The 144179-nt window shown below is 39.1% G+C and overlaps 2 protein-coding genes and 1 long non-coding RNA gene across 3 annotated transcripts; all 3 read right to left on the reverse strand.

Annotated features, from left to right (window-relative positions):
* Positions 1-2784: 2784 nt before the first annotated feature.
* On the reverse strand, positions 2785-6216 carry LOC127624328 (uncharacterized). The gene is made up of 10 exons (XM_052099115.1): positions 6125-6216; positions 5905-5995; positions 5138-5485; positions 4920-5037; positions 4528-4619; positions 4313-4430; positions 3953-4048; positions 3471-3659; positions 3154-3330; positions 2785-2937 (listed from the first exon to the last, which is right to left on the reverse strand). Exons 1-8 carry the CDS (start codon positions 6214-6216, stop codon positions 3643-3645), a joined length of 972 nt encoding a protein of 323 aa, XP_051955075.1. The 3' UTR covers positions 2785-2937; positions 3154-3330; positions 3471-3642.
* Positions 6217-6365: 149 nt separating this feature from the next.
* Positions 6366-6885, reverse strand: LOC127622468 (uncharacterized). Its single transcript, XR_007967974.1, has 3 exons — positions 6851-6885; positions 6612-6713; positions 6366-6534 (listed from the first exon to the last, which is right to left on the reverse strand). It is a non-coding gene; the product is annotated as an uncharacterized LOC127622468 (long non-coding RNA).
* Positions 6886-10583: 3698 nt separating this feature from the next.
* Positions 10584-75408, reverse strand: LOC127625254 (neurogenic locus notch homolog protein 1-like). Its single transcript, XM_052100426.1, has 34 exons — positions 75133-75408; positions 74077-74149; positions 55793-56055; positions 54381-54719; positions 47031-47153; positions 46518-46751; positions 46206-46361; positions 45330-45515; positions 44906-45019; positions 42303-42416; positions 41380-41613; positions 41164-41274; positions 38325-38517; positions 37744-37889; positions 37537-37650; positions 33699-33818; positions 33161-33313; positions 32853-33081; positions 32370-32571; positions 30969-31122; positions 30630-30814; positions 29659-29791; positions 27793-28050; positions 27560-27672; positions 26634-27205; positions 23691-24125; positions 22189-22334; positions 21028-21241; positions 20443-20533; positions 20002-20173; positions 17786-18084; positions 14497-14644; positions 13795-13892; positions 10584-13235 (listed from the first exon to the last, which is right to left on the reverse strand). Exons 1-34 carry the CDS (start codon positions 75188-75190, stop codon positions 11928-11930), a joined length of 7488 nt encoding a protein of 2495 aa, XP_051956386.1. The 5' UTR covers positions 75191-75408; the 3' UTR covers positions 10584-11927.
* Positions 75409-144179: the final 68771 nt, after the last annotated feature.

Below are 144179 nucleotides of genomic sequence, written 5' to 3' on the forward strand. Positions count from 1 at the left end.
TTAATAAATCTAATTGCCGTATTGCTCTTGGAGATTTAGCAAGTGTAATATAATGACATATTTATGTAAGGTAAATTAGATGACGATTGTCTAAACAGCCACTTAGCCATATGACCACATCATAAAAACACTTAATTATGACCTATAAAAGTATGGTATGGGAGGATGGACACTGAATATCTGAAAGCTTTTTTATTAGGTTAAGGTTTGTGAAAAAGAAATGTTCCAAGAGGCCCACAGTGATATATGTGATTAAAATAAGTCAAAATAAACATTTAATTCATGAATTTGGCCACTGTGACCAACAAATACATTTTAATTAACATTTATACATTAGACCACTTCATGTCTCTTTGAAATGCATGCATGACACAAGGGCTGAGTGAGCAGAGTGAAAATTTAAATTTTGTCATATGATTAAACCAAACACATCACTGGAAAGGTCTTGATCAGCCGAGTAACAGCTTTGCAACCTGAAGGCTGTACCTGGCTCCTGCTTTGAAATATTGACCTCTGAACTTTGATATTGATGCATGTTGTGAGTCTTATAATTCAGCAACTGAATGGGCTAAAATAATAAAACCAACTGTTATATAAAGCTCTTGGACTCCGGGGATACCGGTTGGTGCGATCACCAATAGGGGGCATCACCAAAAGTGGTAAAAATGTAATCTCACCTAGTTATCATTTATAATTACAAATTCTGACCAAACCTTTGTGTTTCACATACGCCCATACCCATGAGTGCACTCTTAGTTTTATACTCCAGACATCAATTTACAAAAACAAAACTACAATTCCCTGTTGCAACAGATTGCAACGTGAAAGACAGCCCGTTAAATATGTAGTTCTTCCGGTTGGCAAAATAGGGTTGCAAGTAAGTAGGGTTTCAAAAAGAACTATCGTATAAAGTAGCTTACTAACAGACATGCTACTGCAAAAGCATAATACGTGTTGTATGAATTCAGACCAAAAACATCGTATTATGGGTATTATTATTAGCCAAAATTGCTTGTATGGGAGATTTATGCTAGTTGCTAGGGTAACCGTGTTGGCGCCATAGGTTGGCGCAGGCGCGTAGCCTGACCACAGAAACCTGTCTAACAGAAACGGAAGAAGGGTGCGCAAAAACAAACACACACACACACACATATATATATATAAATAACTGACATTGCCAACAAATGTTTTAAAAATATGTTATCCTTTATTATATCTATATTTTTTATATATATTTAATATTATTTGACATTTTGGCGAGAGGCAGGGAAAACTCTGGACAGGTCGCCAGTCCATCACACAACCACCCACACTTAGGGAAATTCTTCATTTAACCTATTCTATTCGTTTTCTTTAGGTTACATATTTTCAACTTTTATACAGAAGATAATGTTAAAAAAAAAAAAACTTGTATTTGTAAAGAACAACGTGATATGTGATACAAAGACCACAAGGACATTCATACATAAATATATGTATGTATAAAATGGTAGACATAATTTAAAGCAAATAGCCTCTATGATTGTAAGCTGATACACCAGTTGTCTAGTGTTAAATATTGTATCCAGAGTGAAGTTATGCAGCAGGATAATGAGTGGTGGTGGTGTACTGGTCTAAGCACATAATCTGGTAATCAGAAGGACGCTGGTTCGAGCCCCACAGCCACCACCATTGTGTCCTTGAGCAAGGCACTTAACTCCAGGTTGCTCCAGGGGGATTGTCCCTGTAATAAGTCCCTGTAATAAGGACTCTGTATGTCGCTTTGGATAAAAGCGTCTGCCAAATGCATAAATGTAATGTAATAATGAAAAATGTGTCTTATTTAAGGCTATAATTTACTAATTAATTAATTAATACAACACATAACTCTATACCTACTTGACAATTAACATGTGAAAGTGTTATTTTGTGCGATTTACTTTTAGTTATATACCCTGTATACAACTGGCATACAATGTTAAGATAAAAATGAAAAATCAGTAATTGAATATCTTATTTTGCAAGAAGACCGAGACAAACAAATCAACAGCTCAAAATGAACTAGTTTGCATGCATGTACAACATGGTTTTATAGTTACCTGAAGTAATGCCATGGTAAATTCACTTTGTTGGCAAGGTAACAGCAGCAATAACAACAGGAAATACTACACTTAAGACTCAACTATGGGTATTGACAAATCATTTCTGTAAAGTATTTAATCTAGTGCCATGTACAGTAAATGGTTCATTCCAAAAGTATCCACAATCACTGTGAATAACATTATACAGGTGTATAGAGTAAAAAACAATCAAACTATTATATCAATGTAAGTGTAACATTTTTGTACAGAAAAGTTCATTATGTTGAGAAGATGAGATGGGCAAAGCTTGGGGAAGTCACCACTGCAAGAGGCTGCTGTCATTCAGCAAGCTCTAGCACCACAGTTAACTGCAGAAATAGACTGTGAAACATTGGAGGTGAAACTTTAAAACCGACCTGCTGTTTGTAAACTGAGTTTTGGAGAATCATATAAAAAAAATGTCTAACCATCTATGAAGCTAATGTTGCTTACACAACATATTGTTGTGAATATGTTGCTGGAAACAATAGTGCAAAATATTAGCACTGTATCAGACACCATTTCACTTCAAAAAGTTTTTTGTTTTCCTTGAAACACACCTGCAGTCTAGTCATAACTGACATGCAGTCGAAAACGCATCCCACCAGTTAAGCACTCATTTACACTGCTTCAAAATCACTGTCATCTTAACTCTCATAATCAACTTCTTCATGGTCCTCCGGCATCTCCTCGGGCCCATTCTCCAGCAGAGAAGCAGCATTCGGTCCTAAAGCCAGGCTGTAACTTGAGCATATGACTTGGAACATCTCCTTCACATCTGCAAGCCTTTTCTGAAGAAGACACAGTAGCCCGCCATGACCCTCTTCACTTAAACTGCCTAGAAGGAAAAATTAAAAGCGAGGCATGACAATACTTCCATTGAGTTAGTGTTGTTGAGCTATTCATTAACTGACTTTTACTAAATAACTACAGACCATTTAGATCCAGCCACAATGAATCCATGATGTAACACTTGAGGATCTCAAAGTGAGTGGGGTTTTATAGGATCCCTAAAACCATTACAGCAAGAATCTAATAAAAGTTAGCTTCTTACCACTGTTTCTGACAAAAGACATATCTGATATCCTTGTCCTAATGTTTCCAGACAGCTTTCTGAGATAGGTGCAGTGCTGTCTCATCTCCCTCATCACAATGATCTTTTCCTCTTGAAGGCGCACTTTTGACATGTGCACATCAAAAATCTTCTTTTTTGTGAGAATGTTGCTGGATTCTGAAGTCACACAAATAACATCCCATCAATACAAATTTGACCTGTACATTCTAAACAGCAGGCCAAAAATAAGTAGTGTATGTACATCCCATAACCTGGTGCAGGGTGCAAAATTGCCTTAGAGAGAAATTGCTACATACCACTGCTGTGCACTTCCCAAGGCCATATTAGACTGTCTCCTCCCCCCACAGAGAGCCCGCTCTCCACCTTCTCTTCAACGATGCGCTCCTCATCTGCCACCTGCTCATTGTAGAGCTTGATTGTTTCCAAGAGTTTTCTCTTCTCTTCCCACAATTTTCTTCGACGCAAGTGTCAAACTTTGTTGCTGTCTATAAAAATTGCAAAACACAGAAAACATGATGCACAAGCACATGCAGATATCAGAAAGTTCAATGAAAGACTAATACTTATAACTGACTAAAGATTTAATAAATTAAAATGTTTAAAAAAAACAAATCGCATGACTTAAAAGGTGTAATAGAGGCCTAACTAATATCTGTAAAATTAAAAGGAAGACATTTTAAAATTAAGGAGCTGAAAACACGTTAATACCAAAACAATACAGATAAGACGTCTGCAAGTAATAAACATTACATAAATATTAGGTGACTTATCAACATACCAGTCTGATTATAAAGGCTGGCTTTTTTTTGATGAACACCAAGAAACATTTGTTCAATAGATTTCTGACGTTCATATTGGTCATCACATCTGGTACCTACAGAATCTTAAAGCAACAACAATAATACAAGTAAATGATTATGGTGTATTTTAGGCTGTAAATTTAAAGTTTGAAGTTCAAGTTAAGTTTATTTAGTGCCCCAAATCGATTATTACAGTCTAAAAGGAGCTTACAAGCCCACAAGTTTATAACAAACAAAACAGGGCATGTCCTTACTTAATCCTTATGCATGGCAAAGATTGAATTATCACGCTGCAATATTAGTAAGCTACATAGAAGAACGTCCATAAAACACTGTACCGTCAGTAGCCCATTGTCTGACATCATCTACCCACTGATGCACGATGTTCTCAGGACACCCCAGCTCACTGCTCAAATTCTCCAGTCTCTGAGACTCAGCCTCAGCCTTTTTGAATGTCTGATGTAAAAAAAAATAAGATTTCTGCCTTTGTGATCTTAAAAAGTGAGAAAATCATGAAAGGCTTTTTATACCCAACTCAGACACAACATAATACCTTGATGTATCTGCTGGATAGTGCAAGATGAAGGCCTTCCTGCTTCCGTCGGTTCCATCCAATTGCATGGACCGTTAGCATGTCATTTCTGGCTTTAAAGAACAAAATGATGTGATGGAGGAAAGTCCCATTAATGCTCATGGGATTTTACTTCATCCACACATTGACCATTGAGTTTTAATTAAAGAGAGATGTAATGCAGTTCTATTAATGTGTTACTATCATATTAGAATATTTCCAGCTTTATATTTGCAATAGGCCTACATATTATATAATATTTGCAATCTCAGAGTATTAGACATAAAGTATTAGACATAAAGAATAAAAACAATAAAAAGAAGAAAGAATAAAAAGACAGGTTTCCTAAAATAATATAAATAAGCAACAATTACCAGATTTTGTCATGTACTTGGTTGTGAGGGCACAACGAGACAGGTAGCTGTTTACCATTTCGACCTCCTCCACTGCAGTTGTGCCAGCACCTTCCTGATTTTTGCCACTCCAGATTATCTAACAAATTATTGTTGCACTTATATTATAATCATATACACTGTATTATATAAGTCATAAAAATACAATTTCAAATGGTATTACAAAGAATATGCAGTACCTCACACTTGGTTGAATGAGCCTTGGCATGCATGACAGAAAGGAATGGTCTCATCTGCAGTAAAGGTCTGAGTTCCAACATGGAGACTGCCAACTTCTCAAGATAAGGCCAATACTTGCAAGCAATATCTGTGCAATAGAACTGCCCGTTTGTGGCTGCTTGGAGCTCCTTCTGCAGGTAAAGCGGATAAGCAAATATTTCCCCCCTGTACATGTTAAGAGCCTTGAGTAGCACTCCGTGTCTGCAAACAACCACCTCAAGGCCCTCTTCATCCAGTTTGCTTGCTTTTCTGGCTGTTTCACGTGCAGCAGACCACTGACTGGCTCCACAGATCCCTTTGCCGGCAGTCTGCATGACAAAATAATTCTGGTTAAAACTGAAAGTTGCTATTTGTTCTAGTTACTTCATCCATCAGGATGAGTCAGGTTACATCACACCAACTGGCATCTTTGTAATGATCAGTGATAATAAAAGGTTTACTTTCAAACTACTACTAAAGAGGAGCTTCAGAAAATGCATCTTCCACTTTCTTTAGGGTGACAAACTGCATGCATAGTCACAATCTCTTACAGAGATCTGCTATTACATAATGAATGAGCTGCTAAACTAGCCATTTTGGATGCCACCACGCATACCATGTTTAATTTCAAACCTCAACACAAGATTGCTTAAAAGAGTGCACCATGCTAGGGATACAATATCTATTTAATAAAGCAACAATCATACATTTCAAATTTTGGATCTAAATCATAGGAGCAAAAACTAACACTTTTCATTTTACTCCTGATCTCATCAACAAAATGGTGTACATCAGTGTCCTTGGCAATGAAGGTGCCATCAAAATAGGGTTCCTCTGACCTTAATAGAATAAGAAAAAAAATATGTTCAGTGTAAGACATTATATGTTCTGTTAATTTTACATTAAGTAAAACGATTACAAGTTACGAGCATGTTGGGTGTACATGCCGGGCAGGTGAAGTGCTCTACACTGGCCATTTCTTCACACTGGTACTGGCAGAATGTGTATTCCATGAAGCTTCTTTGAAATACGTCTCCATGTATTTTCCCAGCCTGTACATGTGATTAGTAAAGAGTAAAATGAAATAGCTACACTAATATTCTCCCATCTCTCCTTAAGGCAACTTTGATCCACACTGATCTTACCCTTCCAAAGAGACAAGTCCTCCTCTCCAACAGCCGCAAAAAACCTTGTCTTGATAATCCTGGTGCAACAGTTTTCATTTCTTCAAATGTGCTGAAGACATCGACTGAAAACAGCGTGTCAGCATTCACAGATGCTGGCCAGTACCCACTTCTTATTAGGTCGCTCATGTCAGGTGTCCAATGAGCCAGACATAATCTGCACAGCAAGTTTGGCAAGTGCAAGTCATACCGACCTAAAATAAAAAAAGTAGAACATTCTAACACACAAAGGGACAAGAAAAAATGTTAAATATAAAACCATAGTTCCTACCATTTATGCAAACCAAAATGATTGCTCTGCCAGCTGATTCTGTGAAGTTTGAAGGGTCGCAAGTGCATAACTGGACAGGTCTCACTGTAGGTAATAAACATACTGAAAAGAGAAGAGAAATAATTTGAGAGAAATCATTAAAAATATGTACAATTAACATAATAAAAGTAAAAAAATAATAATAATTAAAAGAAAAATTCACCAAAAAATCACTTTACCAAAAAGGTTCAAAACACTACCTTGATTGACCAGTGTATATTTGCCATCTTTTTTTACACAGCACACTGTTGGCTTGTAAATTCCCTCAATGCAGGACTCCCTGTTATGGAGCGTGAGTTTTTTGTGTATGTGTGTGTCACAATCAATGCACAGCCACTCTTGGGGCATGCAGTCTCTGCAGCGAATGACGGCAGGAGATGTGCAGTGGCTGCAGTTCTTTTCTGGAGCCACATTGCAGGACAGCTAGCAGTTGATGTGATAGGACCTTGCTTTCCGCCACTCATCTTGGGCTACAGATTGGCGCAAGCACCATGATGTGGATGTTGAAGGGGACTTGTTGGTGCCTTGAACATCTGCTGAGGTCAGAATATCCTGCAGTTTCTGCATCTCAATGTCTAAAAGACAGAAATAAGAAAATAATAATTCCTTTCACGCTTATTGCTAAATTGCATAATTACCGTAAAGGTCAGGTGTCATCTTACCGAATAAGTGTTGAGAACAGTTTGATTGGGTAACTGTGGGAACCTCCTCAGATGACTCAAAAGGTGTAGCGTCCTCACTGCCAACCACAGAAACAACTGAAAAGATAGATAGAAAGGAAAGAGATAACAATGTTCATGTCTTACAAGCATACAATACAGTGTTCATATAGTGACTTAAGGCTATAATAGGTTGATTGATATGTCTGACAATTCCTTTAAACTCTAAAAGTTTTTTTCCTCATAATCTTGAACTGTTAGAAGCATGAACCTGACACTGATGCTTCACTTCTACTTAATTTCTTTGGAATTGCTAAGCATTACAGTGAAGTCAATAACATAAGTAACACATCCACCATGTGGTGTTTCTGATGGCACAGTTTAACATACAGTATTTAAAGGAAAATGATTAAAATCCAGAAACAGAAATCCTATTAACCTAACAAACCTACCTAACAAATAGCAAGCTGAATTCTGTATACAATGGGCACAGTTATACTTAGTTAAGAAGCATTCTGTGGTGGGTTATCACAAATAATCTTGGAAGGCATGGACTACCTGTAGCTGAAGCACGTTTTCGTGTCTCTCCACTTCTGCTTCTTTTTAGCAGTGGACGTCCTTTAGCATCTCTCTCCACCCATCGGACATTAAATGTATTTACCTTTAGCAGATGTTGCTTTGTCCTTCGCTTCCTTTGCCTTGCATGACAGAAAGTGAGCAGTTTATGATAAAACTGAAATACAGCCAAATCTTGAGCAGTTCATTCAAATTTTGCACTCTAATTCCCACTCTTTAGTATTATTACCAATACGGGATTGTCTAAAAAAATACTCACTTTGGTTTGAGCAAGGAACATGTCTGCAAGGAAAATAGCATCATCTGCTCTCCCTCTGTCTTGCTGAGCAGCCATTTCAAAGATACTATACTGGAAAGGAAGATAAAAACACAGTCAGACAAAAAGTATTAAGGATGTATAGTATAGGGTGGCTATAGGCTATATAAAAACTAAATAAAAAAAAAATGTTTTGGACAGTGAGAGAGAGTAAGGTGAAAGAAAAATAAATAATAGAGTAACAATACTTGAAGACAGTGACGCTTTAGAAAAGAGATAGAGAGATGGAGAGAGAGAGAAAGAAAGAGAGAGAGTGTGTGTGTATGTGTGTGTGTGTGTGTGAGAGAGAGAGAGAGAGACTGACAGTGAGAGTGAGAGACTGAGAGTGAGAGAGTGAGAGTGAGAAAGATAGAGGAGTGGCTCTTAAAAGAGCCGTTGGTTTCTTATAAAGATAGACAGGTGGAGGTAACAGGGAAGGATGGTGGGTAAAAACAGGAGCTGTTGGACAAAGGAAAACAAAAACATAGTTAATTATTTTGCAGCAAAGATTCCTGGATTTGTCATATTATACATATAACTGTAACAAAATAAAGAAGATAACTGTGATGCTGCTGTTATTGCATATTCACCATGTAAACTGCATTCATGAACAGAAGCAGTGTGTCGTGATAAATGAGGTGAATGCATCATTAATATGCTTAATCTGAATACATTTTCATGACCACTAAAAGATTTTGTGATTTGTCCTCTCGATGCGCCTGTAATTAGTTGTGTGTATGGTTATTGTTTTTAAAGGGTTACAGTGTTGTACCCCCAATTTTGCACATTTTCTTCTGACAGATTTATTAACATCAATTACAGAACATAACACTATGTATATGAACTTTAACGATCAATAAAAACTAAATGTAACTGCACAAACTAGAATAATTATAGTAAATTTTACATGTGGGGTCGGTAAGATGTTTAATGTTAAAAGAAGTCTAATATGCTTACAAATGTTTAATTTATTTGATCAAAAATACAGTAAATCTTTTTAAAAACTAAAATTGTGAAATATTATTTAAAATAGGCGATCTGTTTTCTATTTGAATATGTTAAAATGTAATTTATTCCTGAGATCAAATTATTAGAACAGCTTATAATTATTAGAACAGCTTATATGATTGATATATATATATATATATATATATATATATATATATATATATATATATATATATATATATATATATATATATATATGTCAAGTCAAGCTTCACTATTGTTCAGTCGTGTGCATACACGTTCTTCCAACATATCTGGAATAATGCAGCGCAGAACGGCTGTGGTTTTAAGCAAATTGACACATTGCTTATCGTAGTTGATCAAAGTGTAGTTACAGTGACTTTTGCGGTGTGCATATACTTTCTTATGATTAAATCAGTTGAAAACAAGTTTAATTTGTCACTGTTCAGTTAAATGATCTGCTGTAGTACTTAAATGTTGTGTATCGATTTACTAAATAAAGTATCTCAAACTTCACAGCGTACACTGTACATTAGGCCTGCGTTTGATAAAGCATCACATTTATTCCTGTTCTCAGCAGCAGATGTCGCTGTTGATACAGTTAACCGAAGTATGTGCACGTCAACAGATGGCGCTGCTGGTCAATACATCGAAAGGACAAGCAGTACGCGCGAAAATACTTAACAGTATTTATAATTATTAAAATAAAATGCATTAAAACTTAAACCTAGATCTACCCTTTTGTTTTGCGAGGCTTTTCTTTGTTTTGCAATATAAAGTGGTGTCACATTCAAAGAATTAATGAAGGGAAGAGACAGCACTTTTTGTCTGTTTTGTTTCGCCATCTAAAGAGTGTGCAAAGGTGTTAGGTACTTGTGAGAAAGTGAGGATGTTTTCAAAAATAATGCCCCAACTATCTAAGGTACACTTGCACTCCGTTATCAAGGTTATTGGCAGATAGGATTTCCCAAACATCTTGGAGAACTTAACACAGTTCTTCTATGGATTTACATTGTCTCAATTGCTTCTGTCTCTTCATGTATTACCAGACTGACTCAATGCTTGTGAGATCAGGGCCTAGTTGCAAGAAACCCCCTAGACACAATTGTTACTGGATTGGCAATAAGGTTTTTGTTGTTGTTTTTTCCACCTGTAGCAGGATTCTGTGGAGGCCATACCATCTGATGCAGGACTCCTTGTTCTTCTATTCTATTTGCAAAAGAAATGTTTGGAAATCGAAAAGGGATGTGTTCTTCTGACCAACTAAAGCAGAAGACATAAAATTACCAGACAATGTTTTGTGACATCTAATGTTCTAATATTTTTCCACAGTATAAGGATAAAATCTGCAAAATAGTTTTTATTTTAATATAGAGTGCAAGGACAAAATAAGAGGCATAATAGAGACAAAAGAGGCGAATATATGAATGCACATTGGTATCTTTTATTATTCAAAGGTACATTTACAGACAGTAGAACTGACAAAAAATGATCTGCAGGTAAACTATAAGTTTCGCAGATAGGTAACATTTAAAGATATTGTATACTCGGTGCCGTTTAAATTTCTGATGGTAGATGATAATATATGACACCACCATGTCCCCTTGTTTTTCTGATTTTGTGGCAAACTATTGGTCAATAAATAGTGAGTCATAAATCATCTAATTATGTTATTCTATATGTCATACCCTCTAATCATTTTTATGTATACATCTCTTAATATTTGTCTCTACCCAAGTGATACTGAGAAAAAAAAATATATATATATATATTCTGTGTATAATAGAAAACATAACTACGTAGCATTAAAATATTCCAAATTTCCATGGCACACTTAAGATTTCTGAAACAAAATCCTGTTTACATAACAAACGTATACAGTATATATTTACAACAGCCATAGGCTCAAACAAAGATACAAAACTGGAAGTACAGTAATAATAAGTTCAATCAGAAACACCCCCACAAAACCAGTTCTGACCAGAACTGGTCAGACGTGACCAGTTCTGCAAAATTAGAGGAAAGATAGAGAGCAGTAGATATTGGCACTTGTTTCAAACAAGCAAGAAAGTTGCTCAGATTCTCATTTTCACATCCATACTCACAATGGACTTTTAGAAATCTGCTTTTTGCAGGCATTTAATGTACAAGAAAGGAAGAAATAAAATCACTTTGAACAACTATACAAATGTTCAATTGTAATACTACTACTTATATGTAGTATAGACCTTGTAAAACAAAAGAATGAGAACCTAACCAGAACAATTATAGAAATAATAATAAGAACTTGTTCAATCATTCGTCTTCTAATAACGGAAAAGCAGCTTATTTCAGACAACATAAATCTAATTAAGCACTGTAACACTGAAGTTTGTCATATAAAACATGATCTCTAAAATGCCCGTACAACAACTTTGCATTTTTACAAGTTTCTACAATAATAGGTATTAAGTAAATAAAATTAAAAAAAAATTTTGGCCAATCAACAGAAATAAAAAAAGAGGTACATTTTAAGACAAATAAATACCCAATGTGTACATGTGAGTACAAAATATTGCTGACAAAAAGTGTTACATCATAAAAATGTAACATCATTAAGATATTTTTTTTTCTTTTGCCCAAATAAAAATAAGAACAGTTCTAAATGTATAAATATGAAAACCTCAATAAATAAAATAAAAAAAATAAATATGGTTTGTACGAGAGGCATATAAAAGACCCTTCAGTAAGCAGGCTTATGGTTTTCTCATTTGAAAAAGCGCCACTTTTGATAACCTTCTATTTGAACGCTTCAGGTAAGTGTCCGATTTGTGACTGCATGCTGGTGGGCGGGCTTGAAATACCCTCTGACCAGTCGGACATATTGGAATGGGGCGAGGAGCTGGACCACTGGTCAGGTGAACCCGGAGAGGGCGTAAGGAAAGGGTGGTCAGGCACTTGGAGTTGGTTGCTGGGCGTATTGGCATCCATGGTGGCTGTGTAGCTGTGCTGGGAGGGTGGCGTGAGGAACTGTGTACCAGCCATCCCTGGGCCCAGAGAGGACGGGATCAGAACCTGGGTCTCCTGGAGGATTTTCGTGTGGATCGGCATGCTGTTTCCGGTGCCTTGCTGGAGCTCCGGAGCACTCAACTCATTGCTGATGTAGTTCTGGCTCACACTGTTGGGTGGATTTGAGCTGTGGTGCTGCTGAAGCTGGGCACTTTGTTGCTGCTGTCTCTGTTGCATGTTCTGCTGTATCTGCTGCATTAGATGTGGCTGTGTGTTCTGTAGGCATTGATAGTTCATCATCTGAGACAAGGTGGCGGGATGGCCATTGTGGAGAGACGTCATTAGGCCACACTGGCTGGACTGGTGACCTGAGTTGTTCCTCATTGCTCCAAATTGATTTTGCGGAGCCATATTACCATGCATCCGGCCAAGCCATTCACATTGGCCATTTATGCCGTTAGAACCAGCCAGTGGCAGATGGGTGAGACGTGGGGGTAATGGATCAAACTGTATATGTGCCAGGTCCTGCTTGGTACCCATACCTATATGGTTGATGCCCATGTGGGTGTCTGAGATACCCTGCAACTGATTAAGTGACATGGTAGGTGATTGCTGGAATGGCGACGCCATAAGGGGTGGGGAGGCAACGTCAGAAATGTACCCGTGGGATGTACCCGATTCCAGGGAGTCCACAGGCGAAAGCACAGCCGAGCTGTCTAGTAAGTTTCCCTTCCCATCCTGCACCTTCTTCTTCTTGACTTTCATATCTTTTCCATCCTTGCAACCAATACTTTTCGCACTTGGCTTGCGGGGCTTCTTATTCTGTATGGAGGGTTTCATGCTGCCCATAAAGGCATTGGGAGAGCAGAGTTGTGGGGAAAGGGTGGTGCAGAGAGGGGCACTGTGCATGGGAGGGCTACGGACCAGGTTGTACTCATCTATGAGCCGCACGATATCGTGGTGCATTCTGTCTTGAGCGATATCGCGTGGAAGTCGATCCATATGATCTGTGATTTCCCGATTAGCAAAATGCTCAAGGAGAACTTTAGCAGTCTCGTAGCTTCCTTCCCTTGCCGCCAAGAATAAAGGAGTTTCCTCCTAAAAATGAGAAAAATGAAAAAATAAATAAATTATGATTTAGCGTTGAATTTGTAAGCCAAAAGCATTTTTTTAATTACTTTTTCACCACAATGTTTAAAAAAATGAAAAATAAAATCTCAATATTTTTTTTAATTTGATTTATCTCTTATTATGAATATACAGTATATGCACTGTAATGGCTTAAAAGGATGTTATTGTTGTTATTTCAAAGGAACCAGACATAGTGGCCAATTACATCAAAAATGTTTGGTGCAAGAAGTTAAATATAGTAAATATCTAAAAAAAAAAGATCACGGCATATTTTCCAGTTTTCTCTAAATAATAACAAGAATAATACTGAATCATTACCATTATATGCAACGATATTAACAGCATGTAATGGTAAAAAACAGCAATATTCACCTACATTTACTTATGTTATTCAAAAACATTTTACTATATTACAAATGCCACACAGAGACTTTCATGAACATTTTTGACTTATGACACAATCTGAAGTTTTAATTGATTCATTCAAACAGACCACTTTAATTAAATACATTGAAGTGCTGCTTACCTTATTGTTCTGCATATCTTTATTTGCCCCATTCTTCAGCAATATCACTGCTGCATCAATGTTATTCACAGCTGCTGCCCAGTGAAGAGCAGACTTGCCTGTAGCACAAAAATAAACCATTTCAGCATGTACTCGATGACATTTATTTAGAAGAAACAATATGAAATTGTAATAAATCTTACATTCACATAAACATTCAGACAAGAAATCTAAAGGTCATTTATTCCACCAGTCAAAAGTTTTGACACACCTACCAATTCCTTATTATTAAACATTTTACACATTTTAGTAATATTGAATTATGAAATAACACAAATAGAACAATGGGAATTATGTAGTGACCAAAAATCTTATATTTTAGCTTCTTCAAAGTAGCCACCCTCTGCCTGTAGTTTACAGCTCTGCACACACTGGGCATTCTTTCAGGATGACATGTGTGCTGGCCACTTATTGGCTGCTTTTCCTTTTATATCAGGTACAAAGGATTGATTTTTTTTATTAAAATGTCACTTTTTAAAGAAATGCATACATAGTCATAATTTATCTTTGTCTAAAAAAATATTTTCAAGCATTCAAGCACAAGCCTAAATATCAAGAGGGTTTTAAGATCGTGAGAAACATAAATTCAGTCAAGTGTATCCGAACATTTATCTGAAAGTGTATATAGTGAATAAATTAAGAATGTCACAGAAATATTCATACCAAAGTCATCAATGGCATTGACATCAGCATGGCAGTTAATGAGCTCTTCCACCATGCCCTCTACCGCCAGTCTCGCTGCCAGTATCAGAGGTGTGGTGCCATCATGCATTCGGGCATCTAGGTCTGTGGCACGGTTCCGTATTAGAATCTGCAGGAGGATCAATGGTTAAGATGTTTAGGAAAATACAGAATAATTGTTAAATAAACAAGTGAGCATGTTTCATAATTTATTGCACAGCTCTCTGGAAAACTTGATTCTGATTGGTCATTTGCTGCATTGTGCAAACAAATATTTTTTGTATAACAACCACTAAGTAAGGGATAATGTACAGTCAGCAGGTTGATTTAGCAAAATAAACCCTGAAAGCATCGTGCATCACCTTGACTGTACAATTTTCTGCTTATTACATGGCTACTCACCAGATAAATAAATAAATGGACATGAAATATTGATTTGCATTGAAATTATGTTATGTAAGAAGAAAGAAATTGCGGAACAGCTGAATTCCAACTCTGGTTTGCGTTGGAGTTCTGTTGGTGTATATTTTGCGAAAATTCTGTTCATTATCCTGCTTATTACAAGAATAATTGCCAAATAAATAAGTACATGCACATAAAATATTGACTTGCATTGAAATTATGTTATTATGTAAGAAGACCATTTGATAAATAAATAAATGGACATGCAACATTGATATATGTTTACATTATTTTATAAGCTTATTTGTAAGATCGTAGTGATACGAGAATTAGGAAAGATGACTCACAATACCCGGATGACCTGTTTGATATGTCTTAATCCCTGGATGTGCGATTGTTCCTTAGAAATATCAGACCGCTAGATGGCGCTGTTGACCAATCAGAATCGAGTATTCCAAAGTCCCGTGTAATAAGCGGTGTATTTTAGGGCTGCCCCCAACCAAAGGTTTTCATAGTCGACTAGTGGTCATTAGTTTAAGCCATTAGTCGACTAGTTACCACACATTTATGATATTAATTTAAATACTTAAATATATATATTTTGGGGGCATCATAAAATGGTTTGAGTTCCAGGGCTGAGAAAGAATGTTATCAGTAACATTATTAACACTGTTTTACACGAAGCAAGTCGCAGCGACACCGACAAAAGCGGTAATGATTATGAATGTGTCGGAAAAACCAGCAAGAGACTGTCTGAACAGAGTGATCACCAATAGCTGAAGCCTTTAACGATGTCTAGACGATATTTGACTCAATTTCCCATTAATGTATTCAATTATTATTATTGTTAGGCTATTATTATCAAATTAATATTACAAATAATATTCCAGTAGACACACAGATACTCGCTTGAAGAAACACTTTATTATTAAAGGGTAACTAAACCCTAAACCAACTTTTTTTAGTTAATGATCTGTAAGAATGGGGCTTTATTAGTACTGGTCATTGATTGACATTTGTGTATAAAGTGTTTTAATTCTACAATATATGGTGTAAAAACGTCTGAGTGCTGCCCTCTTCAGGTTGAACGGTGGCTACTGCAGTTGAATTTTCCTATTGGCTGTTGCGGTACTTCGTGACGTAAGCGGTGACAGCTGACGTAAGCAGGTTCCAGCTCACCACGCCAGATTCATGTACATGTCGTCTTGCGACCGTGTGAGGAATAATAATAACATAGAGTCTGACAGCAGCTGTCAATTAATCCGTCACTACGAGTCTCAGGTGCCGGATCGTTCCCTCTATCCCCGCCGGGGTCTGCCCACTTTTCCTGCATTTTCAAATATTTCTAGTGGGTGGAGTCAGACTCTGAGCAGGTGTTTAGTTACCCTTTAAGAACAGATGACAGAAAAGCCATATATGGGCGAACTGATTTCTGATTCACTGATTCACCGTTTCGGACCGCAAAGCCCTGCAGAGGATAGTGAGGACAGCTGAGAAGATCATTGGGGTCTCTCTTCCCTCCATCAAAGACATTTACAAAAAACACTGTATCCGCAAAGCAACCAGCATTGTGGACGACCCCACACACCCCTCACACAAACTCTTTACCCTCCTCCCGTCTGGCAAGAGGTACCGAAGCATTCGGGCCCTCACGGCCAGACTGTGTAACAGCTTCTTCCCCCAAGCCATCAGACTCCTCAATACTCAGAGACTGGTTTGACACACACACGTGTCCTGAGTTGCACTTTAATAACTGTCACTTTATAACTGTCTGCTACCTCAATAACTGCTATGTGCATAGAACATTATCTCATAGTATGTTATGTTTACATTTTAGAAACTGTCATCTTTTTGCACTACTGAGTACTGGTCGGCGCTGCACTGTCTATTGTCCTGTTCATTGTCAGTAATTTGTTGTACTGTCCCGTACTTTTTGCACATGTTTGCACGTGCACTTTATATAGGTAGTTTATATAGGTATTTTATTTCGTTGTGTAGTCTCATGTGGTCCTATGTTGGTCCTTCGTTGTTTTTATGTAGCACCATGGTCCTGGAGGAATGTTGTCTCGTTTTGCTGTGTACTGTACTAACTGTATATGGTTGAAACGACAATAAAAACCACTTGACTTGACTTGATACAAGACGTGCAGTCTCGTGGAACACACGTATGTAAAAGGTTCTGATTTTTTTTTGCAAGAACAGTATCATCTATGAGTGCTGCTAATGACCTCAGACATCTCAGCTCAGGAGATGCTTTGAGTTCAGTTCACTTTATTTCCACAGAGCAGTTTATTGTGACCACAATTCTGCAGCCTATACATCTGTGATTAAAACATAAAATAATACAAAAACACATTTTTCAAATAAAGTTTGAAATCAAGGTGGCTTGCTTTATTGTGTAGGCTTAACCCTAACCCCACTTAACAAAAATAGCCCCATAGTACCACATGGCGTCCAACCAGTGGTAATACCGGTGTTCGTCAGTTTCCTGTGGAGTTTTTTTTTTCTGCGACCAACCGACCAATCAAAACTATGTCGACCAAGACTTTTCTGATCGACTAACCTTTGGTCGACTATTAGGTGGCAGCCCTAGTGTATTTCCAACAAAGCTGTGCTAGCTTTATGTCTTTCATATCACCCTGCGGTCTTGTTCTTCTTGCATAATAAATCATTAGCATTTCAATATTTCATGTAAATGTATTTATTTGCTAAGTAGCCATGTAATAAGCCGGCGAATGTTCAGTCAAATCTTAATGATAAAACATTAAGACATTTTTACTTTCACTGTATATTATCCCTTTCTTTCAGTGCAAATACGCAATATTACACCCCCTTAATATCACAATGTATTGCCTTCTAGCTCACACACCTGGAAGACACCCTGTGCATCTGCAGCTACAGCAGCATGTAATGGAGTCCGGCCCATATTGTCCTGGATGTTGGCATCTGCACTGGCCTCCAGGAGCCTTTTTGCAGCATCTGAGCGGGCATAGCGGGCAGCCAGGTGTAGGGCAGTCTCACCCGTGCGATCTGTCTGGTTGTGAAGGTTGGCACCTTGGTAAATGAAGTCATTTATGACATTGGCTGAAGCATCCTCCTCTTCCTCGCTGTTCCCTGTTTCTAGCCCCCCTCCACTACAGGATGCAATCATGAGAGGAGTAAAGCCATCTAAAGAGAGAAAAGAGAGAAAGTCCATTACATTTACATTCATTCAAACAGCAGACTCTTTATTCCAAAGTGACATAAATGTGGAATGCTACAAGCAATTTGTCCTAAGGAGAAAGTAGCATGATGCAAATTGCATTTTCCAAATTAAATTGAGCAAAATCTAAGTTCCAAGAAAACCATTCTTTAGAACATGAATATAACATGTTTGAAATCTAGAGTGATTATACATATCTCGGTACTCTAATACCAATATCACACAAATCTGTAGAGAGACAGTACATTGAACTACCCATTGGAAAAAAAACATTTACAAATGAGAAATGTTTCTCTTAGACAGAAAAAAGATGCTCGTAATCTCAATGTCTCTTCTAGTGTCTACGTCTCCTATTTAACAAACTTAACTCAGATATTCTATGCTATCCACATTAATGTTATAGTTCTATATGCTTCATGTTGACAATTTTCTCATCTGCTTCCATTTGTATTACTCATAAGGAATTTTAGAATAAACATTTGAAACACAATAGATAAAAAAATTGAAAGTTAATGAGAACATGACAGCTATAAAAGAGCAACCTCTAAACCATAAAATAGGGCTAGTCTGAGAGCAAGCTAAAAGTTTTTCTCAAAGTGTTGGACCAAAGTAACAATCGGAAAGAAACAAACAAATCGAAGTTGGATTTGACACATTGCCTTTTTGAATCTCCTCAGATCGCTTCGATAACGGATACTAATCAAGCATGGCGATTTGGTGAAGCTCAGGAAAGCAAGCAAGGCTTTGAAATCTCAACCGCTGGTAAAACTGAGTATTATCATCTCTGAGAAGCTGCTTTCTTTGCTGACTTCGACAGGGGCTTCTGAGCTTCAAAAGAATAGCTATTCCCAGATCAGGCAAGATTTGGTCGATTTAAAAACATCAATCCACACAAAGAGTGGAAAAAAAGGAAAAAGCTTGCAAAGATATTGCAAAAGAATGTTGCCTTTGACTATCTTCAAGTGTTGTCAGGGATATATTGGTGCTTATGGAAGGAAAGGGCATCTCATAAAATGTTTTAATTAACAAAACATAAGCAGAATGATATCATAGAATGAATCGTTAAAACTGGTAACATTTGCTCACTCCCTGGGGTTTATAGCTTTCATTCAGAGCCTTTGAAGTGGATTCCTTTCCCCACAGGGCCCTGAGCATTAACTCCTACTTAGAGCTCAATTCACTTCCTCATCTCAGCACTCAAAGTGCGCATACACAATATGCAAACCAAAGAACAGGTGTAGTTCATGAGTGAAGAATACCTTTTACACTGGTTGAAAAAAAAAAACAAATGATCTCATTTCTCTGATTGCTAGAAATATCAAATTTCCCCTGCCTAAATGTGTGGTTGTAGAACAAAATAACATCAAAAACATACTGAATATAGAAATTACAAATAAATATAAATACAAATAAATAAATAATAAAATTACAATCTCTCTCTCAAAAAAAGAGCCATCAAAGTTATTATGTATTTTAGCCTTGTTAAAGAGGCTATAATATATAATTATAAAATATAATTGAAATAAATTCATAAATAAATAAAATAAATATAAAATATAATAATAAATAATACTAACTATATATGTAAAGTTATTTTACACATAATAAATAATATAATCTAAAAATGATATAATTATATAATATAATAAATGATTTACATATAAATATATGAATTAAATTCTGAAACATTATTAAATTCTCTATATACAGTAATAACTGTTCTCATCAAAAAGCCAGCAATAGTACAAAAAAAAATAATAAATATATATAGATATATATATATATTATATAAATATATAGTTACATGAAACGTTTTCTTTTTCAAATGTAAAAAAAAAACTGTTAATAGGTTCCTATAATCAAATCATATAATCATGGCTAACCTGGTCCTCTGACATTGACATTCATGCAGTCATTCTCTATTTCACCCTGAGGGGGTGTGGGAGCGATGGATGGGATGGATGGGATGCGCAGGTCAGCTGCATCCAAGTGCTGCTGCGTCCACTGCCGGTGATCTGGTTGATCATCTAATTCAAGTACTGCCTGCTCCTCAGACTAAAAGACAAGAAGGATACAGCAATAAGTCGAAAACACAGACTTTTTCATCCTTATTAATCATTATATGTAAGAGCTTTTGTTGAAATCAAAATCGTCAGACAATGTAACAAATTATCATAAATATAAAATTAATATACATTTAACAAATAAATGTAACAAAAGAAGTAAAAAAGAAAAAGTGTTAAATTAAGTAAATTAATTAATGCAAAAAATTGTTATGCTTCTTTTATCTTATAAATGAGAAATTTTCATTAGTTTCAGCTTACCCTGAAGCGTTTGGTGTCTAATGTTTCCTCTTCTTCCCATTCATTCTGGTTGTCATCCATTAATGATATGTCTGAAGAGTTCTTAAGTGGCCTGTTATTACAAAAATGCCCCATTACACATGCTGAAATAACCTCTTTTGGCATTTTCCCACATCTCAGCTAAGCTACCTGAAAGCTTGTGCCCCAGCACCAGAAGCTGTCATTAATCAGCCACCTCCCCCTTTTCAAAAACCATTCCATTAATTAAACTTATCCAATTCCATCATTAGCGCAATTCATCAAAGATTTCCCTCCATCTTCAGGGTTCCCACACCATTTGACCAATTCAAGGTTACAGGACAAGCATTTAAAAATATAAATATATATAGTAAATTAAACTTTTTTAGAGCACAGCATAACTTGAAAAATATATCCTCACTATTGAAATTTCCAGGACTGTTTCATAATTTTTAAGATTTACCTAATTGCCATGACTTTTCCAGGCCTGGAAATCCCTATTTTAAAATTTCCTGATATTTCCAGGTTTTTTGATTTGTGAAACTATTAAGTCACCAAAGATCCCCAAAGCTGACTTGACGAACTGACCTCAGACCAACAGAGTCTTCACCGACTGGCTCTCTCCTCTTTTTCTTGCTGGGCTCGCTGGTTTTGAAACCCTCCGGAAACCAGAGTTGACCATGTTCACGGCGGCGTTTGCGAGAGGCGACCATCCCCACAGCGACAAAGGCCAGCAGTGCCAGACAAGCCAGAACCACGTAGACTGGATAGAGCTCTATAGATGACTGTCCTTCAGTCTTACCTTTTACAGAAAGAAAAGATGGCATGTCAGACCAACAGAAGAGTGTTTGACAGGGGTGATGGGTCCAGTTCCTCACCCCAAAGATGAGGCACAATTTGCTTGTACAATCCCGGAGATGGGCGGATGAACTAAAGTGCGGCACGCATTTGTGGTAATCAGACTTGCTAACTGCTTCTCATCAAAAAAGGAGCTAGCAAATAGGAAAAGGTGGAGGATAGAAAAAAAGCAAGGAAATAACACCTCCTCTCGCCTTTCTCAGCCCAGGGTACCAGGAGACAACTTTACCACTTCTTCTTTAAGGGAAAAAAAAAGGAGGGATTAATGAACTTCAAATTACTGCGCACACTTTAAGCTGTAAAGACGAAGGATTTATTAGGATTTTCAAGATAACAAAGACTCCCAACTTCTAGCACACTCCCGATCAATTTTCCTCCTCTTTTTTTCACACTCTCTCCACTAACGATTTTGAAATGATAAACTCTGCTCACCTAAACCCTTGGGGATGCATTAAGTCCTGATACATTCAACAAGGTTAAGGTTGCACAAGCCCCCATCATTTCAGATTCATGCCAAATAGGTATAGCCTATATGCATGTATGATGTATTTGCAAGTATCTTGTTGGGACAAATGTGTTGATATGATTTACATCAATAAACTATTTTGGTGCCTGGAGCCAGTGGATTTGGGTCCAGACTACAGCATTGATTGTTTAGTCCATCTAATGCACATTTTCTTCATTGTTATATAGAAGAAGCATACAAACTTCAAAGTGATCCCTGTAATCCGTTGTAGGAGGCAGTGTGGGGTTAAAGGCTGGGGGCTGTTGGTGGTGAATGTTGAGTGAGATGGGAGGCCTAGTCTTGATTAAGGGCATTATGAGAAAGACGTCAGGCACACGACAATGCTCGTGCCAAACAAGGGGTGTGCATGCACATTGATTACTCACTTGTGACGGCCTCAATGTAAGGCATATTCAGATTGCCACTAGAAGCCAAGGCTCCGAGGAAAGCCGCCACATCGTTTGCACTCTGGAAGCACTCAGAGTTCTGCTGGTAGCACTGACGGTTGTCTATCTCCAGGTACACAACAGAGCTGTTGAATAATCAAATGAATCAATGTTGAAATGCAGAATCATTTTTAAATAAGACTGATTTCCTTCCTCTAAAACAGGGGTCTTTAACATGGGGTCGGTGACCCTTAAGGTACCCATGGCACAGCGATACTGTAGGGGGTCTTAGGTTAATTATTATTAAATTATTGTTTAATCTAAAAAATAAAATAAAAATTGTAAAAAAAAAAAAAAAGTCAGCTTCAAACAAGAAGAAGCTAAAGTTTAGCTTTCAATGTCCTTCCCAAATTAAAATGTGTTACGTTTGTTAGCAGAGATGAAAAATAAAATAATTGATTTCCAATAAACCAAACTCCCACTTGAAGAAACCAACAAAAATTACCCTGTAGGGGAAACAGGGTAATCTAGGGGGGACGTAAGACAGAGAAGCATGCCGCGAAATTGAAACAATAACAAAGCCGGGAGTTCTCACAAGAAGGTAAAACATCCAATTGGCATGAGCGCACATTGCCAAGACAATGAGGCGATATACACTCATGCCAATCCACAAATAAGACACTTGTGTGAGAGTTCGGCCACACACCTGACACTTTACTGAAGTGACAAAACCTCAGCACAAACATGAAGACAACTCGCGACCCGGGCAAAGCAACCGCAATGCGCTTCCGTGGACGCGAGAGACAGATGCAAAGACTGACATAGATAATAACAGACAGACAAGGAGTGTGAATGTCCGGGTCCCATCACAGACCGGAACCGAACTAGACAGGAAGTCAGGACCCAGACACCATACTCCAGACATGAGACTCAACAGACAGAGACCGCATGCTCAAATAAAGACATGGGCGGATAATGCCACAGTCCAGTCAGACCAAAACGCAGACTGACCAAAGTGTTCAAGTTTATAACATAATATATGTGTATGTACATCAATAATGATTATTTTGATGGCTTTGCAATGAACGCATGATAGCAAAGCATGTAAATATATTTCATTAAAGGAATATTCACCAAAATTGAAAATTCTCTCATCATTTACTCTTTTTATTTTTTGCCATCCCAGATGTGTATGAACACAAACTACAATTTTTAGAAGAATATCTCAGCTCTGTAGGTCCAGACGAATGTGACCAGACATTTCAAGCTCTAAAAAACATATAAAGGCGGCATAAAAGTAATCCATACAACTCCAGTCGTTAAATCCATGTCTTTACTGTAGATGCAATATAATAGGTGTGGATGAGAAAATGTTTTGGGTGAACTATCCCTTTAAAATTAAACACTCATTATGTAACAGGGGATAAAAAAGGTTGAAGACCCCTGTTCTAAAACTAGCTTATAATATTTTTAAATATACTACACTATATACACATACTAACCCTACGATCTGCAACTCATCCAGCTCTCTGCGACTTCTCCGTCCTTCCACCACTATATTGTAAATGCTACTTTTTTCTGAGCTTAAGACATTGGTAGAAACATCGTTCCAGCCATCCAGAGATCGCTTGATGTTGTGCTTCCTCAGCTCCTGCTCATTGCCGTAATATGGGAAGATCATTGCTTCTCCCTTGCTGTCATGCCGGAAAACAATGTTTGTGTGGAGCACTCGGCTGAGCTCCCGCAGAAATCCAAAGGAGTTGTTTCGGAGCTGATCTGGCATAATATGGACCACCACAACCAGGTGTCCAGCAGCTAACTTCTCAGGTATGTTGTCAGCACAGTCCAGACCGTCCCATTCACACTCTGCATTATTGCAGCCCTGGTCACAGTGGCCATCAGCATAGTGGTCCTTACAATACTGATCGTAGAGTGGACTATGAGAGAGGAGAGCAGGATGATTAGAAATTACTTCAATGTTCGAAAATCCAGCTAAAATCAGTTTCTGATGGTAGCTGGTTTTACATGGTTTTTGACTGGTCCAAGCTTGTCTAGATGGTTGATTAGCTGGACTATCAGCTTGTGGATCTGGATTTGACCTGGTAGATAAGCTTGGACCATGAATAAACCAACAATCATGTTCCAAAACCAGCATGAAACACAATAAAGGAATAGATCACCAGAACTGTACAATTCAGGCTTCATTTATTTATCTTTATATTGTTTTTAAACAGTACACTTTTTTCACTTATGTGAAACACAAGGAGATATTTTGCAGACTGTATGTTTGAGCTGCTCTTTTCCATACAATGAAAATAATATCTTCATATACAATATATTCTTCACACGAAGTATGGCTTCAAACTTGGTATATATCTTATGGACCAGTACCACTTTTATGATGTTTTATGTCTTTTTGGAACTTGATAGTAAAAATCACCATTCACTTTCAGTGTATGCAAAAGAACAGACAAATAATGCTGACACCATTTGTCTTTTTGGGTGAACTATCCAACTAACCTGGATGACCTGGATAGTATTGATTAAACTATTGCATTCTGAATAGAACATTTTCAAAAATAATATATTGTAATAGCTAATAATAACTTCATAACTTCTTCAGAATGCAGTATAAGATTTTATTATTTGTTTTTAAGGGTCTCAATGGCTTGTCCCCCTCCTTACATTGCGGAACTCATTCAGCAATATACTACTTCTAGACCTCTAAGGTCATCACAGATCATTATTTTAATCATTCCTAAGTCATTCCTAAAATCGAAAGAGATTGTGCCTTCTCTGTTGTGGCTCCTTGCCTTTGGAATAATTTGCCTCCCCATACCAGATTCTGTACCATAGTTGAGGTTTTTAAATCTCATTTGAAGACTCATTCTCTCTTCCTTTTGACTGTGTCTAATGTGTACAACTACATTTATTTGTGTTGGTTGAATATACATGTTCTCTGAATGTGCATGATTACATTTTTTTTCCTTTATGTAAAGCCCTTTGGTCAACATGTGTTGTTTTTAAATGTGCTATAGAAATAAATGTAATTGATTGATTTCTTTTTCATACACTTCTTTTTGCTTCATTCTCTTTTTCAACTGTCTACAATGTTGCATTTGGAGACCCATCTGTTTCCAGATTATCCTGCAACCCACATGTTCAGAACACCATGAGAACTATATTCAAGAGGAGCTTTCACATGATTGGCTAACCTATGCTATGCTGCTTAGCAAAGATCTAAGCAATGGAATGCAGCATGTTTGAATAAAATAAAATTACTCATGCAGGGAAATTTATAAAAGGAATCTCTTTTTGGCTGATGCCGATCTGAATATAATCGATATAATGCAGATATATGTGAAGTAGGCTAATTTAATTTAGTAAAAGCTAGGGTTGTCACGATTATGAAATTTGGTTGTCGATTCATTGTCATTAATTGCAATGTTTCCTCAGGTGCATGTGTGCTTCATACATCTTTCTGAAGAAGTAATTTTTATATATTTCACTTATATACAAATATAAATATACAATATAAATCAAGTACTAAAAAAGGATTTATGATTTCCTTCTAAGGCTTTAAAAACATATGAATGAAAAATCATGTTTTAAATATCTTATATGTTGCTTCTCAAGTAAATGTATCTTGTTTTAAGGATTGTAAAACAATTTTAAATGGAAAAGACAAAAACTCTTGATAACAATAGAATTTTTTGCAGTGAATTTCAATACTGAATTAAACTTAATAAAAAGTATTTTCCCCTACAATTCAGTGAATGTCATTTAGAGGTATTTTTAAAAGATGATTTTGTCCTCTTGATTGTTAGCAAGCACATTTAATACAACCTTTAAAGTTGGGGCACAAGCTGAACAATTGGTTAAGTGCTAATGATTAATCATTACAGTAATTGCAGAATATTCAAATAATCGTTAGATTAATCAATTATCAAAATAATCATTAGTTGCGGCCCTATTTCACATGCTATTTTAATGCACTTTAATTAAACCCATGAGCTCTTATTTCTCAAGAAGCAAAACCTTTAGAGATTTTCTTTCATAATTGTATCACTCCAAGAAATAGAGAAAGCATGCGTTTCCTCCTCTGTGTCACTGTGTGTCATTAATATTATGTGAATGAACCCGCTTTGACCAGGAACACTTGCCATTACACGTTTGTGTAAAGTGAGGCCAGAGAGCATTGCATTCAATAATAAAGATGTAAACATATATGCTCTATATTTACACTATATTTACTCAAAATTCACTACAAATATTTAAATATTTGCATTATCCGTCATCTATGGCTTCTGTTTATTTGGCAAGACTGCACAGTTATCAGTCGAATAACTCAAAATGGCCAAATATCGTCCGGTTTAATTGCCCTGGCCGATATATCGGTATTTCAATAGATTAAAGCCAATTTCTCAATTATAAAGCACACTCACTTGCACTGGCCCTCCAGTCTCTGACAGTCAAACCCGTCATAGAGGCATCCAGCATTGTGACATTGCTCATCACACTTCCCGTTATTAAAATAACGCCAGCACTGCAGCGCGGCTGAGCAGTTCTGCCATGGATCAATGAAGTTCAGAGAGCAGTCCCCTCCATCCCAGTCGCATGCGTAATTATTACACACGCTGTCACAGATCTTATTGTCTTTCTTGCTGACACACTCTGCAATCTCGCAGCTCGCCGTCACTTCTGGAGCAGGTGTGATGTCTCGTCCGGAGCCACCTGGGAAGCTGAAGTCCAGGATGTGACAGAAGAGGCCATTAAAGCCAACAGGACAGACGCAATGGTAGTACGGGGCCTCTGAGATGTACTCGCATGTGCCTCCATTATAGCAAGGATTGGGGGTGCAACAGCCCTCTATGTCAAACTGGCACTCAGGGCCAGTAAAGGCAGGGGTACACAGGCATTTGGGGCTTTTGTGTCCAGAAACACAAGTACCACCATTTTTGCAGTAGAGGCTCCCACAGGCATGAGCATCATACTCACAGTTTGAGCCTGTAAAACCCTAAAACAGATACAGATTAGTTGCAAAATGCATTATTATGGTAAACTGACATGTAATATGCAGGCTGTAATGCTGCATTCAGAATATATAAATAGAAATGCATTTTGCCACATTAATGTATAGGCACAGTAAAGAAAGGACAGCAAATTATGTGGTGGAAGAGACATGTTGCAAGCCAGATTCAACTGATGCCTGATGAGCAACACGGCTCATTATGTGTGTGCTAACTGCTAGGCGACAGCTCTGATTTTTCCATATTTAATATTTAATTTGTCTTTATAGGTATAATATGCACTAAGATATTTTACTAATTATTAATCAGTTCGTCATGTCAACCCAGAGTATTGTACTCACCGATGGACATTTGCAGATGAAGCCATGAGGTGTGTTGCTAGCTACAGCACAGGTGCCTCCATTATGACAGGGCTTCCCTTTACACCCATCAAATACTTTGTCACAACGCTGACCTGTCAGGACACAAAAACAAGCTCATATTAGTTTCAAACCTTGAAGCACACAAGCTCACACAATGAACTGCATAGCTGTTACAGTGCTCTAAATCAACACATTATGGTACTGTATTGTACCTGTGTATCCGGTACGACAGTCGCAGCGGTAGTTGTTGGTGAGCTGAATGCAGCTATGTGTGCCACGGGGGTCACAAGGATTGGATAAGCATTCGTTAATGTCACCCTCACAACGTTCCCCCACGTATCCTGCCAGGCAGATGCAGTGATACCCACCCACACGATCCACACAGCGGCCCTGGTTAAAGCACTTGGGCTCCTGGTTGATTGGGTCAGTAAAGGGTGTGCAGTCATCAATGTTGATTTCGCAATGCACGCCTGAGAGAGGGGAGAGAGTAAACTTCTACTATTGCAGAGATGTAGATATAGTAGGCTTTTTTCTAAAACCTAGTGAGCTGCCTTGCTGTGTACCACCCACATAGTCAGCTATATTCAAAGGCAGCATCCTAACTGAAATGCAACCTCAAAAGTAACTTATTTTGAATGCACAGCCACATAAATAGCACTCAGCACAGGAGACTTGACTGAAAATTGATTCCAACAGAGATAGCAATTAGCTTGTTTTAATAATTTTTCAGTATCAGTATGTTTGTAGGAGTAAATTAAATATACCTATAATCACATTTTATAAAAAAAATTATCTTGCTTCAATTAAAAAAACCTTGTACAACCCCGCATGAGGTTACTTGCGTGGATGTGTTGGCATTGCTTTACGCAATGCATAATTTAAATTCATTTAAACTGACTGATCTCAGTTTAGGAGACTAAAAAACCAAACAACATGGCGCCGACCACAGCGGAGTTTGTCTTTTTGAGAAACTCCAACAAAAATTCATCTGGTAAGAAACCTAATTACGTTTTTACACTGAAACCTGTTTGGTTCAAAAGAGTCTCTAGTTTCATCCGATATGCCATTTTTTTTTATTTGAGCGATTTATCGTGAAACGCCACCCTGCTAAACACAATATTCACTAATGTGTACTTTAGCGCATTTTTTCCTTATCCTATATTTACAGTGCTCCACAATTAGAATCAATTGTTTCATTGAAAAGCTGAAAAATGTTGCTTTCAGGGAGTTAGAATTAAAATAAGGTGAATTTTGAATGGTTCTGAGACCAGTGCAGACAGACAGCACACTGGAGGCAGAGTCATTCACTAAATAGGGAGCAAGGGAGTACCCTATAGCTCTCTCTGCCGCTAAGTGCATTCACTCCTAAAATCCAACCAAAAGTTCAGTTTCAGGCTGCAGATGATGTTTGGACCACTCAACATGTTTGGCAGACATGGGACAATGGTAATCAGTACATAAATTCCGAATTTAGAATGTATAATTTTATTTTAACATGGTTGGCACTGATTGGATGACGCTGGTCATTAATTTGAATCTGAATTAATCATGCTAATTCTGATGTAATGTCTATAACGTCTCAAAAACATGAATAACCAACACTCCTGTAAAAATAATAAACAATTTGATGAAAAAAATAAAAATCTGTCTTTCTATAGCTTGGTATTATTTAAAATTTCACAATTTAGTTCTGCTGCGACATACTGTATGTTGCCATCAATGTTTATGACAACTATTTGCTCTAGAATTATTATTATTATTATTTTTGCATGTTTATTAGGTGCTATTTGTTTCAGGTCTCAGGAGATTAAATTGCTGTCTAGGATTTGGAATAGAACTGTTGACTTCGAGAAAGGGCAGTTAGCTAAAATTGGGCTGGGTAATATAACACTATTGCAGATTATGTTTCTATTGTATATACCATCTATGAGATGTAATTAAGCATGTGCTTTTTACATGCATGACTAAATCAATTATAGAAAGAAAAACATCTAAGCCTGCTGATAACAGTTAAGTCCTAATTAATGAAGATTGGGTTGGGCAAAGAAAGCAAAACAGAGGAGGAAGTGAAAGCTGACCTTGTGTTCCCCGGGGACAGGAGCATTTGTAGGTATTGATCAGGTCGATGCATGTGCCCCCATTCTGGCAGGGCTGAGAGAGGCACTCATTGATCTCATTGGAGCAGTTCACTCCATGATAACCTGGCACGCACTTCAAAAAATTAGAAAAAGAGTGAGGCAAATTAATGCCAAACATGAAACAAGCCTGTTTCTGTTTACTTGGCAGTTTCTGCTCTCTTTGCAAAACAAGCAATTATTTTACAAAGAAGGGCGTTTTACATCATAAGGTTCAAAGACTATTTCTATTACAAACATGTATTCTACTAGAACTTTCTCTCTCTTTCAATTGTCTTCTAAGGCCCAAAACATATAAACGCTTCTAGCTATGCAAGTTTGATTTTATGTGTTGCATTCCTTAATGTGTCAGAACGCAACTCAGAATGCAACCAAGTTAAATCAGTCCACCAGGCCACAATCTTAGAAATGCTCCCGGGCAGCTATTTTCTATGTATACAAGCTGCATAAAAGTACACATCCAATCTACTTGAATAGGGAAAGAACGAAATCTCAAAAACGGTTGGTCAAGATTATGATAAAAGAACATATTTCAAATCAGCAGTAAAATCTGACAACTATGGTGTCATAATTGTGCTTCTTTAGCTCTGATCATGCTAAAAACATAATTTTTCAGGCTGGTTTAGCTAATGTGCATCCTCGATCTTGAGTTGACTGACAGGTGATATCTGATTCTAAAAGATGATTGTTTTGTTTTGGTTTTTTTACATGTAAGACGTCATCTGCCATATTGGGTGTCCCAATTTCTCCCATTCATTTTATTAAAAGTGCTCAGTCTTGGGGTAAATAGTATTTATAATATGGGATTTGTTAAAGTGATAAAATATTTAATATTTGAATATATTATATAAGTGTATTTAACAGCCTCACCCCTCAGTCTAACTAATAGATGTTCTAAATAAATTTTGACTTACTTCACAGGAATAGCCACCCAGGTAGTCGGTGCAGGTTGCTCCATTCTGGCAGGGGTTGGGAATGCATTCATCCACCTGCTCCTCACAATAGCTGCCTGTGTATCCGGCCTGACAGTGGCAATAGTGTGTGTTTCCTGCATCCAAACACTGGCCAGAGTTGCGACACAGCCGAACCACATCTACACCTAAAAGTGTGTGTGTGTGTGTGTGTGTGTGTGTGTGTGTGGTGGGGGTGGGCACAAAAAACTTTCAATAATTTTGAACAGATTGTGCAAACCAACAGAATTGTATGGCAGACTGCTAACAGCTTTGAGGCACATGTACAGAGACTAAACCTACCTTGCTGTTTGGCCGCCACCTCACAAGAAACACTAGGGACATCACAGTAGTGACCCGTCCAGCCTGTCTGACACTGGCAGCTATACCTGGTGCCGCTCTGTCTGCAGATCCCTCCATTCTTACAGGGAGCGGGTTTACACCAGTTCACCAGCTCCTGGGAATCAACAAGAATTTATACAGTGCTGTCACATTTTAACACATGAAATACATGCAGTCCCACATTTCAAAAATGAATTTCTTAAAATCTAAAATCTTAATTATCTAAAATTGCTTTAAAAATGGTTTCCTTTTGGGAACATCTGAAAGTATTGCTGTTAACAAGAGATTAATATATGAATTAACCAGTGAATATTTAGCCATTTTAAGATTACCTGCATCGGCCACTTAATAAGTGGAATTTAATATAAATCAACCAGCAGCTTTAAAAGTGTATAATGCGCATTTCTATATTCCCCAAATATTTTTAAGGGGAATTTTAAGTTAATGTTGTGAAAGATAAAAGGTTATTAAATTGTTGTGTTATTAATTATTTTGATGGTCATTGGATATCCCTAATTATTGGCATCAACACTAAACTTATAACAGTTGACCATTAACGTTTACATTTATGCATTTAGCAGATACTTTTATCCAAAGCGACTTACAGTGCACTTATTACAGGGACAATCCCCCCGGAGTTAAGTGCCTTGCTCAAGGACACAATGGTGGTGGCTGTGGGGATCGAACCAGTGACCTTCTGATTACCAGCTCAGCGCTTTATCCCACTAAGCCACCACCACTCCACTAATTGTAATATAGCAGGATCAGTTGTTTTCTATAATTATAAATTGTTCAATGTGCATTGTGAATATATACCATAAATCTGTCATTTTAAACATTCATAATATTTAATATACATGCAATATGCAGCTGGGACCCACTTTATATTAGGTGTCTTTAACCTCTATGTAATTAAGCATTTGATACAATGTACTTATTATGCACATATGTGTTGTTGCATTGTACTTTTAATTAAAGCACCTGGAATTTATTACATCTGTAGTTACATTGTTAACCTTGCCCCTAATCTTAAACCTATCCCTAATCTAAATGCTAACCCTACCCCTAACCCTACCCTTTCCTCAACCTCAGTAGCAGCAAATGTGAATCTTGTGAGAATCTTTGCAGAACAACATGGAGTTACACAATAAGTACACTGCATTGTATGCATTTTAATGTTAGTACATAGTAGTTAAAGACACCTAACATAAAGTGGAAGCTACTGATTTCATTATCCACAGGCTACAATATAAGACTGTGAAAATACAATGAATGAACTGTATCATTAATGCTTTATGAATGCCCAATTTTACTGTAAATGATTGCCCATATAGCATACTGTCCGTATCTTTGTTGTGTTACCTGGCAGTTGAGGCCATGGTAGCCCTGAGGGCAGTTGCACTTGTATGTGCCATAGCTGTCCTGACAGGTGCCTCCATTCATGCAGGGTCTAGAATCACACTCATTGATGTCATGCTGGCAGTAGTTGCCAGTGAACCCCGCTGGGCACAGACAAGTGAAGCTGTTGATGCCATCCACGCAAGTGCCTCCATTAAAACAAGAACTGAAATCAAGAATAGAGTTCTTGATTATCAGTTACAAAGTGACAGATTTACTAGCTCAAGCAATCCATGTTGTTAAACTCTGTGTTTACAGCAAATTCTAATCTAGTTGCATTGTCATATGTTCACCAGAGGAGGCTAAAAGGCAATGCTATCATCTACTTATTTTCAATGAGAAAACTTAGCTTAAGATCTGTTGTTTTATGATGACCATGTTTTATGGAGACATTATATTAATTTATATGTATAGTACTGTGCAAAATTTTAGGCACATATTTTTTACCTCTCCGCACAGTCTGGAGTGTTGTCCTCACAGTGTATCCCACTGAAGCCAGGTGGACAGGTGCAGGTGTAACTGTTTACACAGTCAGTGCAGTTTGCACCGTTTTTACACGGGTTACTGTCACATTCATTAATGTCCTCCTCACATCTGGTGCCCCGGAAACCTGGTAGACAGGTGCAGGTGAACGTGTTCACACCGTCTTTGCAGAAGCCGCCATTACTGCAGGGGTCTGAAGGAAAAAGACAAAGGCTTAGACATCAGGGCAAGATAAATGAGATGAAAAGATAAGACAGAAAGTGGACACTCACTGGGCTTGCAGTCATCCGTGTTTGTCTGGCAGTTGCGGCCCGTGTAGCCTGACTTACAGCTGCATTTGTAGCTGCCAACAGAGTTCTGACAGGTTGCTTCATTTTGACAAGTGTTTTTGACACATTCGTTGATGTCGACCTCACATGTTTGGCCTACAGTGGGAGACATTTACAGCAAAGCACAAAGTATAAATATGATTTATCAATGAATCATAATGTTGATGCTAAAAAAAAACAACTTAACCAGCATGCGATTCCCATTTTTGCTGGTTAGTGTTGGTTTGGCGCTGGTTTAGCAGGTGGACCAGCATAGCCATGATTTTAACCAGAAAAACCTAGCAGGTGAAGCTGGTTTACAAGTATGGTCTTTCTGATAAAGCTGGTTAAGATACTTTAAAACCCTAGTGCAGACACCAGCGTCCCAAGCTGGAGGACCAGCATCCAAAAAACAACATAAGCCGGTGAGCATCAATGTTGGTCTTATAAGCACAGATGACAGAATTCCCTGTTGGTGTGTGTGAAGTGTATGATTCATTACCTTGCCATCCCTCAGGACACACACAAGAGAAGCTCTCGTAGTCTTCTGACTCCTTGCATACACCTCCATTATTACAGGGTTTAGTGCTGCATGGAGCCAACAGTGTCTCACAGTTCTCACCTGGTGAATAAAATGTCAAAACATAAAATTATACAGAAATTTCAATTCAGATCCAATATTTATTTTTATTTAAGAGGGTTTTTTAATCACCACAATCATTTACTTAATCAGTATTACTTCAAATACATAGAAAAAACTCGTTCAATACAAGTTAAGCTTAATCGACAGCATTGGTTCCTCCTTTTCTTAAAAAGAAATAAACAAAACTCAAGGTTACAGTGAGGCACTGGTACAATGGAAATGAATGGGGCCAATTTTTTGAGTGTTTAAAGCCAGAAATGTGAAGCTTATAATTTTAAAAAGCAACTACATTAATTACTCTGTTAAAACTCATTTATTATTTGAACTGTAAAGTTCATTATCATCATTTTCACAGTCATTTTAGGGTTTTAGGGTTTGTTGACATTACATCGTCAAGGCAACGAAGTTGTAAAATTGGATATTGCATTTTGTTTATGTCTTGTGGCTATACTTTTGAAATGTTGGGTATTTTACAGTTTATAAATTCGCCCCTGTCACATTGTAAGTGCCTCACTGGAACACAGATTTGTGCTTTTTTTTAAAGCCAACATTTTTTTTTTGTGGTAATCAATATTATGCCACAAATGTTGTCGATCCAAAACCCTGAACATCAAATATTCCATAATTAGCTTTATTGAGAGCAGAAATGGTTGTTAAAAACAACAGTAGTAAAATAGCGCCCTCAACTGACAACTGTTATGAACAACATGGCATAAAAATGCATTATGCCTCAATAATTCACTGCAACTACAATACTACGAGATCGTGCAAACTGATTGACAGGCAGAAAGCGTCACAGTCCGCGGACACATTTTTGTTTGCCGTTTACAGTCTAGAGCTGTCACAGAGACTTTTAAAAAAATCGCTTACAGCACCTTTAAGGCATGTTTTCAAAATATATATATTTTATTAAATGTAGTTTTCTTACCCCACTGGCAAATTGTTTTGTCTTGTTTTCATCATGAACCTCACAACTTTGGCTCAGATTTATGCATTTAAACAAGAAAAAACACATTACCAAATAAACAATTCAAGATATATTCTAGTTTTCTCATTTTATTATTATCTTGTGAAATTTTGCTTATTAAGTAAAATTATTTTGTTTTAAGGATGTTTTTTGTACTGGAAAACAAGACAAAAATACTGATTAAGAAAATGATTGATTGCAGTGAACTCCGTAACTTTCTATCATCAAGAGATTCAAGGCTTTTTTATATATATATTTAATTTAAGAAGTTCTTAGGAAACATTTTTAGACATTCTTGCAATCTCAACAGCCCAAAATTTAGAAGACAACACTCTGTATAAGCACAGGTTCTCTCAAGATACTCTGTTGGAGATTAGACTGTCAGTACTAGCAAGCAAAGCACATTTGTCCTATCAGTTTCCATGATGACTGGGCCCTGCAGGAAGCCAGCGTGTTTTCCTGCCATTGTCTGGCCATTTGCGTTTCTGTGAGAGAGGAAGTACGGCAAACAGGAAATGTGACAGGCTACTGTTCCCACCCTGGATAGGACTAGAATTTTGTTATTTTTGATATAACACTATGTGGATTTTTCCAAAAAAGCAAGTTACTGGGAATAAATATGATTTGGAGTCCAGAGGTAGAACATCATTATCTGTTCTGTCATAACACAGTGAGAGGAAAGAATGTGTTGACTACTGCAAAAAACATCTTCCATATTGTCACCAGAGATGCTTGCAAGGCTCATTGTGGGGCCACTGTCAACAAACAGGGGCAAGGTTGAGGGAGGGAGGGAAGGGGTGCACTTCACTGTGCTTCCTAAGCTAAAAGCTACTCAAATTTCAAACTGGATGAACTACAATAAAACTACTAAACAACTGTAGTTAACTTAACCACAAGCTAATAACAAAAAGTAGTTAGCTATTTAAAGACACCTTGAAATCAATATTGGAATCTTGTGCTTTTTAGTTTTCATCTGTTAGATCAACTATTTACTAGTGCAGTGATTCCCAACCAGGGATACATCTACCCCAAACAGGTTCCAGGGGTTACACGAAAATAATTGGATTTTGCAGCTATTTTGAACCTATAAAGCAAAATGCATGGCTAAAATAAAAAATGATAGGGACAGTGGATGGGTAAAAATATAGATTTTCTGACTAATCGCAATCTCCAACTGAACAATCCCGATATTGATTCTTAAAATCCCAAGATCGATCTTTTATTCTATCCAAAGTTCAGCACCGAGATCCTTTTACTGCATGTTGAGAGTCAAAGTTTGGTTTGACTCATTCTGTAATGTGTGTCCAAAGAAAAAATCCACAAAATATATTTGACAATACCCTTTCTGTTTTTTGTCAGTCAGTTGTTGATCAAAAACAACAAAAATGTTACATTTGATTTTAGTTCAAAAGAAGACCATATTTATTTATGGAATTATAATTCTTTTTTTTTTTTGTACTTTTTTAAAATGCAAAAATGTAACCAAAATGATGAAAATCTAATGATAAAATATAATTTGTAAAATAAATATTTCATAATGAACGAAGTTAGAAGGTTCACTATATAATTAACAGCATTAGCTGAGAGAGAATTTCTTTCATATGTATACAAAATGGACATTATAACAGAAATATGTCCAAATGAAATCAGAATTAAATCAAATCAAGAGCTTGTGATTTAGAATCGAATCAGGAAATCTTCATCAATACCCAGCCCTAATAGGTATGTCAATATATCAACTCAGTACTGATTGATGAATTGTAATATATATTAATAATGCCATTAAACAATATTTAGTCTTTGGTACCAGTCTTTGGTTTTGTGTCAATAAAGGGGTACTTGAGCCTTACTGATGATTCTGTGGGGTACTTAAAGGGGATAGTTCACCCAAAAATGACCCTTAACCTCATGCCATCCCAAATGTAATTACATTCTTTCTTCTGCAGAACAAAGATTTTTAGAAGAATATTTCAGCTATGTAGGTCCTCACAATGCAAGTGAATGGTGGCAAGGTCTTTGATGCTTCAAATGCACATTTTTACTATAAATGTACCCTTTCACTTCCACGTTCTTTATTTGTTTTTGGCAATTCACATTCTCTCTGCATATCACCACCTACTGGGCAGGTAGGAACATTTATAGTAAAAATTACTTAAATATTGATCTGTTTCTCACCCACATATCGCTTCTGAAGACACGGATTTAACCACTGGAGTCTTATGGGTTAATTTTATGCTGCCTTTATTTACTTTTTGGACCTTCAAAATTCTGGTCACCATTCACTTGAATTGTATGTACCTACAGAGCTGAGATATTCTGCAAAAAATCTTTGTTTTTGATCTGCATTAGAAAGAAAGTCATACACATCTGGGATGGCATGAGGGCGAGTAAATGATGAGAGAATTTAAATTTTTGGGTGAACTATCTCTTTAAAGTAAAAAAGGTTGGGGAACACTGTGCTATTGCACTCCTAAAACTTGACAAAATAAACTTTTATCAGACATACACATATATATATATATATATATATATATATATATATATATATATATATACTGTCTCTTTCAAGAAAAAGAGCAAATATTGTGATGACTCAACTCTTCTTTAGATTTGACTCAATTAAGTGGTTCTTTTTTTACTGGATACTTAACACAATCCACAAAGAACAATCCACATATCACAATCCACAAAGAACAATCCCAAAATGACATGAATAAACTGAACTCATACCAGTGTAAGGTAGCAAACAGTTGCATTTGTATCCGGCCACATCATCAATGCAGGTTCCTAGGTTCAAGCATGGGTTGGAGGCACATTCATTGATATTAGTTTGGCAGTTAGGCCCTACAATCAAAGGTTAGAAAGACACCATGAGTTTGAGTCAGGGTCAGTGGGGAGACCACATAGTTGTCCATTAGCAGAGTGAATCATACTAACCACTGAAGCCAGCACGGCATGTGCAGACGTAACCACTTGTCATGTCCTTACAGGTGCCTCCATTCATACAGGGGTTGGACTCACACTCATTATTGTTGATGTCACAATTGACCCCACTCCAGCCCGAATCACAAATACAGTTATATCTGTAAGAAACAAGATATTTACTTTTTTACTCATAGACTTGGACCTGTTAGCTTCTTTACTGGCTTGAAAATCCACTTAAAATTAGCTTAAAGTTGTAGCCAGTTTTATGGTACATGGTTACTAGCAGGTCCAAGCTGGTCCTTTATGGTCAATAGCTGGTGCAGGCTGGTCTAGATGGTTGATTATCTGGACGTCAAGAAAGTGGACCCAGATTCGTACATGTACACCATCATGGACCAGCAAAAACCAATCTGCCATTTTTCAAAAACTAGCTTGACCACCTTCAGCTTGTATCAGTCACACATTTTTGTAGATTACATAAAAAAAACCTATGATTTGTACAAATTGTAGCTGACTGCATGTTTGTTTTGTAAGAATTACATAATAGGGAAATTAAATATGCAATCTGCATATGTTTTGAAAATAGTACAGACCCATTGACTTTGTCTTCACAGTGTCCATGGATACAGGGGTTGCTAAGGCATTCATTGAGTTGTGATTGGCAGGTAGTGTCATGGTAGCCCTCTCGGCACAAACATTTAAAGCCATTGACTCCATCAATGCAGGTTCCACCATTGTGACAGGGGTTGATGGCACATTCATCAATGTTGATTTTACACATTTTCCCTACAAAAAGCAAAGGATTATAACAACGGTTATAGTGTGTTGTATTTTCAAAACCTTGAGCAACTTTTTGTCATTGATGTTTTTGCTGAGTGTTATAATTTTTCAAATACAGTAACTAATTCTTCAAAAATCAAACTGTGCAAGCCATAAGTCCTGAATTGGCACCATTCATTTGGCCATTCCCTGTTTCTCTTGAAATCCTAGGCTTAAGACCCAGCTTTTAGGCTCCACTTCAGGCAGCACCACAATTCACCAAACGCAATGCCTAGCATAAAGGCAGGGGTTTCCTTTGTCACTTGTCTTTAAAGCACCGGCCAACTTCCCTCTTTTAAAAGATCAACTTTCACAAATCTTTTGCAAATCTTTTCTTCTTTCAAACTCCCAGATGTCCTGGAGATCTTTTGGCTGAATGGGGGAGCGGAGTTGGCTTGTGTGTCTGTTCGGCAGGCGAGGGATTGGGCGAGACTGTAAGACAACACCGCAGCTTGGGCAAAGAGTGTGCTCGCTGGCCAGCTGTCTCTCCCCACCCTGTCTCACCTGTTGAACTCTTTGTTGACTCCACCTCTCTTTTACAATAATAAGACCTGGGCTAAACATACCACCTACAACTCAAGACAGAGCTGCTGAACCCACAAACAGAGGTTCCTCTTTCAAGTGATAAAGGGATAGGTCACCCAAAAATGAAAATTCTCTCATCATTTACTCACCCTCATACCATCCCAGATGTGTGACTTTCTTTCTTCTGCTGAACACAAACTAATTTGAAGAATATTTCAGCTCTGACGTTCCATACTATACAAGTGAATGGTGACTAGAAGCTCCAGAAATCACATAAAGGCAGCATAAAAGTGGTTAAATACATATCTTCAGAAGTGATATGATAAGTGTGGGTGACAAACTGATCAATATCCAAGTCTAAGTCCTTTTTACTATCAATCTCTACTTTCACATTTTCTAAATTTCTCACCCAAAGTGATTGCATCACTTCTGAAGATATGGATTTAATCACAAGAGTCTTATGGATTACTTTTATTTTGCCTTTATGTGATTTTTGGAGCTTCATATTTCTGGCCACCATTCACTTGCATTGTATGGACCTACAGAGCTGAAATATTTTTCTAAATAACTTAGTCTGTGTTCAGCAGTAGAAAGAAAGTTATACAGATCTGGGATAGCATGAAAGTGAGTACCGGTAAATAATTTTTTTTAGGGAACTATTCCTTTTATATATTATGCTTGAATTAAGTATCAACTTTTTCTTCTAAAATTCCTAAAGGGCGATAGGACAATTGACACTGATGAGACAAAAATGTTAACATAGAGTTAGAGTATAGCGCTTAAAAAATGATGAAGATTTAATGTGCATAGCCAAGATAATATAAAAAATTTGATGAGAAATGTTTGTGTTTATATCCAATCTCGGATTTTTTTATTGCAGACTTTGTCATATTGGTAAATCTGAGCACAGTTTTGACTAATCAATTTTTTTCCCTTTCAGCTTTTTATTTAACAGCTTAAATCCTTATAAAAAATTTCTAAGAAAAGATGGAAATTGGTTCACCATCAAAACACACTGAACTATTACTTCAACTGATTATATTATAATTTTTATTTTTGTTTAAGCATTGTAAATCATTTAATAGTATTTCATTATTATTTAAAAATCTATACCATGCTATTCATTTTCATTTTGAAGCACAAATGGAAGTTGCTGTTCCAGGATGAGAGATATATCTGCTTCAATGAGAGTGCAGCTGTCAGCTTCTCCTCACCTGCACAGGTGATAGTAAAGCGGTTTAATAGCGCAGTTGTTGCTTCGGAAATGTATCAAGCCACACTATGCACCCGTATGCACTGTTCTATCTGTTTGCTCTGCGAGTAGAAGATAAAACCTTTATCATCAGGTGTGCGCACTGTCCTGACAAACGAGTGACCGGCAATGACAAAAGCCAACAAAATGGAGAGCGTGCAAGAGTAGAAAGGCAGAGCAGAGAAAGTAAGAAAAAAAATATTAAATGAAAACGTCACCAACATCTCCCGAAACCACTGCCTCTTCATTATTTTATTCTGTGTTTTCCCCCGTTGTGTGCAAATCAGTGCAATTATTGGTGCAAGCTCGTCTTTCATGTTGTTTGTTGGCTTATTATCACGAATAAACTCTCCCGTGGGTTTGTGAAAGAATTTCGGGATCATAGTTTCATTCGGGCACAAATGGTCATGTGTTTGATACAGCTGGTCTGCGAACAGTCGCGTTTGTACACTTGACTTTAGTGTATGCACTTAACTCGTGTCTTTGTTTCCACATCTGTCTTTGGCGCGCACCACTGCTCTGCCGTGATATAAACTGAACTCATTCTTTTGAGAATCGATTCAGAATCGTTTGAGTATGAATCGCTATGCATCACTGAAACAATTTTTTCCAACAGCTCTAGTTTTGACATTGTTATTCTAACTTTCAATAGACTTTAAAATTAGACCCACCCCATTTTCTTTAACCGCACGCCCTCTCTCCAACATGATGTCAACAAAATAAAAGGCAAAAAGGCAGAGGGAGCTTTCTTTGATTGCCTATATTTTCTGGATACAAATCTGATTCTGGGTCTGAGTTTGGTTCTTTGTGTGAAAACACTCTCTAACAACACTCACCAGTGTATCCTGGTTCACAGGCACACTCATAACCATTGATCTTGTCAATGCACCTTCCATAATCGCATGGATTGCTCTTACAGTCATCTAGATTGACCTCACAGTTAACACCTATGAACACAAAATGTAAGCAATGTAAATGTCCAGAAAAACTTTCGACTTTGATTGATATCTTAATAATTGGCAAATTTCAGCCTAATATAGTTCAAGTGGCACCTGCTGTTCCTTTGGGACAGACGCATAAGTAGGCATTCTCACGATCCTGGCAGGTGCCTCCATGTTGGCAAGGCTGACTCTGACACTCATTAATGTTGGTCTCACACAGACGGCCTGTGTAACCTGCACGGCAGTTACAGGTGAAAGACGCAAGGCCGTCATTACAGGTGCCATAGTGACATGGGTTTGACAGACACTCATCTATATCTGTTTCACAGTGCTGTCCAGTGTAACCTAAAAGGAAAAAAAACAAATGTATTTTTTAATCAATTATAAACCTGAGTTCTCATAACTTTCTCCAATGAATTTTTTTTAAATAATTTGATAGTGATTGCCCTCACAAAGACTAATATATATTTTCGAAATTAGCATAACTGGACAAATATATATTCTCACAGAAATATCACTGTTAGTGTGGGGGGGGGCAAGCTTCTGTCCTCTAGAATCACCCCTGCACCTTAATATGTTGCCTTCCCCAAAAAGAGTAAACACTGTGTCTCTGTGGTGCTATAAAAACATTCCTCTGTTTGTTTGTGTATCCCAACCAGCACGACGCAGCAACATTGGCTCAACCAATGGCGTGAGTTTGGGGCAGGACTATCTATTTGATTGACCAATATAAGGTGAGGGGAATGTTCAGGGAAACCTGTTCAAACATTACACACTTTAGCTTTAATATCCATAATGTTTTTAGTCCTGGAAATCAAAAATGTAAAATTCCCAGATTTTTCATGAAGGTGAATATGTTTGTTTTATATGAGATACTGGGTGATATTTTAATTCAAGGGGACATGCAATCGTTCTACAAAAATTTAACAGTTGTACTAAATTTATAGTTTTCTAAGTCAGTCCTTATGATAATGCAATGTTAGGCAATCTTTCCTGTATTGGAGAAACAAAACAACAAGCTGGCATCTTCATACCTTCAGTGCACTGGCAGGTGTACATGTTGGGCCCATCGATACACTTGGCCCCATTTTTACAGGGTGTGCTAGCACACTCGTCGATGTCGAACTGGCACTGGCTACCAGAGAATCCTGAGGGGAGAAATAGAAGGTGCGGGGAGAGAGACATTAGAATGATTTCTTTAGTTTGCACTGGCTTCATTCCTCCACACTCGTCTAGCATTCATGAGAACTCTACTACAAACTTTCAATTTTCCTCTCTCAGCTTTTCAAGCTGCTTTTCAACAAACCATCATAGTAAGAAGGGAACAACTGGTAGATGGGGGGGTAGAAAACCTTCCAAGGTCTCCTGGCCAAGGGCACCAGACAAAGAGGAACTGTCTATTTAATGGAACGGCAAGCCATGCCAGTTGCCTCCTTTGTCCCATAGAAGTTTTCCATCACAATGTGCATTCTCCCACCCAGCCTTGCCTCTCCTCCTCTCTAAGTCTGTCTCACTAACAGAGCCCCATGCAACCCCTGACCTCTTGCTTCCCCGTTGCTCAGGAACCTCCAACATTTGTACTTTCTCCCTGTTATTTTAATCCCTCTCTAAAGACAACTGCTGTTCAAATATAGTCTGAACACATTAAGGACTACAAATCCATCAGTGCTGGGACTTATGGTGCATCTATCATGGTTTAAGACTAAAGTTCTAAAACAAAATAAATAAACAACTACATTAATGATTAAAGAGTGAGGCTTGCACATGCAAAAGTGTTCTTGGTAGTTGCTCTGGCATTGCTAGGTGATTGCTAAGGTGTTTTTTTTTTTTTTTTAAAACCATTTTATCATATGCCACGCAAAGATCGTATGTCCAGTCATTTATAAATGAAATTTCACACCACTTGTCAACAAACCACACAATTTGAGGTATCACTGAAGTTTAATACTAAGGGTTAGAAGTTTTGAAAATGTGCTAACCCTAAACATTTACATTTACATTTATGCATTTGGCAGACGCTTTTATCGAAAGCAACTTACAGTGCACTTATTACAGGGACAATCCCCCCGGAGCAACCTGGAGTTAAGTGACTTGCTCAAGGACACAATGATGGTGGCTGTGGGGCTCGAACCAGCGACCTTCTGATTAACAGATATGTGCTTTAGCCCACTACACCACCACTAAACATGAGCAATAGTAATTGTGTTGCTTAACTTAGACACCAATAAACTAAGAAAGTAATTTTTAACCAGCCCATGCCATTCCCAGAGACCCCCTGCTATTTCTAATTAAGGTCTGTTGTATGCATCTTCAAGAAAACAGGAATTTCATCCTATTGCCACATTTAAAAAAGTGCCCATTGTGGTTGCCATGGTTTCAGTGTGCTCTGATTTCCATCTGAAACAGTTAAGGGGCCTAGGCTCCACTTCTTCAGCTTATTACCTCCCAAACTACAACACCACTCTTAGGATTTAGAGTCCCTGTAGGCCCCTCTGCTCACACAACCTCATCACGCCTGATATTGTACCTCAGCTGTACCCCTTTTCATGTATGCATGAATTTTTCTGCATCCTAAATGTGCTTTTTTTACCTCCAAGATGAGCCTTTTACACAAACCTCCCTTTGATCTCTTTATGGGGTGCATGCTACATTTTCAACAAAATTACTTTTACGCCCCTGGAACTGGTCATAGAATAAAATTAAATCAAGCTAGAGGTAGAGAGAATCTCTACCAAAAATACAATTAAAAATAATAATAATTATAAAAAAATAAATAAAAAAAATGCTGGATATCTGTAAACAACATTCTTTTTTTATGTAATACAAAGGTTTCAAGTAATACAAATTTTCAAAACCTTAACATTTAAATTAAATTATAAATGTTTATAAAAAATCTAAATCAAAGTACATTTCAATTGATATAAAATTGCATAACTTTACATACATTTTTTTTAAATTACATTTAATTTTAATAAAAAAAATTCAAAGCTTTGTAAATTTGTAATTCTTAAAATGTCCTTTAATTTAAATATATATTTGTGACAAAAATATATATATTATAATTTAATAATAATAAAAGAAAATTGACTAAGTGATTTAACTGAAAAATATTTGTTTGTAAAAACATATTTGTTAACACACTTTATGTGCTTGCATTGCATTTGTGAGTTTCAAAACAATTTGTAAATATGATTTAATCTGAATAATTTGTTTTAAATTCTTATGTCATTTTCTTTTTCTTTTCTTCTTATTTTTTCATTTCTTTATCACTTCCATGTAAAGTGCTATGAATTACCACTGTATATGCAATGTGCTATATAAATAAACTTGCCTCGCCTTAAAAAAACTATTCTGCTTCCATTAAAAATAACTGCTACAATTTCCTTTTGGGACAAAGCAATGCATATTTAACTAACATTATACTGTAAATGCACTATAAAAGCCATAAGCAAAACCATGAAATGCATCATGAAATACACACATTAACTTATTCAAACAAAAACTGACTGAAATTCTAAATTTCTAGAAGCTTCTATAAGGAGTGTTTTAGCCAGGACTGAGTAAGCCTGCCTCAGGGCAGGATTAGTGTGCTCCTCTCTGTTTTGTCCTGGGGGGTGATTAACCCCTGTGTGCTCACCTGTGGGGCACTCGCATTGGTAGTTGTTGATCTTGTCGATGCACTTCCCATTGTTAAGGCAGGGCATGCTGGTGCACTCATCAGTATTGATCTGGCAGAAGACTCCCTCGTAGCCTGCCAATTAGCATAGGGGAATAAGCTCCAGTTTTAGCAAGAAAATTCAGCATGGTTTAGTGATGCTGTTAGTGTTTCTTTTTGTGTATAATAAACTGAATATATGAGCTTTATGTAATCAGGAATCAGTCTCATTAGTGTTAAGACCCAGGTTGGTCTTGGATCTCAGGTTGGTCATGTATGGTAATGACATCACCATTTTTTCAATTCAGTTACATTTATGTTGGACACAGCCATTGCTTTAATGTTGTTAATTATCTTCTCGCTCAGATTTAATCTCTAAAAAAATCTTATAGGGTCATGTGGTTACCTGGCATACAGATGCAGTGGAAGCCTCCGATTTGGTCCAAACATGTAGCATCATTTTGGCATGGACTGGACATGCACTCATTTATGTCAAGTTCACATCGAGCTCCCACATATCCCTGCTGGCATTTACACTGGAAGGAGCCTTTTGTGTTGATACACTTTCCAGCATGCTCACAAGGGTTTGCACCTTGAACAAAGACAGTGAAAATAAAAAATCTTTCAAACATCCCCTACAAAAAGTGGAGGTACCTTTGGATGGTATCAGATACTTAGGTATACAATACTGAATAGGGTCAAAAATTAACTAGGGAGCGTGTGACAAAAACATAAAATATGGAGGCCAAAAATACCCTGTAGTGCTTATTATCTATTATTAAACAATGTATTTGACCAGCAGCTGTCAAATATCTGTATTGTTGTTGAATATGTAGCTAATATGAGGTAGTTATTGATTTTATAGAAAAGAGCCAGAGAGTGTATTTAAATTAATTGATTCATTTGAAGTATTTGACATAAATGGACAACAAAGGTGTTTTTATATTGCCCTCATATACTGTAGGTAATAATGCCCCTGACAATAAATTATAGCAGGAAAATATTGCCCCTATTGAAAAAGTAATTTTCTTATCATTTAATTATTGTAATAAAATTCCAAGGTATAGTACCTCATATAATACCATGGTACTACAATACTACATGCCCAAAAACATGATATTGTCATGATAAGTGTACAAAAAAACATGGTCTTCCAATGGTAACATGTCCAAAAAATATTATTTTCCACAACGGTACAAACAATGTTTACAGAGACAATGAACAGTATACTTTTATTTTTTAAAAGAACTCGGTTTATTTTTTAAAAGAACTCGGTTCTCACCCAGTGAGCATTCATCAACATCCTGGTCACATGCTGGTCCAACATAACCCAGTGGACAGGTACAGATGGCCTTGCCGTTGACTGGATTGGTATCACAGTTGGAGCCTTTCTGACAGGGGTTACTAATACAAGCATCAGCCAAGTGACACAGCAGACCTAATCCAAATTAAAACAATTCTAAAATAAGTCAACTGCTTAATAAATCTTGCACAGCAGATTCTAAGTTATGTTGAGTGGATTTGCACAAAGCTTGCTCAAATAATTCCATAAGAAAAAAAACATGAAAACAGAGCTGAAAAAAGCTATGCACACCTGTGTGACCATGTGGGCATTCGCAGAGGAAGGAAGCTACCCGATCATGACATGTGGCTCCTGCGTGGCAGGCAGCATCAGCACAGTCATCGATGTTCTCACTGCAGTCATCCCCTGTCCAGCCGTTTACACACACACAGTGATATCCACCCTCTGTGTTCAAGCAGGTGCCACCGTTTTGACAGGAATTGGGCATCAAATCGCACTCGTTGACGTCTTCAGTACAAAACTGACCTGAGGAATTAGCATTCAGTACATAACCATTCATTTTAAAGCACTACTGTATTGGCCCACAATTCTTTAATTAAATGCCAGGGACTATATCCTCTAGTCTAGTGGAAGAATGGGACGTTTTGTATGTGAGGAAAATTTGTGTCCTTAATATTTATATTTTGTATTAATTGTTTTAAAAAAGCAGTAACGTACTCATGGTCATGCTATTTCAGTGAATATATTTCCAATGTCTCACGGCCTGTTGTACATTATTGCTTAAACATGAATAAGAATTAGTACCTGTCCACTCTGGCTTGCACTGGCAATTGTAAGTGTTGACTCCATCTACACATGTCCCTCCATAAAGGCAACGGTGGTCTGGGCAGTCATCAATGTTCTCCTCACAATTCTGACCACTAAAGCCTGGAAAGGAAGAGGAAAAATTTTGTAAACAATCTAGCATTCAAAAGTTTTTAGAAGTGCTGTCAGTCGATTTTTAATCACGATTAAACGCAGATTTTGAAAGTGCTGAAATATGACTAAATATACTTCTTTTCCTGTCAAAATGAATTTATCTCCTTTGGAAAGAAAACAAAACAATATGTAACAATATCATACTTTATTAACGTTTTCCAAACAAAGCCTTCCACAGTATAAAGATAGAAATGCACTAAAACCAATTCAAGTAACATGAAACTTTTTCCAAAGTCTAAGTGGGAGTTTGACTAAATTTTGAAAAAACTAGTTTCCCCACATAGGTTGCATATTCATTGCAATGGGCATTAAATCTCTTAAACTATCATCCTCCACAATATTAATCAGCTGGCAGACTGTGGCTATCCACTTTGTTACAGCAATCGTGAAGCTGTGATTAAGCAAAATTATTTGCATGCATTAATTCTTGATTCTGACAGCTAATATTAAAATCAGTACTGAATATGTAAGCCATAATGTCAAACTGTCTAAACATGGATAACTAATATTTGAGAAACTGTTTGTTGACAGAATTCATGTTGTTTTGCAAAGAACAAAATATTTATCAGATTGCATAATGCAAATCTTTAAACACAAACATGCTAATTCAATTATTTCCCAGTGTAGCAAAAGGATAAAGTGTTTGTGAAACTCCCTATTACATTTGAAAACAGACGTTATTGCAGTTGCGGTCAGTGGTCTTCCTCTTCTGAAAAGATTGGCAGATCCAGGTCTCACTTTGAGGCACAAACGAAAACAACTCAACCGACTCAACCACAATTTCCTACCATTTCACTCCAGAATGTGCAGTTAGGATATATTTCAGAAATTGTTTAAAGGGATAGTTCACCCAAAACTGAAAATGATATAATCATTTACTCACCCTCATGTTGTTTCTGCATGCATGCATAACTTTCTTTATTCAATGGAACACAAAAGGAGATGTTTGGATGAAAGCGGTAGTCACCATTTCATCACTTTCATTATATGGAAAAGAAAAGTAATAAAAGTGAATGGTGACTGCGGCTAACATGATGCCTCTTTCAACATTGAAGAAAAAAGTCATACATTTTTTAAACAACGTGAGGGTGACTGGTACAAGGCATGGTATAAGGTCCAGTGAGGTCCACTTAGGTGACTCAAAGCAATGTGTGTGTGTACGCACATTTAATTCTCCCAACACTGACTCAGGGACACCAGAATAAGGATGTTGTCCTTCACACGCTTCCTCACGATAATCCCAAATACTCTCCTGCTGGTTTGTTCGCACCCACACTCAGAGCTACAGCTAGGCTTGACTTGTGTCAGGTTAAGAGAAGAGCAGGATGGGAGAGGTATGCTGTTCTGTGTCCCATAGATGTGGAAAACACAGATACTGCTTTGTTATTGCAAACTCATCTACCATCAAAATCTCTACCTCGAGTGTTGACCAGGATATCAGGCCGGTAACATTTGTCTTGCCTCTGGAACATATGTTGTCAACAGGACACGTCTGAATCAAAATAAGCTGAGTGTAAGAGGCTGCCATTGATCTGTCATTTAATGATCTCATCTATTATGTAAGTGATGTCAGTTAAAGCCCTCATTACAAATAAAAAGGCCCTCTAACATTCCAGCCATACACTTTATTTTATCATGAGAGGTGTTTTTCAAAGCTAGTTATAGACCTGTGAGCATTTTTTTAAGATGTTCTTCCTAGCTTTATGACATCAAGGCCTTGAATTGATACCATGGTTAATGCCTATGAAGCCAAGGAATAGAATTTTGACACAAAATTAAAGTATACACACATACAAATACAAAAAATAAATACATTTAAAATAGACAAGAGGAAACACTTATTATTAAACATAAAATTTATGTAAAATCTTAAATTGCAGGCGCATCTTTGCATCTCTAGATTTAGACTTGGTTTTTTTTAATCCTAGCCCACACTCCCCACCTCCAAGTTTAAATATTTCTCCCATAATCTCTTGAGAGAAGTTGAAGCTCCATACCCCAGACTCTGAATTAGTAGGGAGTAATACTGTACACTGATGCTTCATAACCTTTTCCAAAGGCAATAATTACCACTCCCAGAGTGTCTGCCAATTTAGGGGGGCTGTATGCTACTCCCAAAAATAAGAAATATACAATAAATGTATTCCCAAAACCGTAAATTTCCAAAATCTTAAAAAGATTATCCCATTCTACCATATCAAATGCCTTTTCTGCATAAAGTGAGATGGCAGCGACCTGAATCTGATCGTTCACCTCTGACCACATGATGAATGATGAAACCGCTAATGTTATCAGAAGAGCTACGGCCCTGAATAAACCCCACCTAATCTATATGTATAAGAGATGTCATAACTTTAATTAATCGGTTAGCCAACATTTTTGACAATATTTTAACTTCTAGCTGGATCAGGGAAATTGGATGGTAACTCTCACCATCCAATTACCGATCTTTGTCCTTTTGAAGAATCAGACAGATTCGGGCCTGTGTCATGGTTGGTGGAAGCTTTCCATTCTTTAATGATTCCGTATAAACTTCTAACAAGAGTGGAGCCAGTTCTGTAGCATAAGATCTAAAAAATTCAGCATAAAAGCCATCTGTCCCCAGAGCCTTGCCTGTAGGCAAGGCCTTAATTACATCAATAAGCTCCTCCGAGTTTATCTCAGAATCAAGATAATTTTTTTGCGCAGTCAACAGTTTAGGAAGTTCTAATGGTTCCACAAATTTTCTAATATCTTCATCAGTAGACGAGGACGTGTAACTATAAAGATCAAGACAAAATTCTTTAAAGACCTTATAATATCAGTGGCTGGGGTAAATATTTCCCCACTAGTAGAAAAAGAGTTACTCTGTTTTATATATCTAGCCAGAAGTTTTTCCTTCTTTGTCCCCCGACTCCACCTTCTGCGACAAAATAGCTTTATATCTGTATTTCAATCGGGTCAATTCTCTGAGGCCATTTGACGACATTTGGCCCTTCAGCTCTGCCTCGGCACTTTTAATATTCCCTTCAAATTCCACAAGTTCTTGTGCTTTGGTTCTTTGAATCCAGCCCCTCAGAACTGCCTTAAGTGCCTCCCAAGCCACGCCCAAAGAGGATACTGAAGACCAGTTGGTCTCCATAGAGACGTTGATTTAAACTTTTAGCATTTGTTAAAATTCAGGGTTTTGCAAGAGGGATGCATTAAAGGGCCAACTATATGATTTCCTTTTCTTCATATGTGGCAAGACCTCTAAACACACCAGGGCATGATCTGAGACTAAAATGTTTCCAAATGAGACAGATGACAGATTATAGATATTAAAAAAAATATATAAAAAATATAAAAATAAGACTTTGTCCATTAATTTCAGCTAAAACAATAATGACTCTACCTAATTTATCTTTACTCTGTTAGAGACATTTTAATTGTAGATGTTTACTTATCAGAGTAATGACTCCCCTGTGATTCCGGTGCAACAAATGGCTACACCCGACGCGTCGACACAAAATTTCGAAATTGTTTATTTGTATTGTTGGCAGTAGTATCACCACCACATGCAATGCAAAATGTAACGGGACATCTGTTTACTGTCAGCGCAACATGATGCGCAGCAACGGGCGCTTTTTGGTAGACATACCATTATATACCATTGGATTATAAAGGGTTCTAATGCTTTTGATGAGACTCTCGCATCCCAGGGTGTGAGTGTTAACAGTTGTTCTTGAGATGAACAGTTCAATATATTCAGATGCAATGTGTTAGATGTGCATTATGTGTAAACCCTGACATTTAGTTTTATAATGTTTTGGTGCTTACTCATCCTCTTCAATTGAGTTTCAAATATGGCTGTATTCCAATGTTATCCAATCATAACAGTGGGCGTTTACGTTGAAGTTTTAAGGAAGTTACTAATCTGCCGGTAGACTGTGGCTATCCACTTTGTTACATCAATCGTGAAGCTGCGTTAATTTTTCACTTCAGAGCATCAACGTCAGAGCTCAGCAGTGCTTTTAACATACTATGAAAAGCGTTTGCAAATAAACACGTCTCATTCTGCGTTTCGGTGATAGTTAAGATTTGGTGTGCTTCTGTGGTAATTAAAATGTGCATTACATATGCTGTCAAATACATGATTTCTATCACAAGTCCTATCTGGGCTTGTTTTGTACATCAAATAGTGCTAAGAGCTCCATTCTCCATAATTTTATCACTGACAGGGAAGCGCAGTCAGAGATTCAATTTACTGAGATAACAACATCCACGGCTCTATCATAGAAGAAAGTGTAACAGTCAACTAGTGTGTTACAACAGTACCACCAATAGAATGCATATTGGAGAGCAGCGTAATGCTGTTTTATGCTCAGCTTTTTAGGCTCCAATTGGTAAAAGGGCTCTGGCACTGTTGTGTGTCTGTTTGTGGCGTGTAATGACTCCAGCACACCAGTGTTTATGCTGTATTAATGGTTAATGCATGCGATAAAAATGCGATAAAAAAACACCAAAAAAAAATAAATACATTTTAATAAATTGCATGCGTTAACTCGTTAATTCTGACAGCCCTAATTATTTAGTGAAAATGTTCACTGACTGTTGATCTCCTGTTGATCTCATGATAGGGCACGAGAGTAACAGTTCACAAAGTGCCCTCGAAAGACCGGGGCGTTCAAGAGAGAACTTGTTTGTTTATCATCACTTCAGTCTATTAAAATGGACTTCAGAGGATGAACTGGTGCCAACTCCAACCTGCATCACCTTGGTCTATTGATGGACTATGATCTTGAAATGGAATGCATAGACTAACTATTGCCAACAAAAGCCTTCATCAGCCAATTAACAAGGACAATTGCATCTATATGAACTTCTGCAATTAATCAAGGATGGACTTCAAAGACATTGGTCATTTATCTTACAGTTCAAACACAATCGATGTTTAAACACTGACCCTTAACACTTACTTAGTTTAATAATTTTAAACCATGACTTTAACTATACATAAGTAATATTTACATTATATTCATGATGTTAGTCAGAGGGGAACTGGCCTCCACAGTGAGTCTGGTTTCTCCCAAGATTATTTTTCTCCATTAATCTACATCTTATGGAGTTTTGTGTTCCTTGCCACAGTCGCTTTCAGCTTGCTTACTGGGGTTATTAATACAATTATCATTTAATTATTTTTAAACACAATTAAGAATCGTATTTTATCTAATTACACAATGATGATTAATCGACTTTATAGACATTACAGTTTTATCATCTGTTAATGCTGATATTCTGTAAAGCTGCTTTGAAACGATGTGTGTTGTGAAAGCCGCTATACAAACAAAATTTACTTGACTTGACTTGACTAAAAACAGGTCCTCCAGAGCAATAGCGACAAAAGAACACAACACATTGAACAGAACTTACAAAACATGTCTGAAGAGTTTGTAATCATTTCTAATCCCAGCCATATTTATTTTATTTCTTGTAGTTTTTGGACCGGTGCCAGTTCACAGTGGATGGAGTTACCTGTGCAATGCAGAAAATAAAAAAACAAGCGATCGATAGAATGTACAGTCGCTCGTTACTGCTGGCTAGAACAAAAATATTTAGGTTACTGTTGTAACCTCCATTCCCTGATGAACAAGGGTCGCGATCTCTGCACGTATGGTGTTGGCATCTGCACTGAGGTAAAGCAGACGCCGCCGAAAGGGGGCAGGGGCCTGGCGAACTGGTAGTGTCGCGTCTGGAGGCAAAAACGCGTCCCAAGGCTTTGGTGCAGAGAATGCTCGAAGCACTTACCTTGCTCCACGCACCTGGCAGGGGGCAGGATAGTGACTGAGGAGGAGGTCCCGTGTAGGCGTCCTCTAGACTCATCAGAACCAGCCGGCCGGGAGGCAGCAGTCGATGGCAAGGGGTCCGCGTCCGGGGTGCAGGGACTGCCGGAGTGTGGCACCGTGTTGCCGTGAGAACAGCATTAGCGGACCAGACGAGCCAGGGAATGAGGAAATAGCTCTTTTATTGAGAAAGCCCGAAGGGGGTGCGGCAAAGGGAATAACTTTAAATATTCTCCTCCCGGCCCTCCACCGGGGGCGGACTGGTCTGCTTACCAGCTCCGGAGCAAACGTCTCATTCCCTGGGTCACCCCTCTCAGGAGCGCTTGAGAGCCTTCCGGGTCCCAGCGGAGCTGCCTGGCGTTTGGAAGCCGCAGGGGGACACCCTCGGTGAGCAGACGGAGCACGGCCCATGCTGGAATGGCAGCAGGGCATGATGTGGGAAATGGCCTCAGTCTGTTTCTTCACCGCTGAGAACTGCTGGGCGAGGTCGACAGGTGACGTTCCTGAAAAACGAGGCTGGCCATCACCTGCCCGAGTGGCCCGGAGTTTGAGGTCGGTCGAAGAGCACAGTTCCTGCAGCATGTCGGGAACATGAACTGTCCACAAACAATGCCTCAGTGTGAGGCCCAGACACACGAGGCAGCATCTGTGACTATCAGCAGCAGAGAGTAATCGACCACATCCAGGAACTGCACAGGGGCGGAAGGGCATCTTCAAAAAGACACATCCTGAAAAGGACTTTCAACGCCTACTGTGTGTGCTCTTTTAGGGAAATACTCTCTTTTAGAAGCACTGTCGAAGAGCCCAGCGGCAAAGCCGCACTGCCGTGCAGAGAAGGAGAAAGCCGCTGATATGCGCCATAGATCCAATAGCAAATGCTCTACAGAGGTGAGTGGAACATAAGTGATCTCAGCTCGTTGATTGCACAACTGCTCGGCTCTGAAGAAATAATCTGAATGAACAGATGTACGATTCCCTCCTTTTATACCTGTATGTCCGGGGGAGGGACATGCAAATTCTGTCTGCCAAATTCTCATTGGCCTTTTCTCAAGTTCAGAGGTAACCGAGGCCTTCAAGAAAGTCCGCTAGTGTTGCTTCATTGGACACAACTTTGATTAACATAGAAAAGATATCTTTTATTGCGTGTCATTTGCCATCAGGTATGTTTAGACATGTTTAGTAAGTTCTGTTCTCTGTTTTGTGTACAGCTCTGTTAGTTCTGTTGTCGCTATCAGCTGTGGAGGACCTGTTTTTAGATATTTTATATATAGTTTATATATATATATATATATATATATATATATATATATATATATATATATATATATATACACACACATACATACAGCAATTAGATCGAATTTATGAAACCTACCTGGCAAACAGGAGCATTCATAGCTTGTCTCTCCCTTCTGTACACAGGTGCCCCCGTGGTAGCACGGAGAGGGGTTACAAGGCTGATAAAGGATCTCACAATGTTTCCCTGTGTACTCTGCAGGACAGTTGCAGCTATACGTGCCAACCTCATTTTCACATACACCGCCATTCTTGCAAGGCGAGGGACTTTGAGCGCACTCGTTGACATCTTGTTTGCAGGTCTGGCCTGAGAAGAAAGGCGTGCAGTGGCAGATATAGTCAGAATCAAAGAGACTACACTGACCGCCGTTGGCACATGGATTTGAGGCACAAGGATCAGCTTGATGGCAGTTTTTACCTAGTGATAGAGAAGAGCTTTAGCTTTCAGAAACAGCAAACAATGTATTTTCAAAATCAAATAGTCGGCGGGTTGTCTGAATGACTAGTCAACGTGTCAGTTTTAAAGGGTTAGTTCACCCAAAAAAAATTTAATTCTTATTTACTGACTCTCGTTTAGTTCCAAAACAGTATGGATTTTTTTCTTCCGTGGAACACAAGAGGAGACATTTTTAGGAATGTTGATGCTGCTCTTTTTTCAATTCAATGAAAGTGAATGGAGCCTGAGGCTGACAGTTCCAAAAACTCTTAAAACATCTTCTTTTGTGCTCCACTGAATAAAGAATGTCAAACAGGTTTTGAATGACATCAGGGTGAGTTAACAATGACAGTATTTAATTTTTAGGGTTAATTTCCTGTATTATTAGGCTGGTTTAGGGTCATCTAGACACTGATCAGCACATTTCTTAAGGGGCATTCACACAGGATGCGCTCTTGCATTCAAAACCACAGGATGGAGCACAACAGAATGGAGCAGAATGCTGGTGTATCAAGACGCATTTTTTAAAGTTGATCTATTTTTAACTTCTTAGAAATGCAATGTTCATGGTTCACAAAAAAATGCAAAGATACAACATTCAGAAACATCTGCATGTTTACGTAGACCAACAATTAAAAAATACTTGAAGTCCGGGTGTAAATGATTTTAATGTATTGTTGAAAGCAGTAGATTTGTTACAAAAACACAGCTTTGATCTCTATAGCTGATTAATTTAGAACTGCAACATCTCAGAGAGGGTTTTAGAGTTACTGTTACTGTCTCTAAATTTATGTTCTTAATTGCAACAGCTCCAAAAAAATATTATAGTTATAAATAAATAATAATAAATCACAAGTGGTCCTTACTAATTGACTAGTCTTCCAATCAATTACACATCACTGGTAAGAATATGCTTTTCTCTGTCTGATTTTGGGATGTTAGGATTTTGAGAACGACAACTTGTAATGCTACAGTTTTCTTTCATACTTCTCATACCCATCATTTTAAGCAGGCAAATTTAAAAAGTGATTGACACATTTGCCATGGACTCTTACCTGACCAGCCAGGTGGGCATTTACACCTGTAATTATGGATGCTGGTGAGTTCACAAGTCCCTCCATTTCGGCATGGGTTGCTAAGGCACACATTATCGGTGGGAGTGAGGCACAGTCGGCCCGTGTAGCCCAAACTGCACTTGCAGACAAAGTCCACCTGGTTGACTTGAGTAATTAAACGGCACACTCCGCCATTTCTGCATAGGGGTTGGAAACAAGGGTTTTGGAACTGGCACACCGACCCAGCAAACATCCCCATACACCTGTAGAATGGACAGCAACAACAGCAGAATGAGTATATACTGGCCTCTGTGTACATAGTCATAAGGCCAATTTCATTGGCAAGTAAAAGCATAGTAGTTGAGAATAGAAGTTGCACCCAATGGCAGGCTAACACCTTGCATGGATTGGTGTGTGAGTGTGTGTGTGTGCGTGTGTGTGTGTGTGTGTGTGTGTGTGTGTGTGTGTGTGTGTGTGTGTGTGTGTGTGTGTGTGTGTGTGTGTGTGTGTGTGAATGGGTGAGTGAGTCATAGTGTAAACCACTAAGGTTAAAAAAGCGCTGTATAAGTGCAGACCATAGAACTGGATAAAATGTCAACATAAATAGGCTTCAATTTAACTCTAATATGAATGAAAGCCTGAAAACAAAAGAGCAAATAATGACAGAATTTTCATTTTTGGGTGAACTTTTCCTTTTGACAGGTCTAAACCTATTTCAAACAGATCCATGAAAGGCAGCCATCCATCAACATCTCTTAGGAGAAAATCTGAGCACCTCAGTCTTTCTGAATGAATATGAATTCATTCACTCAAAGGACAAGGCAGTGTCTATACAAGGGTCTTTAAACCCAGGCAAATATTATTAGGACTTCAAAGCTGTCTTCCACCACCTCAATGCCTGCTATTCTTCTACAGTAGCAGCTCGCTCCAGCATCAATCAGGACTTTGGGAATACGGAGAAGGCACCGCAAAAACTTTGTAAAAGAGCCTTACAGACTTCATAACAGGTCTGTCCTCGGATGGCTTTAAAGTTATCTTTTGCCAATTTTACTCAGCGACACAAAAGAGGCCCTTCCCCAACATGACTATTCTGACATAATCTTTTGCAAAAAGCTAAAGCCATCCAGAGCCTCTAGAATACCTAAGCCATGTTTTTGGCCTCAGGGGGAAGTGCAAGTATCTCAACAAATTCCCAGTGCACTGTTGTCTGATCCAAACAGGGCCCCCCTCAGTGGGGTGGGTGTTTTTACAGTGTCTCTAACAGGATTAGGATGGCCAATAACTTCAACCAGGAAAAAGAAAACACAGGGGACTGAGAACCAGGCACGACAAAACCATTAAGTGCGCCGTGGGAACTGCACTGCTGCCCACAATGCTACCTTTCCTCTCATTGTCACATTGCCACTCTGACTCTTTTTGGAGTCTAGTTCAGGGTTTTGCAATCCTAAATAAACACAAACCTCTTAAACATTACCAGCACAACAACAAATTATCTTAAGTTCCATAAGTGTTATAAATCTTGATGTCTTAAAGGAATATTTCACCCAAAAATGAAAATTCTCTCATCATTTACTCACCCTCATGCTATCACAGATGTGTATGACTTTCTGCAGAACACAAATGAAGAATTTTAGAAAAATATCTCTTAGCTCTGTAGGTCCATACAATTCAAGTGAATGGTGACCATTTTCCATATGTGAAATAAGAAACAGCGCTTAACTAAGACACAGGCTTCAATTGGCTGTTGGAACCAATATACTTTTTAACTGCCCTGCAGTTCAATAACAGCCTCTTTCAAAACATCACACTGACAGTGCAGGTGCTACACACAGCTAGGAACAGTACAAAGTTAGACAGACGTACCAACATTTTACTATTGTTGTTAGTTCTTCTGGTGTTTAAGACTAATGCTAACCCCCTTTCAGAGTTGGATTTAGGATATTCTTACTTGATATGTCTGATCTCCGACCATAAAGCCATTCACTGCCCGATGCTCAGGAGATGACGTTTAAAGAAACATCTGCAATGCTCTCGATAGTCATAAGAGATGTCTTCTAGGACTACCAAACAAATTGCAGATTATAAATGATGCTATGCAATGCTAGCATTTGTTCTACAGGAGTGCAACTATCAAAAGAGAATATTGTTTACAATATTTTACACACCTGTCCTTGCAATCAATGGTTAAACAAGTTTTATTATCATGTAATGTAGGAACTTTGACTCATTGATGCTTTTTATTAGCTTCAAAGTGGATCTTTATCATAAACTTTGTACATCTGCCTGGGTACCGACATGTTTCAGTGACTTCATGCACCTGCAACCCAAGATTCCAAGTTGAAAGTCCAACTTCAAGTGGCATTCTATTGCATTTTCTGCGTTGAATGGAATGTAGAATAATAGTATCTCTCCTACTTCCTCCTTATTACCAAATTTTGACTGGGTGGTAGGGTTGCATGGTATAACGGTACTAACAAAATATCACTATACCAATAAATTAAAAATGGTATGATATCATCTTGTTGTTAATTCGGTACCATATTAAAGTATGCTGTCATTAGCAAAATGTAATGTAATGTGAGAGTTTTGAGATTAAATCAAAGACCATTTAAAAATAATAAAAAAGCCTCTGTGTGAATATGGCCAAGTGTGATCATTAAACAGCAGAAGGATGTAATTTTATGAAATAATATACAGCAATATGCACTGCATGCCACAGTATGAATAAGAGGTGACTCTCTGCCCTGTCATCTCCTTCACACACACACAGGCACAAACACACACACAAATGCAACACACACACTACTAATGCTTGATTTTCATGTCCAATAGAATCCATCTGCAGAGCCACAGATCAGTGTGAGTGTATGGCTGTGAAATCTCAAATTAACCCTTTCTCCATTGCAGCTCTGAGATTTCATGAGTCGCAGGAAGTTTGATATAACAATATTCACAAAGAGGAAGAATTTCAAATAACTTTCAAAATAAAGGTCCTGCTGAAATGAGAGCTTTATTTAACTGGATGTATGAAATTGAAGACATTACGACAGAAAAATATCACATAAGCAGGTGTACTGAATATCAGCATGTTGTGGTGGTGGCGTAGTGGGCTAAACCACATAACTAGTAATCAGAAGGTTGCTGTTTCGATCCCCATGGCCACCACCATTGTGTCATTGAGCAAGGCACTTAACTCCAGGTTGCTCTGGGTGGACTGTCCCTGTAATAAATGCACTGTAAGTCGCTTTGGATAAAAGTGTCTGCCAAATGCATAAATGTAAATGTAATGTTGTGGTTCAGCCATGGCAGCCTTCTGCCTAAGGTAATCAGATTGTTTTCATTTAATGTTTTCATTAAAGAGCACCTATTATGGTTTTTAAACGTGCTTTATGTTGTCTCATACAATATAGATTTACATGTATCCAAGGTCAAAAAACACTTTAATTTGCTCATAATTTAAATTGCAGCATTATTTTTTCTTCCCAATGTCAAAATCGACTCGTTCAATGATCTGTTCTAAAGGATTCATTCTAAACTCCTCCTTTCAGAGAGCCTACTCTGCTCTGAATGGTCAGATGTCCCAGTCTTTTCTGATTGGTCTACCGCTTAGTGTTTGAGGGTGGGTCAAAGCTGTTCATGAGCAGCCAATGAAGACCTGAGGTGGGTTTTTTGTAACCAAATTACATAGGTTAGTACAGGAAGTAAGTCTGGAAGTAAGTCTAACGACTTGTTTCAGGTGTTCAGAATCGGTTCTTTCTTTTGGAAATCAATAACTCAATTTGTTGTACACTTTGATTTTTGAAAATTTGCAGATTTTTTACATTCACAAACAGCTATATAACACACTACATGAAAGGTAATATTTGAAAAACCATAATAGGTGCTCTTTAATACTGTAAAGTTCTGTTTTGCAAATAATAATAATAAAAATAATATATTAATAAAATAATTTATATATATATATATATATTTATTGTTTAAAAGTATTATATTTTCATTTGATTGAAGCTGTACAGTATGTATTAGATTTAACACAATTTGATCATAACATTTAATTAAAACATTTAACATGGAATCCAGAAATATTAAAAGAGAAAAGGCATAATTTGTATCGATAATTAGTAATTTTCATAAAATATCTGAGTTAGTATCGATACCGAGGTACCAGGGGTGGTATCGTACCGAAGTTAAAATTTTGGTATGGAAGCAACCCTACTTGGAGGGCCAAGTTTCTTATCACCCAATAGGTGTTAGATATTTTAATATATATTTTATTTGTGTATTTATTTAACTGTTTATTCAGTTTCTTATATGTTCAAGGTTCTTTTCAAAGTTACTTTCTTTTTGATCTTCTAATTTAAAAGGCACATTTGGTGTTGAAAAGCAATTAACTTGTTATTAAATAATAAATAAATTATTATACAATAAATGTAGTTTATCTTTCAGCCTGTTTTGTAATGTAAATCCACAGTAATAATACCAAATACCACCATAAAAGCTTCAGCAATAATCACAATATGAAAATTGGACATCGGTACATGCCTAAGCATCACTGATGTGTGAATGGAGACAGTGTGTTGATGTACTCATCTGTCTGATTTTTACAGTTTTGAGTAAGTTTTGAGTTCGAAAAGTTACAGTATGTTTTCATAGTGCATCAAGAAGTTCTACCTCAAAAGATCAAGGAAGATTCAGTTCCTCTTGAAATTACCCCTTTAAGACCTATGAAATATCTAAGATCTGATGTAGGAAAATGAGGCAGGTTTGGACCCACACAGTGCATCGCTATGTTCAGATACGTGTTGGAACAACGCAATGAGGACCTGTGTCCTGTGTCAGCCTTCCAAAAAGGCCTCAGGGAGCAGGTGTGCATGCTAATGAGGGAGCGGCAGCTGCTGGTCACAGCACACCCGACTCCCTACTTATAACCCCCCCCCCCTTTCCCAAAGAGAATAAGCGGGCCAAGGCAGCAGGCAGTTGAATGGTTTGCCCACCACAGAGCAGAGCAGACAGGCTCCATGAGAAGGCCCATTGTTCCAGCAGCCATAGAGATTGGAGCCGACCACAGTCTGTGTGCATCTAGCCCTTCTGAGTGTGCATTCAGCTGTTAAACCTGCTCTTCTTTCCCTCCCATGCATCCCATCCCTCGATCACCTCTCTATCTCTCTCGTTCTCAACATGGCCTCCCTTTTTTATCTTCTAGCCTCCTCTTCGCTTTCTTCCTACTTGGCCGGTGTACAGCTCTCATCACACTCCACTACGTATGACTCTCACTCCCTCCTACCTTTTGCCTCCCTTGATTCTCCAATCTTCAGCAGTTCATATCTAGATGATGAGGTCAGACTTGAGTCATACACCACTGTAGTGGGCTGACTGTCCCCTAGTTTAACAGATAACTATTCCTTTTAACTTTCTTAGAAGTTGCAATGATTTTTATATATTTTAGGCTTGTTTGCATCTTTTTATTTAAAGGAAAAGTACATATGACAGGGTGAATGGCATATTTTGTAAGCTGGATTCAACTTGCACCGCCTGCATAAACACCATGGCTCAACATGTCCAAGCATGTCCAATAAACTCTTGGGCATATCTCCATCTTGTTAAGTTTGCACAATTAAACTCTTGGAAAAGTTGCTTCTTAGATTCATCGCTTTTAAATAATTAGTTCACCCAAAAATGAAAACTATCTCATTATTGAATCACCTTTAAGCCATCCCAGATCTGTATGTCTTCCCTTCTTTAGCAGAACCGAAATTAAGATTTTTATAAACATATTTTAGTTCTGTATGTCCATTAGTACTGCAACTAATGATTATTTAGATAATATATTAATCTTCAATTATTTCTACGATTAATCTGATTAAAAAAAATAATTTTATTTCATGTTTTTTATTAAAATCAGATTTTTTTTAAAACTGATATGATAAAAGGCGTAAGGATTTGTTTGATTTACATTACTGAATTCACAATTCTGTACTCACAAAACTTTGAACAAAGCCTGAATCATGAAAAGTTAAGTTTGCATTTATTATTATTATTACTTTCAGGGCATATGTGAAGCAGTTCCTTTACTTGTAAAACTTAACAAAAAATGCTCATCAGTAAAGAGTAAAAAGATCCATCGGTGATGGAGTAGGATAAAAAAATCAACCCAGCAGAGGGCAATAGTGACACAAGAATAGAAATATTAATAATTCTGCCCAGCTGAAAAATACACAATTATGTTAGATACATATGCTTGTACACTGTCACTTATTACAAACTAGGGCTGCCCCCTGATAGTCGACCAAAGGTTAATCGATGAGAAGAGACTTGGTCAACCGTTTTTTGATTGGTCGGTTGGTCGCAGAAATAACTCCACAGGAAACCGACGAACACCGGTATTACCGATTGTTGGACGGTAGGTGATACTATGGGGTCACTTTTGTTAAGCATGTTTAGGGTTAAGCATACACAATAAAGCAAGACACCTTGATTTAAAACTTTGAACTTAATTTTTAACCACTCCACAGATTTAATATTAGCAAACTATAGTTTTGGTAAGCCGTTTAGGACATCTACTTTTTGCATGACATGAGTAATTTGTCCAACAATTGTTTACAGACAGATTGCTTCACTTTTAATTGACTACTGTATATCTCAATTCCAGTGGGTTAAGTTAACTGTACCTTTAAGCAGCTTGGAAAATTCCAGAAAACTATGTCAATTCTTAGAAGCAATTAGCTTCTGATAGCAGGTGTACTGAATTGGAGTTGTACCTGTTGATGTATTTTAAGGCCTTCCTTCCAACTCAGTGCCTCTTTGCTTGACATCATGGGAAAATCAAAAGAAATCAGCCAAGACCTCAGAAAATAAAATTGTGGACCTCCACAATCTGTTTCATCCTTGGGAGCAATTTCCAAATGCCTGAAGGTACCACGTTCATCTGTACAAACTAGTATGCAAGTATAAACACTATGGGACCACTCAACCATCATACCGCTAAAGAAGAAGATGCATTCTGTCTCCTACAGATGAATATTGTTTGGTGCGAAAAGAGTAAATCAATCCCAGAACAACAGCAAAATCCTATATCTACAGTAAATTGAGTCCTATATCGATATAACCTGAAAAGCTGCTCAGCAAGGAAGATGCCACTGCTCCAAAACTTCCATAAAAAGCCAGACTACAGTTTGCAAGTGCACATGGGGACAAAGATCTTACAAAGGTCTGATAAGCAAAATGGCCATAATGACCTTCGTTATGTTTGGAGGAAAAAGGGTGAGGCTTGCAAGCTGAAGAACACCATCCCAACCGTGAAGCATGGGGGTGGCAGCATTATGTTGTGGGGGTGCATTGCTGCAGGAGGGACTGGTGCACTTCACAAAATAGATGGCATCATGAGGAAGGAAAATTATGTGGATATATTGAAGCAAAATCTCAAGACATCAGCCAGGAAGTTAAAGCTTGGTTGCAAATGGGTCTTCCAAGTGGACCCCATGCATACCTCCAAAGTTGTGGCAAAATGGCTTAAGGAAAACAAAGTCTTGGAGTGGCCATAACAAAGCCCTGACGTCAATCCAATAAAAAAATCTGTGGGCAGAACTGTAAAAGCATGTGCGAGCAAACCTGACTCAGTTACATCCAGTTCTGTGTGTAGGAATGGGCCAAAATTCCAGCAACTTCTTGTGAGAAACTTGTGGAAGGCTACCCAAAACATTTGACCCAAGCTAAACCGTTTAAAGGCAATGCTACCAAATACTAACAAAGTGTATGTAAACTTCTGACCCACTGGGAATATGATGAAAGAAATAAAAGCTAAAATAAATAATTCTCTCTAAAATTATCCTGACATATTACATTCTTAAAATAAAGTAGTGATCCTAACTGACCAAAGACGTGAAGGCATGTTTTCAACGATTAAATGTCAGGACTGTTTGTGAAAAACTGAGTTAAAAGTAAGTTGTATGTAAACTTCTGACTTCAACTGTACATGCGCACTCTTCAAAAACATATAAGACCTTCACTTACCGGTATACGTTAACATGGACATATAAGCCGTGTTCTCAGACAGAAACCATGTGCATTATAAGCACTTTCTCTTAACAGCCTTTAATCCCTTAAACAGCCGCCGCATTCGTGTTTACATTACATTTCAGATCACCGCTTTCTGCAAAATCCCAGAGTAAGCATTTTTTTTTAAGTACATTTAAACGTTGTCAAAGTCAAGAGAGAATGAAAACTATGTCTGGAATAAAAGATACAGAAGCCTCAGCGAAGTGAAATGATGTACACACAGCAAACTAACAAGGAACTATGCTTCTAACCACAAGTAAAGAGCTGTAGTTCCAACCACACAATGTGGGATGTGTTTGCAAATGTTCGTTAGAACTACGGTTTCAGGAAACACCAAATCGAAGAACAATGTTGGCAACGATGGAACTTGCGACTGTATGTCTTTGGGAAATGCACCCCTCTACGACATAGTATAAATACGCAAATACATTTTTAAATTGTTCATACAAGGATCAAAGTATTTATACAATATTGTCACAGCCCTAACAAATACTTTCAATACCTAGCAGTCTGGATTACATAAAAAATTTCGGAACTGTGCTAGTCTGCCAAAAACATTATAATTTGTTTTTCAGGTTTATTTCCAAAAGCAAGTCTAGTAAGAATCTATTATGTATGGATCACTGTCTCATATACTTAAGCTGCCTGAAAAAAAGAATATGAACCTGGTTTAATGGATTTTATTACTGTCTGAGGGGAGGGGTTGGCGACCATGGTGGAATGTAGCCCCAAAAATTCACCACATTATGTGTCCCCATCTCTGACAACACTCCTCAATGAAGACTCCTGGCAGCCGCACTTAACGGTACCCTGTGAAAAGTCACACCACCTTTGAAAGTCTACTATGCTTGCCCGTATTGGCAAATGGTTCTACTTCTGGAGGGGGTAAATACATAGGGCTCTTAGTCAGTCCTGGCTCCCACTAGTAAATCATATATTAGGGAATTAGGGTGAGTACACTGAGGACTTCAATAGGAAACTCTGCCAGTTTGCTCATTAACTTGGCAAATGCTTGTCACATTAGTTTAACAAGCTACCTAAAATGGCATACTTTTTCAACGCCACAACACAAAGAGCACTAAGATAAAATAAAAGCAGGAAATACACTTTAGGTTTTTTTATTTTATTGTTTTGCTCAAGTCCTAAAAACAAAATCAGCATAATTTTTTATTTTTTACATTTTTCCCTAAGAGACTGCAAACCAGGCTTTCCCACACTAATATTTCTTTAAAATTATGAAGATTAGATTTACTCTAATTCAGACAAAACAATTCATAAAATTGTTTTGTAAACAGTCCTAGTTCATTTTGGACTTAGTGACCAGAGAATGACCCCACTGTCAACCCCATACAGTTATCAACCTTAACCATCCCCTCAGAAATAACTTTGTTCTTTGTAAAGTGATGGGATTCATTCTGTGCTCACCAGTAGCCCATGACAACATGGTTTTACTGTGCAATGCTCGCCAAGGCCAGAGCAGATGTTTTGCTGACACTTGACCCTCAGCCAGATGAAACACAGGGGGTTTCCACCCACTGCGGCCCAATCTGCCATCTGCCATTGAAAGGTCACAAATTGAAGGGGGCTGTCTTTTACAACAAAAAGTTAAAGTCTAACTAGTCTAAGCCCTTTCATGCTTGCACTCTTGGGATACAGAATACTGTAAATTTACACTGCCTGAAAAACTAAACAAAAACAAAAAACTAAAAGTTTGGATCGTTTGGATTTAAATAATGGTTATGATCTGGGGTTGCTTCAATTGGTCAGGTCTAGACTCAGCAACATTATGCAACAATAAAATGAAGTCAGCTGAGTATCTGAATGTACTGAATGACCAGGTTATCCCGTCAATGGATTTTTTTATTCCCTGACGGCACAGGCATATTCCAGGATGACAATGTCAAGATTCATCGGGCTCAAATTGTGAAAGAGTGGTTCAGGGAGCATGAGTAATCGTTTTCACACATGAATTGTCCACCACAAGGTCCTGACCTTAAACCCATCAAAGTCTTGCGGGAGAAGACTTTACTGAGTGGTTCGACTCTACCGTCATCAATACAAGATCTCGGCCAAAAATGTATGCAACTCAGGATGGAAATAATGTTGTGATGTTGCATAAGATTTTCGAAACAATGTCATGACAAATGCATGCCACAATCAAAGCTAAAGGCAGTATTGATTACGGGAGAATCGTACCACTCCATTAAGTCTTCTTCAGCACATCCCATAGACTTTCAATGCATTCATGCATTGTGTAGATTAAAATAGCAAGCAGAGAAAACAAGCTGCTGATAGTGAGGCCTCCTGTGTTATTCAAGTCTCCTTTACATTTACATTTATGCATTTGGCAGACACTTTTATCCAAAGCGATTTACAGTGCACTTATTACAGGGACAATCCCCCCAGAACAACCTGGATTTAAGTGCCTTGCTCAGGGGCCCAACAGTGGCATCTTGGTGGTGCCTGGGGCTTGAACCCCTGATCTTCTGGTCAGTAACCCTGAGCCTCAACCACTGAGCCACCACTGTTCCCTTTCTAGGAACATTATCTTTTTGCAGTCAATTTTAACAGCAATATGTCAATAGAAAACTCGGGCCGCGTTATGACATCCCTTTCCATTTTAATAGCAAGGTTATTTATTTTATAGTGATCCACAGCTTTCGAATGATTACTGAACGCATTTGTGCTGAAATTGATTAATCGACGATTGATCAAATTATTAACAACGAATAATCGTGCAAAAAAGATCATTATTGAAGTACTTTTAATTGTAAATAATTAGTTATATTAAGCAGCGGTATGCACATTCACGAGAGGGCTGTGGTCACACGGTCTCTTGTGTGATGTATTGGCATTGGCATGTTCACGTGAGAAGTGACGCTTGCTTGACACAACAGGAAGAGCAGCGCTGTTTACTACTGAGTAGGAGGAACGCTGTACAGACGGAAAGCCTTTAACAAATTGAAGCAAATTTAAACAAAGATGTAAGAATATTTTTATTTAAGAAGAGAAGAAGAGATACAAGTTTTTGCACAGCCATATTTATTTGAACCTGACTACTCTGACCTGGATCACAGGGAGATGGAGAAGGCTGAACCAACAAGCCTCAGAGCGACAGAGAGCTCAGGAGACGTGGTGATGCACATGTAGGCAACAAAAAGTACTTAAATAATGATCTTTTTCGCACCAAAAGTGATAGTTTCACTTTATGAGACATTCAATTAACCACATATGGATCAGCAATCTGGATAGATGTTTATCTGTTATCCATATGGCGAAGTTGTTTGCCTGCTATAATGCTTGGATATGTTGTCTGGTATGGTTGTTGAAGATAATTTTAAGCTTGCATGAATTGAACATTACTTTTGTTAACCGATCGCTATTTTTCTACGTTGTACTGTGACATGTTTACTAATATTTATGACTTCTGAAATTGACTTCTTGTAATTTTTATATTGCATATATAAGCATATTATTTTCATGTTTAATAAAGTATATTTTATCCCCATCGTTATTGAATTCTCTTTTTATGTTTTTAGTTTACAGTGTTATTGTGTGCCTTGCATAGACTTACTATTGTAGTAATACAGTTCACTTGCATTATTAACTGAGGCTGTACAATAATATAATCTAAAAATAAAAAAAGTCTTCCATTGAAGTCGTATCAGCCATATAGCGAGTTTGATGTCTATGTGTTTTATGTTATGTTTCACTTATTTTTTTATCGTTGACTGTTCTGCCGGTTCCCGCCTCCTCCTTGCCCATCCTTTACCTGTTACACTGGTACCGAAAACCGAAATCTTCGCCTCTACCATCCGCCAGGAAGCGGAGGAGTCGTGGCTGACTGCCTGGGGACGGAGGAGTCATTAAAGTTATGTTGACTGTTCTGCTGGTTCCCGATACCTCATGCCCATCCTTTACCTGTTACAACAACTTAAAACATCTGCCACTGCCAGGCATGAATGTATGTACCTGTGTATGTGCCATACACTATTAAATATTTACATTGATACCGATCACTTGTATTGCAGTGTTCCACAGGCAGATGGCTCAGGTCAAAAGCATCAAACAAAAATAACACACGCCTAGGTGTTTTTTTCTTATGCTTTTTTCTACTTGGCCAGCTGTACATACAGAACATAATCTACAACACTCTGCAATAACAGAATGTCAAATCAAAGTTTGCTGAATTCCTAAATGGAATAAGGGACAAAGCAGCAGAATCAGATTTCAATCAGGAGGCTAGCCTACACAAGTCACTTTGGTCAGTCTAGACATTAGGTGGCTCTGCCAATAAGCTCAAGCCAAGAATGAGAAACCCAGCATCTCTATGAAGACATTAAAGTCTCTGTAGCGATATGATAAGTGACAACAACTTCTCTTCCTTGGCACATGACGGCTAGTATTTCCTGTATCTAAATGCAGCAAGGAAATCAGAGGAACTCATCTCCAGATTTGCATCGGCATAAAAGTTAACGATGCAATGCACTGATTTAAAAAAGTGTGCATTGAATACAAGTGGGCATTTGTATCACGATGCATCGTTTCTAACGTATTTACATTGGTAAAAAACTATTTATTTATATATAATAATTAGTAGATGCGCTATACTTTTATTATTTGGAAAGTGACCAATAATTTGTGACCATATATTATATGTAGATTGATTTCTCCTCTCTAAACGGTTTCTCCAGCGTGTTCTCTCATCACCACAGCTGCTACGTGAACATGACGTATAACAACACTATGAAGACCGGGGAGTGTCCTGACAGTTACATACGTCGATGGCAAAGGCAATGCTGGTAGATCACACAACATTTTTATGTGTTTTCGTTCAATTTAAATACAAATAAATATAATGTCTTTCCTTCTTTTCGTTTCTGTCTGACTTGCACTTGACGAGTAAATTTTAACCAGGCAAGATTTTTGTTTAGTCAGTTGCCATGACAACTAGCTAGCTAGCAGTGTTTGAGACAAGCTACCAGCAGCTACTGCCCGGATTATGCAAAACTGTCTGATTCCATTTAGTGCAAATCATAAGAATAAGGTAAATGCCCTGGCTATTGTAATCTATTGTGCTGTAGGTGTTTTGGGTTTAGTGTTCAAACTGAATGATATCAACATTGAACATTATTTTATATTTTTTAATTAATTAGAAGATGAATTCCATGTAGGGATACATGCAGTAGTCCCAACAAGCATTTTTTTTTTTTTAAATGAAACTGAGTTTTTCTTAGTTGGTAGATCTTATTGAATTGGTCATTTAAAAGTACGGTAGATCATCGTGCAAAAAAGTGTGGACACCCCTGACATAGAATATAGATTAACATGGCAGAGGCCAAGCTGCATCTTCCACCAAATAATTACAAATCCAATGTTTGGAAACACTTTGGGTTTTATAAGAAAGATGTAGATTTTGATAAACCCATGCAGTTTGTAAAATATGTCATGCTGCTATAAAATATACAGGCAGTACAACTAATTTAACAACACACTTGAAGTGCCGACACGAAAGCACATTTGTCTGCTGGCATGTTACGGAACATTTCTTCATTGTTTATCCCTGAGAATCCTTAAATTGTGACACTGTTAATTGTGTGAACTGTTAAAAATGTAACTGGAAACAGAACAGGAAAATAAAGTAAATACAAATGCCTTTTGTATTTACAATACAAATACAATACAAATGCCTTTTGTATTTACAATACAAATACAATACAAATGCCTTTTTGTGAAAGGTCCATGCGTTAGAAGTCAGAAGGCAGAAGGCACTTAACTTAATTTATGATTTACTGTCTATCTGAACCAAAGAAATAAAATTGAACTCTCTGTATCCAACCATATTGAATTGCATAGCATCATATTTTTTTCCCATTGCATCGTATTGCATTGAATCGCATTGTGTTGAATCGAATCAAAATCAGATCGCACTGCATCGTATTAGGGGTGAATCGTATCGCATCGGTATAGATGCTTCATATGTATCTTTAATATATTGTATTGTTGGCTATGCATCAAGATGCTTATTGCATCAGCCTTAGTTATGGAGATGCACATCCCTACCAGAAAGCAAACAAAGCTTGCATTGAAAGTGGCTTGCACAGACAAGTGGCCATTTCATTTGAAAAGTTCTGGTTTACAGCATTAGACACCATGGTTGTCTAATGGTAATTACTACCAATAACAAAGTGGTTGTAAGTATTGGTTCATAATTACAAATTCTCAAATTTGGGATAATACCCTGTATCTGTACTAAAAGACTATATGTCTGACTCTAAATATACATAATTGGTATGTCAATATCAAATTGTTCTACAAATAATTAAATGAAATGCAAAACCAAGTTTTTGTTATATGTAAAATGTATTGTGTATTAGGACTGTGCAGATACACATCGCAATACTGTATCGATACTTTATCGATAGTTTTTCGCAAAAGCTTTCCCAAATGGATACATTTGAAAACACCCTCTTCTCATTGTAGTGTAGACAGGGAAAATGGAGATATTCGAAAACGATGAAGTATTTGTTTTCATGTGACACAGTCATGTGAACCATTCAACCCAAAACAATCAAGATGGCTGCATTGTTGTGCCTGCTATCCACTTTTTAGCACTGTTAAAGATAAATATTACTTTGTACAACCTTCACGTTGCATTTCTTCAAAGGTAACGAGAAGTTAGGGCTGGATGATATGGCAAAAAATATTATCACAATATTCTTTTTCATATCATTCGATATCGATATTTATCGCAATATTCAATAACATTTTCACATTGCACATTTTTTTGAATTTCCAAAAAAAGAAGACAAAACTATTTTATAGAGTTTATCAACTGAGTGCAGTTGGATATGAATGTTATGAGATTATCTGTTAATTTTGAATCATAATGATATATATATATATATATATATATATATATATATATATATATATATATATATATATATATTTTTTATTTTTTTTTTACATAAAAATAATTTTCATATTTCTTTACATACATCCAAGTATGGGGGCATAGAAGCCCTTGTGACTGAGGAATGATACTGTATGGGGGTTCAGGGGTATCACCAGAGAGAAACTTTTGAAAATGTAGAAGTCTGAATGGACTATTTTTATATTTTCATTAAAGTGAGAAAGACTAGGCTACAAACTAGTAATTTTTTGTCTTTCATCCTTGTCAGAGATGATGAAATCTGAATAACTTCACAAAATTAGAACAGAAATCTATTTGTTTATTATTAAAGGCTTGGAACATGCCGATTAATAAAACTAAATTTAGAAAGAAAAAACGTTATGGTCTAAAGGTGCTCTGGAAACACGCACCTGAACAGGGCATCAGTAAAGCGTGTTTCAGTGCTAGAGAAAAATATTCAAGAATACAGCGCAGAAAGATCAGATATGATGTAACCGGCACTGTTGATTTGTCGCGCTGCTCACTAGAGACGATGAGATGGCGTAACCGTCGTCATGATTTCTTGCAGTCAAGATGGAATCAATCTGGGATCCGTAACGCAGTGACCTGTGTAGCGGGGGCTATAGCAACTGCATACAGTCGGAGGCTGCGTTTCCACTCACGTGGAAGATATCCGCACAAAGCCACTCCCAACGCTGGGGAAACGCTTGCCCCGCGTCACTTTTACAATCCTCCTCGCGAGCTTGACAGGAGTTGAAAGCGCTCGCTCACATTCGTTCACTACACGCCAGTGGAAAAATACGATAAGAAAGCCAAACTGCAAGCGTTTTTAGCAACACGCATGTCAAGATGTAGAACACAGGCTAAAAATCGTGATGCAAAACTGTCTCCCAATTCATTCCAGAAGTCTGTTTTAGTTTTCCAGTCCCTGTGTTTTTATTCATATCAGCGCATGTTCATAGCAGATAATGTGATGTTTAGCATGTTCATTTTGATAAAATGTGTCTTTTGACACTGTCTCAGGCATCAAAGTTTAAGGAGTGGGTTGATAATATGATAATTTTTATTCCAATTAACATTAAAAATGGTTGTGGTTCTTTGTCTGGATAGCTATTTTTGGTAGTTCTTACATTGCCTCTTATTGAGACTAGAACTAGAAATCAGTCCAGCAGCAACGAGAGTCATCATGGCAGTGCTTAACAGCTGGTCAGAAAAAGTGTGGAAAGAAAATACTGGAAAAGTTGGCAATATGTCACTGCAAGTACAGACACTAGAACAAAACTGTGATTACATATCTGAGTTCTATTTAGTTTGAATTGTATTAGTTGGACACAGACACATGTGATACGTTACAACAATGTGTTTCCCACCTACATCAAACACTCTGTATTTAAATCTTCATGACTCTATGTGGACCAAGTCAGAAGACAGTATGGCCACTTTGACCACTTCATCAACAGCTCATCAAGGACAAGGTCAGAAGGCCTGAAGTTCGCATGTGAACTTTTCAGCATCTCCCTCTAGTCTTGCATCACTCATCTCCTTGTCGAACACTAATCTTTTTTATTTGAATCTGCCGTCTCTCATAAATGGAATTCAGATGTGGAAGCTGGCTTGTATTACTGTCAGTTGGTCTTCTGGCCTTGCCAAAGAGTCAAAGATAACAGCTCACTCACTCCCTTTGCCTGACTGTCAAAGCAGCAGATATGAGTGTTTGGTATTCCTGGCATGGAATCTAAAGTGGAACCAACACTTCTTTCAAAAAGCTGAACAACACCTAATTCAAAATACTGCATAACTATACAATAGCTGCTGCTGATAAATGAGACCACAAGAGAATGGTCTTTGAAGATAAAAAGACACAAAAGATTTGGGAAATAAACATTTTCAAAAATAGTATGTAATATGGTTGAATTAACCTGACTGCATAAGGTTACACCACAGAAAGTGTCAGATCAGGTAGAAATAGCTTCTTAAGAATGGTACAAATTAGAATACGTAGAAATAGTAACATTTATCCTGTTTATGGTGCAGGCACCTAATGCACAAAATATGTCATCATTAATTATTTCATTTGATTATAGAGCGACAGTGTTGTCTAAACTGACCTATGAACTCACTTTTTGCCAAAGTTTGTAACACATGCTGAAGAACTAAGTGGTCTGTCCACCAGTTGCATTTGAACAATAGATAAAAGGTCCTAGACATAATAACGTGCCATCCTGAGTGGGAGAGCGGACTTCGTTGTATCTCCATGTTTAATTAGAGGAGTCTGAGAATGATAGGGCACAATGGTAGCTTTGTGGCCCGACTGAGGCAGGGAGGCCGCCAGACAGAATTAAGATGTGGCCCACCGCCAGTGCGGCTCCATGTGCTCACAGTCCTCTGAGAGAGGCCAAAAACAGAGCCGCCACCAACCCGTTTCAAATGAGTCCTGCCAGTGTGCTCCTCCATAGCCACACTGATAAACTCACTGATAACCAGAGAAAGACAATGCTACCCTGGCCAAATGCTTGCAATCCAATACTGTATTCACATCCCTGCTGAATGCAAGTAGGATAGTACACAGGGCCAAAGAGAGTTAACCCTATTAAAAAAAATCAAACCAACACAAAAATAGTAGCAGTCAACTGTTGTGTTTATGTGTAAGTGATGTTATGCATGCTAAGGCATCCTGTTAGCTCTGGATTTTCCACTGGTGCAATGCTACCAATTATGAAAACATCCAGTCCAATTACACTCTACTGCCATCTGTCCTTCTAATGTAAATCACAGAGAGTGAAAGGCCATTCAAAATAGGACAAAACACCCGAGCAGGGGCAGGGTGCACAAGGAGGGGGCTCAGGCATTCTGGGAAGCCTCAAACAGATTAGTCACACAGAATTAATCTAGACTGGAGAATAATGGTCACCAAGCTTCTGGCAAACCCCAGCTGTCGTTCCATAAAAGAGAAGCAAAATAAGATTTAGGGCTCTGGGTGTCTCTGAGACTTTCGGCTGGAGAAGTGGGCCAGTACTTACGAGCAGCCCAGAAGGGGTGTGGTGGTGGCAGGCACTCTTTATCAGTGGTGGGTATGTCATTCATTAGCAGATTAGAGCCATATTATTTAAGATGAAAACATAAAGTTGGGATTCTGATATTTTGGTTTACTAAAGTTTTTAAGTGGCAAACTTTTGGAAACACATCATAAGGAAATCATAACAGTGGAATGCGCAATTCAAAAACACTGTATCAGGCCCACCAAATATTCCTTCAGTGTATTGATATGGTTCAGACACAGCAATTTGTATGTAATTGACTTCTAAGTACTCACTTGCATTCTCCTCTCCCATCTGCATTAGGTTCACATGTACCGCCATTTAGGCATTTTCCCAAGCATTCCAGGCCTGGAAAAATAGAAAGATGTTAATACAGAGGGAATACTGGGGGTTGCATCATCTTAATAAAATGATTATATTACTAAAAGTTTAGTGAAATCATCTAAATAATCCTAATAAAATCTTTAAAAAAAATACTAAAATTGGGAATTAATATTATTAAATTTCATTCCAGATAATCATCATTATAAATATTTATTGTAGCCTACATATTTCTGAAATTTCAATTTGGTTCAAATCTGTGCAAAAATCAGCAATACTGGCCAGACTCCAGAAGGAAAGTGTGACTCCTAACACCTTAAAGTGATGTTTGTGGACAAAGCGTACTGACAAGCACACTGCTGCGAGCTTTCTTCATTCTGCAGCTGTTCTGGGGAATGTACTATACTTGGTTGGTAGCATCGAGCTGTAAAAGTGTTTCAGTGAAACTTCACTCAAACTGCGTGACTGCAGCCTATGCCCAATTCACTCAATAACACTAAAGTAATCTCAAAAGTAACGATCATGCATGCGGAGTGACAGCAATTAAACAAAAAGCTCTGGCGCGTTCACTTGTTTATCATCCGGAGTGACGACCTAAAATTAAATATCTCGCTCTGACAAAATACGAAAACAGACCATATTCTGCTTCAGTTACAAATTAGTTGGATTTTAGCAGTTCTAGTACAATATAGTTTAAATAAATAATTCATAATATATCTAAATAATTGAAGTTACAACACATCTTGTTGTTCAGTTTAACATATTTATTAACCATATTTCTACTCTTTTTGATATTTCGAATATCGATGTAGCGTGCACCAACCGAGAGCCACTCTTACCCCTACTGCATCAGCGCGCAACAAGTGATTCGTTCTTCGAGAAGGTGTTTCATTTACAATAAATTATAGTAATTAATTTAATAATTATTAAATACGTTAATCATTATGTATGGCTAGAGAAGAAACGAAGAATTTCCGATAACCTGGAAAGCAACTTCTAAAGAAACCTACCTTGCGTCCAAGTAATGAGTGATATCAGAAGAATTAGTTTCACGAGGAAAAGATGCATTCCTTCTTATTGATATTTGTGGGATCCCACGCAGGCTTAACATATATCCAGCATTGGGTCAGTTGAAGAAAAGGAAATTAATCACGCAATATATCAAGAACAGGTCCAAAAATGGCACTTTTCGGCTTGTCCCCGCGAGCTCCGGTGCTACTCGTGCAGTCTCAGTTGTGTGAATTAAATCATGTAGCCTATTCTCCAGCTCTCATCCAGAGGCGTGCTCCTTCTGCCACACTACTTTACGATCAGCGGCTTTAGCTATTCATTTACTTGACAAACTTTCTGAAATGGCAGTGGGAAAAACACGCCCTCCCTTTAAACTCGGTTGGGGGGTTTGAAAACAAACACGCGGGAAAATCTTCTGTACTCAACTTCAATTTGCAACTCAATACTTGTTATAACTATGATTTCAGTTAACATCGTTTGATAACGCGTGAAACATACATCCATACTGTATATCTGAAATCTTTGACGAAATAATTTTACACTAAACCATACTTTTACTTTTTCTTGTTGACAAGGCTGATATAAGTTATTAAAAAGGCCATTTGAAAAAGTTAAAGTGGGGTACAGTAAATTTTGGCTCCAATTGCAGATTTTATAGAAACTTCATGAAGCAACATGTATGATAGCTATATAACCGGTTTAAAGATACAGTTTAAGGCTACAGATATTTCTCTATTTGATTTCCATTAATTATTCTGGTAAAGTGTATCAATTAGTTGCATTAGACACAGCCTGTTGACACCAATACAGTACTGATAACTCCCAAAAATCAGCTTATTTAAAATAAATAAATAAATCAGACAGCAAAAAAAGGTTTCTCTGCTTTTGACATCAAACAGTGAAGGCATGCACACAACACTTGCATACATTGGATAAGCCTGTAAGATTCTGCCATAAGGTTGAATTGTTTACATGGCAATATCTAGGTAATGGCCAAAAATCGTCTCAGTTATGTTGTAACCTAGGATCCCTGAGACAAAGGGAACGAGACATTGCGTAGTAACGCATATGGGAATTCCTTCTTACACGACCTAGTTGAAACCTCTCTACAATAATGCCAATATTGTAATATTAGCTATGGTGTTTGAGCCCAGCCTGTTATGGAGTGAAACTGCAAATCTGAAACTATAAAACAGGTGCACAATCTATTCATCTCAGGGAACCGAGGTTATGTCCGTAGCCGAGACGTACCCTCACAACTCAGTACACTCAACATTGCGTAGTAACACTTCCCAGAGTGGAAAAGAAGTCTTGTGGGACAGCAACCAACATGAGCATGCCACAGTGAGTGATCCTCATGTTAGCCAGGAGGGGCGCATGACAATATATGAACTATAGTAATATACAGTAGAACTCCTTATGAACCCAGTTGGGAAGGGAGATTATTTATAATGAAGTGCTTGTGACTTTATGGGAAATTATAATGGCCTGAATGCAGGCGGTTGTGTAAATGATGGGGAGCCCATACTTATAGGGAGGGGCATAAGTATATATATTGGGCAAATGAATAGCAAGTGCTTTAAACAGAGAGGAAGAAAGAGATGTTACGTATAGGTTGTAAAACCTATCGAATGTGTTTTGAGAAGACCATTCTGCTGCAAAACATATTGTAAGGACACACCATTTGTCCATGTCCATGAGGAGGCCATGCCTCTTGTTGAGGGTGATTTAATACAAATTGGACAAGTCTTACCCTGTGACTCATAAGCCAGGACAATTGCATCGACCATCCAGTGGAGAGCCTTTGCTTGGAGATGGACATTCCTTTTGTGCATCCTCCATAGCATATAAAGAGCTGATCAGACAGTCTGAACTGGCAAGTCTGCTCAACATATGCATGTAGTGCCCGCACAAGGCATAACAAATGCAAAGATTGTTCCTCATCCAAATTAAATGGAGGAGGGAAGAAGGCCTGAAGGTGAACCACCTGCACATTGAAGGGCGTGGTTAGGATCTTAGGTACAAAGCCTTTCTTGGGTTTGACAGTGGCTCTTGAAAGTCCGGGGCCAAACTCCAGACATGAATTGTCGACTGATAGTGCATGCTGGTCACCTACCCGTTTTACTGAGGCCAGAGTCAGCAGTAGTGCAGTCTTTACAGAGAGCACGCACAAATCAACAATGCAAATAATAGAACCATTTTCATGAGAGAGTGAATCAGGCATACTGGGGGAATTGCATATTTGCCATTTGTGTGTCATTGCATCTACTCCCAGTGAGGCTTGGGACTTCGAGTACAAGAGGGGACAGATTTCTGTTTTGCCGAATATTTCCCAAATCCTCAATACAGGTTGAGGATGAACTCCCCATTTGCCCGGCATGACAGTAGGTCCATGTTGTAATTCAGATGGCTTGGGACATATGTCGCTCTCAGGGAGAGGAGATGATGCTCGCTTCATAGGAGGAGGTGACGTATCAGTCTCAAAAGTGGTGGTGAATGAATTCCGCCTTGGCGGTTTATATATGCCACAACTGTCATGTTGTCTGAGCAAACAAAGACATGACAGCTCGCTATTTCTGACAGAAAAGCATTTAAGGCTACAAATAGAGCTGATAGCTCTAGGCGGTTGATGTGCCACGCTTTCTTCACCCCTGCCAGGTGCCAAAAGTCGGGCATCCATCGCACACCGCCCCCAACCTGTGTTGGAAGCATCCATGGTCACCACTTTCCACCTGACAACTTGCCAGAGAGCGACACCTCACTGGAAAAGCACAGGAGCCGTCCAAGATGCTAAAGCATGCTATACAGCGGCAGGATATATGTGCATGTGCCCTTGGCATCAAGCATGTTGTGGCACATGGCACTTCAGCAGCACTGAAGGGGTCTCATGTGTAAAGTACCTAAAGTAATGAAGGCTGATGCCACCGCCATAAATCACATTACTTTCTAAAACAGCTTCAGTGGAAGTGTTTCCCCCAGTTTGAACTGAGACAGGCACTATAGAATGGCCTGAACGCACACGCTCATGGAGTTGAGATGGACTCCCAAAAAGGAGATTTGTTAGCTGGGTGAGAGAGTGCTCTTCACCCAGTTCACATTGAGGTCCAAACTGTTTAGATGCTGAAGCAGTAAGTCTCTGTGCTGGCATAACAGAGCCTCTGATTACGCCAGTAACAGCCAATCATCAAGGTAGTTCAAGATGTGTACGCCGCTGTCTCAGAGGGACGAGAACCATATCGATGCACTTCGTGAATGTGCGAGGAGCCAGAGATAGTCCAAAGGGCAGGACTTCATTGATATGCTGTTCCCTCGAATGCGAATCTCAAAAATATCCTGTGATGTTGTACAATTTGCATATAAAAGTAAGCATCTTTCAGATCTATCGACGCAAACCAATCGTGTGGGCGTACATGCAATAAGATCCGTTTCTAAGTAATAATTTTGAATGGGCACTTTATGAGTGAGCTAATTAAATGTATCAGATCCAGGAATGGCCAAAGTCTGCCATATTTCTTGTGAACAAGAAAATAACGTCTGTAATCCCCTTTTGTGCTTGACAATTTGGTACAATCTCTATCGCGTTTTTCATGGTGAGATTGTGTATTTCGGACAATTATCTTTTCTATGCAATCGATTTTCATTGATTTAAGTTTCTTTTAATATCTGTTCTATTATTTACAGTCAGATTAATTCAAACCAGACTGAACTATGTAACTATCGTACCACATTGGTGGAATTACTTTCCCAACTCATTCCGTGAAGCTGATTCTCTTTCTGTCTTCAAAATATGGTCATGAGCACTTAACCAGTTACTAAAAAAATTATAATAATAATTATTGTGCACTTTGATCTGTTTTGAATACTACTATTCTGATGTTAGTGAAACTTTGTAATATGGCACTTTTTCGTACCACTGTCTCCTTAAGATGATTCGCTTATGAGATCCTCTTTTGTAAGTCGCTTTGAATAAAAGCATCTGCCAAATGAATAAATGTAAATGTAAACACAGCACAGATGTGGTAAAGAAATGGCAAACACATTCGCAGAACAACCACTGTTCTTAAAGTGACAGCAACATATTAACGTTTGTTATACATAATGTCCTACATAATGTGAACTCATTGTAAATACTAAAAATGATGCATACAAAATACATATATTTAAAGGGGCAATAATAAATTATTAAATATTTTAACTTAATCAAACACTTTAAATATATTTATATTTTATTTTCTCCCCCATTTGGAATGCCCAATTCCCAATGCGCCTCGTGGTGGCATAGTGACTCGCCCCAATCCAGGTGTCGGAGGACGAATCTCAGTTGCCTCCGTGTCTGAGAACATCAATCCACGCATCTTACCATGTGGCTTTTTGAGCGCATTACATAGGCGTGTGGAGGTTTCACGCTATTCTCTGCAGCATCCACACACAGCTCACCACGCGCCCGCTCCTACAGCATCTATGCTAAAGGTTTGGTGAAATTCAGCAAAGAGTTTAGGTAGTTCTGGCTCGCGCTGCTATATTTTTTCTAACTCATCTGAATGATGGGGTGCATTCCATTCAGAACTGATTATCCCTACACCCTATTTCCTACAAAGACTTTACCCTCTATTGTGAGAGCTTTGAAGGGCTGAAAGATGTGGGGCTCAAAAATCGTGATCATTTGGTCATTATTTGGAAAATTGTGTTTGAAATGACCCTACAGCTTGACTACTATTATTCTTCTTCCATTGAAAATTCCTGCTAAGGCATCATTTAAGCCTTTTCAAAGTGTCCAAAAATCCCATAGACTACATTAAATTGACAGACTGTTTAAATGAGCTACAAGTCTGTTTTGGAATGTTTGCTATTTCAAACTTCAGCTGTCAAAACGTTCACACAAGCCCTTTAAATGTGCTGTAAGTGATTTCAGTGTTCTGAAGCTTTTACGTGACTGAGCTGTCGAATTAGCCATGGCCCCTCATTCCCAATCCCTGCCCTCCAAAAGTAATTTAGAGACCAAAACCAAGCAAAAGAGCAGCATTTTATATTCTTGTGGCAGTCAGATTCAACAGTGGCACAATAGCGCCCTCAATTGACAAACATTATGAATCATAGCCTCAATTATCCACTTCAAAAACAACACTATGAGAAGGAGCAAAATGATTGACAGGTGAAAAGCATCAATATCAACAACATTTTTGTTTGCTATTCACAAAGTCTACAGCCATCACAGAGACCGGTGAGATATCTCAGGACACTTATTTCATTAATATCTTTAAGGGAGGAGGAACATTTTTTGCATACTTTTCTATGAAGAAATTAGCTTATGCCCCTTTAACCTGCTTTAACCCTATGAGGTTTTTACCCATCCTACCAACCACCAGAGGGAGCCCTCTCCTGAATACTGATCTTCATCCATTTCTTCACTGCTCATTTCATGTTTATCACATGTACATATAGCCATGCAGTTCCATTGTTCTTTGCGAAGTTTTGCCGGTTTACCCTGCCTTACAGAGTGTTTTTCCATTTCCATTGTTTATGGATTCAGGTTATGACCATTGACTGTTTTTCTGGATTTACTGCTTTTTGGATTACCCTATGTTTTGTTTGTTTGTTTGTTTTGCCTGGTTGGACTATTGTATTTGGTTTAATGTATTGTCTGCCTGCTTTACGACTACGTCTATCTGCCTGCTGTTTTGGATTGTTTCCTTGTTTCTCTTTTTAATAAACTTCCTGGACATGGATCCTAGCACCATCTCCATGGCCCGTTCGTTACAGAATACTTCGCCTACCATGGATCCAGTGGAAGTCTCACAGCTCCAGGCTGCATTCGCACAACAGTGCAAGGTTTTAAAGGGTTATCAAGACCAGCTGAACAACCTACGAGCCTCCAATGAATGTTTGACTCACTACATTCACAGACTGCCAACTCCCCATGCTAAACTGGTAAGATTTGCTCTTCCTGACAAGTTTGATGGTTCTGCTGAGAAATGCCTGGGTTTTTTACAATAGTGTAAAGTCTATTTCTGATGTCACTGCTTTCCAGTAAAACACTTGATTGGGCCCCCAATGTTTGGGAAAAAGATCCTCATTTGACTACTTCATTCAACATATCCACGAAGTCTTCGAGTATCCAGCGTGTGGTCAAGATATCTCTGTTCAGCTGCTTCATTTACACCAGGGCCATCAATCAGCAGCAGACTATGCATTTCTGTTCAGGACGCTAGTAGCTCAAAGTGGGTGGAACGATGTCGCTCTGAAAACTGTTTTGAGGGTTCTACTGTTTCAGAATTCATAACCATCATTCCATCAACCATTCATATCTATCAAGATTGATAACCTGCTTTGTTATACTCCATGGCCCCAGTCTCGCTCCACTTTTAAGTATACAGTCTCAGTACAGGCCCAGGCATCCTCTGAATCACCCAAACCTATGCAAGTTGTTTACAACCGTGTTTCTATGGAGGAACGCCAATATCGACGTAATGAAAAAAATTTCTAGGCTATTATTGTTACCAAAGTGCTTTACACTGTGTCCCATTCATCCAATGGCACAAACACTCACACTCATACACCAGTGATGGCAGGGCTAACCTGCCAGTGGGAGCAACTTGGGGTTCAGTGCCTTGCCCAAGGACACTTTGCCATGTGGACTTAAGTGGATCGGGAATTTAACTGCCAACCCTTTGATTAGTGGCCAACCCACTCTACCACCTGAGCCACAGTCGCCTGGTATAACCCAAGAGATCAAGATTGGACTATTTCATGTGGAGGACATTTCACTTTATGTCAAACTCACCCAATCATGCTCTTATCCTGGGTCATCCTTGGCTAGCCATCCACAACACTTCTATATCTTGGAACCAGGGTGAGCTCATGCAATGGTCAAGTTTCTGTCATTAATTTTTGCCTCCATGTTGCTGTCTCCATGCCTTGTCTCACCACCAGTATTGAAAGCCCTGAATTCCAAACAGTAACCATGATTCCCGAGGAGTATGCAGAATTCAATTAAGTTTTTAGCAAAGTCAAAGCTACTCAACTTTTTCTCATCGTCCATGGGACTGCGCTATTGAACTTCTGCCTAATACAGCTCCACCGAGAAGCAAGACTTATCCATTGTCACACCCCGAGATCCTCGCTATGGAAACTTGCATCGAGGAAGCCCTTGCCTCCTCTTACATCCTTCCCTCCACCTCTCCAACAGCTGCCGTTTTTTTTTCTTCATAGAGACAAAGGATGTAGGTCTATGTCCATGTATCAACTATTGAGGCCTGAACACTGTCACCTTAAAATACTGTTACCCACTGCCACTTATGCCCTCAGCCCTTGAACAACTCTTTGAGGCTAAGATTTATACTAGGCTCGATCTAAGCAGTGCTTATAACCTCATCAGAATCAGAGAAAGAGATGAGTGGAAAACTGCATTCATCACCACCATGGGGAACTATGAATATCTGGTTGTGGAATAAATAATGCTTCTCAACAACTTCTCTGGTGATGTAATATGGAATAATGAAGGCCTCTTTCAAACTTCTTTGTTGGGTAGCTACAGCTGCTCCCTGCTCTAAAGATGTTCTAAGGAATGTGTTTTTTCTCTCTCACGTTTCGCACGTAGCCTCAAACATGTATGTCACCCCCATATAAGGTAAAGAACTATTTCATTGGTGGGGGTCCAGTGGAATGTGGTTTTCTGGACCATATAACAGAAAGCTGAGACAATAAACGTTGAAGAAAGGATTTGATACCATTCGTGTCTGTCAGTTCTTTCTTCCCTCGGCTGAGCCGTATCGAGACGGGGATTGCAGATCAACAAATAAATTAAATACATTGGATGACAAAATTATCTAACACTGGTCATGCCGTGTGGACTTGCTAATGCCCACTCTGTTTTCCAATCTTTTGTCAATGACCTACTGAATCATTGTGTGGTGGCCTAGATTGACAACACCCTCATCTACTCTCACAACAAAGAACAACATATCCAGCATTTCAGGACAGTCCTATTGCGTCTGCAGGAACACCAGCTATTTGTCAAGGCAGAGAAATGTGAGTTTCATATCTCCCATACCATGTTCCAAGGTTACAATATCAGCCACCAAGTTGTAGAAATGGATGTCTCTAAGATCACAGCAGGTACCGAATGGCCTCGACCTTCCACAGTCAAAGAACTACAGCGATTTCTGGGCTTTGCCAATTTCTACTGCCACTTAATAAGAAACTATCATTGCTGCACCACTCACATCATTGCTCAAAGGAAAACCCAACAAGTTGCCATGGAACGATGCCGCACACCATGCCTTTGTCTCCCTCAAGGCAAGCTTCATGACCGTTCCTATACTGAAACACCCTGACTACAATCTTCCTTTTGACGTTGAAGTAGACTTTTCTGATTGTGGGATTGGAGCGGTCCTGTCACAACATCAAGGTACCCCAGGCAAGCTTTACCCTTGTGCATTTTTCTCCAGAAAGTTAAATTCAGCAGAACAAAACTATGATGTGGGGAACAAGGAATTACTTTCCATGGACTCAGCACTTGAAATGTGGCTTCACTGGTTAGGGGGCAGCCCACCCATTCCAAGTTATCACTAAACACAATAACCTTGAATACATCAAGGCAGCCAAGAGACTGAATCCACGTCAAGCCCAATGGTTATTGTTCTTCACCAGGTTCAATTTTACCATCACTTACCACTCTGGCAGCAAGAAAAGGGAAGCAGATGCACTTTCACGCAGGCACGATCCACCCCACATCCAACCTCATCCTGGAACAGTCCTGCAACCATCTGTCATCATTACAGCTATTAGTTGGTATGTCATTGAAGAAATACAACGAGCACAACAGCACGAACCATCAGCACCTAACTTCCCCCCTGGACTGGAGGAGAGATCGTGGGTCAAGGATCCAAGAGTTTCACCAAGCTCATCCTAATCATCCAGCACCCTGACCAAGGGAATGTCCCAGCAGAAGAACACCAGGAGTTGTTCACTTTTGTTCACACTTTACGCAGTGAACAGGGGACTCTCCTCAAACACCACCAGTGTGAAGAATCCACCTGGATGAAGCGATGGCAGCCATAGTGCACCAGTATGCTCAACACACACCAACTATTGGTGGAGAGGAGAGGGTAGAGTTATAGGGTCAGTTAATGGATGGGGATTATTGAAAGGAGACCATAATTGAAAAGAGCCAATGGGGTAATCTGGCAAGGTCACTGGGGTTACACTCCTACTCTTTACGAGAAGTACCCTAGCCACAGAGAAATGTAATGAACACAGAGAGTCAGGACATTGTTTTAACATCTCATCCAAAGAATGTTACTTTTTTTACAGTATAGTGTTCCCATCACCATACTGGGGCTTTGGGACCCACACAGACTGCCGGGTGAGCACCCCCTGCTGGCCTCCCTTATACCTCTTCCAGCAGCAAACTTCATTTTTCCCCAGGAGGTCTGTCATCCAGGTACTGATCAGGCTCAACCCTGCTTAGCTTCAGTGGGCAAACCTGTCTTGAGCTACAGGGTGATATGGCTGTGGAGCCCAATTTTTTTAAGAATATACAAACGTCTGTTTTCAAAATTGATGGGCTGTGAGACTTTGCAATTCCGATGTGTCACATGTTGATTTGACCATACTTTATTCTATTCTTTCAGCAAATCAGCTGAAATGTATCTAGTTTCTTCTCGTGTTGCCTTCTTGAGCATCAATGAAAGCTCGAAGCACTTACCTTGTTCCGCACACCCGGCAGGGGGTGGGTTAGTGACTGAGGAGGAGGTCCCGTAGAGGTGTCCTCTGGAGTCGTCAGAACCGGCCTAGGAACAGTCATGGGGCTGAAGGCGAAAGGTCCGCATCCAGCGTGCCGGAACTGTTGAGGTGAAATAGCTCTTTTATTGAGAATTTGGAAACCGCAGCCTGACTGGGGTGCGGCAAATGAAAAAAAATTAAACAAAGGATTCTCCTCCCGGCCCTCCACCGGGGGACGGAGTGTTCTTCTTACCAGCTCCGGAGCGAATGTCTGGTTCTCTGGGTCGGGCGTTTCAGGACTGCTTGTTAGCATTCCGGGTCCTCGAAGGGGTCCAGGAGACTGGGGGCATGCGCTTCCTGCGGGACGCTCGATGCAGGGGCTGAGAGCAGGGCCCGGGTTGAGGCGGAGCTGCATGTTTCTTAGCCTCAGGAGGACGCCCATGGCCCTTTTTCACCGTGGAGAACTGCTGGGCGAAGTCCTCGATGGTGTCGCCGAAAAGGCCGAACTGGGAGACCGGCGTGTCGAGGAAGTGTGTCTTGTCCACTTCGTGCATCTCGACCAGGTTCAGCCACAGATGTCGTTCCTGAACCACAAGAGTGGCCATCGCCTGCTGAGTGACCATGCTGTGAGGGCGAGGTCAGTCGCTGAGCGCAGTTCCTGCAGCACATCGGGATCAGGACTACCCAAGTGCAGATCTTTAAGTGCCTTGGCCTGGTGGACTTGCAGGAGGGGCAAGGCATGCAGGGTGGAAGTGGCCTGTCCAGTGGCACTGTAGACTCTAGAGATCAGTGAAGACATCATCCTACAGGCCTGAAGGCGGCAGCCCAGTCGAGTCATGCAGCTCTCCGATGCAGCGGCGAGCTCATCCAGCTCGGGGGGCTCAAGAGGATTGGCAGGCTGGCCGTGAGGCGAACCGGTGTTGCCTCGAGCCCGGACGGAAGTCAACAAGCATGCTGGGGGGGCGGGTGGTTTGCGGGGGCGTACCCGGAGGAACCGAGCCCGCTGCCATCCCCAGATCGCCCCCATCACCAGCTGGGTCGTCCTCAATCCCGTTGGAAGAAGGAACGACACAGGGGGCGGCTGGAGTGGTGTTCCTTCTATTGAAGGAAAGCCACGACCGCAACATTGCCATAGTCATGTTCTCGCAGTGAGAACATGAGCCATCCACAAACGCTGCCTCGGTGTGATTGCAGCCCAGACACACGAGACAGCACCTGTGGCCGTCAGAACTGGAGAGCACTCTACTGCATCCAGGAACTACACAGGGGCGGAAAGGCATCTTTATAAAGACGCGTCCTGAAAAGGACATTCAACGCCAGCTGTGTTATTGCTCTTTTAGCTAAATAACTCTTTTAGAGAAAATCAACTCTTTTAGTTGCGCTGTGGAAGCGCCCAGGGGCAAACTGAACTGACGTGCAAAGAAGGGAGAAAGCCGCTGATATGCGCCGTAGATCCAACAGCAATCGCTCAGAGATGAGAGGAACAGTGTGTGACTCGCAGCTCGCTGCATACACAACCATCGGCTCCGAAGAAAATTTCTGAATGAAACAGATGTATTTCCCCTCCTTTATACCCATATGTCCTGGGGCTTCTTCGACACACCGTCGAAGTAAGCGACAGACGGTGAAATATATATATATATATATATATATATATATACACTCACCTAAAGGATTATTAGGAACACCTGTTCAATTTCTCATTAATGTAATTATCTAATCAACCAATCACATGGCAGTTGCTTCAATGCATTTAGGGGTGTGGTCCTGGTCAAGACAATCTCCTGAACTCCAAGCTGAATGTCAGAATGGGAAAGAAAGGTGATTTAAGCAATTTTGAGCGTGGCATGGTTGTTGGTGCCAGACAGGCCGGTCTGAGTATTTCACAATCTGCTCAGTTACTGGGATTTTCACGCTACAACCATTTTTAGGGTTTACAAAGAATGGTGTGAAAAGGGAAAAACATCCAGTATGCGGCAGTCCTGTGGGCGAAAATGCCTTGTTGATGCTAGAGGTCAGAGGAGAATGGGCTGACTGATTCAAGCTGATAGAAGAGCAACTTTGCCTGAAATAACCACTCGTTACAACCGAGGTATGCAGCAAAGCATTTGTGAAGCCACAACACGCACAACCTTGAGGCAGATGGGCTACAACAGCAGAAGACCCCACCGGGTACCACTCATCTCCACTACAAATAGGAAAAAGAGGCTACAATTTGCAAGAGCTCACCAAAATTGGACAGTTGAAGACTGGAAAAATGTTGCCTGGTCTGATGAGTCTCGATTTCTGTTGAGACATTCAGATGGTAGAGTCAGAATTTGGCATAAACAGAATGAGAACATGGATCCATCATGCCTTGTTACCACTGTGCAGGCTGGTGGTGTAATGGTGTGGGGGATGTTTTCTTGGCACACTTTAGGCCCCTTAGTGCCAATTGGGCATCGTTTAAATGCCACGGCCTACCTGAGCATTGTTTCTGACCATGTCCATCCCTTTATGGCCACCATGTACTCATCCTCTGATGGCTACTTCCAGCAGGATAATGCACCATGTCACAAAGCTCGAATCATTTCAAATTGGTTTCTTGAACATGACAATGAGTTCACTGTACTAAAATGGCCCCCACAGTCACCAGATCTCAGCCCAATAGAGCATCTTTGGGATGTGGTGGAACAGGAGCTTCGTGCCCTGGATGTGCATCCCACAAATCTCCATCAACTGCAAGATGCTATCCTATCAATATGGGCCAACATTTCTAAAGAATGCTTTCAGCACCTTGTTGAATCAATGCCACGTAGAATTAAGGCAGTTCTGAAGGTGAAAGGGGTCAAACACAGTATTAGTATGGTGTTCCTAATAATCCTTTAGGTGAGTGTATATATATATATATATATATATATATATATATATATATATATATATATATATATATATATATATATATATATGCAATTACAAAGTCTCAAACCAGGTTTCCCGATTTGATAATTTAAAAATCTGTTCACCCTTGCACTAACATTAAAATACACACAATACAATGTATTTATGTTATTCTGCTAAATTCTTACAATATTCACATTTGTTGCTACTGAGGTTGAGGTACAGCTAGGTTTAGGGTAAAAATTGGGGTAGGGTTAGGTTTAGCATTAGGGGTAAGGTTAACAGTGTAACTACCAATGTAAATAAATGCAGGTGCTTTAAAGGTAAGTACAATGCAATATGTACATAATAAGTACATTGTGTCAAATAAAAAGTACATAGTAGTTTAAGGGATAGTTCACTCAAAAATTAAAATGTTCTCATAATTTAGTCACCCTCATGCCATCTCAGATGTGTATGACTTTCTATCTTCTGCTGAACACAAACAAAGTTTTTTAGGAGAATATCTCAGCTCTGTAGGTCCATGCGATGCAAGTGAATGGTGACCAGACCTCCAAAGCTCCAAAAATTGCATAAAGGCAGCATAAAATTAATCCAGTGGTTTACTCCATGTCTTTAGAAGTTATATGATAGGTGTGGGTGAGAATAAGATCAAAAGACAGATTTTACCACTTGAGTCTTATGGATTACGCTTATGCTAACTTTACCTGCTGTTTGGAGCTTCAAAGTTCTGGCCACCATTCACTTGCATTGTCTGGACCTACAGAGCTGAAATATTTATCTAGATATCTTTGTTTGGGTTCAGCAGAAGAAGAAAGTCATACACATCTGATATGGCATGAGGGTGAGTAAATTATGTTTGATAGAATTTTCATTTACCGGTGAACCATCCCTTTAAGGTCATGTCTAATAATTTTTAATCCATGTTTTCTGGAGTTCACCGGAACGTTTTTGAAAAGATGGATTTTCAGTGTTTAGTTGCTTGAACAATTAACACCAAGGGATTTCTCCAAGATTTCATATGGACTGAAAAAAAGATAAAAATAGCAACTTTCAGCTAGAAGATCCTTGAATGTATTACGACTCGGTTACTAACGTAACCTCGGTTCCCTGAGAGGAGGGAACAACTATTGCGTAAGTAGCTTACGCTATGGGAAAACTCAGTTTCTCGAGAAATATTGAAGTCTTTATGTAAAACGCATTGCAGCTGCACAGCAGACAGTGATGAGCGAGGCAGCTCGGTCATTGGCTGTGCTGCGGCAACTGCTCGAACCAGTGACAGGGCGACTTAGAACACGCGACCAATGGGGGCGCGTTCCGCATTTGCGCACTCAGAGCCTGCTGAAATTAGCATATGAGGGCTATATAATGAACGTCCCGTCATGCCAGTTCTTTTAGGTTCAATCGACTGAAGCGAACTGACCAAGCACAGACACGGCAGCTTACGCAATAGTCGTTCCCTCCTCTCAGGGAACCGAGGTTATGTTAGTAATCGAGTCGTTCCCTATCGAGAGGTCTCTCCTATTGCGTAAGTAGCTTACGCTATGGGAACACCATGTAAAACGCCATGCGTGCTGACTTCGCTCTATAAAGCCAGAGGCAGGTGCCTGAGCCTTAAAGCAAAGTGATATTCCACGAGCCGGCCAGCGGCGAGCTATATAGTGGGTATGACAGGGCGCCCTTGCCTTCAAGGTGGGGCGCTCCTTGTACAAACACAAGCACATATCTCATGTACTGAGCTTTTTTGTACTGGTACGCATAATAAACCCTCTAAGTCAGTCAGAGACGGACCTTATAAGGGAGGAGATGATGCCCAGCATATACATACTCCAGTTCATTCCACAGTCAGACTGATAGAATGTTGGAATGCAGTGAGGGGACCTTTAGGTTATAAAACCTGATAAATGTCGAAGGCGAGGCCCAGCCTGCCGCCGCACAAATATCTTCAATGGGTATCCCACTCGACCATGCCCACGAGGAGGCCATGCTCCTCGTAGAGTGAGCTCTGACGCCTAAGGGGCATTGAAGGCCCTTGGCTCCATAAGCTAGCGCTATAGCATCCACTATCCGGCACGATATTCGTTGCTTTGAGACAGCGAGACCCTTAGTTCGGCCGCCAAAGCATACGAATAATTGTTCCGTCTGTCTGAACAGGGCAGAACGTTCCAAATATACTCTGAGCGCCCTGACTGGGCAGAGTAAATTTGCATCACCTTCGTCTGCTGAGGACGATAGCGCTGCCAGAGATATCACCTGTGCTCTGAAGGGTGTAGAGAGCACCTAGGGAATATACCCGTGCTTTGGCCTAAGGACAACTCTGCAGGCGTTAGGTCCAAATTTCAGGCAAGCAGCGCTTGATGACAGCGCGTGCAGGTCGCCCACTCTTTTAACTGAAGCGAGTGCCAGCAAGAGCGTGGTTTTGAGCGAGAGCTGCTTGAGGTGCACGGTTTGGAGAGGTTCGAACGGGGCACCTTTGAGTGCGTCCAGGACCGTGGCCAGGTCCCAGATCGGCACCGAAGGTGGGCGAGGAGGGTTCATCCTCCTAGCGCCTCTTAGGAAACGAACGATCAGATTGTTTTTTCCTAATGAATGTCCTTTATCAGGATTGTGTGACGCCGCTATGGCAGCCACATAGACTTTGAGCGTGGAGGGTGTGCGGCCCGCCTCCAGCAGCTCCTGCAAAAGGCGAGTACACTTGGTATCTCGCGCGTTTTGGGGTTCAAGCTCTTGGTATCACACCAGTCACTGAACACTTTCCACTTTTGGGCATACAAGCGCCTCGTAGAGGGGGCTCGCGCCTCAGTAATGGTTTTCAGAACTCCACTGGGGAGGTTCTCAGGAACCCGTTGAGGGGCCATGCATGGAGGGCCCACAGATCGGGGCGGGGATGAAGAATCATCCCGCTGGCCTGTCCGAGGAGGTCTTGCCTCAGCGGAATCGGCCGTGGGGCAGATTGCATCATCTGTACCAGCTCTGGAAACCATGTCTGGTTTTTCCAGAGTGGGGCTACCAGGAGCACTGCACATTTCACCTCCCTGATCCGAATGATGACCTGAGGCAGCATCGCGATCGGGGGAAAAGCATACAAGGGGCGGCTCGGCCAAACTTGGGCGAGCGCGTCCGTGCTTTTTGAGAAGAAGAGAGGGCAGTGCGCGTTTTCCTTGGAGGCAAAGAGGTCGACCTCTGCCTCGCCAAAGGTTCGCCATAACCACTGAACCGTCAGAGGGTGGAGAGACCATTCTCCTGGGAGAACTTTGTCTCTGGATAGCATGTCCGCTCCTTGGTTCAGGACGCCTGGCACGTGCGCTGCCCTTAGCGAGCGCAGGTGGTGTTGTGACCATAGGATGAGCTCCCTGGCCATAGAGTGCAGGGAGCTCGACCTGAGTCCACCTTGGCGATTTATATACAAAACTACCGTCATGTTGTCTGTTCGGACCAGGACGTGTTCGTTTTGCAGGTACGGAAGCAGGGCTCTGAGAGCCAAGGCGACGGCTTTCATTTCCAGACAGTTTATGTGTAGGCGCTTTTCTGGGTTTGACCAAAAGCCGGAAACAGGCCTGCCCTCGTATTTTGGAGGCATCTGTCATGATCATTTTTCTCCGCGTATTCACGCCCAGACTCACGCCGGTTTGATACCAGTTTATGGCTTTCCAGGGCGTCAGGGGTTTTATACAGCCGTGATTCGCGCTGATCAAAAAGTGGCCTGAGCGCCACGCGTGAGTGGGGACACGGCTCTTGAGCCAGCGCTGGAGAGGACGCATGTGCTGGAGTACAGCTGATGCCGAGGCCATGAGACCGAGCATTCTCTGAAATCGTTTGACGGGGGCGTGCGCGCCCGTTCTGAACGATGTTGCAAGGCGTCGAATAGAGAGCGCGCGCTCTGATGAGAGGCGCGCTGTCATCTGCACTGAGTCTAGCACTATTCCCAGAAAAGAAATATTCTGGCTGGGGGATAGCACGCTCTCTGCAAAATTTATTCTCAGACCCAGGCATTGTAAATGGCTGATAGTCCAAGATCTGTGTGTCATTAACTGAACCTCTGATTGTGCTATGATTAGCCAATCGTCGAGGTAATTCAGTATCCGCACTCCCTGCTGTCTCAGGGGAAAGTGCCGCGTCCATACATTTCGTGAATGTACGGGGGCCAATGATAGGTCGAATGGTAGTACTGTGTACTGGTATGACTGTCCCTCGAAGCGAATCTCAGAAAGGGCCTGTGGTGAGGCGCTATCGGGATGTGAAAGTAAGCGTCTTTCAAATCCACTGATAGAAACCAATCCCCGGGCGAACTTGCGCGAGGATATGTTTGGTTGTTAACATTCTGAACGAGCGAATCATTAACGCTTTGTTCAGATGTCTGAGATCCAGGATGGGGCGAAGGCCACCGTCCTTTTCGGGATGAGAAAATAGCGGCTGTAAAAACCCGCCTCGCTCAAAGAGGGAGGAACAGTTTCTATAAGCCCTTCTCTATCAGTTTGAGCACCTCGGTGCGTAGAACATGTGACACATCTTTCCTCACTTTCGTCTCGACCACCGCTGAAAAGCGGGGTGGTCTGCGAGCGAATTGAAGTGAGTATCCATGTTTTATTATGTTCAAAACCCATTTCGGCATGTCAGGGATTTTTTCCCAGGCTTCTGCTCGCACAGATATGGGCTGAATGCCGGCTGGGGGCGTGTCGCAGTGACGTATGGGCCCCGCCGGCAAATCGCTTTGTGCTAACACAGAATCTACGGCTCTCAGAGGCGCAGGTGCGCGCTGAGCAGCCGTATTGAGTGCCGAGTGCAGAGGTGCGTGTGAGAGTACAGGCACATGCGCTATTTCCGAAATGCTCACAGCATGAGTCGGAGAGGTGCTTGAAACTGTATGAACAGTGTTTTGAAGTGGGGGTGCATTCATCATTATGGGCACGCGCGCCACATTCATAAAACTTTCTGCATTTAGCGGGGAGTTTCTTAGCTCGCGCATTGCATCTGTGATGTTTGCGGCATAGCTGTTTGAAACTGTGTGGGTAGCTGTGTGTAGGGGTGCGTGCAATAAGGCAGGCACACGCGCTACACTTATAGCACTTCCAGTTTTTACTGGGGAAGTGTTTATAACTGTGGGAACAGTGCTTGTGTGTAGTGGTGCATACATGACAATAGGCACACGATCTACATTTTTGAGACATCCAGCCTGAGCTGGGGAGGTGTTTGGCACTGTTTGGACAGTATTGATATGTGGGAATGCGCACTTTAGTGTGGACATGTGAACCCTTAGTGACACAGGCAGAAAATGACTCTTTTGGTGATTTCTGTGTGTCGCCGTGAAAACGGCGTCTGATTGCAGGTGAGCGAGTTTTATGACTGGCCCATTGACTGCTGTATAGACATTTCCAGCCGCCTGTAAGGGGACTGGGTAATGTTTTAAATGTTTGCGAGGGAGCGGTCCGGTATTTGCGAGACGCGTACTCCCTCTCTTTCTTCCTGCTGCTAGGAAGACTTACGAGGCTCTGTGTTCAGGGTGATTCTGGGTCGAGGGCCTCGTTGCTCCTGCGGCTTTCTTCGGCCAGCGGAACGCGAGCGGCGTCGAGCGTCCTTTTCAGGTCTGCTCTTCGGCTGGGAGACGGGCGGCTCTGCCCTGGCTCGCTGCTGCTGCTGGGGCGGTTTTTGAGATGAGCTGGAGCGCTTAGGCAGGAAGTGATGCATAGCTTGCGAATCCTTCCGTGCCTCAGTGAAGCGCTCCGTGAAATCTCTCACCGTAGGTCCGAACAGGCCACTCGGAGTGACAGGTGCGTCAAGGAAGGGTGCCTTATCTGCGTCCTTCATCTCCATTAGCGCTAGCCACAGATGGCGCTCAAGGACGATCAAATTAGCCATGGCCCGGCCAATGGATTGGGCGGTGGCCTTTGTGGCTCGCAGAGCTACGTCCGTAGCACTGCGCAGGTCCTTAAAAGCGTCGGGTTCAGGTCCAGACTCGTCCATAGAGCGGAGAAGTTTGGCCTGAAACACTTGTAGAAACGCCATCGAATGCAGCGCTGACGCAGCTTGACGGCGGCGGCGTATGCATGACCGGTGAGAGCTGATGTGGTTCTGCACGGCTTCGATGGGTGAGAAGCTCTGGCCTTCCATCCAGCGGTGGAGGGTGGGCATAGATGGTTGGCCACAGTCTCCTCTAGGGGCGGAGTTGCCTTGTAGCCTCTTTCTCTCGCGCCGTCCACTGAGGAGAGCGAAGAAGAGAAAGAAGGCTTTAGGCGAGCTGAGTGCGGGGCTTTCCACGACTTTGTGAGCTCGTTGTGCACCTCAGGGAAGAAAGGAGAGGGTCTCTGTCGGGGGGCCTGCCGGCGCCCCTGCAGGAACCACTCATCCAGCCTGCTGCGGGCAGGTTCTTCCGGAGAAGACCAGTCGAGCCCGAGGTCTTCCACGGCCTTAGACAGGATACGGACGATCTCCGAGTCCATGCTGGTGCCCGCGCTCGTGTCCGCTGATGCCGATGGCGCGGGGTCGAACGAGCCCGGCCAGTCGTCGGATGCAGCGTCAAGAGAGAGGCTGTCATCCTTTCCGTCGTCGTCCCCTGATGTGCCGAACAAGACGAGACCCACCGCTTTGTTGGAGGGGTGCAGGTCCGCTCTCGCGAAATGGACCGGCGGCGGGGAGACATCTGGTAGCGGTGATGCCCGCGGGGACTGAGCCGGCGTGACATCACCGGAGTCGGGGTGCTTTGGCAGCCTCTGTGAGCGGCGTTTTTTCTTGCGCGGCTCGAACAGAGGTGGCAGCACGGGGGCAGCCGGCTCGCTTGCGTTGAAAACGGCAAAGCGAGTGCGCAGCTCAGCGAGGCCCAAGGAGTCGCATTCAGGGCATCCGCCCTGAATGAGTGCAGCTTCTGCGTGGTCCAGACCCAGGCAGCGAGTGCAGATGGTGTGCCGATCTCCGTCGGAAAGAGGGCCTCTGCACGAGGCGCAGGCTGAAGGCATTTGAAACAACGCCTGGAAAATAACTCTTTTACTCTTAAAAGCGGCGCGGGGGCGAACGCTTGTTCAGTAAAGGATATGCGATGCGTGCCGGATGGCGTAGCAGAAGGCTTCGAAGGCGGCTGAAGATGCCGGCATCCTCTCAGCAGTCCCGCTGTAAACTTGTCCACGGCGGCGAAAGACTCCAAAAATCTGGAGGATCCAGCGAAGAGAAGGTCTTCGCTGAAGGAGATTAAATATAAAAGAACTGGCATGACGGGATGTTCATTATATAGCCCTCATATGCTAATTTCAGCAGGCTCTGAGCGCGCAAATGCGGGACGCGCCCCCATTGGTCGCGCGTTCTAAGTCGCCCCGTCACTGGTTCGAGCAGTTGCCGCAGCACAGCCAATGACCGAGCTGCCTCGCTCATCACTGTCTGCTGTGCAGCTGCAATGCGTTTTACATGAAGACTTCAATATTTCTCGAGAAACGGAGTTTTCCCATAGCGTAAGCTACTTATGCAATAGGAGAGACCTCTCGATAGGGAACACCACCACTGGGCAAGATTTTTAAAAGGTTGTTAATTGTACTGTTCCCTTTGCAATGAAAAACACACATGGAAAGGCGATTCAAACTGAGAATGTCCATGTCCATTGCAAACACGTGGTAATGCCAAGCTGCTTAAGCAACTTCTTGTAGCCAGTGGAACTACAACCCTTTGAAAACCTATAACTGGTTCCTAAGAGCCTCCTCATCATGTCCATATCAAGGGCCATATTAGCCCCAAAGCAATGAAGAGAAACATCCATGTTAATTATTAGTTTTCCTATTACTATCTGCATTATGTTTGACAGAGAAAAAGCTTGAGTTGAGCTTTACCTTTCATCTCACAGTTAATCTCCACTCCTACAATGAATACAAAAATTCCATAGCATAAGTTTTATGACTTTACAAGAGAATATATGTAAATAGATGGTAATATGTAGCTTTATGTGTGTAAAAACATAAATAAAAATGTATTGATAGTTTTATAGTTCAGTAGGCCTATATGTTGTTTTGTTAAATGTGTTATCTAATAATTCAGAGGTTTATAAACTAGTTTAGTCTGTTATTAAGCTATGCTTCACATACTGTATGTGTGTAAGGATTTCAACATGGATTAAAAAAAGTTCATTATTTTGTCAACAGACCAAATTACCCAAAATTGTCTGTTATTACGACAGGTCATGTGCTTATTCATCTTTGTCTTGTTTAACATTTACACAACAGCTGAAAAATATTTTAGATAATCTCTCGAAATTATAGTGATAAAATGTTCTAAAGTTTTCTTGATGAGACCTTGAAAGAATGTGCAAAAACTCGACACTCTGTAACAAATGAGAAGACTGATATCTTTGTGTAATTAACAAACAATGGGTGTGACTTGCATATTTTATTACCTGCAGGCATAGTTTTCTCTTTCAAATCCTTATAGTTCATTTGTATGTGTGTGTTTCTGAATGTCAAAAGGCTGCAGGTAAGGTGAGGGTGTGCGGGAAATGTCTCAAGATGTAGTGTGACCTGAGGGCCAGGGAAAACTAAGAGCTTGGAGAGGAGGTACCCACGATAAGGAGATAATTGGAGTTGTGTATGGACATGCAACAACACTTCCCACACTTAAAGCTGGCATCAGAAGCGTGAGAACTGACATCCTATCTGGCACCTGCATGTACTTGCAATGAGTGACTTTGTTTGCATTTCAATTTGTGCATTTAATTTTGTCAAGTTAGCATCTTGTCTTAATTCTATGCAGTATAAATGGGATTCTTAAAGAGATAGTTCAACTAAAACTGAAAATTCTTTCATTAATTACCCTCATGCCATCCCAGATGTGTTTGACTTTCTTTCTTCTGCAGAACACAAAGAATTTTAAAAGAATATTTCAGCTCTGTAGGTCCATACAATGCAAGTGAAAGGTGACCAGAATGCAGAAGGTCCAAAATGGCATAAATGCAGCATAAAAGTAATCCAGTGACTTAAATATTAATCTGTTTCTCACACACCTATCATATCCAGGGGCGGACCGGCCATCCGGAGAACTGGGACTTTTCCTGAAGGGCTGCTCGTGAAATGGGGCTGAATGGGCCATGATGAGCTGAAATGGGCCACCGTGTTATGTAGAATGGTCCACAAAACTCCGCCACGATATGCCGAAGGGGGCAGCGATATGCAGAAAAGGACAACGAAAAGGACAGTTTCTATGTAAAATCTGAGGCTGATTTCTCTTCCCACTCTACCCCTGATCATATTGCTTCTGAAGACATGGATTTAACCAGTGGAGTCTTATGGATTACTTTTATGCTGCCTTTAAATGTTTTTTGTACCTTTAAATTCATTCACTTGCATTGAATGGACGTACAGAACTGAGATATTCTTCTAAAAATCTGTGTTTGTGTTCTGCAGAAGAAAGAAAGTCATACACATCTGGAATAGTATGAGGGTAAATTATGAGAGAATTAAAATTTTTAGATTTATATAATCGCTCCATAAAGGGATTTTCTATAATGTTTTCTTCTGCAAAATATATAAATGTGTGTGTGTGTGTGTGTATATATATATATATATATATATATATATATATATATATATATATATTGATCAAATAAGTAATCCAGTTTGACTGGTTGATCCAATTCTCTTATCAAATGTTGTTCATTCAGACAACATGCACAGATAAGCCCTTTTACTAATTGAATCGGATTCAGTGAAAATATAGGATGTCATGAAACATAAATATTAAGGTCTTGTAAACAGCATTTGTGGTAACTCTTGCGTGAGTCTGTTGTTATGGCCTCTGTTGCATATCTGTGGAGGATTGAATTAAAACCGCAACATTCCAGTTGGCACTCTGTGCTAGTAGTGTTTTCTACAGCTAAAGACTCTACTTAGATATTTGTGGAGGTTTCATTTTTCAGGATAATTCATCAAGAATATTGAATGTGAAAGTGAGGCTACAGTAGCAGGCTGCTAAGCTAAAGTGTAAAAGTAAATACTGTCCAGGAATGTTAGTTCGACACATAATAAAACATTTTGCACATCCTAAAGCTATTTACTCCTCTGACCCATAAAGTGTGTGAAGTGTGAGGTGATTAGTTAGTGGCATTTTGCCAGGGTGTGAAAACAGCAAGAGAGACCTCCGATGCAATTGACCAGGTGCCCCCTTGGTCTATTTAACTTGAGTCTTTTAACCAAGGCCAAACAGTAATGTTTAAATAATGTCTGCAGTGATTCAAACTTTTACAGTAAAATCTGTCTTTTATATTTATGTCCAGTCACCCATTAAAAAACATTTACACATACAGCATACCAGCACAGTAACTGAAGACAACCAGTTACCATCGAAATCTCTGTCTGCAGGGTGTCAAGAAATCATCAGGCTTATAAATGAAAATACAGAAGTGAGCTTAGTGAATTAAGTGAACTGGTCTAATTGTCCCAAACTCTCCCCAGTGTTTTCTTTATGCAGGACATTGACACTCTTCAGTAAACACTCTTGAGTGCTCTGTTCATTATCCATATTTTACAAAGCCATGTGCTTTTTAAGTTTGAGTTCATATCACTTATATACAGTATAAATGTGTCTTTCTCTACATTTATTTAAAATTATATATATATATTAATACAACTTTTGAAATTCGTCCTATTTAAAATAATAATATCAGCTGTGTAAAGTAAAACATGAAATTTTAAAATGAAAACATGAAAATTGAAATGTATTAATGCAGATAAGCTTTAGCTGTGCCATTAAAATGCACAATAATGTGATATTATTTATGTAACATGTTACTTAAATATTGTAAAGTATAATGCTCCTCTGGGTACAAGTAGTTTTCCTCTATGCTCTTTAGATTACTTAGTATAAGGTTATGTCAGTTTAAAATCTTTTTATCCTGAAAAATAAATATTTAAATGCTAAATAAATAAAGCTGAATTATATAACTTTTTTAGTGTTATAATACTTTCTTCTATCCCAGCTTAATATGCAGAGACAACCTTAAGTAAGTGATTCATAGGCTCATTTTCTCGAAAACTGTAAACACTGTATCTGTGGCGCTATCACTTTTTTTTGAGCGACCCACCAGACCTGCCTCAACAACATTACTCAACCAATGACATGAGCTGGGGAAAGGATCTGACTTTTTGAACAACTGAAAATGAGGGTCATACTCATAAAGCTATTTTGAAAAAATATTTCTATGTATTGTTTAGTGGGGGTGGGTGATGATGGAGTACTTGCTAGTCTTGATTATTGGTCCCCCCTGGATGCCCTTGGATACAGGCATCTGCTAAATGATTAAAGGTCAATTAAAACAATATATTCTATGAACATTGCACAACATTTATATAAAAACCGTCTAGGTTACTATTTCTCTAATGGAGGGAATGAGACGATGTGTTGAAGAAGCGACACTAGGGGTCTCTCTCTTGAGAGCCTTGTGCATCTCTGAATTGAGAAAAGGCCAATGAGAAATTGGCAGACAGAATTTGCATGTCCCGCCCCTGGAGAAACGGGTATAAAGTGAGGGAAATGCATCTGTCCATTCAGGTTTTTGCCCTGATGAGCCAAGAATGAGGTTCGGCCATAACAGTGGCTTAGTTCAGCGTCGTGGCCGGGAGGACACAATGTGTCGTTCCCTCCATCAGGGAACGGAGGTTCGAATAGTAACCTAGATGTTCTCTGTCTGTCGCTCACTTCGACGTTGTGTCGAAGAAGAAACACTAGGGGTCCATATTTAATCACGCCATGCGCTGAACCGTGTATGTGTGCTGCTGACCTAGGTGCGGGCAGGCAGTTGTGTGCCAAAGCGACATTCCGCATCAGACTGAACGACGTACCCTTCCCCAACGCCCCAAAAATCATCATAACCTTCTAGTTCCCAGCACCCCGAAGGGGGAACAAGGCGATGTGCCAAGCATGGGAGCATGCCGCGCCTTTTCATTCTCTATGTTTCTTGCATAGAGTTAAAGAGGCTGGGGCCATCGGGGAAGGCGTTCTTATCCAACTCCTATTCTTTCAGGGGGAAAGACCCCGTGGAGACCACACCTGCCCTAGCTAGGGGAGGTAAAGAGTGGCAAAATACATCACATGGGTTTTCAGGCCACATGTGGAAAATGGCACGGTGGTAGATCCTACCTGCTGAGAGGGAGGTGTTGCTACAACAAGGCGACTGGGGGGCAGCTGGGACTGCCCAAGGCAGACGCGGGTCCACTCGTAAGGTGACCATACTGCGGAAAATACATACAGGGGGATTAATCCACACAGGGGCCCAAACTGTGGTGCACCTATTCCAGTACAGAGTAGTTTCAGTAGTGGGTCTGGTCGGGGAATTCCTCCGCTGAATTCGCGGACCAGAGGCCTAGCGGAGCCTGGCCGTTGAACGCGAACCATAGACAGGGTCGGTGTCGAGGCAAGATAGAGACGTGGAAGTACGTGTCCTTCAGGTCTACCACTGCGAACCAATCTTGATTCCGGACGCAAGTTAAGATGTGTCTTTGTGTGAGCATTTTGATGGGAGTTTGTGCAGGGCCCAGTTGAAAACTTGCAAGTCCAAGATCGGTCATAAGCTGTAGAAACCCTTCTTCATCTCGGCTGGAGGGACAGGCTCTATCGCGTCTTTGAGTTGAAGGGTCGCAATCTCCGCACGCAGGGTGTTGCATCTTCGCCATGCACCGAGGTAAAGTGGTCACCGGTGAAAGGGGGCGGGGGCCTGGTGAACTGGATCTTATAGCCGAGTCGGATGGTCCTGGCCAACCAGTGCTATGGGTTGGGAATTGAAAGCCACACGTCCAAGCTCTGTGCGAGGGGCACTAAGGGAACAATTGTTTTTGACTTACCCGGCGGGGCTTCGCAGCGGTGTGGAGCAGGCAATGTGGCATCGGGAGGCAAAAGCACATCCCGAGGCTCTTACCTTGCTCCGCACACCCGGCAGGGGGTGGGTTAGTGACTGAGGAGGATGTCCCATGTAGGCATCTTCTGGACTCGTCAGAACCGGCTGGCCAGGGGGCAGCAGTCATGGGGTGGGGGATCTGCATCTGGCGTGCTGCGACTGTTGAGGTGTGGCACCGGGATGCCATGAGAATGGCATTTGCGGGCCAGGTAACCCAGAGAAAGAGGAAATTGCTCTTTTATTGAGAATGTACCGCAGCCCAAAGGGGGTGCGGCAAAGAAAACAAACTGAACTGAGGATTCTCCTCCCGGCCCTCTACTGGGGAACGGAGTGGTCTGCTCACCAGCTGTGGAGCAAACATCTCGTTCTCTGGGTCATCCGTCTCAGGAATGCTTGGGGGCCTTCTGGGTCCTGGAGGATTTTCAAGAAACGGGGGGGTGTGTGCTTCCTGCGGGGCGCTCGACGTTGGGGCTGAGAGCTGGGCCCAGGTTGAGGCAGAGCTGCATGTTTTCTGGAAGCCATAGGAGGGCACCCTCAGTGAGCAGACGGAGCACGGCCCTTGCTAGTGGCGTGGCGGGGCATGATGTGAGAGATGGCCTCCGTCTGTTTCTTCACTGCTGAGAAATGCTGGGTGAAGTCTTCGACAGTATCACCGAAGAGCTTCTCTTTTTAGAAGTGCTGTCGAAGCGCCCAGGGGCAAAGCTGCACTGTTGTGCAGAGAAGGAGAAAGCCGCTGATATGCGCCATAGATCCAACAGCATACACTTTCGTAGAGATTAAGTGAACAGTCAGTGAATGCTGATCACACAACCGCTCAGCTGCGAAGGAAAAATTTCCCTCCCTTTATATCCGTATGTCCGGGGGCGGGACATGCAAATTCTGTCTGCCAATTTCTCATTGGCCTTTTCTCATATTCAGAGATTCAGAGGCTCTCAAGAGAGACCCCTAGTGTCGCTTCTTCAACACAACATTGAAGTGAGCGACAGATGGGGAACTGTAGTTTGAGAGTATTTGGAGAACAACACGATTATATAATATGTAGGGCTGCCGATTTAATGCATTAATTCAGTGCGATTAATTTTACAAAAAATACTGCGTTAAAAAAATTAACGCAATTAATCGCAAAGTCCCCCAGACTGTGATATGGAAGATTCCTGAGAAATGCAAGCTTGTAGTACCACCTGTTTACTCCAGAGGGTAGTAAGTAAAATTTCAGCTGTATGAGCAACGAGCAGTTTATACAGTGAAAAAAACACGTTAAGTTCTTGCGTTCAAAACACTTGAAGGAGCGCAAATGCGAACTAAGGGATCTCAAGATGTATATATCATTTTTTTAATATTTAAAGATAACTATGTATAATTATTTCATGATTATATATTTAATTATAGTTATATGAGGGGCTTTCTCAGCAAATATTTGTATATGCGATTAAATGCGATTAATCGTGAATAATTAACCGTGACACCATGTAATTCATTTGATTACAAATTGTTGACAGCCCTAATAATTTGCAATGCTTAATGGGGAGGCAGTCCCTGCTGAGCTTCTGTGATTTTGTTAATCAGAATTATCTGATTGGTGGTCCTTCTTCAGAGTTATGGGTAGTGTAGTTCTTAACCAGGAACTCTTTTAAATACTATCAAACATGACTTTTGTGTGTGTGTGTGTGTGTGTGTGTGTGTGTGTATGTGTAAATGAAGTTGAAATAACACTGACCTTTAACCTCAGAGTAAGTCTATATGGTAAGTTTTATAAGTTGTTATGTACTGTATGTAAAAGTCAAAAAATCTGTTTCTCTATGAAGAAAATGAATGCCATATTCAATGAATATTTCAGGAATCCTGATGTTTTGCTCTATTCTACATTCATAGCAGTCCTAATGATCTTCATATAAGGGTCCCTGGTGTTGCTTTAGGACAGCCCACTAAAAATTGCTACAATGTCCTATTGTAGCTCTATTGTAGTCTAATAGTTTCCTTAGTGAATCAGCGATTGATTTATGCATCCTGCCCCCCTGGATTCTTCTCAGACTGATTTGTCACTTGGCCTCTTACTGTTTGGAATATCAAAAAATCTAAAGACATGAACACATTTGTTCTTGAAGAAAGGCAAAGATATGAGAATGAAATGGCTGTAACTAAATAGCAAACTGTACAATTTAAAAGTCAATAATCAAACCAAGAAAACCTGCTACATGTTTAACAGCTGGTTGCACATGAAGCTAAATGCTTGTCTCTTTTAAAGGGCCACAGCTGCTTCCCATCATTGTACAGAGATACCATGTGTGGACAGATACCCAGTGTGCATGCAATGCACCATATAGCTGTAACTGCAGGACAGTTCCCTCACGGTCTTTGTTTTTGGCTACATAATCACAAACAGGAAGTTGCTTTGAGCCAGTCACACAGAGGTACTTCCCCCTTTTGTTTGTTGGAGGTTGTGTGAAAATGTGTGGTACAGACCCCATGTCGCCCCTTGTCTCTTTATTCTCACCAATCTCATTGCACATCCACAATCATGCGACATGACCTCACTTTTGATCTGGAAATAGATGATAACAATCTTTCCACCTGTCACAATTTGAAGTAAAAATTTGGAATGCTGGTATTTCAGAAGATTTTTGACTTTGCTACTTGACTGTAAACAATTTGCATGTGTCAGAATGTGATTATTTATTTATTTATTTTATTTTTTTATTAGTAACTACCCTTCTATCGGGAAGACAGGCAGGCTTGAGTGAAGTTTAAGATGCCATTTATTTGATAAATGTAAAACAGAATGTAATGTCTCTCTTTGGCGTAGGCCCCGTCTGGTGGTCCGAGGGAGTTGTACCCAGAACCGTCATGTCCTGCTGGAGATAGGAGGCAGGGGCGAGGAGTCTACCCCTGTGCGGGACAGAGCTCAACTGGTGGTGGGGTGGTGGAGGTTGCCGTGTTAGCACACTGAAACAGCAATGTGATAGATTGTGAGCGGACTTATAAAGCAATGGCTTACATGCGATTTCTAGGAATTACCCAGCTAATGATGTGATGATGTACAGCTACTAGTCTTCCTGCTAGAACTACCCTGCGCTTCCATTTCTGGAACAAAAGAAGGTAAAACTACCCTAAGCAGGTTAGCTAGGCTTAGTTAATATTTGGTTTTATGGTGAAGGGCACTTTCCAGGCTGTGAGACCACATTAAACCACCTAAGACTGAGGGAAGTGCAAATGGCAAATTATAATCATGTAACACAAATACGATTTATTTATTAGTAAGCCTCTCTTAGGTTCATTATCTCATAAACTGTAAACACTGTGTCTCTGTGGCACTATAAAAGTTCCTGAATGTTTGAACAAATGTAGACGAGGTGGCACTAGTGTCACAGAAATTACATACTTCAGCTTTAACACAATGAATTTGACAGCTCTAATCAATTGAAATGTTGAAAGGGAAGAGTTGTTCTAATGTCTTGATGTCATGGGAGCTTTCAGGATCACTGATCAGAAAGAACAATTTGGCTCCATGCTGTCTGGAACTCAGGGTAAATATCTGCAGTTCATTCATGGGAATAAAGCATAAATAAAGTTCCACCACTGGGACAAGTGACACATGCCTCTGTTACCGAGAAGCAATTAGAATACATCTATCTTTAGCTTGTTTTCCCTTTCCCTTCAGCTAAATTCAATTCTACTCTAACTTTGCTCAGTTTGTCTTAGTGGAGACTATATGTATAAATAGCATATAACAACTTCTCTCAAGTCTCAATTTGCAGCACTGCAAGCAGAGTTTTACAAACCTTGTCAACAAATACAATCAACAGAAAATACAATCTATGAACTTTGAGAACCCCTGGGTGTTCTTATGTAAGATAATGTTGCTGAACATGAATCACGTTGATGTATGTCCTGTTGATATCTCAGGTCACAATACCCCAGGTAGATTTGGGGCAGGGAATATGTGGTCTCTTCTAAACTTCAGCAATTCTCCTAGCATTGTTAAATTGGATCAATCTACCAATGGTTAAAATTAAACATACTGATTTTTGTACTGATCATTTAGTTGTTTTTCCTTTGTATTAAACAGCACAGGCCATGTCTTATTGAAAGTGCACACAAAAACATGAATACACATTATGATTTTGTTCATCATATTTTTGTTTTGGTTGCTTGATATGAGTAACATTCCACACATGTGTAAAAAAAAAAAAAAATTAGGGATTCTAGATACATTTTCATTGAGGTATAAGTTGCTATGAGATGCTAGTTTTGAAAAAGATGTGCTCTTTAGTTGCTTTCGGCCCTATTTTAAGCATGCAAGGGCTAAATGAAGCGCAAAAGCCTGCATTAAGGCAATGCCTTAACTCATAAGCACAAAGTCAGTGGGCATGGTTGTGAAGTATTGGTATTTTCACGCAAGCGTGCGCTAGGTCTAGGCGCAAGTTGGTTTGGCGAAATCGAGAAAACAAGGCGCTAATCGGGTCAATGGAGGTTCTTCTCTGGCACTGTCTCCTATTATACACTCCATTCCCTCCACCACCAACGATATAAACAAAGACAGTAAAAGCATATAGTGTAGACAGACTGTATGCAATGAACTGGAAGAATAAATATGTGGATTTAAATTATGTAGTACGCCCTTGCTAAATGGGACACTTTTATACGCATGGAAAAAGTGGTTCAGAATATGGATGTAGGCTCTGATAAATTACAGAGAATGTATTATTATTATTATTATTATCATTTTCATCTAATGACACAAAAATCATGGCTAATATTAAAAGTGATTTCATCAGCATGCACTTCACATTGATATTGACAAATGAAATTAGTTTATTGAATAATATTCTAAAATATTTATAATTTCAAATTACACTTCAAATGAAACAAAAATATAATAAAAGTCACAAAGTAGTCCAAAAAATAATTCCAAATCCATACATTTTGATCTCCAAACTGCAAATGCTGGATCTGAATTTGGACTTTGCACTGAGTTAAGACGTGATATTGAAATGTCTTTGCGCAATGACCAAATTCTAAGGAAAATAACAAATTGCACTTTGCGCCACTTAATTTTTAGTTTGCGAGCCTAGACCCACAGTAGCGCAAACACTCCCACCCACGGCCATTTGCGCTGGCATGAAAATTGCTCTTAGAATTAGCGCTCTCATGAAAATTGGAGATGTTACACACGGTCGTAGTGCATTGAGCATTGTGCTGTCACGAATATAGAGCCCTTTATTTGAATCACTCACTTCAATTTCATCAATTTATTCAGACTATCATTCCTAACATTTAACTTAGACCATGTATTATTTTGCAGTTTCTAACAAAGTTACAAGCCACTGAAAATTTTATTTACTAACCAAAGCCATTTTTAGTCACATTTGGTGCTTGGCAAGTGTAATTTTAGACCTTGGCATCACTGTTGTGTTCATGAGAAATCAATGCTTTCCTTTCCATGACCAAACTTCTGCTTTTCTCCTTTGCTAGATACTGTTATCACTCTTCATGAAGTCAAACAGAGCAGTAAGGTGAGATAAAACGTACGTATGTGATAACAGTGATAAGAATGGTGTAATGGTTCAAGAAAGAATGACAGTGAAGATGTCACTCTTTAAAGTTTTCTCTGTTTACTTAAGTCTTATCTTATTCAGTTTTTTTTCCACACGTGAGCCACCTTTCACAAATATTCCCTGCTGGAAAGAAAAATAGCTTAAACCAGTCTAAGATAGTTTGCTGGTCTTAGCTTGTTTAAGATGGTCTAGCTGGTCTCATAGCCTGGCGTTCAGCTAATTACTACACAAGCGCCAACACACCTTTAAAACCTGCAAACAGACTAGCCTGGGAGAATAACTAAGACCAGCAAGCCATCTTACGCTGGTTAAAGCTGTCTTTTTCAGCTGGGTTCTTGGACTATGCCGTTCACAGGCTCCTCAAATGTCTGTGAATATGCTGGACAAACAATATCACATTTAGTTTTTGACACCATTCTAGTCTGTTCATGTTTTGCAGGAGCTGGTGTGAAGTTGAGGAAATTTCGTTCAGATGAGAAACCACAAAGGAAAATCATTTATAAAGGATGTGGGAGGATCTGTTACTGTGAGAAAGGTGGACGGAGACAAAAGGCCAATTTATGTTCACTAATCCTGCTTAATGATTCTGTTGTTCATTATCTTCTACTCAATACCCATGTAAAGAGTATCTGTTTGTGATTGTCTGCCACTTTCTCACTGAACATATACTGAATTATCCTCAGAGAATTTCATAACTACATTTATTTTTTGGTAAAAATATAAAAAAGAATCCCTAAACAAGACAAAATATCTTAAAAAGCAGAATGACAAAAGATATATTGACTTCAATGACATAAGAAGTCTTGATTTCAGATAAATCTAACAAAATTTAGTGCAGTTTATGCCGAAGTGTCCTTGGGCAAGACACTGAACCCCAAGTTGCTCCCAATGGCATGGCATTGCATGGCAGCTCTGCCGCCATTGGTGTATGAGTGTGTGTGTGTGTGTGTCTGTGTGAATGGGTGATTGGGACACAGTGTAAAGCACTTTGGTAACCTCTAAGGTTATAAAAAAGCACTATATAAGTGCAGACCATTTGACCATTTAAAACAAGAAAACACTGCTTTCCAATAGAGTAAGAAAAAAATGTGTTTTCCCTACTTTTTCTTACTCTATTGGCAAATAGTTTTTGCTGTTCTAAGCATAAAAGTTACAATAATTTTGTTAGATGTCTCTGAAAACAAGACAAAATATCTTGTCACTTTGCTTCTCAAGTAATTTTATTTGTTTTAAAAAATATATATTTTTACAGGAAATCAAGACAAAAATACTCAGTATTTAGTATAATATTTGAAAGAAGATTTTTTTTTTGCTGTGTAATACATTTAAATGAATATTTCACCCCAAAAATTAATTACTCAACCCCATGTCATGCCTGGGTAGCTCAGCAAGTACTGATGCTGACTACAACACCTGGAGTCGCAAGTTTGAATCCAGAGCATGCTGAGTGAATACAGCCATATCCCCTAAGCATCCAAATTGGCCCAGTTGCTAGTGAGGGAAGTGTCACACAGGGTAACCTCCTCATGGTCACTATAATGTGTGGTTCTATCTATTGATGGGGCATGTGGATTGAGCGCATTGGGAATTGGGCATTCCAAATTGGAGCGAAAAGGGGAGAAAAAAAAAGATACATTTTTAAAGAATGTCCTGTGAGGACATATGGAAAAGACTGTGGCTTTTCCATATATTTAAATAAAAATAAAAAAGCACCATAACATTTTAATAAAAGTGGTCAATATAACTATATTCCATTTAATGTGTGGCTAAATACAGCACTATAGTTAGAGTTTTCTGAAGCCATATGACAGCTTTCTGTGAGGAACAGACCTTCCAGATTTAAATGTTGACATCCGCCCTAGCTCTCCTTGGCATATTCATAAGAGTTCATGAGAGAAGTAGCAATGTCTGGTTTCTGAACAAATCATTCAGATTGGTTCTGTAAACTGGAACAAACAATCTTATTTAAATGATACAACTCAAAAGAACGATTCACCAAAGATCCAGTTCTCAAGTTAGACTCAATGATCCATTTGCAGCAGTTAGCAGCCTAGATTATCAGTGAATAATGACTTAAATGTCCCTTTGTTCTTCACACTTCACACACAAGTTATTGTGGGGCTTTTGGAAACTTGGAAAACATTCATATGGACCACTTTTATGATACTTTTATAGTGTTTTTTGCACCCTTTTGAACCTTGAAAGCCTGTGTCCTCATTCATCGTAATTGCATTGAAAGGCCAGGACCTATAATTGTTTAAAAAATTCTTCCTTTTGTGATCCACAGAAGATAGAAAGTCATATGGCTTTGGAATGACTTGAGATTGAGTAAATGATGACAGAAATTTTTTTTTGGGGTGAACTAATCCCTTAAGCAAGATAATGTGTGACATTTCAACTCCTTTACGGTACAGTAACATCATCTTGGTTCTGTGTCCAAAGCTGGCTCTACACAAGCAGATTCAAAACAACAAATTTTGGCTGAGGGTGTCACAAATGCAGACAGTTTTGTTGAGATCTCGCTCTTTTCAGTCAGAGGTATGACACACTTGCCTACTAAAAATAGTGGAGGGGTGACACACATAACGACTCACTACAACTGTGTCTCTCTGACAAAATAACAACATGAGTAAAACTGCAATGAGAGAATTGGGGAGTTTTCAGACCAGTAGCTTGCATGATTGTTCCGAAACAAGGGCTGAAATTGTTACAATGTTGCATATTCTTCATGGTTCGGTTTGCTTTCACAAGGTTATATTTTAAAATGCACCAAAACTGTCAAATGTCTGTCATGTTTTTTTTTATTATCTGTCATTAGTTGTTTTGCATTATTTCTGCTGAATGACAGAATCAATATGGATTTCAATCAGCATTAGTGATGATATGCAGCTGAGTGTGAAAAAAAAAAGTTGACAGTGACAGAATGATTTTTTCAAACAAAACACATGTGTTTTTTCAGTGCTTGAAGACATTAACTCAGCAGAGAGACCCTAAGGTCAAGTGATTAACACCTCCTGCAGATAGGTGCTAATGGGTGCTCTGTCTCCCTCTGCCTGGCCGATGGTTGTAATGAAGCTAACACCTGAAAATCATTGGAAAAATCAGCTTGTGTAGAGAGTGAGTGAGTGAGGCTATGTCCATATTAATTCAGATACATTTGAAAATGTGATATTCGTTTTCCATCCACAATGCTGTTTTCAAGCGTTTTTCAAAAGTTTCTCATCTATACCGAAACAAACTAAAACGATTAAATCTCTGTGCATGTGAAAAATCGCAGTTTCGTGTACGGTCTGAAATGAAGTTGTCCTTGTGTTCTGTCGATGGACAGCAATTCTGAGTTAACTTCACGTAGCCTTTGAAGGAATGCAATGTGAAGGTTGTACAAAGTAACAATTGTCTTATTGTCTCTGTTAAAGTGGATAGCAGGCACAACAACTCTGCTACAACATGGGCCGCCATCTTGATTGTTTCGGGTTGAATGGATCACATGACTGTGTCACATTACAACAAATATGTCATTGTTTTCAAATATCTAATTTCCCCTGTCCACACTACAACACGAAGATGCCGTTTTAAAATCTATCCACTTGGGAAAGCGTTTTCAAAAAGCTCAGTTTTTGCTGTCAAAATGCTGTGTTAGTGTGAACGGAATGCCAAGACAACATGAAATTAATGCGTTTTCAAACGAAAACATATTAGTGTGTGGATGTGGCCTGAGTGAGAGAGAGAGCGAGAGCGAGAGAGAGAGAGAAACCATCTGCATCTGCAACTCCCAGCAGGATCTTCAAGCTCACTCACAAAAACAAACAAACAAAGTAGTTTTGTTAGAGAGCTGTTTTCCATTTGACTTGCTGACTTAGCTGTGTGTGTTAATATGTGTGTTTGTGAATGGCACTCAGATTTGCCTCACCTGTCACCTGCCCTCATGCAGTCCTCCATCACAGCCAGTAGCGGTTCTAACTTAAATGCTGCACTGGGCGAAACTCCCTTCAGCAGACTGCCTAAATCCACCACTGATCACAACAAACGGCTGTTCTGTGAAACAAAGAAAGCAAGATAGAGGTCGCAAACCGTACTTAATATCAAACCTGATATCTCTTTTCCCAACTCAGTTCAACTGGTTCTGCAACTGAGCCAAATTCCTCAGGAGCCTGGGAACTAAGAGGCATGAGTGGAAAATGATAACTAGCTGAACTTTCTATTTACAGTAAACACTAAGAAGCCCTGAGATGTCTTTTCTTTGAACGTGTGTTGTCATTTCAAATGTCAACAGATAATGTAAAACTGTGTTTGTTTATAAAAACAGTCTCACTGGATGAGATCTCATAAAATGCAAATGCATGCAGAAAAACATGGTACATTTTCAGTGTCTTCAAATGCAACAGGATTTCCATTTAAAATGGCCAATGACGCTTCTAAATGAACTTCTGGAAACTTCTGAAATGGGTTCAAAACCAGTTCAGTCATGACAACTCTTATGAAAGATTTAGTATGTTAATGCATGTAAGATATATTGAATGGATATTGGTCTTGGTGGACAAGATCTTATATGCTGCTACCGAGTAAAGCTGTAATGATGTGAGGAAGAGGCAGACAGGAAGTGCGGATCCAAACGCGGTTCTTTTATTGACAACAAAACAGATACAAACACTGGAACCAAAATAAAGATCCACGAGGGGAAAAATAAACTAAACACGGGATACATACAAAGAGTGAACAGACAGCGAACATCTACGAGAGGGTAGGGTTATCCTCGAACGAACTTCACACAGCAGGGAACATGAACAAGGAACGTGAAACTTCAACATCCATGTGCAGTGCAAACAATGACCGACAAGGGAATGGAGGGACAAACAGGGTTTAAATACACAATAAAGACTAAACGAGACACAGGTGAGAACAATGATGAGTGCAGGCAGTGAGGGAGGCCGGGAATTGTAGTTTTCTACAAGGACAGTGAGACTCGGGGCAGACAACAAGGAAAACGTGACATGGAATGTGATCAGTGAAGGGTGAAATGGAAAACACGGGGCAGACAACAAGGAATCGTGACAAAAGCATGTGTTTGTAGTGCCTCACTCATTCACTCATTGGGCTGCTGTACAATTATAAAAACACAAGACATGCTGCATCAAGCATCTATGACATGCTGCTGCACAATTAGACATAAATGAAATCCCCATGTAGCCCCATGATCTAGACAAGTGGAGCTGGGGAGGTGGAGGGTTTCAGAGAAATATCTCACAGTGCACTGCAGTGAAACCAGCTTACTTGCAAACTAAACAAAATAAAATGTTAGGCAAAGAGAGTACACAAGTTTACTGGGTAGCTTATTACACGCCAAATTTCCTATCATCTTACACCATTTGAGCCGATTGGTTTGACAAATTGAGCGACAGATTGGCTAACAGATAACAAGTTCAAAGAACCTACCAGCTTGCATCATTCAAAATTGCTTGCCTGAACTTAGTCATTCAAGCTCAAGATATCCTGTCGATTACCACAGACAATAATTTTGTCTTTATAGTAATGCTATAACGACTCAAGCCTTTCAGGGCAAGGCGTTCCGGAGGGTTTAAAACAACAAGATCACACAGGAAATTAACATAACCTGAAATCAAGTCCATACTGTTGAAATACTGACAAACACCATCCCCCAACACATTTGTTGGCATAATTTGAAATGTGATCACCTTTCTCTACAGCACTGCTCAGCAAATAGGGGATGTCCCTGGACATTCACCAGCATTCGCTTTGGTCTACTTTTGGTTAATTTTTTAAGGTTTGATGTAGAATGTTCACAGGCCATTTAAGACGTTCGTTACAGGTCCCATTTACATCTGGGGCGAAATGCTCTGAAACCCACTTTCATAGGATTTTCAATGTGGTTCCCTAAAGGTCACCAAATGTTCACTGGAAGTCCTCTGGACATACCCCTGAATGTTCTTTTTTTATTTTACGTTTAATGAACCCTACGCAAAGACGTTCAGGGAACAGTCACAGTGGCCATTCAGGGGACATTCTGGCAATGATTGCTTGTTAGCTGAGTGCTGATATCCTCTGAGACACAGGTTCTGGTCCCATGGAAACCAGGAAGTAATTGCATTCCATCACGATTCAAAGTTTCCTTTTTTTCTCTAAAAATTAAGAAATTATGACATTAAGGTTAAGGGTTGGGGTTTGTGTTAGGGAGTACGTTTATTAAAATATGCATTCCTGTTGACTGTAATTTACATAGTTTACAACTAAAAATACAACTAGATTTTGGCGCCACCCTGTGAACATTTCACCTCAACAACATTTCCTTCTGCCACTGGGGGTAGAGGTCTGCATTTTGGTAAGCACACAGAACGATTTCAGCTGAAGGACTTTGAATTCAAAGTGTTAGTCTTTTTAAAAGCAGAAATATGAAACTTGTATTTCTGTAAAGCACTTAATAAATATTCCATACAAAAATGTGTGTTATCTGAGCTGTAAAGTCTAATTTATAATTTTAGTTGTGGGACTACTTTTTTAGGCAGATGTACAATAATAAAAAAAGGACTTAAATATTGATCTATTTCGCATAATTTTGCATCTGAAGACATGGATTTCACCACTGGAGTCATTTGGATTACTTCTATGCTGCCTTCATGTGCATTTTGGAGCTTCAACATTTTTGTACCCATTGACTTGCATTGTATGGATCAACAGAGCGGAAAAAGTCTTCTAAAAATCTTTGTTTGTGTTCAGTAGAAGGAAGAAAGTCACACATCTGGAATGGCATGTGGGTGAGTAAATTATTAATTAAAATGTTTGGGTGAACTATCCCTTTAAGTAATTTTAAGAAACAGCTCTAGTTTGTAGCTTCTATACATGTAGTTTAACAGGCAAGGGAAGGTTATTTTGTAAGATGAAAGCATCTGATGAACCCTTGGATGAAACCACAGGCTAATCTATGTAGGTGTTTAGTGACAGATAAGGGTGATGGGCCATGTGTTCAGGCTCATTTGAAGGCACTTGAGGAAAATCCTTGACAGACAGACCAACACATCTGTGGCCCTAGATGGACATCCAGTTGTTCTCTTTAACATATGAGAGACATGTGCATAGAGCATAGAGCTTTAGCCCTGTCACTTAATGTGGAACTTTCCATAGTTTAATAAAAAGAGTATCAAAATGGGATTCAGACACTCATTAAATAGAATCATAAATATGACAGATTATTAGTGTATTCTGACTTCATTTATGATGCATTCCTGATTATCGTGATGAGTTTCTGTAGTGTGACTGGTAGATCATGGTAGTAGTAATGCCAAGTTATTAGGTTTTATTCCCAGGAAACAAAAATTTTTGGGGGGTAAAATATGACATGTTCTTAACAGGTTTGGGGAAATTCACCCATGTGTCTGTACAGTATGTGTTCACCTGCCTTTAATATAGAATCCCAGTACTAATATGAATATGTACACAAAAGGCTCCACAAAACCTCACAAGCATCAATTATTACATTTCTGTTAGTGTTATAAAGGTGCAGTGCTCTGGATATAGTATTGTCTGTACTAGGCTGGTTTCCTGCTTGTTGCTGTTCCACTGGCTGAATTGCTTCTGAATGAGCATATTGTTCTTTTCAATGATAAGCTGGAAGTGGGCAGACTATAGTCCACTGCCATTAAAATTTTACACTTAAGATTGATGTTATCCATCAATTGTGTATCTGTTGAAATGGAAGTTAAAAAGGATGTCTGGAAAATTCAGAACAGTAAACACATGAAAGAGAATTACTTGATAGTACAAAACAACAATGCATGAATCACTTCTTCACATCATTTCTTTTTCTTATTAGTCACTGTATTAGTGGAATGAAACTAAAGGCAGGGGCTAAAAGGTTATGTTACTGGTTCATTCTCAATGTTCTCAAGGCTGAGCTTGCTATTATTATGATCATCCACTTAAATGAGGGCTAAGTGGATCACTGCTAAAGTAATTTGTCCCTGTGGAATCCTGAAAGTCACTGCCTACTCTTTTTAACTTTTGTTGTTGAAAATCAAGATGCATTTAAGAATTAATTTTTCATCTGTTTGACGTTACTTTAATTTGTACTGTTATGTCATACTCTTGTGGGGATGTTAGTTGTCTGTTGTCCATCTCTCTAGTAGTCCTAGTGTTGGGTAGTCTCTAGCAGGGTTGGGGAATAACAGCATACATGTAAGGGGAATAGGTATTTAAAATACAAAATATAAGTAACTGTATTCCACCTCAGTTACAATATAAATCATTGGTAATCAGAATACAGTTACATTCAAAAAGTATTGTACTTAAGATATTGCTTTGCATTTTACTGTAATTTGTTTAATTTAAAATTTAGTCTTTTCAGTTGGAAAACATTTATCCATATAAAGTATTAACAGTGGTGAAGAGCGAGTTAAATTATTGAAATGTTGTAATCAGACAAGGTTTTTAAGGTTAATGTTAGGTTGATGTTTTAATGAGCAAAACATACTTCCCTAACCTAAAACTTTAACCTAAACCTAACCAACATAGTCCTAAAAGCAAATGACAGGTAAACAAAACAGATATTCTTATCTTTATTCATTCCATACAACAGGAGATACATTATCTAGATCACTTGAATATTAATGCATCTCTTAAGCTTCGAATTGGAAAAAATTATTATATTAGCAAATTGTTGCATGGCACCAGATCTATTTATTCTTCCACTCATCTTGCACCAGAAATGCTAAAATACACTATCAGTCACAGACAGTGCTCACCCTTATATCGCTCGTTCAATGAGGGAGCAGTGCTTTCCTGAGATAATGACAGAAAAACAGCATCTGGAGTTCCCCTTCTGTCACTCACTCGACGTTGTGTCGATTGTAGTGACACAAGGGGCTTCTTTCGGGAGCCTCGGATACCTCTGAATATGAAAAAGGCCAATGCCAAATTGACGAACAGAATTTGCATGCCCCGCCACCGGACATGGGTATGGGTATAAAAGGCGGCATGTGCCTCTGTTCAGTCAGATTCTTTCTTTGGAGCCGAGCGGTTGTGTGTGTTCAGAGAGCTTAAACCTCACTCTGTTCCACTTCACCTCTAGAGAGCTTCCTGTTGGATCTACGGTGCATTGCCAGCGGCTTTCTCCCTCCTCTTCACGCCAGTGCAGTCCACGCCCCTGGGTGCTTCGACAGTCTTCTAAAAGAACAAACACTCATTTAAAAGATTATTATTTTCAAGAGAAAATAAAAGAGTTACTCTTGGCATTGAATGTCTTTTTAAAGACTCATCTTAATCAAGATGCCCTTCTGCCTTTGCGTTGTTCCTGGATGCGGCAGATATCTCTCCACTTCTGATAGCCATAGGCGCTGCCTTGTGTGTTTGGGTCGCGATCACACCGAGGCAGCGTTTGTGGATGGTTTGTGTACTCATTGCGAGAACCTGACCATGGCATTGTTGCGGTCGCGGCTTTCCTTTCTTTGCTTCTCCTTCCCACGGGATTGAGGATGACCCAGCTGGCGATGGAGGCGATTTGGGAAGTTCAGCAGGTGCGGTTTCACCGGATAAATCCCCACGAACCACCCGCCCCCCAGCATGCTCAATTGCCCCGCTAAGGGAAGTGGGCATCTGCATACTCAACTACCTCAATGACTGGCTGACCTAGCTCACTCTTAAGAGACACACTGCGCCCACAGGGACCAGGTGCTCAGGCACCTCAGCCGTCACAAACGAGCGCACTCAGTTGGTGCTGCATTGCCTCTCTTCATTCAAAATAGGCACTGCCCTGACTTCAGACTCGAGTCGCGAGGTGGGCATGTGTCATCTGATTTTCACCCCCCTCTGCCATCAGTTACTCACCTCTGGACAGACCTCTGTTTTTTGCAGACAGGAGTCCCCCCACAGCAGGTGTCCAGGTGCATCGTGGTCACCATGGATGCCTCCAAACAGGGTTGGGGCGCCATGTGCAATGGGCATGCAGCCGCCGGATCCTGGACAGGCCAGCGGCTGCGTTGGCACATCAAATGCCTAGAGTTGCTGGCTGTATTTCTTGCTCTGCAGAGGTTTCTCCCGCTGATTCGAGGCAAGTACTTGATCCGTTCAGACAGCACTGCGACGTAGCATACATAAATCGCCATGGCGGCGTGCGCTCTTGCCATATTTCACAAATCGCCCGCCACCTCCTCCTTTGGAGTCAACACCGACTGAGGTCGCTGCACGCCACTCATATTCCAGGCAGCCTCAACACGACAGCGGGTGCTCTGTCGCGACAGGCTCCGCTCAACAGAGAGTGGAGGCTCCACCCCCAGGTGGTTCAGCTGACCTGGGACTGCTTTGACGAAGCACAGATTGACCTGTTCGCTTCTCAAGAGAACTCCCACTGCCCGCTCTGGTACTCCCTCAGGTCGGAAGGAAGTCCCTTCAGGACAGATGCATTGGCACACAGCTGACCCCGGGTGCTGCACAAGTACGCATTTCCCCAGTGAGCCTACTTGCACAGGTGCTGTGCAATGTCAGGGAGGACGGGGAACAAGTCACTCTAGTGGCCCCTTATTGGCCCACCCGGACTTAGTTCTTGGATCTCACGCTCCTCGCGACAACCCCTCCCCGATGAATTCCCCTGAGGAAGGACCTTCTTTCTCAGGGATGGGACATCCTCTGGCATCTGCACCCAGACCTCTGGCTGGATGCGGAAGATCTGAGTTGTCTACCAGCTGCTGTCGCAGACACGATCACCAAGCCAGAGCTCCCTCCACCAGGCCCTAAAGTGGCACCTGTTCGCAAATTGGTGTTCTTCCTGATCTGAATACACGCAGAGGTGCGCAGTTGGGTCTGTGTACTCATTCCTACAGGGAAAGCTGGAGGGGCGGCTGTCCCCCTCCACCTTAAAGGTATATGTTGCCGCTATAGTGGCCCTAGCGACTTACCGTCGGTGGACGGTAAGTCGCTAGGAAAGCACGACCTGATCATCAGGTTTCTAAGAGGCGCCCGGAGGCTGAACCCTCCCAGGTCATGCCTGTTCCTCTCATGGGATCACTCCATGGTCCTTATCGGCCTTCAGAGAACCCCCTTCGAGCCTCTAGAATCAGTTGAGCTAAGTGCCCTCTCCCAGAAGATGGCCCTCCTGATTGCGCTCGCTTCCATCAAGAGGGTTGGAGACCTGCAAGCGTTCTTTGTCAGTGACATTTGCCTGTATTCCGGTCCGGCAGAAACTCATGTCATCCTAAGACCACAACCGTGCCCAAGGTCTCTACGACCCCTTTTAGGGACCAGGTAGTGAAAGTAAATGAATAAATCATAAGATTACGAAACATTGATGACTTTTACTTAGAATTTCTCTGTTGTCCAATGGTTTCTAACACACATACGCAAAGGGGGCCCCATTTACATGATTTCGCCTAGGGCCCCAGAAACACATGAGCCAGCCTTTACAACTGCTTAAACCTAACTGACAGTGTTCTAAAATTAAATGTGACATAAAAAAGCACATTATCTAAAGGAACCACATGATTTTTGTTGGTTTTATGACATTTTTTACTCATGTGTTTCCTCTTTTACATATACCTGTTACCAGGCACAATTTTTCTATAAAAAAAATGCAAGTTTGTTTTCTCTAGTAAGACCTTTGATATCAGGGCAAAGCTGTACTACAAAAATCTTATTCTTGATGAGTTTTCTTTTATTGTTTTCCTATAAAAATATCTAACAATCCATAAATAATTTTATATTTGCTTTATTTTGTCTTAGAAGCAACACTGGATAAGATATTTAGGGTTTTTTTTTCAGAGAAAGTATTTCTATTAATTTATTTTGTCTAACAGTACTAGCAAATTTGTAAAAAAAATGTATTAACTTGATGAAAATCTGTGGTGAAGACGTAATCCGAAGTATTTTGATTACATCACTGACATTGAGTTATCTAAAGGAATATGTTACAAATTAAATTTTATTGCATGCATTATATAATCTGTTGTGAAATACTTTTTAATAGTATCTTTCCGAACCCTGGTCTATAGTGTATACATTTGGACAATTTAAAGAAGGACTGTCGGTTTCACGCTATAATTTAATGCAATTAATAATACAAAAATAAAAAAGTAAAAATAACGTGTTTATAAAAATGTAAGCAATTAATAATGTCCCCAGACCATAATAAAGAATATTCCTACCATCGGAACAATTAAAGCTTGAAGAACCACCGTAAGCGAAACTCCAGCTGGCAACACGTAACTGTACAGACAACAAACCGCACTCAGGCTTGCTTGACACTAGTGACAGCTCAAGATGAGGACACATACTTGCCTTTAAGCACAGTTGAAAAGAGCACAATTCTGAACGCAGGGATATTGAGACATGTTTTTTTAAGTTTCAAACTACGTTTAACTTGACAAAGCGAACTTACAACACTGTGTTTATGAAGTTACGCAACCACAGTGAGACACCTTAAAAGCGTCCGTCTGATGCATGTGTACAATTATGCATCCTACAAAAAAGTCCTTATTGACAGATATAATCCTTATCGGACAAATCTGTGAATTAGATTGCAAAATTAATTGCTGTAGACCAATGATAGGCTTATGTTCAATAAAATTCTCTTTACTACAATTGTACAGAGTGTTTATCTGTGGTACTGTAGCCTTTCTGTCAGCTCAAACCAGTCTCCGTTGACTTCTCATCAACAAGGCGTTTCCATCCGCAGAACTGCCGGTCACTGGATGTTTTTATCTTTGGCACCATCCTGAGTAAATTCTAGAGACTGTTTTGTGTGAAAATCCCAGAGGATCAGCAGTTACAAAAATACTCAATCCAGCCCGTCTGACACCAACAATCATGCCACAGTCAAAATTACTGAGATCACATTTTTTCCCCATTCTAGTGGTTGATGTGAACATTAACAGAAGCTTCTAAACAGTATCTGCATAATTTTATGTCTTGCATTGCTGGCACACAATTGGCTGATTAATTAACTGCATGAATGAGAGAGATGAACAGGTGTTCCTAATAAAGTGCTCAGTGAGGGTATAATGCTCCAGAGTATCTGTTAAAAGACTACAGTCAGTCAGAGACAGAACTCGAGTCGCAGCAGTTAGCACAAATGCTCCTGACACATTGAGCTGTTCTGCTCTTTTGAATCTCTGCAGCATTCCCAGATCTTATTCCCCCTTTCTCTCCCCAATAATTTATGGTATCTCTCCTCCATATCTTTCAAATAAAAAAGCAAAAATGACAAAAAAGACAAGACAATGAATCCTGATTGGATTAATCAATCTCAGGAACATCTAAAAAATGCAGTGTTGCAAGATCTCTAGAGAATTGTGGTTAATGAAATAATGCAAAATTCCTGAGAAATGAGTGGTTGTGACTAAAAAACTAGAACATGGTGAGAGCAAAGGATGGGTTTGAAGAATGGATTAAAAAAGGAAATGTGGATGTCTTTGGGGAGAAGAAATGTCCAGCTCTAACCAGACTAGCAGCAGCAGCAGTAGTATGTTGTCCAACGATGTATCGATGTATACAACTAAAAGGAAACCACCAGGAATTAGTCTTAGTTCAAACATTAGATCGCTACATACTGTATTTAAGCAATGTCATACAAGCGAGAGTGCTGATATTTTAACCAACAGCAAGATTGCTTTTATAAAACTGTTCAACAGATAAGTAAATAATATAGAAAAAAAACTATATTTCAGACAACATTGGCCAGTTAGTTTGTGCATTTCTTCTTCACCAGCGAAAATTGTTCCAAAACATCAAGCAACTCCAGTCTCTGAACTGCTCTCATACTCTGGTCTCTCACATGCTCTTCAGGACTCATTCACCATTCCTTTGCATTGCATAGGCAATGCTCTACAATTTGAGCTCCTGCACTATTTGATCATGCTTGTAAATGTATTTGGTTATGTTACGCAAACGTTAAAATAGATTGCCTTACAAGTCATGTAGTAAAGTAAAAATGTGTTGATGTCATAAGATCACATTGTTTGAGAAACTGGGCCAAAAGTAAGTGTTTATGAACTGATAATCTGAATTTTATTCATGAATTTGTGTGAAAGTGAATAAAAGTAATTGTTTTTGCAGCAACTTTAGAATTTATTTCACAAGAAAACTGCCATGATAGTCACATAAAAATCTGTTAGTCATAAATTTAGGTATAGTAGCATGATCCTATGAAACCTGTTTGTGACAAAATGAGTGAATGAAATCAAAATGAACAATGAATAAAGATTCCCAGGATTATTTGAAAAGCCACAAGCACAGTTCACCGGAATGTTTACATTTTTGAAGCACGCAGTGCTGTTATATGAAAATTAGCACTATTGGCCAATCAAATTCAAGGACCAGAATGGTTACATAAACAATGAAGTTAGCTTGATTTTGTGTTTCTGGATGCTTGTTAAGCACAAATTATTGCACAGGAGTCAGCTAATATAACTTACATAGCTGCTATATAACGGCTGTAACTATAATTTATTGTTATTTATTAATACTTAAAATTGATATTTATTAAAGCCTTGTAAAATCACTTTTGTGTCAGTAAACTGTTTAAGCATGATGTGGAAGTTGGATATGCTATTGTATTGTCTATATATATTCAACAGGATGTCAATTTTCTGTACCCAGGTGTTGACTCAAGTCACTGAAATAAACAAACCAATTTTCACCTGTAGCCACTGGGGAGCTTATGAGAGAATTTCCACAAGGCCATAACTGCCCTGTGGCAAGGCTTGTTTTTTCCCATGGTTTTTTTTTCACTTCACAGCCTCAAATAAATGTTTATAAAATAACCATCATAAGGGTAGCAGGTGGGAAAATCAGCAGAAGAGTAAAAAAATGGATGTATATATATACATATATATATATATATATATATATATATAGAGAGAGAGAGAGAGAGAGAGAGAGAGAGAGAGAGAGAGCGAGAGAGAGAGAGAGAGAGAGAGCGAGAGAGCGAGAGAGTGTGTAATTCAGTTAAATCTTTTTTTGTTGACATCAAAGATTTACATTATTTTGCCATAAATTGATCTGTCACTTGATAGAACTTAACAGGATAGTTTACCCAAAATTGAAAATGCAGTCACTGTTTACTCACCCCTGTGTTATGACCCCCATTTTACTTTCTTTCTTTTTTTTAACACACAGGGAGAAATTGTGAAACATGTTTTTCTCAGTGATGTCATACAATGGCAGTTTATAGTGACCACCTCTTCAAGATTCAAATGGACACAAAAGTATAATTCAGAAGTCTGATAAATTATTCCGTGAGACTCATGATTGTTTTGAAAGCATTCGATAAGGTTTGGTGCAAAACAAACCGAAATCGAATGTATTATTAATAAAAATGTTCACTGACCGTTGATCTGTGTGCGTTTATGAATCTGCACATGAGCTTTTAGAGATCTTTACATGAGATCAAGAGTAGTTACGCAGCATGAGCGAGATGAGGCGTTCAAGTGAAAACTAATTTGATTTCGCTTCAACGGGACAACTAGCGATATTAACATCAGAAAACACAACACAGCTGCGTACAAACCAGAGAATAGAACTTACAAACATGTCTGAAGAGTTTATAGTGGAAGAATAGATGCAGTTCTATGTTCAGCCTTATTTGTTTGAAACGGAGTCCTCAATCAAACAGAAAGATGGGCTGATATAGCTACTGTCACACCGTGTCTTACTCAGACACCAAACGACACACAATAAACGTTGTCTTTTTTATGTTAATCAGAGTTTTTGTCCTAGGCAGCTGTGACTGGAAGTTCTATCGATTGCTTGGTTTCTATAATTGGCATTGTGCCCGGTAACCCCATCTGCTTTAAACTGGCACTGGTCCAAAATGCGATGGGTGGTGCCAGCACGAGGTGATTTTCTGTGGTCTGCGACTGATTTAGGGTCCTTGATTAATGTATAAAGTGCAAGTAAGGGCAGCCGGTGGAGTTTCTGTTGCCCCCCTCGAGTAAGATGGTGCCCCTTAGCGAGTTGGTGCCCTATGCAGACTGCGTAATTTGTGTTTAGGGAGTGGCAGAACTAGTAGCTACCTTCAGCACATCTCTCTGTTTGATTGAGGACTCTGGCTCAAACAAATAAGGCTGGACATTGAAACGCATCTATTCTTCCACTACAAACTCTTCAGACATGTTGTAAGATCTGTTCTCTGGTTTGTATGCAGCTGTGTTGTGTTTTCTGTTATTAATATCGTTGGTGGTCCTGTTGAAACAAAACAAAACAAGTTTTTCTCTCGAATGCCTCATCTCGCTCGTGCTGCGTAACTACAGTTGCTCTCGTGTAAAGAGCTCAAAAGCTTGCATGCAGATTCATGAACACACACAGGAGATCAACGGTCAGTGAACATTTTTACTTAATAATACATTCGATTTCGGTTTGTTTTGCACCAAACCTTATCGAATGCTTTCAAAACAATCATGAGTCTCATGGAATAATTGATCAGATCTGAATTATACTTTTGTGTCCATTTGAATCTTGAAGAGGTGGTCACTATAAACTGCCATTGTATCACTGAGAACAATTTCTTGTTTACAATTTCTCCCTGTGCAAAGAAAAATAAATGAAGTTATATGGAGCTATAACAACACAGGTGTGAGTAAACAATGAATGAACTTTCCTATTTGGGTGAACAAATCCTTTACAACAATTTAGGTAGATGCCTACATTTAACAGGATGTGTTCATAGGCGTAGATTTAGGTAGGGATGGTATGTCCCTAACAACTTTTAGAAAATCTGAAATGTCCCGACATATGGGCAATGTTTATTACAAATATATTACTGACTATTAAAGTTCATTATTATCATAATTCATGTTTAAATTATTGTCCCACCTCTTCTTAAGCAGTGCAAAAATGGTGTTGTCATGTGGCACCTGTTACTTTTCTTAGCGCTGTTCAATTTTTGATTTACATGCGACCCAAAGGAAGATTCTGTTTTAACGAATCTGTTCCTACCAAATTTCAAACCAAACCTATGCCCTTGGCCGAAAACCATAGACAAAACTATGCAAACGAAAACTGAACAACATGAAATTATTGTGAAACCATTGAAATAACAACAATGCTAAATGAAAAGTAAATTCTCCCATTCATCTTCACATATTAATATTTTTACATATTGTTTGGTGTATTCAGGTCATGCTAATATTAATATATTTAAAATACATAAAACTTTTTTTATGTGATTTATGATAAACAATTCTGCTACTCTTTTGGGTTGCCAATTAACGTCCAGTGTAAAATCTGGGTCCTGAAGCAAAACTGGTTGGGAACCACTGACATATATCAATGTTGTGGCTGGCAGGAGTGGTAGAGACAGGAAGACTGAGAGAGAAAAACATGCTGAATTAGTGTGGGTAGGAGGGAAAGCACAGGGTCCCAGACCATAGGGAGGATGAAGGTTCCCATGCACTGGGTGCCTCTTGAGAGTTGTAATGGAAGATGTGACTTAGTCCCCTGGGTCCCCATACTGGAAGGACAGTATGAAAAATACATTATCCATCAACTACAAGTCCACAGAATCAGCAGCAATATACAGACACATACACACAAAAAGTTTATCGCAGCGTAAACATTCCATAAAAAGCCATCTGTCTATATTTAGCACCCACAATTCTGGGAATTTGGAGAGTATCGTTGAAAAAAAACCCTAAAGTGAAAGGTTCATGTTAAGTTTATCAAATCATGGGTTTGGAGCCAAAGGGGGCATAAGTGCAAGTCTGTTTTGATACACTTCTGCCCATTTGACTCCAAACCGTTGAAACAATTTCATGCTTTGACAAACTTATGATAAACTCAAATGCATATCTATGCAGCGAGCCTATAAAAACAAACACATGTTCTGCTCAACTTAACACTGCATATACAATGCCCAGAATAATCTAGAATAGTTTATATTATGATATTAATTTACTTATTTCTCCATCTGACAATCACATGCTCTAAGAGAGGGATAGATGCAGAAAAAGAGACAATTGCCCTGTTCCAAAACCTAGTGAACTGCCTCGATGTATACACAGGCAGCTGCCTCCTACAGCACCAAACTAATGGGGCTTTTTCACTGCACTGTACAACTTGACTCAATTCGACTCTGCTTCCTTTTTTGGGGTTTTCCACGTTGGAAAGTACCTGGCACCTGATTTTTTTAGTACCACCTCGGTCGAGGTTCCAAGCGAGCCCAGCCGATACTAAATGTGACGTCAAAATCCTACAGATCACTGATTGGTCAGGGAGAATCGTCACTAGCAGCATCTTTGGATTTCTGATACGTGACATCAAACCGCTAGTTTTAAAGTTAGTAACAGCAATAGCTGTATCATTTGTTCATGCGACTTTCGAATTGTGAAAAAAGAAATGGCTGTGTGCAAAACCACGCCATGTCAATAAACGAGGTGCAGATGGTCCACTCGTTAGCGATGAGCTAAACGAAAAAGTCTCTCAGGAAGTGTATCGGCTGTTGGCTGCACACAGCTACCACCGGACCTACCAAAAGTGTAGGGAAAAGTAAAAAAAAACTTAAGTGACTACAGAACCATTAAGGAAAAGTGGAACTGGTTCGACCAAATGGACACTATCTAAACCGGCAAGCAATGGGAGGGAGAGTGCCCTGGACTCAGCCATGATGGAGGATGGTACATTTTGTTAGGTTAACTCTATACTCTGCTTGAAAGCTTCACTTTATTTAGTTGATCAGCTACTGGAAGCTTGTTTCTAAAACAACCAGGCGAATTTAACTGTTACACTTGTGTAAAATCACCATGCAACAACTGCTTTAGGCAGCACAATGAGCTAGTAGCTAACAGCTAGCAGTTGTGTTATTGTTTTGGTCAGCTTGTGTTGTGTTTAAGATGATGTCACTGCAGTAGAGGCGGCGCAACTGTGACGATCAGCCTATAATCCCACCCACGTTGAGATGGCACTAAACTGCAGTGGAAATGCAAGCTCAGAAATGAAAAAGCGAGTAGAGTCGAGGCGAGACGAACCGTAACGTGCAGTGGAAAAGTGCTATAAGTGAACTTCAAAAGTAGCTGATTTGAAACGCTCTTCACGGGGAGCAACTCAGCACAGGAGACTCGATTCACAATTGATTGAACATTCTTTTTCCCGAACTAAAAATCCCATTCATTTTCTCCATATGCAAATATAAACTTATAAACCTTTAAAGATAGACCTTCAGTGAGCTGCAAGGTTGTTATTCGATGGCACATGACACTGTTAAAGCCATCAGTCCATGTTATATCAACTTTACTAGACAGCAGTTAAAAAAACAGAGAATTGCTGCAAACAAAACGTGCCAAAAGAGCTCTGCTGCTGCCGCCCATTCCCATGACACACTGTAAATGTCGCATTGGAGTCCGTCTCTCCTACACTCTGAAACTACTTACAGTATATATTTTAAATATCTGAACATTTTGCAATAAAATGGATTTATATATTGCTTCTATACTTATAATCTACATCTTTAAATCAATCTTTGTATCATTTTTATTTTGATTTAAATAGCAATGCTTTATGGCATTGTAGATCATTCCCTCATTAAAGACGTTAAGTACAGACTTTTTGTCTGATTTTTAAATACTTCTTTTCTTCAAATTAAAGTTTGTAATGATGTGATTTGCCTTAAAACTGGTTGGTTCATGGCTCTTTTATGAAGGAATTTATGAAATCTCAATGTAGGAAATGAATGGTATAAATACTTTTGGAACCATGGCGGCTGAAAATGTGGGCAGGCACTGCTGCACCCTATACAGCAATGCTGCATTCCATTCAACTCAGAAAGTTGTATTTTACAAATTCCTACTAGGAAATGGGCAATGGAAAGCCACTTAAAGTTGGAATTACAACTGGGAAACTCGTGCGGAAATTATCATCTCCGATTTTGCCGAGATGCAGATGCGTGACGTCATAAAAACATGTCTGCACCCAGGTATATATACAAAGTAAGCAATAAACATTCACTTTTATTAAATAAAATCGATAAATAAGTAAAAGTTCCTACATTACATGATATTAAAGCTTGTTTAACAAACGTTTCATAATCGTACAAATGTAGCTTAAATGCTAATGCTGCAGCATTGTTAATCAATTGGGTTGCTAGCAGACGTCTCTGGTGACAGTCGAAACCCTGCTAAGCTAACGGGAGCATTACAGTTTTGTTTCCTTACAAGTAGTCTGGCAATGGAACGCCTTTATGGTCGGAGATCGGAAATATCAAGTAGGAATTCCACTTGAATAGAACACAGCATGATAATTGTTTTTTAAAAATCAATATAAAACAGAGCACACATATATTGTTTGAAATATATTTTTTAATTATGCTAAATATTTGTATAACTTTTTTTTTGTACGTTTTTAATAGGGCTGTCAATCGATACAAATTTTTAATAGAATTAATTACATTGTGTGCCGATTAATTAATCGCAATTAATAGCATATACAAATATTTGCTGAGAAAGCCCCTCATATAACAATAATTCAATATATAATGATGAAATAATGATACATATTTATCTTTAAATATTTAAAAATTATATATATATATATATATATATATATATATATATATATATATATATATATATATAATAAATAAATATTCAGATAATTAAAATGCATTACATTTTATAACTGCAGAAGAGTTAATCATTAAGACAATACAAAAACAGCTTTAGAATACAATGTATTGTTTACTACCATATTATTGATCATAAGTCAATCATTGGCATACAGTTCACAACAATCCATTTCACAAGTGAATTTGTCAATCAGTTGGAGATTCATTATGAGGGCTTGTTTAAGGACCCGTCAATGAACATCTGCGTCAGACATGCTTGTGTAGCGTCTTGGATGTGTTGCGTCATAAACAGAAACTTTAGGTCACTGTGTCAAGTTAAATATAGTTTAACACTTAGAACACATATTGAGATCCCATAGTTCAGATTTGCGCTCCATCAAGTGTTTTGAACACAAGAACGTAACGCATGTCTGTGTCGATTTTTATAAATCGACAGCCCTAGTTTTTAATGAAACATTATTTTTTAATTATTATTTACTACTCCGGAATTTTCTTGTCTTGTCCGCCATATTGGATTATTTTGTATTTTATTGAATTTGTTTATTGAGTTTGAAATTCTGGGATTTATTTATCCATGAAGTTGCCTACCTTTTGGAACAGCTTTTGTGTTGGGAACACGCTTAATATGGTGCCTCAGAAAGCTCACTTGGTTTTAGAAGAGAGCAATTTAAAGAGACACACAGAGAGAAAGAAGGGGGTTATGTTTAAAGGAAAGAGAAAGAGACATGGAAAGAGAGTGAGAAAAGTCCTCCAAGAAGCTGTCAGCGGAAAGCAGCTGTGTGGACAAGGCCTTTATCTACTAAATGCACTGTATTAAAGAGTCCTTGGAAAACACCTCATTCAAACAAGGGTTGATGAAAAATATCTGGAAATAGAATGTGGTGTGAGCAGTCACACGTCTTCAACAAGCACGTTGGCTTTGATGGCTAAGAGAAGCTGTTGACGGTCATCAAATGTTATCAGACCGCATGTCTGCTGAAATGCCAGGCCAATCCAAGGCCTGACAGTCTGCATCCACCGGCGATGAGCTGCTTAATACACAATGATTGGATATTCAACCTTTGAACTTAATAAGTATGTCACTGAACTATGATTGGGTGGAGGCCACAAGATAGTCAGGAACAGTACAAACAAGACATTTTCCATGTTTTCATAGGAAACAGGCCCTGGAGTTGCGAGATAGAGTGGGGAAAGGGTGGATTTCAAGAAAGAATGTGGGAAAATAGAGAGATCACCACAGTCTAATATCTATTAGGTTTATCACCAAGCAGAATATTGAATACCTGACTAAATCATGTGTTCTCATTAACTGACCTTCACTCATTCCTGTGTGAAATTAGTTGCTGTTTTGTAAGCATGTGGAAATGAGCTGATCTACCTCACTGGAGGCAGTAGTCTGTCACTGAAATCCTAAGTATTCATCACGTCTATAGCATTGTAGCGAAGCACTTTTCTAAAAACCTACCTTCTGAAATATGTATGCATGCACTTTCATTGCAAAAGCTGTTTCAAAAGGTATACATCAATATTATGCTGCCCACTAAGACACTGTAAAGTATGAGTTATCCCTGGAGGCCATAAGAGGTGCTAGTCATGCTGAAATTTTGATAGTTTAATAGTTTAGTTTTGGGTTCTTGTCTTGTTACGGTTTCCTGTTCCTGTTTCCTCCCTGTCTTTATTTTTCCCTGCCTGTCTTGTTAAAATTTTTTAGTCCTTTGGTGCATCTCATTTCCAAAATTGTGCATCCTCATATCCTTTCCTTGCTTCCTAGCTCCACCCTCTTTGGAAATGAGGAAAGGATCCAAGGAAAGGAAATGAGGATGGAGAAATCAAAGCAAGACAGATTTGTAAAATTAAATGTCCTACTCACTCACGCCTCACTTCAGAGCTTGTTTTTGTGCAGCTGCAGTACCTAGGTGTGCTTGCTGTTATGTTACTGAAACTTTATTTATTAACATATTCATAATAAATCCAAATAATTCAAGATGCATTGTTGAAGTATGTGTCAGTTATGGGTTATTTAAACTGCAAAGGTGATACATGAATTAAATTGTGTCAGATGTGAATTAATACGTGCATCAGGTGCTTCGACCAAAAAGTCTTATAGGATGCTCCTGTCTCTGCGTCCGAAATCACGTACTGTCACAATATGTACTGTATTTGATGAAGGGCACACTTCTCGGCTGGTACAAGAGTATGTCCTTTAGGTATGCATGCGAGTAGTATGAATAGATTTCAGCCATAATCCGGGGATGTGGTCATTGTCTCATGATCCGAATATATGATGAAAAAACAACAACCACGAAAACTATCTGCTCTGGTTTTGTTAAACAAGCACCATTTAAGCATAAGGAATAATTATCTTGGTATATACTCTATATCACATGATTCACTGCCATTCCTTAAAATTCAGTGTTTTGAATGTGACGTCACCTCAGCTCCCGGTGTATTATAGGATCGGTAAGTGTCGATCAGCACTTCAAAATCTTGCTGGAAATAATAGGCCATCTGGGTATTACTCGCTTACTGCTTCAGGAATATGGTGGATTCAGACATACTACGCCATTGGCATACTACATAGTAGGTAAATATAGAAGTATGGATATTCGGACACAGCGATAGTTTCCTCACTCAGGCATCCTCTGTAAACATCCTCCGACCTCTGTCCTTGCCTCCTGGCAGTACATTTAGAAAACTGATACATTCTTCATGATTGTGGCCTGATTGGTTTCCGTGTCACAGGCTCGAGGTTGAAGGAGTGAGGAAACGAGCATGCACAATTTAGGAAATGCGAAGCACCCCTTGTGCATAAGCCCTAAGTCATGTTTGTCTTTGTCCCTAGTTGAGTATTGTTATTGTAATGTTCTAGTTTAGTCTAGTCTTTGGTATCTTCAAGTCCAGTCCAGTCCCGTCTCTTTGTTTAGTTCTTGCTTTTGTTTGTTATTAATGTAAAAGTATATTATCCTCTCCATATTCACTGGTTCCTGCCTTGCTATACAGTACGTTACAGACACTTGGCTTCGCTCAAATACTAAGGCAGCATTGCATGGATCTTTTGCTGAAAAGGCAATCCAAGGATGCATTTGTGATGAGCTTCAAGAAAAAAAATCATTCAAGATTGTGGATGTGTCAAGAGAGACTTTGATTATAAATATATTTATATTTTAAATTGAATATTATACTATACTTAGATTTCATAAAGTGTATAGTTCAGTCGAATATACTGTATCCTGTATACAGTAGATCAACCTAATGGGAAATTCACTATTTTCCGATATTTGTGTTATTTCTTCTGTTGAATAACATAGTATGTCATTAGCTTAGCAACATGCTAACAATTGAAGACAAGTACTCATCAGCAATGTTTGGTCAGGCTATTTTCGGTTTCTGTAATGGAAACCAGCAGGATAGTAGTACAGCTCCTGCTGGTTCATCTACTTTAATGGGTAAAGCCTGAAGTCTCCAAAACAGTTTGTCAAGATTACTGTCAAATAACATACTGTATTTCAACTTGGCAATAAAATCTGACAACAGTGGTGTCATAAATTGAGCTGCTTCCGCTCAAATCATGCTATAAATGCTATTTTTCAGGCAGCTCTAGCTAATATGTATTCCCATTCTTGAGTAACCTGACAGCCGATGTCTCTATCGAAGGTTATGGGTTTTTAGGCAGGACTTTCCTACAGCCACCAAATTTAGCATTGTGATTTCTGTGAGCTATCTCATTCTATACTGTCTCTGATTAAAATTTGTGTGCATCACATTAGGAGAGTTATTTGCTAATTATGTTGCATTTCAAATCATTACAGTTATGCTGCTGCCTTAAAAGGCAGCTGTCTATTTAGGCAGTAGCCTAGACAGCAGATTTTTCAAGATGATTCTGTAGTGCCTGATACACTGGGGTTATTATTGTATTCTGTTGTGAATTATTGGATAAAGTCCTGAGCTTCTATTACTGTGTCACCTTTCAGCCCATTGTTCAGTCTTTTTACATGAATGTGAGTCTTTTTCTCTTTTAACATGCTAGTCACCAGACCTTGACTGAATAGCTCTAAAGCGATTTACAATGTATAGTCTCACAAAAAGAGCTAAAATGCATAATGAATGAGTCCATTTTTCACAAGATGCCTTTGAAATGAATATGGTTTTAGCGAGTGTTTAGCAGGGAAGAACTGAGGCCCACAGTCCTTTGGGAGGGAATTAGTTTCTTTTCTCTTTAAGTCCCACTGGGTAAAAAAAAAAGATGGCTCCTCAGCACTAAGAGGAAGCTACTACAGGTTTTATTCTCCTTTTGACAAGGCATCGGTGTCATTAGAGACTAAATTTGGGGCACATCAGTGCTGTAGATGGTTTATCAAAGAGTATGTTATACACTGCAATCTGACGCTATTATCTTTTGGCACCTCAGGCAAAGCAGGATCTTCGGGCATTGCTCAGGGAGACAAAGAGACTTTCATCAGGCCTCCATCCTGAGATAGAATTTCCCTGACTTCGCCCCACCCTGTTGATAGGAGAGTAGGTAACTGATAGAGGCTTTTAGCTTCTGTGAATGGTTCATCCAAAAATGAAAATTCTGTCATAATTTACTCACCCAGGCTTTTTTTCTTCAGTGAAACACAAAAGCAGGAATTTAAAGGATATCCTGTTTGCTAATTTAAGTGCAATTTAAGTTGATAATGGCTCACTTTAAAACTTTAAAAAAGACCCCAAAGTGTTCAACCCAATCTCTTGACAAATTGTAATTCTTTGTATGAGATTGTTAAATTATAACAAATCGAGTATTTCATTACCATAGAGAAAAATAAACGAACAAACGAGCAATGTTATTACAATTTTTTTTAAGTCTAAACCTAATCATGATTTCAATTGGAACATCATTGTTGTGTACCATGGAAGAAAGAGCAACATTAGGGGTTTGAACAAGACTAGGGAAGCAAACCAAATTCCATTCTAAAAATGATGGATAGGAGGCTAACTAAAATGTGGTGCCTGTATTGTATCGGTGTGACATTCTGTTTGTTGATTTGTTGGTCTCTATTGGAATAAAACTTTTTCAGTATTTTACAATTTCACCATCTTCTTGTAATGATTTTGAGATTTCATTCGACAATGTTGAAAGCGTCTTAAAAATAGTCTCTGTGACTTTTGCATCACATTCCAAGTCTTCTGAAGACATACAATTTGGTTTTGACATGAGAATCACCAAACAAAATGTAAGATATTTTACAGTAAAAACCTTGACTTCCGCCATGGCTCTCCTTTGCACCATGATGAATGCACGAGAGAAGCTTGTTCAAATGTTCACGTGTTCATGTGAGAACGTGCATTAGTTTTGCTTTTGCGAGAATTAAGTGCAAGCCATAGTAAACAAACTTCACTTATGCACCCATAAACACTCATAGGTGACTCATGGCAGAAGTCAAGAATATCACTGTACAGTATAATACTTTACATACATTTCATGGTTGTTTCTCACCAAAACCTACTGCATGCCTTCAAAAGACTTGGAATATAATGCAAAGGTAGCATGGAGTACTTTTTTGTCACTTTTGGATCCTTTTGTAAGCTTTAAAGTGAATCTGTCAATTGCCATTGTATAATAATACATATAACCTATTCATAGTTGTGCTTTAGAAAGTATAATGCTTTACAATACAATTAAGATAATTTTATCCACAGAAGTATATATATATATATACACTCACCTAAAGGATTATTAGGAACACATACTAATACTGTGTTTGACCCCCTTTCGCCTTCAGAACTGCCTTAATTCTACGTGGCATTGATTCAACAAGGTGCTGAAAGCATTCTTTAGAAATGTTGGCCCATATTGATAGGATAGCATCTTGCAGTTGATGGAGATTTGTGGGATGCACATCCAGGGCACGAAGCTCCCGTTCCACCACATCCCAAAGATGCTCTATTGGGTTGAGATCTGGTGACTGTGGGGGTCATTTTGGTACAGTGAACTCATTGTCATGTTCAAGAAACCAATTTGAAATGATTCGAGCTTTGTGACATGGTGCATTATCCTGCTGGAAGTAGCCATCAGAGGATGGGTACATGGTGGCCATAAAGGGATGGACATGGTCAGAAACAATGCTCAGGTAGGCCGTGGCATTTAAACGATGCCCAATTGGCAGGCACTAAGGGGCCTAAAGTGTGCCAAGAAAACATCCCCCACACCATTGCACCACCACCACCAGCCTGCACAGTGGTAACAGGGCATGATGGATCCATGTTCTCATTCTGTTTACGCCAAATTCTGACTCGACCATCTGAATGTCTCAACAGAAATCGAGACTCATCAGACCAGGCAACATTTTTCCAGTCTTCAACTGTCCAATTTTGGTGAGCTCTTGCAAATTGTAGCCTCTTTTTCCTATTTGTAGTGGAGATGAGTGGTACCCGGTGGGGTCTTCTGCTGTTGTAGCCCATCCGCCTCAAGGTTGTGTGTGTTGTGGCTTCACAAATGCTTTGCTGCATACCTCGGTTGTAACAAGTGGTTATTTCAGGCAAAGTTGCTCTTCTATCAGCTTGAATCAGTCGGCCCATTCTCCTCTGACCTCTAGCATCAACAAGGCATTTTCAGCCCACAAGACTGCCGCATACTGGATGTTTTTCCCTTTTCACACCATTCTTTGTAAACCCTAGAAATGGTTGTGCGTGAAAATTCCAGTAACTGAGCAGATTGTGAAATACTCAGACCGGCCCGTCTGGCACCAACAACCATGCCACGCTCAAAATTGCTTAAATCACCTTTCTTTCCCATTCTGACATTCAGTTTGGAGTTCAGGAGATTGTCTTGACCAGGACCACACCCCTAAATGCATTGAAGCAACTGCCATGTGATTGGTTCATTAGATAATTGCATTAATGAGAAATTGAACAGGTGTTCCTAATAATCCTTTAGGTGAGTGTATATATATATATATATATATATATATATATATATATATATATATATATATATATATATATATATCCCTCCAAGCACTGAATATAAACAGTATATACTGTATATAGTCAGTGCTGGGAGGGTTACTTTTTCAATGTATTCCACTACAGATTATAGAATACATCCAAACACTCTTTAGATCACATTATAATATGGATGCATTTTTTTCCAACTGAATAGACTAAATGTTAAATGAAACAAAGGAAAATAAACTGCAAAATAATCTCTTCAGTAATCAAAATATGTTTTGATAGTAACTATATTCTAATTGCTAACTATTTCTATTATAAATGTAACGGAACACAGTTACTCCCAAACCCTCTATATTCGTGTAACATTAAGTACATTTACAAAAGCTATGCTTGTAATAAACAGACATAACATAAACTTAAACTAACATAAAAACATTACAAGTCAAGCTTAAAAAAAAATGCACAAAATAAAAAGAAACACTAGAATAATATTCTAAACGTCAGCATTTACTAGAATATGTGTGTTCCTTTGTATTATGTGCATTTGTATATAACTTCCATTTTACAAGCTTGACTTGTCTTAAAACCACTAAAACAATATGATATGGATGTTTATAAGACATTGCTTTTGTCAATTTACTTAAAGCCTTCCTATATATACAATGATATGAAGATGAGTAAATAAGTAAATTATGACAGAAGTTTTTATTATGGGTGAACAATTTTTTCTCTGGTGTTCTCTGTTGCCAGGCTAATGTGGTCATATGTGCATTTCTTTTATTAATTTGTATATGATGTGTTGCAAAAGCTTGAATTTTAAGTCAGAGGACACTCAATGACTGTATGGGTCGATGCTTGCTGCACTGCACCCTACTGGAGGACACAGCATTCACATATATGTTACTTTTCTCATTTGTGGCTGTTTTACTTTCTCTTAGGAGAAATTTTAGGTGAAAACATCTGAAACAAAGTTAATTCTTAAATTAAGTTTCCTTAGCTATGAAAGGCAACCTTTGAGCAATTAAATGTTCATTGGGCTCAAGTAGTATGCTTATGATCAAAGATTAACAAGAAATTATTGGATGCACTTTAGGTTGATGGTTGTAATGAAGTGTCTGACCTCACATGCAAATAGACTGTGCAGTTAGGGGCACTCAGGGTCAGCGCTGTAACTATGTTTAATCATACCATTGGTGACTGTTTACATGGTTAGAACAATGCACCCCCCACCCCCACCCATAGACTAAAAATGCCATTGCTGCACTATTCAAATAAACAGCAGAACATTGTATTTACATTTTGTATAATAAAACATATGGATAATAATTATTATTTAAGGATAATGTACACATTTATTTCTCATTCTAAAATGAAAAATGAGGAACAAGGGAAATCAGCAGAAACAAACTCTTCCAGAGAGACAAGGAGAGAGCCTGAGAATAGGCCCACACTGTAAGCTCTTTTATTAAACAAGAAACTGGATGTTTCCACAGGAGAATTGAAGGTCAAAGATAGTGCTGACAGAAACAAAACACTTGTATTGGATGATGTGTTCTCACCCAAAACCAACTGAATCACTTCAGAAGACATTGAACAAAACAATGGAGACTTATGGATTACTTCTATGCTGTATTCATGTGCATTTTGGAGCATCAAAGTTTTGGCCACCATTCACTTACCTAAAGACCTAAAGAGCTGAAATATCCTTCAAAATCATTGTTTGTGCTCTGCAGAGGAAGGAAAGTCAAACACATCTGGGATGGCATGAAGGTGAATAAATGATTACATGATGACATTCTTGAGTGAATTGTTCCTTTAAGGTAACAAATGCAAGTTACCACTTTTTGCAATGTAGAAAAGAAGTTCAGCTCTTTACTCATCTTTAATTGATTATTTTTCAGGTATATTTTACCTGAACATTCAAAAATAATACCAATCAACTCCATCACAATCCATGCAGCTAATATAATTTAAACAGATAGTAGTATATTTTAACATCCTGCTTCCTTCAGTTGGTGCTTACTGAGGTGTCTCCACCACACCTCATTACAAGAGCACAAGGTAGCGTGATCAGAGCCTGAGGGCGTAACGTGCGCCTGACGTCTGCTGCCAGTGCTATCATCTGTGATTAGACTACAGAGAGTTCACTTCCACTCACAGACGGTGATTGCAGTCTCCTTACAGTTACACACACAAATAGCCTGAATGAGCCTGATCTGCACCTGCCTGTTTCTTTACTCAAGGCAAACACTTGTACAGCGAGCACAGAAGGCTGGAAGTTCAAAAAGTTCAAAAGGGATGGATGAAAAGACTGTCAAGGAGAAGGGGGGTGCTTTCCCTTCATCCAATACACCTGGTTTAATGCACAATGCAATGATAAGACTGAGTGGCTATAGTTTAAGATTGATTTTTATTCTTGTTACAGCTGTGGGATGCCTGTGAAAAAGAATGGATGAATACAGAATTATGACTTGGCTTTTTAAATGTATAGTCTGTCCAAAAATGAAAATTCTGTTATCATTTACTCACCCTCATGTTTTTTCAAACCTATATTACATTTTATTCTTCTTCTGAGGAACACAAAAGCAGATGTTAGGCAGAATGTTACCCTCAGTCACCATTTACTTTCTTTGCATCTGTCCCACGACCATGTATATATTTTTATTAATACTATTTTGTAATATACATTAACACAAGTTATAGATTTTATAATTATAATACACTAAAAAAAGTTGAATCTGATAAACTCAGTTTTTAAGATAATGTCCACATTCCTTCCACAAGTATTAATTAAAAAATTATAATGTCCTTTTTTTAAAGTGTGATGGCCGTGATTGTCACATTGTTTGCTTGTTGTTCAAGATCTGATTGTGCATGGCTGTGTTTTGTGCTATTGGAGGGTTAACGATGGTTAAACAGATCTTACTCAATCACACTGATAAAGCACAGATGCTATCTATAAGCAATTCTCTTTTTTTCTGTTGAAGGCATGCTTGTAATGTTTACACATGCCCCAAAGGCAACTGTCATCATGGCTTTTACTGTTCACTAAGTATCAAACAAAATCCTTGGATATGTGCTGCACTGTAACCCAGAGGACTGAAGTGTTAAGGAGAATAATTTTTCTAAAACTGCACACAATTCTTATCCAAAAGATCATACATACATCTTCAGATAGTTACAGTGAGGATTATGCAAGTTTAACGACCACACAGTTCTTACATCAGCTGTTAGCAATAACTGTCAATCTGATGTACAGTACTTAAATGCAGAAGAACAGCCAGGCTATTCTGCAAAATATAAGAAGAAAATCATTCAGGTAAAGGATGACAGAATTATCTTTTTTCATCAACAGATAATTTAAAGCTGAAGTCTGTCATTTTTGCGCCACTAGAGTTGCTGAACGGAACTGAAAAATTATGTTTTCGAAACAGCTTTCTGAATACAGCCAGAAAACAGTCAGATAGTCCCACCCCCAACTCACGTCACTGATGAGTAATGTTGTTGGGGTGGGTCTAAGCGGGTTGCTCAAAACAAACAGGAATTTCTTTTGTGTCACAGAGATACAGCGTTTACAGTTTTTGAGAAAATGAACCTATGAATGTCTTATAGTTATTTCTGCATTTTAAGCTGGGATAGTGGAAAGTATTTTAACTCTGAAAAAGTTACATCAGCTTCAACTAATTATCTAATCCATTAAAGGTGCAATATGTAACAATTTTCATGTAATATTGATCTTTTTGTTTTGCCAATGTGTGAACGACTTGTACTGCAACTTAAAAAATGGGCCCTCCCAGACTTCCTTGGTTGCCTATTAAAGCCTGTAGACTGATTTTAATGCGAAGGGAGCGGGTTGCTTTTGCCGGGAAAATCCAAAGGATGTGACATTTATGCGTACCCCCTCACACATTTTGCCTTCAGTATCTACTGAATCCCATCCGGCTAAGTGGGAACGTGATCGTGGTCGAGCGAAAACTAGAGTGAACATCGGCAGGGCATTTGATTCCTGGAGGGACCTTCTTTCGGTTTTGGGGATCAAAACTGACCCTGAATTGACATTCTTCTTATTGGACAAGTAAGCTTACATAACTGCAAAGCATGTGAAATATAGTGCCATAAGGATTGATCTGTGTAATTTTAGATAATTTGATCTTGCCTGCTAACGGTGACGAATTGCAAGCTACATTGCTTCATACTTTCAAATATTTTCAACGATGTTCTCTTTACACTAAAAGTCAGGTATACAGTATAAATTTAAGCAAATACGCTGGTTTCTTGATCGTAGTACAACATATGACATCCAAAACATACATTAGTGCAACATAACAGTGCAGTGCAACAGTAAACTGTCTGGTATAGTTCGGTAGTATGTAGCTGTATGTGTGTATCAGTATGCTATATTACCTGATAAGTAGTTTTAGTTTAGTCTCAAAGTTTGTAGTAAAACAATCATAACAGTTAATTTTAATTATGCTACCTCATCTGTCAGCATGATGCTGGTGAATCCCATTCAGTCTCTTTGTATGTTACATCATTGTTTTGGATGCTCGCTTGCTCGTGTCCCTATGGAGTGTGTGCACGAGCGCAAACAAGAGCAACAGGTAGCTGGGTGCCGTTCACTTAATGGCCACAGGTGTCATTAATAACAAGGGTATCTGAATTTTACATACTGCACCTTTAATCAGCTTTATTTGAAACATCATTGCTGCAGTGTTGACCAGTGTTTTTTATTATTATTATTATCAATCCCAGGGTAATATAACACAATGAATAATTTTATACATTTACTCTAAATAATTACAAAAATATATAAAGAAATGTGCTATATATATGCTGCTAAATAAGATGGAAATGCATCATCACAGTCTGTGAAAAGGTTACATTCAGTATATTGATCAATAGCACTGCCTTATGACTTGTAAATAACAATAACTAATAATAACTTTATCTATGTATAGATTTGCCTTGTACAAGGGCTGGCTTATAACACAACAATTGAAATGGGATTTCTCCAAGGATGTGTGATTTTAAATTGCCTATAAGGCATTATAAGGATACTTTTGTTTTATATTTAACACATGCTTTAACATTTAGAAAGAGGGAGAGAATTTGAACAAGAGATACTTATTGACTAGTCTTAATTTAAAGCATGCCTGATTATGCAGTGGTTTGGACTGTAGGTCTCTAATGGAGCAGTTACTGACTCCTCTACTCCTTTTCTTTAATCAAGAGGAAAGCAGAAATCTGTGTCCTGCTTCTAAATATGTTCAGCAACATTAATTCTCTAATTATCTTCATCACATTCTGATCATTTCATAACAAGCATTCTGGAAAGGCTGCCATCAGTTTGTCTGCCTCGTCCAACTGTAATTGCCACCACATTATATTTAATTGTGCATTAATTTATGATGTCTGGTTTAATGCAGATTTTATGCTTAAGATTTTAAGAGAAACATCTCTAAGGAAATTATAATACTAAATGGGATTTTGCCTTTTTCTGCATCAGTTAATTAGAAGTCAGTGCAAATAGAGCCAAAGGCAATGAAATGTAGATTTTTTGTTGTGGCTTGAAATTTACTGTAATTGATTCAAAATAAAATAATCTATTTATTTATATGGTAAGACTTTTTTCTTTTCTTTATTCTTTTTTCGTTCTATATATATTTCTTTCTTTAATCCTTTATGAGTTGTGTTTAAGTTTGTTTGTCTTCAATCAAAAGCCTTTACAATTAAGGTGCGTTCATTCATCAAACATCTTCGGGCAAGAGTGTTGATTAAAGCTTCTTCCTGATCATACAGTAATCTACTTCATTGGGATAGGAGAAGAACTAATATACTCTAATTGAGCACTTTGACTCTCACAAGTGATATGATTGACCCTTTCTTCAAGGATTTAACCATTCTCACCCTGAAACCAAACCCAAAACTATCAACATTTGAGCCAGAGCATCTCCTCCCACCTATCTCTCTTCAATTGGTCCCTACTGGTTAAGAGTCATTAAACATATGTCTTATGTTTCATTTTAATCATCTTATAGCCTACACTACACAAAGGCACACAATTTCCCTCTAAAACATATCCCATCTCAAAGGCCAATGAGCAGATGAAGTATAACTGACACTAAAGAAAGACAAAGAGCTCTGAGTCCATGGAGAGATGTGCTTAAGAATCAGAACAATAGCTAGAGAATGAGAGAAGCTGGTGTCATGATGGAGGCAGGCGTTGTGAATGGTGCCCCCGCTGTAATGAGGGATTAGGGCAGGGATTATGATTCTTTATTAAGATATTTCTAATCCTTGTTAGATGGCCTCTAATGTAAGTGGATGGATTTCACCTTTTACTCACAGAGAGAGATAGACATTATGGTGACAGTGCAATGAGAAAGTTTTAAAAACTTGGTTCTATTCTGACAGCCATTCTGATTTGCAAAGATACACCGCCAAAAAGTTTGTTCGGAAATAATTTATCTGTACTGTAATTAATTTAGTGCTTAAAGGAATATTTAAGTTATAATACAATTTAAGCTCAATCGACAGCATTTGTGGCATAATGTTGATTACCACAAAAAAAAAAAAAAAAAAAACATTGACTTAGAAATTAAGGTTGCAGTGAGATGTGAATGGAAGTGAATGGAGCCATTTTTTGGACACAGAAATGCGAAGCTTATAATTTTATAAAAACACTTTCATTAATTATTTTGTAAACTCATGTGTCATTTGACATATTTTGTTTTTACGGTCATTTTAGGCTTTTAGTGTTTATGGTGTAAAGTCATCATGGCAATGAATTTGTAAAATTAGATGTAACTTTACACAGAAAATGTTAGCAATTGATTTTATCAGACTAAAATCATGTTAACACACATGTTGTTTACATTTGTGCCAATAATTTTGAAGCAGTGATATTAACTTTTACGGACTGGCCTCGTTTTAAGTGCCTAACTGTAACCTATATTTTTGCTTTTGTTTTTTTTTGAAAATGAGGGATTAGTCTAAATGAATTTTTGTGGTATTCAACTTTATGGCACAAATGCTGTCGATTGAGCTTAACTTGTATTGAACCCAGAATATTTCTTTAAATTAAATTTAACAGTAGAAAAACTGCCATTAGGACTCTGAAAGAATTCTATACAGTACATATTATGCATATACTCTATCTAGTTTAAAGAAATATTTTACCAAAATATTTGTAATTTTACGTCATCATGTCATTCCAAAGCTGAGGGACTTTCTTAAAGGGATAGTTTACCGCAAAAATGAAACTTCTGTCATCATTTACTCCCTCATATTATGCCAAACTTGCATGACTTTCTGTTGAACACAAAAGGAGGTGTCTGTCACGATGTGGGTAATCAGGAGAAGGCAGACAGAAGGTAGGATCCAAACGCGGGTTTATTGACGTAGGAGATAAACAGACATAACAAATGAAACTACCGCGATGGGCAAAATGAAAACAAGACACGAAAACACAGGAACTGGGAACACGGGAAAACAGGCATGGGAGCGAACATCAACATTCATAGGAACGGTGGGAACACGAACATCCAACAACATTCAACATTCCTTTAATACAGTCAGCAGGAGTGCAAATTGTATTAACTCTACTCCTTAACCCAAACCTCAACCCTAAACCTAACCATCAATGGAGTAAACATTTGATTTTAGAGCAAATATGCAACCTCTAAATCACGCTTACCATTGTTTACATGAATGCAATTACTTTGTGGTTTCCATGGGACCATTACTTTAGGTTTTTTTTTTATATTTTACTGGAAAACATACAAAGATACTGATTAAGAATACATGTCTTTGCAGTGTAGTCGCCATGCTCATGTCAGTTTATCTTCTATGCTTTGTGTGGGTTTTTGAGCTGGGAGTTTTATAGGCAACTGCGAAAGCACATGGTCTGCTAGAATATTTACTGCTCTGTGAATGCCCTTTTATCTTAACCAAAATGAGACTAGCACACAGAAGACAAGTGGTGTCTAGGACTAGGTCACACTATTCAATCTTGAAGTCAATATTTACCTCACACAATACGCAAATCCTATAGGTGGTTACTTCACATCTAATCATTATCACTTCTACTTGTGTTTACAATAAATATGTCCATACTTCCATTAGTCTCAATAACAACATTTGGGTTTATTGCTGTTGACAAAACACTGTTCAAATACCGTCACAAAATAGTACAGGTTTGCTCTTCACAGACAGTTATGATTTACAGATGGAGTCTGGTGGTAGTTTGCATGTGTTTGCATAAGGAGACGGGTAGACATGATAGTGAGAGTGATCAACTGTTAAGATAACTGTGAGCTGCCTGCCAGAACTCACAGTAATAACAGATATGCTGTATGGTAAGAAATGAGGGAGGTGTCCCTTGAGCACCCGCTATTTCTCACCTCAGGCAGGCCTTGAGACCTGTTCTTACATGCTAGCTGAGTTAAGGCTTCATGGGGCTTAGGGCAGGTTGGGACAGGTCTACGCCAGCTCTCAAGATGACAGAGTATGCATCATCTTCTCTGAAGTATTGAGTTATTGTATGACACTTTTGTTCCAATGTCTTTGTTTCACAAAAAACCTTAATTGGGAATAGCTTTAAGAATTATGATCTTGATTTTTTTTTAAGGAAAATAAATATAAGGAAGTTTTTGGTGACTTCTGACAATAGACTGTATTTCACACCTGCAGTTGTTATGAAATGGATTAAAATATAAAAATGCAATTGCATTGATTAATAAAAAATTGACCCTTATAGTCAAAAAGGTCTGTCTATATGGTATAACAATATGCTTGTAGCTAAATGACAATTTGAGAATATTTTCTTTTTGCATGAAAATGTCTCTCTTTTGTTAAATAGGTTTATGTAATGTTAAAGAGATTAGTTTTGAGGGGTGGTTGGTGGTCACAATTTAATTGCACTTCAAAAACATCAGATTTTACAGTAATTTTAAATCCATGTGTCTGTTATTATACCAATACATTTTAGATGCTTGGGTGAGCATCAAATGCTTTCTATATACATACATGTTGTCTGTTGTGATTGTTGTTGTCTTGTAATGTATTTAAAAGGATAGTTCACCCAAAAACTTTTATTCTTACATCATTTACTCACCCTCTTGCTATCCCAGGTTTTTATGAGGGTCCATACAATGTGAGTGAATTTTGAAGGTCCAAAAAGCACATAAAGCACATCAAGACAGCATAAAAGCAATCCATATGACTCCAGTTATATAATCCATGTCTTCAGAAGGTAATTGTTCATTCACAGGTAATTGATAAGAGAATTTTCAGTTTTGGGTGAACTATACCTTTAAGTGTGCAATGAACATAAACTCCCTGTTTTTCACATCAAACTGTTATGATAGGATTTATGAAATTATGGAGAGTGGCGCCCTCACCTGGTAATAAATCAGAGAGCAGTCATTTCAGTAAAAAGGCTTACCAAGCTGAGTTAAATACCAAGAAGATCTCAAAATTGTCATGAGCTTTTTTGACATTAAATGCACCACAGCATTCTATCTTTCTGACTGAAATCTTCACAGACATTAAACTCTATCTGGCATTTTAAAGTTTTATTAAATGTGTAGTTTCAGTTTGAACAAGAGAAACGTACAAAATAAAGAAAACTTATGAGATTTAAATTTTATGTTTCATAAGTGTCATAGCGATTTATAAAATATTACAAATTTCAACAGGGTATACATTTTTTTTATTTAAACCTACAGTAATGACTACCTTTTTTTTTTTTTTTTTGTAGCTATAATCAGGAACTAGAAATGTTTCAGGGAACAAAGACAAAAAACAAAAATTTGAGAACATTACCGAAAACAAGAACAAAGTTAAGCTTAGTTTGAATGAGAGGTAGATCTGTAAGGAAACTTAAATGATCCATAGAGTTTATTTTTTTATTTAGGCCTTCCTTTCTGATAATGCTTGCTTTCAAATGGCTTACGATACTTAAAGATAATTTTTTTTTTAAAAATGTTTATGTTTGTCCACCAATATTTCTAAGCTTTGTTTTCCATCATTCGAGAATATACACTTACAGATCAGCTGTAACTGCATTCATACATTATTGGAAACAATAGATAAACATTTTTGTTTCCACTAATGGTAATTCAGATGTTACCGCCATGCAGTTAATGGCTAGTAGCATAAGAGACGTGATAAATTTGGGCATCCTTTTTGAGGGTCAGAACCTGGTAGTATTTGTACTAGTACTCATAACCCTCCCAGGACAAGAAGAAGTCTATAAACTGAGGATCAACCTTTCCAAGGCCATACTGATTCTTGCCAACATAGTTGCTGACCCCTTTGCATGTCGAGACAGCATTCACGGGCACACTGCCATAAGCTCCATCTTTCCATTCAAAAATCTCATGATTATCTTCATTAACCAAGATTTCAAACAGTTCACTTTGGAGCTCTTTGTCAGAATATGGGAAGAAGCAGCAGGGACCTTAGCTTGGGGTGTAGAAACCTGCCTCACAGTCAAAATGACAGACATAGTCGATACGATTGGTGTAGTAATTTTTTATGCTAACT

The sequence above is a fragment of the Xyrauchen texanus genome, chromosome 3 (assembly GCF_025860055.1).
Source record: "Xyrauchen texanus isolate HMW12.3.18 chromosome 3, RBS_HiC_50CHRs, whole genome shotgun sequence".
Classification (NCBI taxonomy): Eukaryota; Metazoa; Chordata; class Actinopteri; order Cypriniformes; family Catostomidae; genus Xyrauchen; species Xyrauchen texanus.

What these genes read in the sequence shown, in the direction of transcription:
- LOC127624328 (XM_052099115.1), bottom strand. Translation starts at nt 6,216, where the DNA reads ATGTACAGGCTGGGAAAATACATGGAGACGTATTTCAAAGAAGCTTCA. An exon ending in AGTGTGAAGAAATGGCCAGT is followed by an intron (nt 5,996 to 6,124) that starts GTAGAGCACTTC and finishes TATTCTATTAAG; the next exon opens with GTCAGAGGAACCCTATTTTG. An exon ending in TCAGGAGTAAAATGAAAAGT is followed by an intron (nt 5,486 to 5,904) that starts GTTAGTTTTTGC and finishes TTTGTCATGCAG; the next exon opens with ACTGCCGGCAAAGGGATCTG.
- LOC127625254 (XM_052100426.1), bottom strand. Translation starts at nt 75,190, where the DNA reads ATGCATCTTTTCCTCGTGAAACTAATTCTTCTGATATCACTCATTACT. An exon ending in GTGCAAGCCAGAGTGGACAG is followed by an intron (nt 46,752 to 47,030) that starts GTACTAATTCTT and finishes CTAATTCCTCAG; the next exon opens with GTCAGTTTTGTACTGAAGAC. An exon ending in CTGTCCCAAAGGAACAGCAG is followed by an intron (nt 41,275 to 41,379) that starts GTGCCACTTGAA and finishes TTGTGTTCATAG; the next exon opens with GTGTTAACTGTGAGGTCAAT.